The 144,179-nt window shown below is 43.1% G+C and overlaps 1 protein-coding gene across 5 annotated transcripts; it reads left to right on the plus strand.

Annotated features, from left to right (window-relative positions):
- Positions 1-202: 202 nt before the first annotated feature.
- Positions 203-62,069, plus strand: snap47 (synaptosome associated protein 47). 5 transcript variants are annotated; one of them, XM_072570046.1, is made up of 5 exons: positions 203-297; positions 9,754-10,314; positions 21,698-22,197; positions 42,021-42,133; positions 57,073-62,069. In XM_072570046.1, the coding sequence occupies exons 1-5, from the start codon at positions 290-292 to the stop codon at positions 57,217-57,219; spliced, it is 1,329 nt and encodes a 442-aa protein (XP_072426147.1). In that variant the 5' UTR covers positions 203-289; the 3' UTR covers positions 57,220-62,069. The 5 variants fall into 5 exon arrangements, with proteins under 5 accessions (XP_072426147.1, XP_072426148.1, XP_072426146.1 ...); XM_072570047.1 differs by lacking the exon at positions 203-297 and adding an exon at positions 821-997; XM_072570045.1 differs by lacking the exon at positions 203-297 and adding an exon at positions 6,510-6,771.
- The last annotated feature ends 82,110 nt before the right edge of the window (positions 62,070-144,179 follow it).

A 144,179-nucleotide genomic window follows, 5' to 3' on the forward strand; every position in this document is an offset into this window, starting at 1 on the left:
ATGTGGGGGTGGGCGGGAGGTGGGTAAATGATTGACCAGAGCTGAGAGGGGGCGGAGCCTGTATTGTTCCGAGATGGGAAGGGGCAGAGCCGGTGATTGATTGACAAGAGCTAGGAAGGGGCGGGGTCAGTAAATGAGTGGCAATGAATGGGATGGGGCGAGGTCTGAATGATTGACAGGATCTCGGTGGTGGGCAGGGCCTGTGGTGCACTTTGTCGATGGGAAGGATCAGGGTCTGTGGTATTGTCCGCGATGAGCAGGGGCGGGGTCAGTGAATGATTAACAGGAGATGGGAAGGTAAAAACAATGACTGCAGATGCTGGAAACTAGATTCTGGATTAGTGGTGCTGGAAGAGCACAGCAGTTCAGGCAGCATCCAAATAGCTTCGAAATCCCTGATGAAGGGCTTTTGCCCGAAACGTCGATTTCGAAGCTATTTGGATGCTGCCTGAACTGCTGTGCTCTTCCAGCACCACTAATCCAGAAAGGAGATGGGAAGGGGCGGGGGTCGGTATGTGATTGACAGGAGACAGGAAGGGGTGTGGTCTGTGCAGTTGTCCGCGATGGGAAGGGGCTGGGTCAGTGAATGATTGACAGGAGAAGGGAAGGGGCGTGGTCTGTGGTGTTGTCCGCGTTGGGAAGGGGCGGAGGTCGGCACGTGATTGACAGGAGCTGGGAAGGGGCGTGGTCTGTGGTGTTGTCCGCGATGGGAAGGGCCTGGGTCAGTGAATGATTGACAGGAGAAGGGAAGGGGCGGGGTCAGTGAATGATTGGCTGGAGATGGGAAGGGCGGGGTCAGTGAATGATTGGCAGGAGACGGGAAGGGGCGGGGTCAGTGAGTGACAGTGTCGTTCAGGAGGCAGCTTGAGAAAGGCCGGCGGGAGGTGGAGCTCTGCTGAGAGACAGATCTTGAGTGGAGTTAGCGAGAGATGCGAGCTCTTGGTTAGCTGCCCGGAGCGATGGAAAGGGCCTGAGACTGGGGAACAGAAGCAACGGCGTGAGTATTTGCAGACAGCGAGGGCCTGGCCTCCGGGCCACAGTCCTGTGAGGGAGCAAGAGTGTTTGGGGCACAGAGAGAAGGGACCCCAGGTTCTGCAGAGTGAGAGGGAATCTCCCGGGAGAAATCTTGCAGGAGAAAGCAGGTTATTTGAGGGCGATATTGCAGGAGGTAAATCCCCCAGGAGAGAAATATCTTGAGTTAAGTCTTTACAGGTTAATATCATTTCATGAGAGAAATCCTGCAGGAGTGACCAGATCTAGGGCCAAGTACATATTGCCCGAAAGAATGTCCAGACATTAATCCTGCGGCAGTGCGAGACGTTAGTAGCTTGGAGTGGAGAAGGTTGCTGGCTGATAGAGTAAAATAGAATAGCTCCTGACATGGGAAACAGAGAAAAAATAAGCAGGAAATATGGTGATAGAAGTACGCTGGATATAGAGCAAATTAAAAGAGCGACATAGATGAGTCACCCGAAAGTAGAGGGAAAATAAAAAAAACTAGCGCCACAGTAAAACCCCTGGGAATATGCAGAAGAAAACAAACAATGTAATGCACAATGTGCAAAGAATTATAGAAACGAAAATTAGTTGGAAATAAAACAAGTTAGTCGAACAGAGATGGGTAGCAGACTGAAAGATGTAAGGAGTTTTACTTGCAAAGAAGTGTTCTCTTACAGACTGAAGTTCCAAAGAAATTGCAGTAAACTTGCAGGTGGTGAAGCAGCCAAATGGTCTGTTGGTCTTCATAGCAAAAGGGTTTTAGTCCAGGAGCAGGGATATCTTGCTACTGTTGTACCGAATCTTGGTGAGTCCTGGAGTATTGTGTGCAGTTCTAGTCTCTTCGCCTGAAGAAGGATGCTCTGGCTGTGGAGGGAGTGCAATGAAGGTTTACCAGATTGATTCCTGGGATGAAAAGACTGATGTATGAAGAGATACAGAATTCAATTATCGAGTCATATAGCATGGAAACAGAGCCTTAAGCCCAACGTTCATGCTGACCAGGTTTCTGAAACTGAACTAGTTCCATTTGCCTGCATTTGGCCCTTACCCCTCTAACTCTTTTTTTTTATCCATGTACCTGGCCAAATAACTTTTAAGTCTTGTAATTGTACTTTCCTCTATTACTTCCTCTGTCAGCTCATTCCATATATGCACCTCCCTCTGCATGAAGAGGATTCCCCTCAGCTCCCTTTCAAACCTTTCCTTTCTCAATCGAAACTCATGCCCTCTGGTTTTGGACTCGCCGACCCTGGGGAAAAGATACTGGTAATTCACCATGCCCTCATGATATTATAAAGATCTATAAGGTCACCCCTTAACCTTCTACACTCCAGGGAGAAAAAAAACATTCCTCTCCTTATAATTTAAGCCCTCCAGTCTCAGTAACATCCATGTAAATCTTGTATGGAACCTTTCCAGTTTAATAAAGCAAGGTAACCAGAATTGTATGCAGTACTGCAAATGTGGCCTGACCAATGCCCTGCACTGCTGTAACATGATGTCTCAACTCCAACACTCAGTACTCTGACCATTGAAGGCAAGTATGCCAAATGCCTTCGTCACCATCCTGTCTACCTGTGATGCCACTTTCAAGGAACTATAGACTTGCACCCCTATGTGTCTCTGTTTGATAAAATCCATTGGATCCTACTATTAACTGTGTAATTCCTGCTTTGCTTTGCCTTTCCAAAATGCAACAACCTCGTATTTATCTAAATTAAAATCCATCTGTCATTCTTTGGTCCAGTGACCCAGTTGGTCAAGATCCATTGTAATCTAGATAGTTAAAAATCTCATAACACCAGGTTATAGTCCAACAGGTTTAATCGGAAGCACAGTAGCTTTTGGAGCGACGCTCCCTCATCAGGTGATTGTGTCACCTGATGAAGGAGCGTCACTCCAAAAGCTAGTGTGCTTCCAATTAAACCTGTTGGACTATAACCTGGTGTTGTGATTTTTAACTTTGTACACCCCAGTCCAACACCGGCATCTCCGAATCATTAATCTTAGATCACCTTCTTTGCTGTCCACTCTACTACTAATTTTGGTGTCATCCACAAACTTACTAACCATGCTTCCTATTGGGGAAATCATTTACTTAAATGATGAACAACAGTAGACTCAGCATTAATCCTTGAGCCACACCACTGGTCACAGGCCTCCAGTCTGAACAACAACCCCCTATCCATACCCTCTGTCTCTCACCATCAAGCCAATTTTGTATCTAATTAGCTAGCTCTCCCTGGATCTCGTGTGGTCTAACCTTAGCAACCAATCTACCATGCAAAACTTTGTCGAAGGCCTTGCTAAAGTTCATGTAGACAATGTCTGCCACGCTGCCTTCATCTATCTTCTTGGTCACCTCTTCAAAAGCCTCCATCAAGTTAGTGAAATGATTTCCCATGCACAAAGCCATGCTGACTATCCTTATTTGGTCCTTTTTTTTCCAAATGCATATAGTTCATGTCTCTCAGAATGCCTTCCAACAACTTACCCACTAGTGACATCAGACTCACTTCTGTAGTTCCCTGGCTTTTCCTTGCCACCTTTCTTAAATAATTCACATTATCTACCTCCAGCACCTTCTGCAATGTGGACTGTGTTCAACTACTTTTCATCACTTTATATAAATGATTTGGATGGGAGCGTAAGAGGTACAGTTAGTAAGCTTGCAGATGACACCAAAATTGGAGGTTTAGTGGGCAGCAAAGAAGGTTACCTCAGATTAAAACAGGATTTTGATCCAATGGGCTGAGAAGTAGCAGATGGAGTTTAATTTGGATAAATGTGAGGTGCTGCATTTTGGGAAGCAAATCTTAGCAGGACTTTTATGCTTAATGGTAAGGTCCTAGAGAGTGTTGCTGAACAAAGAGACCTTGGAGTGCAGGTTCATAGCACCTTGAAAATGGAGTCGCAGGTAGATAGGATAGTAAAGAAGGCGTTTGGTGTGCTTTCCTTTTATTGGTCAGAGTATTGAGTGCAGGAGTTGGGAGGTAATGTTGTGGCTGTACAGGGCATTGGTTAGGCCACTGTTGGAATATTGCATGCAATTCTGGTCTCCTTCCTATCGGAAGGATGTTGTGAAACTTGAAAGGGTTCAGAGAAGATTTACAAGGATGTTGCCAAGGTTGGAGGATTTGAGCTATAGGGAGAGGTTGAATAGGCTAGGGCTATTTTCCCTAGAGCATTGGAGGCTGAGGGGTGACTTTATAGAGGTTTATCATGAGGGGCATGAATAGGTTAAATAAATAGGATATAATGGGGTGGAGGAGTCTGGAACTAGAGGGCATAGTTTTAGGTTAGAGGGGAAAGATATAAAAGAGACCTAAGGGGCAACTTTTTCATGCAGAGGGTACATGTATGGAATGAGCTGCCATATGAAGTGGTGGAGGCTAGTACAATTGCAACATTTAAAAGGCATCTGGATGGGTATATGAATAGGAAGGGTTTGGAGGGATATGGGCCGGGTGCTGGCAGGTGGGACTAGATTGGGTTGGGATATCTGGTTGGTATGGACGAGTTGGACTGAAGGGTGTGTTTCCATGCTGTACATCTCTATGACTCTAAGACATCACTATTTACTTTCCTGAGTTCCCTAGCTTCCATGTCTTTCTCCACAGTAAATGCTGAATTGTTTGTTTAAGATCTCACTCCATACATCGATGGCCTGTTGATTTTAAGGGGCCTTATTCGTTCTCTTTTGCCCTTCATATACTTGTGGAATCTCTTTACAATCTCCTTAACCCTATCTACTAAAGTTCTCTCATGTACCCTCTTTGCCCTCCTGATTTCCCTCTTAAATGTACACCTCCAATACTCCGCAAGGGATTCACTTGATTCCAGCTGTCTATACCTGGCATGTGCTTCCTCCTTCTTCTTGACTAGAGCCTCAATATTTTTATTTATCCAGTATTCTCTCTTCCTGCCAGCCTTACCCTTCACACGAACAGGAACATGCTGTCTCTGAATTCTTGTTATCTCAGTTTCTAAAGCATCCCACCTCCAAACAGCCTTCCCCAACCAACTTTTGAAAGTTCCTGTCTCATACCATCAACATCGGCCTTACCCAATTTAGAACTTCAACTTGTAGACCAGGCCTATCCTTTTCCTTAACTATTTTAAAACTATTAGAATTATGGTCACCGGTCCCAAAGTGCACCCCCACTAGTACCTCACTCACTTGCTCTGTCTTATTTCCCAAGAGGAGGTCAAGTTTTGCCCCTTCTCTAGTAGGGCCATCTACATATTGGTTAAGATTATGTTCGCTGGAGTTCAGAACAATGAGAGAATTTCAGAGAAACCTGTAAAATTATATGAGGACAATGCAAGGTAAATACAGAAAGGATGTTCTTTATAACTCGAGAGTCTGGAACCAAGGGTCATACTTTAAAGACAAGTGGTAGGCCATTTAGGACTGAAACAAAGAGGAATATTTTCACCTAGAGAGTGGTGAATCTGTGCAAATCTCTGACACAGAAAGTGGTTGAGGCCAAAACATTGAACATTCTCAGGAAGGAGTTAAATATAGTTGTTGGGGCTAAAGGGATTAAATGATATGGGGAGAAAGGAGGAACAGGATACTGAGGCCTGGTGTCTCAGTGGTTAGCACTGCTGCCTCACAGCGCCAGGGACCTGGGTTTGATTCCAGCCTCTGGCGACTGTCTTTGTGGAGTTTGCACATTCGCCCCATGTCTGTGTGGTTTTCCTCCGGGTGCTCCGGTTTCCACCCATAATACAAAGATGTGAAGGTTAGGTGAATTAGTCAGGGATAAACGTAGGTGATTTGGGTTTGGGTGGGATATTCTTCAGAGGGTCGGTGTGGGATGGCTGAGCTGAGGGGCCTGTTTCCACACTGTAGGGATTCTATTCTTATGAGTTTGGTGTTGAGCCATGACCATATTAAATGTCGCAGAGGCGTGAAGGGCTCGAATGGCCTACTCTTGCTCCTATTTCCTGTTTCTATAGGGATCTCAACAATAACAATGTATGTGCTGTATGCAGACGTGCATGACCACATCAGTGTAATTGCCAGGGAGCTACTGAGGTAGAAAGGTATGAAACTGTATTGAGATAAGCAAATTAACTTCATATTTGCAGTACCAAAGAAAGAGGAGAGAATAAGAGGCTAAATCCTTGTGAACTGATTTCTGGAATTTTCATTAAAGGTTCAGACTTACTGGATTGAAGTGGAACAGAGGAAAAAGTTTTAAGAGAGCTGTGTTAGTGAGGAGGATTGTTAAATAAAACAAATGATGTGTAAAGCTAATTTCTCACTGATTTATTTGTTTATGGTTAACACTTAAACACTATGAGCCGTGATGAAATTGTTAGAGGTCTTGCCTGCGGGTCACGGGGTTTTCAGTTCAAAGTCCAACTGTCGGGTGAGAATAAAAATAAAACCTGTAGCCTCCGAGCACTCAGCAAGGTCTATATTGTCAGATGTCTTGTTTTTTGCATAAGATGCTAAACAGAAGCCCATCTGCCTGCTTGGTGGTTGTAAAAATTCCTATGACCCTGTTCAAAGAGAATAGTGGTGTGCTGGTCAATATTTATCCCTGGATCAAATCACAAAAGAAGATCATCATGTCATCAGTTTATGGGAACTGGCTTGCTTCTTCGTTACCTGCATTACAACTATGACTACAACTTTGAAAGTTCTAGATTGTTTGATTGTAAAGTGCTTTGAGATGTCCAGTGATAATGAAGCACCATGTATATCCACAAACTTTCTCTGTTCAATGCTGGATGATGATGTTTAATGGCTCCTTCCAGGTATTGCTTCGATCTTCTTCAAACTCACAGGGAAAAAGAACAGTTTGAAAAGAAATCTACTTAAATAAGAGCACATTGGTCACACTGCATGTACACTTTGAAGTGCACAAGATAAATCAAGCCAAGAAGTCTCATTCACCAGTAATTTTTCCCCTTCTGGGCCTCCACCATCATCATCCTGATGTCCAAAATACTGACCTGTGAGCTTACAGTCAGAGCAAATTACTGTAAAATCTTCATGCTTTGTTCCTCTCCAAAGGCCTTCAGTGTGTGCCCCCTCTCAAGGTTTTGGCCATCTTTCCTGGAATACCTTGTTGAAATTCCTCCGGTCAGGTTTCTACTCCTGCCACAGCATGTCCAATTGGTTGGCCACAGGACCACATCTGAACTACATGTGACTTTGGAGCCAAACCAATGTGATTGATTCTTAAGTGCCCTCTGGGCATTTAGGGATGGGCAATAAATGCTGCATGGCCAGTGATGTCCTCATAGAGTCATAGAGATATACAAGCATGGAAACAGACCATTTGGTCAACTCATCTATGCCAAGCAGATATCCCAAACTAATCTAGTTCCACTTGCCAGCAACCAGCCCATATCCCTCCAAACCCTTCCTATTCATGTACCCATCCAGATGCCTTTTAAATGTTGCAATTGTACCAGCCTCCACCACATCCTCTGGCAGCTCATTCCATATGTGTACCACCCTCTGTGTGAAAAAGTTGTCCCTTAGTTTTCTTTTATACCTTTCCCCTCTCATCCTAAACCTATGCCCTCTAGTTCTGGACTCTCCCACCCCAGGGAAAATGACTTTGTCTATTTACCCAATCCATGCCCTTCATGATTTTATAAACCTCTATTAGGTCACCCCTCAGCCTCCGACACTCCAGGGAAAACAGCCCCAGCCTAATCAACCTCTCCCTATAGCTCAAATCTGCCAACCCAGGCAACATCCTTGTAAATTTTTCCTGAACCCTTTCAAGTTTCACAACATCCTTCCGATAGGAAGGAGACCAGAATTGCCGCAATATTCCAACAGTGGCCTAACCATGTACTGTACAGCTGCAATATGACTTCCCAACTCCAGTACTCAACACTCTGCCCAATAAAGGAAAGCATACAAAACACCTTCTTCACTATCCTGAGAACCTGCACTTCAAGGTCTCTTTGTTCAGCAACATTCCCTAGAACCTTACCATTAAGTGTATAAGTCCTGCTAAGGTTTGCTTTCCCATATTGCAACACCTCACATTTATCTGAATTAAACTCCATCTGCCACTCCTCAGCCCATTGGCCTACCTGATCAAGATCCTGTTATAATCTGAGGTAACCACCTTCGCTGTCCACTATACCTCCAATTTATTCATCCTGTGAATGAATAAAAAAAGGAAATTGTTGCTTGTAAAACAGAGGTGAGCAATAGAAATGATTGGAAGGGTTAGGAGAAGGATTTTTAGAGATTTAATGAAGTTTTCAAGGTATGAAGGAACTTAACTGAGACAATGTGTTTAAAACCAAATATTTTATATGTGAGATAAATAAGTTGGTTAGTAAGACAGGAGCTTAAGTGGGATATTTTCACCCATAAAATACTTCGATAATGCAGTAGTTCACAAACACAACCTATTCCAACTTGTGAAACGTTTCAGGGAACAGAGATGTATGCGCCAAACAACCCCACCGTCCTGTGGCTGACCAATTCAACTCCTCCTCCCACTCCACCAAGGACATGCAAGTCCTGGGCTGTCTCTACCACCAAATCCAAGCCATCTGATGACTGGAGGAAGAACGCCTCATCATCTGTTTTGGGGCCCTTCAACCACACAGCATCAATGTTGACTTCACTAGTTTCCTTATCTCCCCTCCCTCACCTCATCCCAGGTCCAACCCTCCAACTCGACACCGGTCTCTTGAACTATCCTACCTGTCCATCTTTCTTCCCACCTATCTGCTCTGCCCTACCCTGGACCTATCACTATCACCCCCCCCATCTGAATCTACCAATTGCCTTCTCAGTTACCTTCCTCCCCCATCCCCACCCTCCTGTTTATCTCTCAGCACCCCCTTCTCCTCCCCCTACCACATGCCTCATGAAGTGCTTATGACTGAAATGCCGACTCTACTGCTCCTCAGATGCTGCCTGACCTGTTGTGCTTTCCCAGCGCCACATGTTTCGACTTTGATCCCCAGCATCGGCAGTCCTCGCCTCCTCCTACATTTATGTAGTGCACTGTCTAACCATCTAAATTAGACAGAAATTGGCATAGAGCCAAGAAGTAATTACTTGTAGTGGTGGTTAAAAGAGTTTGAATCTCAATAGTTGAGTGGAAGTGGAGAGGTTTTGGGAAGTAATTCTGTTCTCGGTGCGCTATCACTAATAATGGGTTGAAGGGAAGAGGAAATACACAAGCACCAACTGTGTTGAAGGAAATTAGATTAAGTGGTTGGGTGCTGGAGAAACTTGAAGATTGTTAGAAACCGCCATTGAAATGGGCAGTACAAAAAAGCTTGGGCCTCTTTAGAAATATTTCGATGGGAAGAGCATTGAAAGACTTTGTGAAAAGGTGAAGCAGTTAACAAAATGTTTGAGTTAGTTTTTTGGTGTTTCTAAAAATGTTTGATTTGTAATTGTTTTTGTAATTGTAAATGGTTTCCAACTCCCACAAGAAATGGGTCACTCAGGTTACTAGAAGGTGCTGATATATTTTGTGGGCCTCTTTGAATTGACAAATGACCTGATATCGGAGCAATTAAATTTAATTATTTAAATTATAGTAGACTGCTTTCTGCGCTACAAAAAAATCTCACCCTAAAAATTCCCGATAAAATTATTTTTTAAGGGAGAATTTGTGTAATCGTTTTAATCAATTCTTCTTTATCATGCTTCTGCTGTAAATGTTTTGCCTTTTTAAAGGTATCTATGATTTCTTCTGCTGAACCCAAACTAAACTTCTCTCCTTCACTTGCCAAATGTGTCCCTAGGTATCCATCTATTTATCAACATACACACACACACCACCTGGGAGGTAGGAGAGCTGCTGTGATGAATAAAGACTTGTGCATCCATTCCTGGCCTGGTTCATACTATCTTGACAGTGAGAAACGATGGGTTTATGGCAAACTATCGCTCACACCGGGCCAATTGGCATTTACATCTGACAAGGAAGGGCTTACGCTGACCAGCTTCAAGCTCTCTGCCATCACCAGCATCAAGAAGGAGGCATCCAGCTTCATATTCAGCTCACTCACCGTGCTGGTAAATGGCAACGAGAAGCACTGGTTCAGTTCGCTACAGCCCAATCGGACAGTGGTATTTAACGTCATCGAGCACTTCTGGCAAGCACAGTTGCTTTCATCCGATGGGGTGGAAGTAGAGGCCAGCCCTGATCGCACATCCAAGGGGAAACAGCTTATTCACTTGGCTTCCAGCTCTCACCAACGCTTGGAAGACACAGCCAAAGTACTGCATCATCAGGGAGAGCAGTTTGATCGCATCATGAAAGGGCTGGACAAGATAGAGTCAGACATGGATGTGGCAAACAGGTATTGGAGCCATGTGGGTCTTATTTATGAGTTTTAAAAGGGAGGCAGCAAACTCCAGGAAAGGTGAGCTAAGAAAGCAGTGCAATATCCACTGTGACATACATGACATAAAAGGGAACAGTTTTGTCCCACATGCTAATGTATAGAGTATATGTCTCTGCATCTGCTCCCACAAGCATACAAACTGTACTATGCCAGGTAAGAGAAAAAAAAGTTGCTTACCCATTTTCCAAATTATGTCCCAGAATAAAATCTTCTCCCGGGTTACTTCCAACTAACAATAATTTTGTTTTTTAACATATTTCGGCCATTATCAATCTGCTTAGCTATTCTTCCCTTCCAGCTTTGATTATGCTTTCCCACTCTGGCCACTCCCCAGGTATGGTCTTCATTTAGCTCCCTCATACTCCAGTCTGTACCCCTTGTACTTTGCTGCTTCACAGTTGGTTGATTTTATCCATTGGATCTAACTTGTCCACATCCAGAACCATCCGACATCTTCCTCCTTTGCTAAAACGCATTCATATTCCAGGTTCCTCTTGGTTATGTTTGTTATCCATATCTATCTCTTAGATGAACAAAGGGTTGGAGGAAACTATGGGTTCATTCATTCTGCCCCTTTCTGTTGTTCATCGCAAATGGAAACCCTGCAATCTTGGAGGAATAAAAACAGACTAAAATCTCAGTTTAATTGGGGGGACAAATAGGTGGACAGTTCTTTTTTCAACTATTGAGGCGTTCAGGACTGTGACCTTGATGGACATTACCAGATTCCTATGAGTTATACCTTCTGATCTCCATCCAGCAAGAAGCAATTCTGATTCCCCAAGTTCAGCTATTCAATGTACACCACACAAGGTCTATTTGTTAATTTATTCATTCACAGGCTATGGGTCTTGTTAAATAGTGGCTGTTACCTTTAATTGGCCATTGAATTGAGTGGCTTCCTGGGCAGTTACAGAGGACATTTAAGAATCAAATGTAAGCCAGACTAGGTGAGGGTGGCAGATTTCCAGAATGTAGTGATATATTTTATCTGACAATAGTTTCATGACACTGTCGCTGACAAAGGCTTTACATTCCAGATTCCTTTTATTGAATTCAAATGCTCCCAACTATGGAGGTGGGGTTTTAGCTTCAGTCTCTGGATTACGAGTCTAGTAACATCACCATTATCCCATTCTCACCCTTACAACATAAATATACTATTTTCTAGGAGGGAAATAATATTTTGTGTCAGATTTGCAGGCATCTGCAGTATTTCATTCACCAAACATTAACTATGTTCAGGCCTTGTATAACCTAAGATTGTGGCCATTATTCCCCCCAGCCCCTTAACTGTTTTTTCCTTACTTCTGAAATGCACAATCTCTTTGAAAATTCTGTGTCACTTCAGTTTGGATCCTATGAATTTCCCAGTCCTTGTGCTTCACTGCTGTCACCTGGACCTTCACCTGATTGGGCATACATTCTTGATTTCCTTCTCACCTTTTCTTTCCTTCCCCTTCCCAATCTCTCTAGAATCGTAGAATCCCTACAGTTTGGAAGCAGGCCATTTGACCCATCAAATCCACACCGCCCCAACGAGCATCCCGCTCATCCTATCTCTGTAACTCTGCATTTCCCATGTCTAATGCACCCAGCCTCCTCATCCCTGGATACTTTGGGCAATTTTTGGCATGGCCAATCCACCTAACTTGCACATAGTCATAGAGATGTATAGCATGGAAACAGACCCTTCAGTCCAACCCGTCCATGCTGACCAGTTTCCCAACCCAATCCAGTCCCACCTGCCAGCACCCGGCCCATATCCCTCCAAACCCTTCCTATTCGTATACCCATCCAAATGCCTATTAACTGTTGCAATTGTACCAGCCTCCACCACTTCATCTGGCAGCTCATTCCATACACTTAACAGCCTCTGTGTGAAAAGGTTGCCCTTAGGTCTCTTTTATATCTTTTCCCTCTCACCCTAAACGTATGCCCTCTAATTCCTGACTCCAGGGAAAAGACTTTGCCTATTTACCCTATCCATGCCCCTCATAATTTGTAAACCTCTATAAGGTGACACCTCTGTGAGAGGAAACCGGAGCACCCATAGGAAACCCACTCAGTCAGGGGGAGTATGTACAAACTCCACACCGACAGTTGCCTGAGGTGCTGTCAGGTAGCAGGGCTGACCACTGAGCCACCGTGCCACCCTAAAACCAGCCTTTTCGGTTAAACTTTCAGTCGGCCTCCTCATATCTCCTCTACTTGTTCAGTGTCAACATTGTTCGGTTTTCCTCCTCGGAAAACTGCCCAAATTGTTTCAATCTGATGCTATATTGATCCAGTTATTGTCTGGTACCGAACAGATTGTGATTTCTTTTGTGTTGACTCCTGCAATTTCACAGTGCACATTAGAATTAAAAAGAAACTGTTTACTGCACATCAATATGTGTGCAACCTAGTATGTGAACAGAGGAATGATGTTTATATTGGAATGGAAGAGCTGGGTGCCAGAGGTAGAAGGTTCAAATTTGCATTCCTAGATAAAATCCTTGAGGGTGGGTTGAATACTTTCACTAGTTGGCTGATGTTTGCAGCCAATAAACAAAATTGCTTTTCCATTGAGAATGCATTTTTATGTTTTCATTTGCCTGTGAACCTTTTGGGACAATGAGATTCTGAAGCAGTAACCTATGCATGAAGAAAGCTGGGTCTAGATGTAATAGAAATTCCCCAGTGATAGAATATCATCAGGGATCCTGGAATAGCAGCTGTACAATTTCAAAACAGCCCCTTGTTTGTGCTCTTTCATATACTTTATGTATTGCAAAACTTACAAATGAATGGAAGTCAAGATTGTGCATTTCATTTTATTCCACTATACTTCATTTAATTTTAATATTTCATGTCTTTAATGATTTGTATAACTTTCTATTTGCACATATTGGCCTTGAGCTAATTATATCACATTTAAGGGCTGGTTCACACTTTGCTTATAGACCTCTAAATGTTTTCAGTCCTCTGGCCACACTTCATGTATAAACTCAGATTCTGAGAGCATGCTTTTCATAGACTTTGGAAAACTTTGTGGCGTGATGAAAATGGTGGCTAAGATATAGCTTCAGGATTTATATTTCTCTGGGTTTCTTATTTTCACCAGTTTAAGGGTGCAAGCTAGTTTAGATTGCAATCCCACACCTTGCACTCCCAATCTCGCTGGCTCAGTAGCAGGGGAAAGACAGCTCCTTGTCCTCTATAGTTTTCATGGAGTCAGGCCAGCGTTTAAAGGATTTGTGACTCATGGCACCTTGGAGATTGTGAACCATAGTTGGCCTGAGAGAAAAGTATGTGTGAATGTTACATCCTTGCCCTCTATGTCCCCAACCAACCCCTAGAGCTATTCCATTTCCATTCAACAACTATACACTTTATATAGCAACTATGGACCCCATAGAGACAATAGGATTAGATTCCCTACAGTATGTAAACAGGCCCTTCGACCCAACAGGTCCACACCAACCCTCCGAAGAGCATCCTACCCAGACCCGTTCCCCTACATTTACACCTGACACTGTCAATTTAGCATGGCCAATTCACCTGACCTGCACATCTTTGGATTGTGGGAGGAAACCGGAGCACCCAGAGGAAACCCACGCAGACACAGGGAGAATGTGCAAACTCCACACAGACAGTCACCCGAAGCTGGAATTGAACCTGGGTCCCTGGTGCTGTGAAGCAGCAGTGCTAAACACTGAGCCACCATGCCACCCCATGTTCTTGAATAGAGCATGTTGGTCTTCCAGAGGGTGAAAATGTGGAGTTAATAGAAGATATTAAAGAGATGACATGTACTGAATAAGTCTGTCTTCATTATAGAGCAAAGTCCAACTTTGGCACTGGTCCCCAGATGTTAGTAAGAAGTAAGCAGGTTTGACAGGGCTGACTTTGCTGTGATCCATCTGGTTTTGTTTCTTCCTCTCACTTTGAAGTTTGTTTTGTATGATTGAGCTGTTTCAGAGACCATTTAAGAATTGCTGACATTACTGTAGGTCTGGAGTCACACAAAGGCCCCAAAACAGATGGATTTTTACAACAATTATGATTGTTTCACAGTTGCCATTAGATTTGCTTTTAATTCCATATTTAATAACTGATTTCAAATTTCACCATCTTCTTTGGGATTTGAACCCGTTACCCTAAACATTAGCCTGGTCTTCTGGGTTAGAATAGTGCTGGATAAGCACAGCAGTTCAGGCAGTATCCGAGGAGCAGGAAAATCGATGTTTCGGGCAAAAGCTTTCATCAGGAAGGGCCTCATTCCTGATTAAGGGATTTAGCCCAAAATGTCGATTTTCCTGCTCCTTGGATGCTGCTTGAACTGCTGTGCTTACCCAGCACCACTCTAATCTTGACTCTGATCTCCAGCATCTGCAGTACTCACTTGCACCTGATCTTCTGGATTACCAGTCCAATGTATTATGATCTCAGACTACACTGCCAAATTTGTTAGAATCTGGCTTAGATCAGTAACATTTTTTTTGAAACATACACAAAGTATCATATCTTCAGGTACTAACTATAAAACTAAAACCACTCAAGGACTAAAAGATTTCATGGTTTTCAACACTAAACAATAAACTTTACTCGTTAAAAAGTTAAAACAGTAATATAGTATGCATTCTAACATCCAACGTTAACCTGAAGTCAATATAGTTTACAGACACACTGTGATTAAACTCCACGAAGTACATCATGTTGCAAATGTGGATCAGACACATCCCATGGATTTCTCAGGAACCTTCAACCTCTCCCCTCCCCTTCAGATGTTAGGATAGTGTGGGTCACCAAATATTATTGAAATTTTACAAGAGATTCTTGTCCTTCTCTTTTTGCAGACTTAGCTTTGGAAATTCCTCAAAAGCCAGTCTGTTGTGGACTGCCTCAATAACCACTTATGCTCTGGTAGTTCATTTTCCTGAGTCTGTGCTCTTCTAAATTCTGGGCTCCAGAACTGCACTCCACTTAATCACAGGTACAACTCTGGCTTTTCACAGACTGTGAGTTTCACCAAGCCTGTACTTAGTTTTTCCCTCATCTTTAAATTTACTCTGCTATACCAATCAAATTCTGCTTGTGAGCTTTTCAACTCCTACTTTCAGCTGCACTGAAATATTAATTTCTCCACACAAGGCCATTATGGTTTATGAATTTCTATTGAATACTAACTGTATAGAGGAGTCCAACTGACCCTTGGACCTCTGTCTTAGCCCCAACAATACAGAGCCAGTGGCTTTTGAAACACACTTTTCTGCACAGACCCTGTTTTTGGCTCTGTCTGTAACTATTGCTGTTCAGTGAACATTCAGCTGTTTTCAGTGAACTACTGAAATCTTGTAACAAGCCCATCCCTATGGCTGTGCAAAACTGAATATTGCAACCATCAAAGGAACTCAAATGTAACTAAGAGAAGACCAAGTTTTCTGAATGTTACAATTTTCACAGATACTGCTTATACAGAAACTAATGATTTCAAAAATGGATTTCATAACAGGTGATATCAACACGCCAACAGCTGCGGTTATCAACATGTATTTACTATGCATTATCTTTGCTGAGTCCAGATATTCGTTAAGGCATTGAAACTGCTTTATCCCAGAGAGGACATTGTTTTCATTATAACTCTGGCATCTGATCCATTGTGAATTTCATGATGTTTATTTACACAAGGTAAAGTGGTTTCAGGTGCTTATATCCTGTTATAGATACTTTAAAGGATCAGGATGATTGACACTTTTATTGGACTTTGGTAATAGATACGTTTAACACATCCTGTTGTCCCTATAAGGTTCATTTGTTTCAAACAGAGTGTATAGTGATTGAAGCGGGTTGACTAGGCCAGTTGGCTGGACAGCTGATTTGCAATGCAGAGTGATACCAACACAGAATATAGAACAGTACAGCACAAGAATAGGTCCTTTGGCCCACCATGTCTGAGCTAACCATGATGTTATTCTAAACTAATTCTGTCTGTCTGCATGTGGTCCAAATATCTGTACTGCCTGCCTATTTGTGAACCTGTTGAAATGCATTATAAACTTTGCTGTTGTATTTGCTTCTAATGCCTACCTGACAGTGTTCCGGGCATCTACTACCCTCTGTGTAAAAACAACTTGCCTGACACATTTCTTTTAAACTTTCCCTCTCTCACTTTAAACAATGGCCCTTAGTACCTGGCATTCCTACTCTGGGAAAGAGATTCCAATTATCTACCCTATCCATGCCTTTCATAACTTTACATACTTCTATCAGGTCGCTCACACTCGAGCAAAACCAATACAAGCTTGTTCAACATCTTATTCAGTCTGATCCAGACAACTGCGTGAGTTCAATTCATGCATCTGCTGAGGTTACCACAAAGACTTTCCTTCACAATCCCTCCCTTGGCCTGAGGCATGGTGACTCTCAGATTAAATGACCAGCAGTTATCTCTCTTGAATGAGCGAGCAGGCCGTGGTCTGGTAAGACTATGGTGACTTTACCCGTAGGATTGAGTGGCGGAGAAGAATAATGACTTGGCATGGAGGGTAGGGGTTAATGACATGAGGTGGTATGGATTAGATACCAGGTGGATGTGAGGGGTGAGGCCTAGGGCATCCATAGTTCATCATATTGATGTAGGTCTAATGTTAGTCTTTTTTTTCAAAAAATACATTCCTTCCTAAAATTTATACCAAAACTAAATCTAAGTCCAACTGTTCTGTAATGTATATTAATGAGGTATAAATTTCAACTGGTCTTGACACAGCATGTTTTACTCAATATGATTGTCAAAGTTTTAATATTCCCCTTTAAGGAAGTCTATCTGTAATCCCTAACTGCTCAGAAATATAATCAATAATTAACACCATGTAAAATGGCCAAGCAATCAACTTCGATTCAGGGCAGTTGGGGATAGACAATAAATGCTGACCTAACCTGTGATGTCCACATTCCATGAAAGAATTTCATGACAATCCTTCTCAATCTAACCTCACTTTGTGGCATGTGTCCCTCACACACAGTCCTTGGTATAGGTTGGATAAGTGAAAGTCTATAGTTTTCACTCCCTAGCTATACAAGCTACCATGTTGGATCTGGAATCAAATCTTTCTATTATTAGTTCATACTTCTGGCTTGTCAGTTCAGTAATAAAACAGCTAAACCGCTGTATTGTTCACATGCTGTTTTTAGCTGGTGTTCTATTAGACGACATTTATTTGGTGGTCTCCTAGCTGATTGATTTTTTGAAGTTAGGGTAATCACTATGTTCCATAATCATCAGACTAATATTTTATAAGAATCAACTTGAGACTTTTATTGCATGGATTAATTTCTTACAATGCAGAGTAGTTATGAGACAGTTACTCTGGGAGCAGTTGAAACTTGATTTTGTTTTCTGAAAGTATTTCTAAGGGTGGACTATCTTTGCTACAAATTGTCAGTAGGACTACCTATGCATGCATTATTGGCCATTTTTAGCTTGGCCTAGTTTCCCAGGAATTGTATTGCACAAATAATCACTAGTTTGACTCAGTTTATCATTGTGTTTGCTTGGAGATAGCTGTACCATGATGACTTAAAAGAAATGAAGTATCCTTTTCGGTTTTTCCAAAATATAAACAAAATTGCTAAAGCTTTTCTTAGGCTGGGACATATTGTTTAATTAGTGATCTGTGGCATGAAGGATAGTCTGCTACTGTAGTGTGTTTTTTTCTGAATAAAATAACTGGATAGTCTGTTGCTTGTTTTTGGGCTGAGGGTGATTATGCCGGATCCTGTCCATGGCAGTTGTGGGAAGGGGATTCTGCTTGTGTTGACAGTCTGCCACGGAAGTATTGGTGCTGGGTAGCAACAATATAAGGGCATATTCATGTTGGAATATGTGGGCTTGGAGATGATGACATTCCTGTGATATTTCTAATCTTGTCCTGAATGGTAGAGGGTCAGGAGAGGATGTCAAGTAAACATGCACTCTGGATAGTACAGGAAGGATGACGTAGAGAGGAGTGTGTTGAAGATTGAGTCTAGCAGCATGGAAGATTGTCAACAATACAAGATTACCATTGATGGTACCAAACTTGTTGAGTGTATTTTGAGCTGCTTCCATTCATTCCTGGCAATGGTGAACTTTGGGGAAGAGACTTTGAGAACTTGAGCCACTTACCAAAGACTGCAATTCCATTATAATTGCAGCATTGATATGTCTGGCCAAGTTCAGCTTTTGATCAGTCAGGATGCTGACTGACAAACTCAATAATAGCAGCGCTGTTGCAGTTTGTAGAGGTAGTTAGACCTTTTCTTACTGGTGATTTGCAGACACCTATGTAGCATGACAAAACTACTGTGTCTTGGCCCTAGGTCTTCCTTTACCTAGCACAAATTGTTAGAAGATCATTGAATGCAGAATGAACAACTGGGCACACAATAATCATCTTGCACAAACACACGCAATTTCATGACCTAGATAAATTTGCGAATTCTCAGGGTGATTGGGGCTTATATAATTGAATAAGCAAGAGAATGTGATTGCTTGTGTTTCAGTCAGCGTACGGTGTGCATCTGCATTGGATTACTTATTCTGTGTTTATTTTTTTGGAACAAATATTTCACTTAACAATCCCCAAACACTGCCTTGCTGATTAAGAGAGATATTTTTGTGTAGACAGCTTTGCACTAAATAAAGAAAAGATGGGAAAGAAGTAGATGCTGTACAAGATTTTGTCCTATCCGGTGTACAATAGGGGCACAAAGGCTGAGATTTCACAGTGCAGAATTATGCCTGAGCAATTCATAAAATGGGAACAATATAGATAATAAGGGAATAAGGAAAGGTGAAAGGATAGAAAATGGAGTTAGGTTTTGGAAGGTTTTTTCAAACAGGAGTGATGTTCCAGTGGGAATGGAGTGCAAGAGAAAAAAAGTAGGGGATATGAGGGTAACATACTGGCTATGTTAGTGAGATAGGAATAAAAATGCCATCAGTTCAAATTCCACCATGATTAACCTGTATCTGACTCCTGAGGTTGCTTACCAATAAGCTCATCTTTTAATTTCCCTTTGTGCTGGCCTATTATGCCACTGAGTTGGATCTACCTGGGATTCCCAACAATGGGAACATTCACAGTGGTGTTTTTAAACTAGTTTTATTGAGTGGACAGTGACTGCAGGATCCTACGCTGAACCAGGTTTAGATATAGCCAGTATGAAAGTCAGGACGAAGATGTTGCCACTGGTAGGTGAATTATTTTGGTCCCTAGTAATTTTTGAGTGTGATTTGGGATGATTTTTGCAGATTTTGTTTATTTTGGCAGATAATGCTCACACTGTTGGTAGCCCTTGAAATTTAGTCAGGATTTACTTTGTTGAGACTATCACATTGTTTTTCTCATTTCTTATTTGGAACGGTGAGCAAGAAGAGAGAATTGAACTTTAACAACAGCTTGTTTTAAGAAGAAACAAGATGGTGTGCGTATGCAGACTGGTCTGGAAAGATAATTGCTGGTAAATTATTGCTCTAAGAACAATGCAGATGTTTTGGCCCCAGGATGTTTAAAGCTCAAGGACTGCAGGCTGGTTGGATGTTGCATTGGCCAATCAAGGGAACGCAGGTGTTTGCCAGCCACAGAGAATGTTGGAAAAAGAAAGAAACTGTAGAAACCCCCTGGGTTTTTGGGGGCTGTGTGCTTGGAAGCTGCTGGTCCAGAAGGTTTCTTTGTGTTTTACGCTCTCTAACTTTGCATTCAGTTAAAGCATTGTTGATATTCCGAGAAAATAATTCCAGTTTAGAAGAAATAAGTGAATATTCATCAGAACCTGTTGGAAGTTGTTCGCATTGTTTGGAATTCAAACAAGATACAGCTTTAAATGTCTGTATTAAAATGCATCTGTTAAGGATTCCAAAAACATCTGGTATTTGCTGTTGAAATGGTTATCGAATTGGCAAATTGCAAATCTTTTGTTTTCCTTTACTTTGTCCCTTAACTGTCTGTCTGTTTATATGGGAGAGTGGGGTTTACGAGAAAGAAGATTGGATTTAAATCGTAGACATTAATTAGGTTACTTTGCGATTTAGCTTTGCTCTGCTGTAGTTACAGTATTAATAAAGTGTTAACATTTGTTTAAGTTATAAACTTGGTGTCCAAGATTTATTATTCATAAAGTCTGGTTAGAGGGTCATTCAATCACTGCAAATCCAGTGATAATGAGGCTGATTTTATTTGTTTTACTTTTGCTGTGCCATAACAATTTGAGTTTTCAAAATAGATCTATTTATAATTTTATTTGAATATTTATTTCCCCAATAGTCAAATTAGATTTTATTCTGCAAAATTTTATTGCCTTTACAGGAGTGAAATGTTACAGAACTATTAATCTGAAAACATGAGTCCAAATCCAGACGTGGCAGGCTGAGAATTTGAAAACTGTTGAGCAGGACTGAGCATATATAATGAACCCATTTGCACCACATTGTGTTCGGTCTCAACTTCCCTCTGAAGTAGCCTATCAAGCAATTTAGTTGTATCAGATGGTGGGGATTCTTTCTGAAAAGATGTTTTTAGATTCCCTACACTGTGGAAACAGGCCCTTTGGCCCAACAAGTCCACACCGACCCTCCAAAAACCCACCCAGACCCATTTCCCTCTGACTAATGCACTTAACAATATGGGCAATTTAGCATGGCCAGTTCACATCACCTGCACATCTTTGATCTGTGGGAGGAAACCCATGTAGACATGGGGAGGACATGGGGAGGAGGTGCAAACTCCACACAGACAGTCGACCAAGGCTGGAATTGAACCTGGAACTCTGGTGCTGTAAGGCAGCAGTGCTAACCACTGCACCACCATCTATGTAACACAAACAATTAGCTATTTAACTATGTAAGGTAGGTATGAAGCCACATAGTCTTAGACCAGACAGGCATTGCAGATTTCCTTTCCTTAAGGATGTTAGTGATCCAGTTGAGTTTTAAAACATACTGGCAGCTTTTAGTTTCATATTGTGCAAGCACATATTTGCTAAATTCATTTTCCTATCTTTGCATCATGATCGCTTGTGGCTCGACCAGTCTCATATTATTTGATTAAGGTAGAACTAATTGTTTAGAATATGCCCAAAGATCTTGCTGTCAAGACTTTGCACTGAGTATGGAGGAACTCAAGACTTCTGAATTTTATTTGATTTTGTTTAAATCAAATTAACACACACAACTTCAGACTTCTGAGGAGATTGGCCTGTTTAAAGCATGACACTTATACCAGCTCTTTGCCTTTCCATGCTCTGTAACAGCTCTATAAATTAAAACCTCTGTCAGGTGATAACTAGTGAAATATCTTTAATCTCCTTGTGACAGACTGCTAACTGAGCTGGAGTCTCCGCCATGGTGGCCGTTCAGCAGTCGCCTCCGAAAGGCTCAACAGGAAACGAAGAGTCAACAAGAACTCCCGCGATCTGCCTCAAAGGCTTTTGGGAAGGAAGGCTTGATATTGAAAGTCCCTGTTCTTTACTCCCAAGGTCAAGATCCTAACCTGAAACAGGGAACGCTCGCAGTTCTTTGCTCCGGTCTGGAAATCTGTGATTCGAGTGACCAGCTTGTGCATAAGTTCCGACGGGAGGAGGTTGATGATGTTAAAGTGCAAAGCCCTTATGAAATGGTTGTCCGTCAGAGGTTCATAGGGAAGCCCGACATCTCCTTTACCCTACAGTCTGCGAAGATGACTGATGTTGTTTCCATTGTGGAGATACAGTACTCCAAAAAAGTGCAATTCAAAGATGATTTGTTGGGGCTCTTCAGACCAGAGGACTCTCCTGTTTCAGACAATGTTGGCATGGGTGGCTCCATATGGAACGCAGGTATGACACATTTCATTGATCACTGTGTATGTAAAACTTCTCGTTTGGTAAATTTTTTTTACTGAGGAACTTGGATATATATTTAGATAAAGGAACTTGGGCTCAAGCATGTGCTCTCCTTTTGTATAGGAAAATCCCAAACTGCTGATTTATTGTATTTTGATCCTTGCTCTTTCTAGATAAAAGTAATCTGGTGAATTTAGTTCGAAGCAGCCTATACAAAGATGCTATCACTTGCCTATTAAGCACTTGAAAAGTTTGAACATGATTTTCTTAGTCCGGAGCTGAAAAATGTGTCGCTGGAAAAGTGCAGCAGGTCAGGCAGCATCCAAGGAGCAGGAGAATCGACATTTCGGGCATAAGCCCTTCTAGTCCGGAGGCATGTTTTACCATAAAGCCAGATTAAGGACTTCAGTAATGTGAAGTGTGTGGCAAAACAGCTTGTATGTTTTTTTAATTTCAATAACTTTCCTACAGTAACTATTTGCACATGATTATTACATATCCATGGAAAAATGATAGCTAACATCATCTCATACATTTTTCTTTTAAATTTTAAGTATCGCCTGATGTTTAAATGGATTAAATGATAAAATTATTTCGTACAAAGTGAGACTATTGCTCCCATCTTGCCTATCTTGGTCTCCAGCCATCCTTTTCCCTTAGCCCTGTAAATTTTTGCCCTTTTTTGTCTAATTCTTATTTGAAAGTTAGTTTTAAATCTGTTTCCACCATCCTTTGAGGCTGTGCATTTGAGACCACAACAACTTGCTGTTTAAAAACAAAAGTGTTTTCTCGTGAGAGCTTTGTTTTTTTCTTTGTCAATATTCTAAAGTTGTTATTTTTTTAAATAGTCTTTTGACCACTCCTATAAAATCTCCTCTCTTAACCTTGCCTGATGTATGGAGAACAATCTCCAGCCTTTGTTTTCTGCAATTTCTCCACCTCATTGAAGTTCTTATGTGGTAAATCTTCTTACAGCAGAGATTAGGCAATTTGTTTTCTCTGAGGGGTGAGAGTTTTTGGAGTTCTTGGATCTTGATTCGTGAAAGGTGGTAGATATAGAGTTTTTGAATATTTTTAAGGCAGTGATAGTTAAATTCTTATTAAGCAAAGGAGTGAAAGTTTATCAGGGTTAGGCAGGAATGTGGATCTAAAGTTGTCATCAGATTATATGATATTTTTTAAATAGTGGAGCAAGCTTGAGGGACTGAATAGCCCACTTCAACTCTTGTTATGTTCATATCTCTTCACTCTACCCTAGACCTTGTTATCATTTCTAAAGTGTTCTCCAACTGAGGCCGGTATAAAGCCAAGGATCCATTTTTTAAAAAAGAATTTTGTACTTACATCTGCAGGTTCCAAGGTTTGGTTCATGTTACCCGTCCTTATTCTTCTAACCAAATAAAACATTATCTTTTATGTATCAATCCATTTCACCATTCTGTCTTTTTTGCTGAATTAAGTTATCCTTCTCACAGATTACTATAATTCTGTTTTATATTGCCTGCAAGCTTTGAATTGATGTCATGCTGGCCCAATTCATTGATAAAAAAGAGCACCAGTCCTCATACTAACTCTTGGGGAACAATACAGTATATCTCTCTACTTGCGTCTGTTAGTCAATTTAGTAACCATTTAGCAATGCAGTCATTGCTTTTTGAGATCCATTGACTTTGATGTTGTTAACAAGCTTATGTGGTACATTGTCAAATGCCTTTTGAAAGTCCATATACACAATGTTAATCTCTCTGTTGCTTTGTCTAAAATTTAATCAAATTAATTGAACATCAACACATATACTGAATTTGATTTATTAGCCCATTAATTTCCAAATGCCAGTTCATTTTACCCTGAAATGTTGCTCTGAAAATTTCCCCAACACTGATGTTACGCTGGCTATCCTGAGATTGCAGCGGGGTACAACTTTTACAATCCCCAATTTCTCTGTCACCATGAATTTCTAAAGAAAACTAGAGGATTACAAACAAATTCACATATGAAATAGGAACAGAAGTGGAACAGTCATCCCCTCTGCTCTTCAATAAGATTGTAGCTGATCTGTTGAATTCAAAGTTACCGTCTACCCCCAATAACCTTAGATTTCCCATGCCTAAAAAGAACCTCCACCTCTGTCTTAAAATATATTCAATGACCCTGCTTCCACTGCCTTCTGAGACAGTGTATTCTGAAGTCTCAATTCTCTGAAAAATGAATTTTTCATCTCTCTCCTGAGATGTCAAACCTGAATTTTAAAACTGTGCCCCCTAGTTCTGGTGTGTTCCAACAAGAGGAAATATCCTTTACATGTCTGTTTTGTCAAGACCATCTTACACACTTTAATCAAGTCACCCCTTACTCTTCTAAACAGCACTGGAATCAAACACAGTCTATCCAACCTATTCTGATATGATAACACACTCCTTCAAGGACTGTGGATATCTTTATGGGCATCTTTACTTCCCATAGTACCTAGGATACATCTCATCAACAACATTTGACTTTTCTATGTAGTGCTATCTAATATCACGACTTTCTTCACTGCCATTGATACATTAGCAGCATTGCCTGTAGCAAAAGCAGATATAAAAGCTCTGTTAAGTACATCAGACATGACTCCAGCTTGGGGGAAAAAAAACCAGTTTTGATTCCCAGATACTCCTACCCCCTTTCACAATCTGTGGCTATTTATGTTTATTAAAGGCTTTTGGTTCAATTTATTGGTCAATACCCTAGTCTTATACTCTGTTCTTGCCCCTCCAATAGAGAGCAGGAGAACACGACAAGGCTTTACATTTATGAAGAATCCCTACAGTGTGGAAACCGCTCATTTGGCCCAACAAGACCACACCGATCCTCCGAAGAGTATCCCACCTAGACCCATTCCCCTCTCCAATTACTTTACATCTCTTCTGATTAATTTGCCTAACCTACACATCCCAGAACGCTATGGGGAATTTAGCATGGCCAACTCACCTAACTTGCACATCTTTGGCTTGTGGGAGGAAACCAGAGCACCCGGTGGAAACTCATGCAGACACTGGGAGAATATGCAAACTCCACACAGACAGTCGCCCGAGACTGGAATCGAACCCCGGTCCCTAGTGCTGTGAGGCAGCAGTGCTAACCACTGAGCCACTGTGCCACCCCCCTGATACCTGACACAGTATCTTCCAGTATTTGAGTATATTGCAAAGTGCCATACAGCCAATTAGGCAATTTTGAAGTCAATGTTGTAATGTAGGATTTTGGCAAAACAATGTGGCTGTAACAAGGTTCCACAAATAATGAGTTAATGGCTGGAAATGCCCTTTAATGCTCTTGGTTGAAGAACAATATTGCCTGTGATGTAGCAGAGATCTTCCCTTTTTTCAGTACGAGTGCCATAGGAACGTTTTGCATCCAGCTGAGAAAACAGATGGGGTATTTGGTTTAATAGTTTATCAAAGTAACACTTGAATACACAACTTCCTGGTTCAGAGGTGAGAGTGCTATGCACTGAGCCGCAAGCAATACCTATTTCAGTGGAGTGTTGATTATGTGAACGTAATAACTACAGCAGAAGCAGCCTCTCGAACCTGCTCGATTTATGGCTGATATCACCTCCGCCTCAATTCTATCCTCTTGCTCGCTCTAACCCTTCAACCCATTACTAATTAAAACTCTGTCTATCTCCTCCTTAAACTTATTCAGTGCCCCAGTATCTACCACACTCTAAGGTAGTGAATTCCACAGATTCATGACTCGTCTCTGTCTTAAATCTGCCATTCCTGAACCTAAAACTATGATCTCTCGTGCACCATCATGTGTTATCGTGGAGATCAAATTCATGTTAATATGTACAGAACTTTCCATTAGGGTAGCTTGGTTCTTAGGATGGTAGGGAGAAGTTGTTTAATATATTTTCATTCATTTCATTTGGGGAAACAGGGGAGGATAGAATAGCAATTTGAAATGCAAGTTTTTCTTAACAAGCTTCTTTCTTCCCATCTAACCTTTGCACTACAATGATTTTAGAATCCATGCTTTTTTTTTCCCTACAGATAGGCCCTCGTTGCCTGCCCTCATCTTGAAATACAAGGCAACATACACATATGGACGTGGAGAATGAGATTGTAGGGGCACTTATTAACACACTGTCTGCATGAAGAATGGATGATTAGATATAATCTTGGGGGGGTGTGCCTTGTATTTGTACATGGATATCTCAATGAGTAGGAAAGGCAGGATGCTAAAATTTAGAGTATGAATATATGCACATTTATTTAAACGATAACGTGTCAACTGGGGAAAAATAATGAAATTATGAACTTGTTTATGAAAATTGGGTTCATCATACTTTGCTTTCCTTCATCCCATCAGTTATGATGATTATTTCCACTAGTTTCCACTGAAAGAAAAATAACACCCACATCATTTCTGGTTTGATGCTTTTAGGTAATCATTTCTGATTGTGTCTATAGCCTTCAGTACTTTAATGACAAAACATAATTCACCTTTTCTGCTACACAACTCAAAATACACTCCAGCTACAATATTAATTTTGAAAAGCAAAATCAGACTCTACATTGCTCTGATGCACCCTATTTCTATCACAATTTCTTCCTTCTTCTCAAGGCCGAAGGAAAAACCATCTCTTTGACTCTGGTAGACTTGCACTCTAATGTTTTTATTATTCCTTCTTGTGTGAACATTTGAAGATTATGATAGATATGTGTAGGTGGTGAAGAGATGTAGTTTGAGTAGCTATAACCATTATTTGGTATAATGTGACAATGTCTGACACTATTAAATACAAGTGTTTGTATTTGCTTCTCACAGAACAGAATAAAGTTACAGTACAGAAAGGGGAGTAAGTACAGCTCTTTACCAGAGCAATCCAAAATTTATTCTTATTGTCCTGACATTTTCCAGTCAACTTTAATCTGCTTTGCATTGTTTCTGCTCTCATCCATATGGGAAAATACTCTGTGTTCTTAACAACTATTTTAATGAATTTCCCTCAATTTTGTTCTTTATTATTCGTAATTAAAAATGACAATTGCTCATAAGCAGGAGGAGTAGGTCCTGCAGCCCTTGACCCTAGTCCACTATTTGATAAGACCATGCTTGATCTGTCCCAGGCCTCAACTTCCCTTTCATGCCAGCTCCTCATTGCCCTCAACACCTCAATATTTAAGCAATGTATCTACCTCCCCCTTTCAATACTTTCAGTGATCCAGTTTTCACGGCTCTTTGGGTAGCGAATGTCTGGAACTTCCTCTGGGCATTACTCTGAAAATTACTGTGTTATAGAAAGTTAGACTTTGCTCTTTCAAGCTAGTATTGGGAGTGGAGACCGTATTTTCAGTTGTGTAGCAGCAAGAGTGAATTATGTTTAGTTATGGTGGCTCAGTAATTAGCAGAGGGCTAAGGACACCGGTTTGATTCCACCCTTGAGTGACTGTGTGGAGTTTACATTTTTTCTCCCAGTGTCTGCTTGGGAGTTCAAAGATGTGCAAGTTAGGTGGATTGGCTATGCTAAATTGCACATAGCCTGCACATCCCTGGATACTAGGTTGATTAGGGAATGGGGAATGCAGGGCTACAGGTATAGGATAGGGGATGAGTCTGAGTGGAATGCTCTTTGGAGGATCAGTGTGGACTTAGAGTCATAGAGATGTACAGCATGGAAGCAGACCCTTCGGTCCAACCCGTCCATGCTGACCAGATATCCCAACCCAATCTAGTCCCACCTGCCAGCACCTGGCCCATATCCCTCCAAACCCTTCCTATTCATATACCCATCCAAATGCCTTTTAAATGTTGCATTTGTACCAGCCTCCACCACTTCCTCTGCAGCTCATTCCATACATGTACCACCCTCTGCGCGAAAACGTTGCCCCTTAGGTCTCTTTTATATCATTTTGCCACCCTCACCCTAAACCTATGCCCTCTAGTTCTGGACTCCCTGACCCCAGGGAAAAGACTTTGCCTATTTACCCTATCCATGCCCCTCATAATTTTGTAAACCTCTATAAGGTCACCCCTCAGCCTCCGACACTCCAGGGAAAACAGCCCCAGCCTGTTAAGCCTCTCCCGATAGCTCAAATCCTCCAACCCTGGCAACATCCTTGTAAATCTTTTCTGAACCCTTTCAAGTTTCACAACATCTTTCCGATAGGAAGGAGACCAGAATTGCACGCAATATTCCAACAGTGGCCTAACCAATGTCCTGTACAGCTGCAACATGACCTCCTGGCTCGTATATTCAATGCTGTGACCAATAAAGGAAAGCAAACCAAATGCCACCTTCACTATCCTACTTATGTGCAATTCCACTCTTGAGAGACAGTGAATCTGCACTCCAGGGTCTCTTTGTTCAGCAACATTACCCCGAACCTTACCATTAAGTGTATAAGTCCTGCCCTGATTTGCCTTTCCAAAATGAAGCACCTCATATTTATCTAAATTAAATTCCATCTGCCACTCTTTGGCCCATCTGATCAAGATCCCATTGAACTCTGAGGTAATCTTATTCGCTGTCCACCACACCAACAATTTTAGTGTCATCTGCAAACTTACTAACCTAGTGTCTTTCAATCAGATGATCCTCATTCATCTAAACACTAATGAATAAAGGCTTAAACTGTTTAACCATTCTTGGTAAAATAAAACTATGCCCTGCCAATTCACTAATGTAGATGATAAAGAATTGAAGTCCCCAGATATGATCCTTGTGGCATTCGATGAGTTACACATTTCCCAACTCTGTCTTCTGTGATTTGGAGATGCCGGTGTTGGACTGGGGTGTACAAAGTTAAAAGTCAAACAACACCAGGTTATAGTCCAACAGGTTTAATTGGAAGCACTAGCTTTCGGAGCGCCGCTCCTTCATCAGGTGGTTGTGAAGGATACAATTGTAAGGCACAGAATTTATAGCAAAAGTTTACAGTGTGGTGTAGCTGAAATTATACATTGAAAAATACCTTGATTGTCTGTTGAGTCTTTCATCTGTTCGAATATTATGATAGTTTCACTTTTTTCTAAAGTTACATTCTCAGGTTAACTGTAACAATTGGTGTTAGCTAGACAATATGTTGAAGGTGTTAGCCCCCTGTGTTCTCTGTCTGTGCCATGATGTTTAGATTGATTCTAATCTAAAAAATGAGATAAGAATTTTACATGAATTCATGCAGTTTTTGAGCAATGTAACTCTGCAAGTACAAATTCACCCCACAAATATCTCTGTCTGTCTGTCTTGGGGGGGGGGGGGGGGGGAGGGGATTGTGATTGTGTGAGAGAGAGTGTAGAGTGTCTTAAGTCTGTGAGGGGGTGCATGTGAGTGTTTGTGTTTGGGGTGGGGGGTTGGGAGTGTCTGTGGGAGAGAGTGTGAGTGTAGTGAGTGTGTGTGTGCGCGCATAGGAGTGCGTGTGTGTGTGTGTGCGCGCGCGCGCGCATGCATAGAAGTGTGTGTGTAGTGCAATGGTGGTCACCTGTAGTGTGACATGAACTCAAGGTCCCGGTTGAGGCCCTCTCTATGAGTATGGAGCTTAGCTATCCATCCTCAGCTCGACATTTTTCGCTGCTGCCTGTCCCAAAGTCCGCCTTGGAGGATGGTCACCCGAAGGTCCAAGGTCGAATGTCCTGGACCGCTGAAGTGTTCCCCAACTGGGAGGGAACACTCTTGTCTGTTGATTGTTGTGCGGTGCCCATTCATCTGTTGCTGTAGCTTTTGTTCGGTTTCCCCAATGTACCATACCTCAGGGCATCCTTGCCTGAAACGTATAATTAGACAACATTGGTTGAGTCACATGAGTACCTGCCACGTACATGGTGGGAGGTGTCCCCATGTGTAATGGTGGTATCCATGCCCACACTCTGACACATCTTGCAGCGCCTACCGTGATAGGGTTGTATGGAGTTGTCCTGAAAGCCGGGCAGCTTGCTACGAACAATGATCTGTTTGAGGTTTGGCAGTTGTTTAAAGGCAAGCAGTGGAGGTGTGGGGAAGGTCTTGGCGAGGTGCTCATCCTCACTGATAATGTGTTGCAGGTCACTAAGAACGTGGCGTAGTTTTTCAGCTCCTGCGAAGTACTGAACAACGAAGGGTACCCTGTCGGTTGCAGCACGTGTCTGTCTCCTGAAGAGGTCATTACAGTTTCTTGCTGTGGCACGTCGGAACTGGCGGTCGATGAGTTGAGCATCGCACCCCATTCTTATGAGAGCATCCCTGAGTACTTCCAGGTGCCCGTTACATTCCTCCTCATTTGAGCAGATCCAGTGTACGCATAGGGCTTGTCCATAGGGACTGGCTGTTTTAATATGTTTTGGGTGGAAGCTGGAGAAGTGTAGCATTGTGAGGTTGTCTGTGGGTTTGCAGTAGAGTCTGGTGCTGAGGTGTCCATCCTTGATGGAGATGCACGTGTCCAGTAATGAGACAGATAGTCGAGAGTAGTCCATGGTGAGTTTGATGGTGGGATGAAACTTGTTGATATCACCGTGTAGTTACATTGTACTTTGCTCAAAAACTGCATGAATTCATGTCAAACTCTGTTATTTCACTTTTTAGACTAGAATCAATCTAAACATCATGGCACAGACAGAGAACATGGGGGGCTAACACCTTCAACATATTGTCTAGCTAATACCAATTATTACAGTTAACCTGAAAATGCAACTTTTAAAAAAAGGTTGTGTGATTTTCACATGAAAGAAGTGAAACTATCATGGTATTCGAACAGATGAAAAACTCAACAGACAATCAAGGTATTTTTCAATGTATCATTTCAGTTACATCACACTAAACTTTTGCCATATTCTGTGCCTTACAATTGTGTCCTCCACAACCACCTGATGAAGGAGCGGTACTCCGAAAGCTTCCAATTAAATCTGTTGGACTATAACCTGGTGTTGTGTGATTTTTAACTGTCTTCTGTGTGTTTACAAAACCTCAATTGTGCTAAGGCGCTACCCCCAATACCATGAGCCTCTATCTTCTGCAATGAAAAGTGCATAGTTAGGATACACCAGCTCCTACATACTACAGTTGCAATGCCTCAACTGCCCATCCCTCTTTTATTTGATTAATTAATTTGGATGTTTATTATTTTAAGTGTGTATCCTAACTATGTACTTTTCAACTGTAATAATATCACCTAATTCAAAACACAAGACCAAATAAAAGAGAGACAAGAAGTAACCACCACGTACTGACCTGTTTTCCTGTGATTTCACACTTTAGGTCTGACAGGGAGAGTCATTGTTCTGCCAGATTTTTATCTCCCTCCACTGCTGATCTTCTCACTTGGGTTCACTCTCTTATTGTTAGGTTCTTTTTCCAAGGTTTCACACAGGAGATGCAATTCACACACACCAATTTCTGCAAACAGTTAGTTTATTAACACCTGTACAAGGTAGGTGACCCTCTTTGACCTTCTTCACTGGTGTGCGAAGTAGAGTCAGAGGGGCCCTGAACAAAGAAAACACATCCCCTTTCTGCAGGTCAGTTGGTCATGCTCACAGATACTCTGGCCACTCCATAGTCGCATGCCACTCAAGACAATCCTCAGTCACTTCCTCACAGTCATATGTTACCCCAGGTGCAATTGTAGCATGAGATCATCCTCAAAGATAATGTAATTGTAAATACCCTAATCCTGGGGACTTGTTATGCGAACGATTTCCTGACTCAGTGATTCCCCAAGACAACGCAGGTGTGACATACCTAGCTTCAGAGGATGGCTAGAATGCATTTCTGAATGGAAGAGATTGAACGATAGTTTGATTTGATAATAGTAGGGGTAGTAGTAGCAAATGACTGGCTAATTGGAGTGGGAGTCATTCACATTCCTGCATGACTGTCATCCCCACTCACTTCCAGAATGTTCACTCAGTGCAGTTTAACCTTTTAATATTACTATAATGTCCAAAAAGATATTCCCATTTAATCTTTTAATATTGCACCAGTCTGCTTCACCACGATGCTGACCTAATGTACACACCTCCCAGTCAAAGTAGAGAGTGCCAGCATTGATCTTACTATCTTTCTTAAGCTAAGCTACCTATCCTCAGCTAGATGTTAGGGTGAATACACCTTTTTGCATTTGTCTCATCATGAGCATTGATCATTTTTAAAACCTTTTATTAAACCTGCACTCCACTGGACAGTGATCTTTGGACAGAATCATAGAGGTTTGACAATGTGGGCTATCATGAGATTTGAGGCAGAATTGAACAAAAGGTCAGATGAGACCCATAACAACATCAAGAACATTATGCTTCTAGGCAGCAGCATTTTCAAACTGGGGGGATTATTGCTTGTTAAATGTTTTTATGGACCAATTTGCTTCATTAACATCCAGCTTTCTATCTTACCAAGTGCACTGAACAAGCTCAACATCAATAAAACTTGACATGAAAACCAGAGTGGGTAATCAGTGCATTTAACTTGTCACTTGCACTGAAGGACCTCCATGCTGTTTATGACTAGCACATATCTCAGAGCACCATCCATGTGGACCAGCTGCATGCACCCCATATCCATGGCACTGCCATTTGGCACTTGCCAATCCCTCTTGACTATTAAGACACTTCTATCCATTTGCAAACCTCTTAGAGGCACAGATTTACACTGCAGACCACACTGCTGTCTGGCATTGAAAAGCCACAACAAGACACATTGTGCGGAGGAACAGGCACCTGGTTCATGGATTTGGCCAGGCTCCATCTCAGGGCTGCTTTCTTGATGTCATAGTACTTGGTCACTTAGTACCTACTTCCATGCCTTGTTTGTTCACCAGTGCCAAAGGCTAATAGTATTGCCATATTGACCTCATAGAGTCATACAACACAGAAACAGACATTTCAGTCCAACTTGTCCATGCTGACCAGGTTTCCTAAACAAACAAGTCAAATTTGCCTGTGTTTGGCCCCTATCTCTCTACACCTTTCCTAGTTGTACACCTTTGACCCAAACTGGTCCATACTGACCAAAATGTCCATCAACTCTAACCCTATTTCCTGCATTTGGCCCATCCGCTTTTTTATCCATTCCAAATGCCTTTTAAATGTTGTTAATGTATGCAGCTCAACCACTTGTGCTGGCAGCTCCATATGCATACCACCCTCGGGTCCCCTTTATTCTTTCCCCTCTAACCGAAACCTGATGCCCTCTAGTCATTGATTTCCCAATCCAGGGAAAAAAGACAGTGAATTCTCCCGACTACCAACCCCCACCATTCAGTCTCCAATGCTGTAAAGGTAAAGGTCCTAGATTGTCCAACCTCTCCCAATAGTTTAGACCATTGAGTCCTGGCAACCTCCTTGTAAATTTCTTCTTCACTCTTTCCAGTTTAATAACATACTTCCTTGGTGACCAAAACTGAACACAATACTCCAAGTGCAACCTCACCAACATTCTGTACAACTGCAACATAATTTCCCAGCTTCTATACTCAATGCCCTGACTGATGAAGCCCACTGTGCCAAAAGCTCTGTTCACTGCCCTGTCTACCTGTGAGTGCACTTTCACAGAACCGTTCTCCTGATCTGCAAGATCCCTCTGTTCTACTACGCTCCTTAAGGTGCTACCATTCACCTTGAAACTCCTAGGAGAAAGTGAGGACTGAAGATGCTGGAGACCAGAGTTGAAAAATGTGGTGCTGGAAACACACAGCAGGCCAGGCAGCATCTGAGGAGCAGGAGAATCGACGTTTTGGGCATAAGCCCTTCTTCAGGAATGAGGCTGGTGTGCCAGGTGGGCTGAGATAAAAGGGAGGAGGGAATTTGGGGGAGGGGCATTGGGAATACGATAGGTGGAAGGAGGTGAGGGTGAGGGTGAAAGGCTGGAGAAGGGGTGGGGGCAGAGAGATCGGGAAGAAGATTGCAGGTCAAGAGGGCGGAAGATGAGGCGCTCTTCTTCCAGGTGTCGTGTGGTCAGGGTCTGGTGATGGAGGAGGCCAAGGACATGTCTCATCTTCCACCTAAGAACCCTCCAACCACACGGGATGAATGTAGATTTCTCCAGCTTCCTCATTTTCCCCTCCCCCCAACTTATCTCAGTCCCAACTTATCTCAGTCCCAACCCCCGGATTCAGCACCGCCCTCTTGACCTGCAATCTTCTACCAGACCTTTCCGCACCCACCCCCTCTCCGGCCTATCACCCTCACCCTCACCTCCTTCCACCTATCGTATTCCCAGCGCCCCCACCCCCCCCACCTTTTATCTCAGCCCGCCTGGCACATCAGCCTCATTCCTGAAGAAGGGCTTATGCCCAAAACGTTGATTCTCCTGCTCCTCGGATGCTGCCTGGCCTGCTGTGTTTTTCCAGCACCACATTTTTCAACCTTGAAACTCCTATCTTGATTTGACTTTCCAAAATGCAAGGCCTCACACTTATCTTTTTTAAACCCCATTTGCCATTTCTCAGCCCACTTCCCCAACTGATCAAGGTTCTGCTGCAATTTCTGATAGACTTTCTCACTGTCCACAATACCTCCCATTTTAGTGTCATCTGTAAACTTACTAATCTGCAAACTTACTAATCACGCCTTGTACATTTGCATCCAAATCATTGATATAGATAACAAACAGCGCGCCCAGCACCGACCACTGAGACACTAGTCACAGGCCTCCAGTCCAATAAGCATCCTTCCACTATTACCTTCTGCATCTTACCATCAAGCCAATTATGTATCCAATTTACCAGTTTGTCCTGGATTCCTTGTGTTCTAACCTTCCATAGCACCCTTATCAAAGGCCTTACTGAAATCCATATAGACTACTGCCCTGCCCTTGTCAACCTTCCTGGTCACTTCATCAAAGAACTCTAACAAATTTGTGAGGCATGATCTCCCACGCACAAAGCTATGCTGACTATTCCTAATCAAACCCTGTGTTCTGCAATGTATGTATACATTATCTCGAAAACTTCTCCAGTAACTTACCCACCACAAATGTTAGGCTTACTGCTCTATATTTCTAGGATTTTCTTTGCAGACCTTCTTGAATCAGGGCATGCCACTCGCTACCCTCCAGTCTTCTGGGACCTTACCCATGGCTAACAATAATACAAAAATATCAGCCAGAGCCTCCATAATTCCTCCTGTAGCCTCTTGCAGTGTACTCGCATATATCTGGTCAGGTGCAAGTGATTTATCCACCTTCATACATTTTAATACATCCAGCACATTGTCTACTGTAATACAGACTATCCCCAAGATATGACCACTAACTTTCCCAAGTCTTAATGTCTTTCTCCATGGTAAACACAGAGGAGAAATACTCATTCAGGATCTCGTCCATCTCTCTCTGTTCTACATATACACGTCCATTTTGGTCCTTGAGGGGTCTTATTCTCTCTCTAGTTATTCTTTTTCCTTTAATATGCTTAAAGAACCTTTTTTGGATTCACCTTAATCTTCTCAGCCAAGGCTATCTCAAGTCACCTTTTCTCCTTCCTTCTCCTTCTCCTTCAGTAAACTCCTATATTCCCTATATATCTCCAGGGATTCCCATGATTCTCGCTCGCAGTACCTGAGCCACACCTCCTTTTTTCTGGTCAAAGCCTCAATATCTCTTTTCATCCAGGGTTCCCTATTCCTGTCAACCTTGCCTTTTACCCTCACAAGAACATATAGACATTGAACTCTAGCTATCTCACTTTTAAAGACCTCCCATTTTCTGGAGGTCCCTTAGCTTGCAAGCAAACTACTCCAATCAATCCCTGCAAGACCCTGTCTAATTCCATAAAAATTTGTATTGCCCCAATTTCGAACTTGAACCTGTTTTCGTCCCTCTCCATAACAATCTTAAAATTAGTAGAACTATGGTCACTGGTCCTTGTCCAAATGTCTTTTAAATGTTGTAACTGTACCTGCCTCTATCATTTCCTCTGCCAATTGATTTGATGTATACACATGGCCATCAGTATGAAAACGTTACCCCTCAGCTCCCTTTTAAATTTTTCTCCTCTGACCTTAAACCTATACCCTTTAATTTTGAACAAAAGACTTTTGCTATTCACCTTATCTACGCCTCATGATTTTATGAACCCCTTAACTTCCTACACTCCAAAAAAAAAGGTCCACACTATCCAGCATGTGCCTATAACTCAAGCCCTCCAGTCTTCCTCTAACATCCTTGTAAATGTTTTTTTGTAAACCCTTTCCAATTTACTAACATCCTCCTGTAGCAGAGCGACCAGAACTGTGTGTAGTACTCCAAAAGTGATCTCACCAATGTTCTTTTTAGCTGTGACATGATGTCCCAACTCCTATACTCAGTGCTCTGACAAACGAAGGCAAGCATGTCAAAGACCTCCTTCACTACCCTGTCTACCTGTGACACTACACCATCTCCTCAGCCACTGCTTTAACTGATGTGATTGTTTGCACAGCCACCAATACAGGCCACTTGTCAATGTAGATCTATCCAGTGGTGGCTGGGTGTGGATCCTGATGAGGAGTCCACCAAAACTTCAGTCTAATACCTACATTGTGCCAGCTGCCTGTGTGGCAAACACACTGCACATCAACTCAATGATATGGCTATGGTGGAAACTAGTAGGGGATAGTCTTCAGTTTTCTTGAGAGGGAGCCACTGTCAGCCTGAGCAGTCACTGGTACAGTCTGCACACAGTCCAAGTGCTTTTCCACTGTCAGTCACCTGCTTTGAAGGCTGGTGCTCAGGTGATCCATTCCAGTACAGTCTAGTGGTCAGTGGTCAGTCCTGTTGGGTCAACTCAAGCAATCTGAGGAATTATGTATTGTTAGTTGCAAATACAATGGTCAAGGATCTAGTCAGCCATTTCTAGGGGCTGCTTGTTGAAGTCATTCAGTGGCATCACTGCCTAAAGAATTTGAGGAGTGAAGGCTAGTGGGAGAGGGTCGGACAGGCATTTTGTGAGGTGGGGGACAAGGATAGTAATGGGGAGGGAATACTCAAGGTGAATAGGGTGTAGTATAAAGTGTAACATAGGGTATGGGAGAGTGTTTTAGTAGCTGTGATCACTGCCAATACCTCCAGAGGGGGAGCATTGAGGAGCAGGGTGAAATCAAGGTGTAATGCTGGGGTTCAGGGATGAGAGAGTACACTTGTAGAGTAGGTCTTCACATGGGGGAGTATGCATGGAAATTGGCTGTTGACTAGTATGAAAGGAGACTTGAAGGTTTTGAGCTTTTTTGAAGGAGTATCTGGCCACCAGGTGCAACCTAGTGCTGACTGCAATCCCTGCCATCACTTTCTACCCTTGAGCTGTGAAGTGGCATTAGAAAATGGCTGGGACAGTGTCACTTGATTGACGAAAGCACAAAGTCCATGTTCATTAGATGCTAGGACATTGAAAGAACAAACATATAATTTTGCAAAATTTGCAAATCCCATCTACAATTAATTTTCAAATATTTCACTCCCAATTTGCATGCTCATCAAAGGCACTTTATAATCTGTCATTAGTGTTTGCAAATTGTTTTTCATGGCTAAACTTCAAAATGATTAAGCGCTTGTAAAGTACTTTGGGGCATCCTGTGAACCTTCAATCCTTTAGGATGGAAGTGCTCATTGTTTTGGAATCTGTTGTGTGAAAGACCCTTGGTAAATTTCTCCAGTAGTCTCGTAGGTGATACACACTAATGTGGCTGTGTATTGGTAGTGGAGAGTGTGGATCTTTGTAGATGTAGTCCCAATCATGAGGGCTGTTTTGTCATGGCTGGTGTCAAGTTTCACAAGTGTTGTTGCAGCTGCACTCATCCAGGCAAGTGGGAACTATTCCATCACACTCCTGACTTGTGCATTGTAGATGGTGAACAGGCTTTGGGAGCCTGGAGGTGAGTTGCTTGCTAGTCACAGTATTTACATGGCTGGTGCAGTTCACCTTCTGGTCAACAGTAACCTGAAGGATAGTGGGGGAATTAAGTAATAGTAACAACTACTAAATGTCATGGAATGATAGTTAGACTCTTTCTAGTTGGAGATGGTAAGTACCTGCATTTGTGTGGTGCAAATGTTACTTGCCACTTTTCAGTCCAAACCTGAAAATTGTCCAGATGTTGCTACCTTTGAACTGCTTCAGAATCTGAGGAGTATCAAATGGCTAAACATTGTGCAATCACCAGCAAGCATCCCTACTTCTGATTTTATGATGGAGGGTGAAATAACCGGTGATGATTGAGCAGTAGTCCCTGAGGAACTTCTGCAGAAGACCTGAGATCCATGCCCTCCAATAACTATAACCATATTCCTATATGCTAGGTATGGCTACAACCAGCAGAGAGTCTCCCCCTGATTCACATAGATTCCAGTTTTGCTAGGGCTCTTTGATACCACACTCAGTCAAATGCAGCCTGATGTCAAGGACAATCATTCTTACCCTCGGGAATTCAGCTGTTTTGTCTGTGTTTGAATCAATGTTGTAATGAGGTTAGGAGCTGAGTGGCCTTGGGAGAAGCCAAACTGGGCATCAGCAACCAGGTTATTGCTAAGTGCTGTTTGATAGCACTGTTGATGACACACTTCTTCTTTTTACAGGTTGAGAGTAGACTCATGTGATGGTAATTGGCCAGATTATATTCATCTTTGTGTGTATAGGACATACCTGAGCAATTTTCCACATTGCTGCATAGATACCAGTGTTGTAGATGTACTGGAACAACTTGGCTAGGTGTGCTGAAAGGATACGAGTACATGGCTTTAGTACTATTGCCAGAATGTTGCCATGGCCCCCATATCCTTCGCAGTATGTAATGCCACCAGCCATTTTTAAAATATGTGGAGTAAATTGAATTGGTTGAAGACTGGCACCTGTGATGCTGCAGACCTCTGGGGGAGGCTGAGATGGATCATCCACTCAGCATTTCTGCCTGAAAACTGTTACAAATACTTTTCAATGTGATGTGACTACAGAAACTGGCCACTTAAACTGGTATTTTCATATATTGGCTTACAAGATATGATAAATTTACAGACATTTGGATCTTGAAGGTGGCACGGTTGCTCAGTGGTTAGCACTGCTGCCTCACAGCACCAGGGTCCCAAGTTCGATTCCAGCCTTGGACTCTCTGTGTGGATTTTGCACATTCTCCCCGTGTCTGTGTGGGTTTCCTCCCACAATCCAAAGATGTGCAGGTCAGGTGAATTGGCCATGCTAAATTGCCCATAGTGTTAGGTGCATTAGTCAGAGAGAAATGGGTCTGGGTGGGTTACTCTTTGGAGGGTCGGTATGGACTTGTTGGGCTGAAGGGCCTGTTTCCATACTGTAGGGAATCTAATCTGGTCTAATCTAGTACACATAGGAAAATTCAGTACCTGGAAAGATGTCGTTGATCTGTTCTGCTCTAAAAACTCTTTCTCTTAATCACTGATCCCTTCAAATGTCCATCATCAATTTTCTTTGCTACACCATCTATGTCCCAGAAACACATTTTCCATACTCTGTGTAATTATCTAAACAATCTGTAGTTCAGATTTTTGGAAATATTAACAACATCATTGGTGTTTGATTTCTCCATAGCTTCAAGTACCCTGCGTAATATCTATTTTGAAACTTCCACAGGGACAATGTGCTCTTGGACTTTAGATATGAAGAGGAAAGATAGATGTTTAAACTAAAAACTGATAAGGTAGCCAAAGGCATAATTAAAGAGGTAGTGTGTAAGATGCAACAACACCTAGAATGGTAATAGTCCAAAAATGTTCAATCTTGGAGGGACGTGTAGGACTGGAGTAGATTGCAAAAAAGAGTCTCTGGAAGAAATTATAAATGGTGGGAACTGTGATATTGTTACTGTGCCAACAGAAATCAGCATGTATTAGGAAGTGGGTGAGTTGAAGTTTATACTGGGATAGCTGACTTAAAAGGAATTTGAGAAGTAGAGTCGGTAGGTTCTGTAGCTATGGATGTTGCAGAGAAAATGCTGTGGACACTATGATTAGATGGAGTTCTGCTGATGGACAACATGTGCTGTTTGAAGGCCAAGTATTAATACTCATATAAAATGGAATTAAGTTAACTCTTGGCATCAATTTTACAGCGATTCTTAACCTTAATTTTCAAAGCTATAATTCCAATGTACTTTTGGGATGGAGTTTGATTTAGTTTGAACATGTAATGCAGATGATGATAAATTGGAGCCTCATTTACGTTTCTTAAGTTTTATTTCCATGACTTAGCAGATATATGGATAATTATAAAATAATCACCTTTTTGTGTAAACCTGGTCTAAACCAGTGACATGCACATTACAACTGAGGTTAAGACTGTTTCCTACCCTCCTGTCATGTTTTAGTCTGATGTTGTATTTAATACCTTCCTATCTAACAAGATTTAACATTTTTTTTATAAGACAATAAGAAATGGAACAGGAGAAGGCTGTTCGGCCACTCGAGCCTGCTCTGCCATTCAGTAGGATCATGGCTGATCTGACATTCCTCTCATCCGTTTTCCTGCCTTTTTCCCATAACCTTTGATTTCCCTACTGATCAAAAATCTATTTCAGCCTTCAATATACACAGGGACTCTGCCCTCACAGCTCTCTATAGCAAGGAGTTTCAAAGATACTCCGCCTGCTGAGAGAAGAAATTCATCCACATCTCAGTCTTCATTATGAGATTATGCTCTTTAGTCCAAGACTCTTCCAGGATGAGGAAAGACATCCTCTCAGCATTTATCCTGTTAAGCCCTTTAAGAATCCTACATGAGATCACCGCTCATTCTTCTCAACTCCAGTGAATAGATTCCCAACCTGCTTAGCCTTTGCTCATAAGACAATCCCTTCATACAAGGGATCATCCTAGCGAACCTTGTTTGAATTTCCTCAAATGAAATTAGATATTTCCATATATGCAGGAACCAAAACTGCTCACCAGAACCTTGCATAGTTGCAGTAAGACTTCCTTACTCTTCTATTCCAACCTTCTTGAAATAAGTGCCAACTTTCCATAAGCCTTTCTGATACCTGCTGTACCTATGTGCTAGCTTCCAGTATTTCATGCACAAATACCCCCAAGCCCCTTTTATATTGCAGCTTTCTCCATTTAATAATATTCTGTTTTTTTTGTTCTACCTTTAAAATTGAATAACTTCCCATTTTCCGTTATTTCCATTTGCCAACTTTTTTTACTTAACCTATCAATATCTCTCTTTAAATTGTTTTCATCCCTCTTGCAACCTTCATTCCATCTATTTTTGTGTCTTTTGCAAATTTGGCTACAGTATATGCTATTTCTTCCTGAAAGTCATTAATTCTATTGTTACTGTTCCAGTACTGATGCCTGTGGAATCTCACTGGTTATGGGTCACCACTCTGGAAAAGAACCCTTTATTTCCACTCACTATTTCCTGCCCGTTAGCCAATTCTCTAACCATGCCAATGTTGTACTTCCAATGTTATATGTGGGCTCTTATCTTATGATTTAACCTTTTCTGAGGTACTTATAGACAACTTGCAAGTTTCTTTGCCTTTCTTCGTAACAGTGTTGTGGAGGCACCAGTGTTGGACTTCTCACAAAGTGAGAAGTCACATGATACCAGGTTATAGTCCAATAGGTTTATTTGAAATCACAAGCTTTTAGAGTGCTGCATTTTCGTCAGATGAAGTGGAGGAGACTTCATTTGCTGAAGGACCAGTGTTCCAAAAGCTTGTGGTTTTTTAAACTTGTTGGACTATATCCTGGTGTCATGTGACTTCTGACTTTCTTCATAATTCTATGCTAGGAATCAGCCGTTCTAGCTTTTTTTTTGCATGTCCTTCAGGACTTGGTTGTCTTCCTTCAATGTGACTGACGCAGATAAGGTTTTGACTCAATAAATAGCAATACAAATTTGTGTTTGCTTTTACTTCTGCAGCAACTGGCTTCTTGGATAGAGTTATGCATCCTGTTTCAGCGAGTGGTGGACAGATGTCTCAACAAATGTCTGAGCAGACAGTTTCAGAGGCTGAGGCTCAAGAACTGAGACAGGTGAGTGCATTCTGCTTCATTTAGATATTTTCATTTATGGGTTCAATATTATGTAATGGGCATACCCTTAAAGTTCATTGCTTGAGTAGATGCTATTAAATAACTGAATACATTGTGCATTTTTTTGAGCCATTGTCACTTCTATTACTACTGGTCATGACTATTTTTTGGAATTCAATATTTAGCCGAAGTAAGAAAGATTAGATTTGATTGCTTACAGTGTGGAAACAGGCCCCTCGGCCCAACAAGTCCACATCGACCCGCTGAAGCGCAACCCACCCAGAACCATTCCCCTACACTTACCCCTTCACCTAACACTATGGGCAATTTAGCGTGGCCAATCCACCTCACTTGCACATTTTTGGATTTTGGGAGGAAACCGGACCACCCGGAGGAAACCCACGCAGTCACAGGGAAAATGTGCAAACTCCTGAGGTGGGAATTGAACCTGGGTCTCTGGTACTGTGAGGCAGCAGTGCTAACCACTGTGCCACCGTGCCAAAGAGGAAATAGCAAACTCCATCCATGTAGTGGACTGTGACAAGACAAATTGCCAGTGTGATTATCTGTGACTTGTCCTCCCTGTAAATCTTCAACAAGTTGAGTGTGATTACCACAGTATTTCATTCTTTTGTTCAGACTTTCTCATTGTCTTTCTTGTGCATTCTTTTCCTCCTTGTTCATTTAGTCTAATGTGCACTAAAAAATGACCATATTCCTAGCTTTTAAGATATAAACTTTATTCAATGTGTATTCTTTGAATTTAACTTTTCCTTTCAAACTGTGCAGAAATTTGAAAAATGCATTCAAAGGCTAACTCACTGTCCAAAGGAAATCAAAAGTCATATCTCAAATGAAAAGATTAAACATGCATATCCTGAGACCGTCAAAAGACATTCCTGAATTGAATGGATCTCTTTTAAAACAAAGAAGATTATTTTTTAACACCCTCAGGATGAATGTTTTCAAACAATAAAACAGGATATAGCTAATTAACCCCAGACCACCACTACCTTTGGAAAATGAGTGTGAGCAGTTTATCCCAATCAGTCCTAATGCTGAATAAAACAGCCAGTTCTGTTATACACAGAGTGAGACAACACTGAAATCCCTATTTCCTTCTCAATTGATCCCAGTCAGAAAGCCTTTGAGAGGCAGATGCATGTGTCTGTTAGCCCCCGCTGAGTGTGCTGGCTGACTAAGCAGTGTTTTGGTGGTTGTACCTAGAGTAAATACATTTTTTTACGCACTCACTCTGAAATATAATGCTGCCAACTTACCACATCTCTCTCTTCCACAAGCACATTCAAATGAAGTATAGGTGAAGAGAAAGTACCCCTCAATCATCACCAGCTGCATCCTGCCACTCAGCCAATTTTGGATCCAACTTGCCAAATTTTCTTTGATCCCATGGGTTCTTACCTTTGTTATCAGTATCCCAATGGGACCTTATCAAAAGCCTTGTTGATGTCCAAGTAGACTGCATCAAAACATTGTTCAATCTGCACACCTGGTCACCCCTTCAAAACATTTAATCAGACATGACCTTCCCTTGACAAAACTATGCTGAGTATTCTTGATTAGTCTCTGCCTCTCCAAATGCAGATAAATGTGTCTCTCCAAATTGTTTCTAATCGTTTCCTCCCCACCAGAAAACATTAGTATGCAGGTACTATATGTAACCAAGAAGGCTAATGGTATGCTCTCCTTTATTATAAGTAAGATTAAACATAAAAGTAAGGATGTAATACATTAGTTGCCAGGATTGAAATGATACCACATCTTGAATGCAGTGTATATTTTTGGTCTCCTTATCTAAGGAAGATGTAAGTTCATCGGTGGTGATTCATGAGGAATTAACTAGCTTAATATCTCCGGAATGAGCACATGATTCTGAGGATGATTTGCACAATCTGGGCCTGTTTTCACTGGAGTTTAGAATATTGAGAAGATAACTGAACATGAATGAACTTGATAAAGTGGATAGGGAAGGGATATTTCCTCTTGTAGTTAAGTCCAGAATTAGGGAACACTGTTTTCCATTTTAGGGCCCCAGTTTTTAACTTGGGAATCTCCTTTCATTCTAGAATTTTTGTCTGCGAATTGTGTGACTTTGAAACATTGCCTCAGACAGTGGTGGAGCCAGGGTTGTTGAATATTTTAAGACAGAAGCAAATAGATTTATGGTAGAAAGGGGAATTGGGTTGTCAGGAGTAGTTGGGAATTTGGCGTTTGAGATATGATAGAGCAGACTCAAGGGGTCAAATAGTCCACTTCTGCTTCTATTTATAATATGAGCATTGGCGAGTTTCTAGTGTTTTTTTTTTCTTTTGATGACATTGACTCCTAAGTTAAGAGCTGTGTTATTCTACATCTCCTGAGTAGCCATTCTTCACCCAAGAGTCCAGGTAGTTGAAGGTATGGTGCTGCGTATGGAATTGCATTACAGAGAAGTTGCCTGTTACTATGCTAATTAATATCTCTTAACTCAGTTTCACCACTACTGTTGTAATAAATTAGTATTAACAGCTGATTGTTTAGATTTCTATATCTCTCCTGCGTGCCTTGTTCCTTTAGTTGAGAGAGAGAATCTATATTTATGTTGAGTCTTTCATAACCTCAGCATGTCTAAAGCATTTTGGAGCCAGTAAAGTATGTTTGAAGAGTGGTCACTGTTGTAATGTAGGGAAAGGCAGCAGCCCATTAGTGAAATTAACATTTTTATTGATGTTGGTTGCAGGATAAATATTGACCATGATTCCCTAGTACCATCATGAAGACCCTCAGCTCGACCCAGCTGAGCATTTCATCCAAAATCTAGCAGTGAAACACTCAATTAATATTGCTGTAAATGTTGGACTAGCCTATGTGCTAGAGTATCTGAGTGAGGCTTGAACCCATAACTTTCAGACTGGGACATGAGTGTGAGAACAATGAGCCATGGCTGACAGAAAGGTATGATTAGTTCTTTCAGGTTCAGTTCAAAATCACTTTCTAGCACAATGATTTTTTGCAAAGCTTTTTGCGTACAAAGATAAAAGAGACGTTGCCTTAGGGTGACACAGAAGATGACATGGCATTACTTAAAGAAGAATCTGATAATATAACTCATTAAACAGCTCTTTCAAAGAGCTGGCACAGGCTCCATGGTCTGAATGACTGCCTCCTATGCAGAAAGCTTCTGTAAGATTAGCACAATCCTTGTAGGCCTCTCTCTTTTTTCCACTCTCAAAATCTGATGATTTATTCCATTGCTGTCTCTGGGATCTTGCTGTTTTCAAATTGGCTATAGGTATGCAAAATTTCCCTACATTACAATTGAGACTATATTTATTTTGCTGTGTTGCTTTGGAAGATTGAAATATTGAAAGCTGCTATGCACATCCAAGTTAATTCTCTCTATTCAGCTGTTTCTTTTTTTTTTGAACTCTCTGTACCCTTTTACACACTGAAGCATAGTATCTATATACTGTATCAGGTTCTGTGAAGAAGTGATTGATAAAACCAGACACCAGAGGGCTCCAAATGCATTCTGTAAGTGGGCCTGAACTTATTTAATACTCTGTAATTCTTAGGATTGGCTGCAATAATTTTTTTCTCTTGCTGACTAGCTGCAGGAGTACAAAAGCTGCAGGGGTGACACGGTGGCTCAGTGGTTAGCACTGTTGATCAACAACTTCATAATCGCATCATTTACATGTCAGCATGATACAAGTGTTATCACTCTAAGCTGTGAGGTAAAAATTTAGGGGTTCAAATCCCACTTTAGAGACTTGAGCACATAATCTAGACTGTACCTGTGCTGTGCTGAAGCAGTAGTGCATTGTTAAAAGTGTGATCATAAAATTGGGCTATATTACCCACTCTAGTGAATATAAATGATTGTAAAGCAGTAGTTTGCACGGGAGTTCTCCCCAATATCCTGGTCAATATCTATCCTTCAACTAACATCACTAAAATATATTACCTGGACATTATTGAATTGCTATAATGTATGTAATTTAACAACATACTAGCAGAGGCAACAATTGAAATATATGTCAGCAATTGTAAAGTACATTTTGATGATCTGAGCTCATTGAAAGGTATTATATAAACCTTATATAAGATCATTACTTTCTTTCACACTTCCTGGGAGGGCTCAACTATTGGCAGCAAGTTGTTTTTAGTTCCTGCATGAAGCTCTTATGAACAATAGGTCAAGCCCCTCCAAGTTGCACCAAAGAGCTTAGCCATTTTTCAATAGCTTTTTAGAGTTTCCTGGCAGAATTATAGTGCAAATCACTTTGAGAAATGATGTAGCTCTACACAACAATTGAGTTTAAACAACTTGTTCACTTTCCAGTTTCAAATACTTTGCATCAACGTTAAATGCTCACAACAAAGTGAGGAGAGGTTTGAATGCAAAGAGAGAACAGGTAACACAGAAGCATTAAAGAATTGAGTTGGAGCCAGTAGGATGCCGGGATATAAATGTCTGCCACTGATTTAGGGGGAACATACAGAGAGCTGGCATTGGAGATCTGCAGGGTAGGGGCTTGAGACTTAGGACATATTAAAGGTAAGTTCTGTATGTCCACTCATGAATAGAGGTGGGCAATTAAATAGCACACTCAAGGAAGAAGTTCCACCAACATCTCCACCTTCAGTAATAAGGGATGTCCTGCACATCAGTGCACCAGGGGAGACAGCCATCTTCAGCCAGAAATGCAGAATAAAGATCCATCTTGGCCTTGCCCTGAGATCTCCAGCAGATGCCAGTCTCCGACCAAATTGATTCACTCCACGTGATATCAACAAATGTCTGAAGACAGTGTTTACTGCTAAGACTCTGGGCCCTGACAATATTACAGTAATGATACTAAAGACTTGGGCTCTGAAACTAGCCACGCCTCTGGCCAAGTGGTTCCAGTACAACTACAACACTGTGAAGCTATGCAAAAATGTGGAAGGTTGCTCATATATGTCTTGTCCACAAAAAGCAGGACAAATTCAACCCAGCCAATTTACCGCCCTTTAAGTCCACCCTCAATCATCAGCAAAAAAATGGAAGTGGTCATTGACAGAGCTCTCATGTGGTATTTACTCAACAATATCTTGCTCACTGATGCTCCATTTGGGTTCTGTCAAGTTTACTTAGTTCTTGACCTCATTGCAGTCTTGGTTAAAACTTAAGAGCTGAATTCCACAGGCTAGGTGGGAGTGAGAGCCTTTGATATCAAGACAACATTTGACTGAGTGTGGCATCAAAGAGCTCTGGCAAACTGAAGTTGAGTGTGAGCAGGAGAGGAAGCTCCCTCTGCTGGTTGGAGTTCTACCCTAGCACAAAGCAAGATCATTGAGTTTGTGTCAGACATAATCCTGGTTGACAGTGAAGAGATAATCTGGATATCATCAACACGAAAGTGAAAACTACTTTGGTGGTGTAAAGTCACTGCTGTTCAGCATGTAAATTAGAAAAAGGAGAATAATGCCTTTAGGTATGGGAAAGGAGCCGAAACAGTGGGAAGGCAAGCAGAGCAAGCCATTGTTAGAGATACCAATGTTCAGATAGAACTGGAAGATGACCCCTGAACATCAACCATTACTGGGCAGCACGGTGGCTCAGTGGTTAGCACTGCTGCATCACAGCGCCAGGGACCCAGGTTTGATTCCATCCTCGGGTGACTGGCTGTGTGGAGTTTGCTCATTCTCTCAGTATCTGCGTGGGTTTCCTCCAGGTGCTCCAGTTTCCTCCCACAGTCCAAAGATGTACAGGTTAGGTGAATTAGCCATGCTTAAATTGTCAATTAGGTGCATTAGTCAGAGGGAAAAGGGGTTTGGGTGGGTTACTCTTCGGAGGGTCAGTGTGGAACTGTTTGGCCGGAATGCCTGTTTCCACACTGTAGGGAATCTAATCTAATCGAAAAGTCATCATTAGACTTCATTATGTTGAACTGGTGCTCTTCATTTCTATTTAAAGCTGGAGTTGTGTATTTAACTGGAACACAAAAGAAAAGTCAGCAAACTGAGCCAAAATGCTGCAAAGAATTTAACAAGCTACCTCCTATAAAATGTCAGAACAAATTTCTCCAGATGCTGGAATCTGTATTGAAAATCAACAAATGCTGGAGATCATAGCAGGTCAGAGGGCATCCATGGAGAAAGATAGCAAGCTAACGTTTCGAGTCTAGATGGTTCTTCATCAGAGCCGAAGTGAAGTGTGGAGGGGTCAACATTTATGCTATAGTTTGGGTGTGGGGTGGGAGATTTTGGGAGTTATAGGTGTGGGTTGCTGGTGCAGAAAAGATGTTGATAGTTCAGATTTAACAATCTGAATGTGAGAATGGTACAACAATAGTGTGTCTCCTGTTAGACTTGAAAGGACAGACAGTGCCACTGGGAATTGGGGGAGGGGAGAGAGGACTTGATATTAGAATGATACAAGGTAAAAGAAAGGGAAGAAGTGATTCTCAATTTGAAGGTGTTGAACTCAGTATTAAATCTAGAAGGCTGCAAAGTGCTTTGTCTGAAGATGGGATGATGTTCCTCCAGTTTGCACTGTGGTTCACTGGAACATTGCAGCATGCCAAGGACATACAGGTGGGTAAGTGAGCAGGATGCTGTGTTAACATTACCAGCTATGGGAAGGTCGGGGTCATGTTTGCGCGTGGACTGGAGGTGTTCTGCAAAATGGTCACCCAGTCTGTGTTTGATTTCTCCAACATAGAGTAGGCCAGACTGGGTGCAGCGAGTATAATACACAAGATTGGATGACGTGCAGGTGAAATGCTGCTTCACCGAGATAGACTGTTTAGGCCCTTGGAGGATGAGCATGGATGGGGTGAAGGCGCAGGTGTTGCACCTTCTGCGGTTACATGGGAAGGTGCCATGGGGGGAGGGGTGGTAGTGTGGGTGGTTGTGGAATGGACTAGGATGTCCCAGAGGAAATGATCCCCTGCGAAATGCAGGCAGGGGGAATGAGGCGAAGATGTTTGGTGGTGTTCTACTGGAGTTATCTGAAATGGCGGAGAATGATCCTTTGAATGCGGAGGCTGGCCGGATGAAAAAATGAGGGCAAGGGCAACCCAATTACACTGTTGTGAGTGATAGAATTGGACAAGGGCAGAAACTCGGATGATAGGTTGGATGCAGTTGAGGGCCCTGTCAATCATGGTGGTTGGAAAATCATGGTCATGGAAGAAGCAAGCCATGTCAGCAGTGTTGTTTTGGAAGATGGCATCATCCAAACAGGAACTGGGGGAATGGGATGGAGTCCTTGCAGGGCATGGGATGTGATGAGGTGTAGTAGATGGCAATGGAGAGTTTATTCCCCGAAATTGAGACAGAGAGGCAAGAAAAGGGAGGGAACTGTCAGAAATGGATGATGTGAAATTTATGGAGGGGTTGAAATTGGAGGCAAAATGAAGAACATTTTCAAGGTCCTGGCGGGAGCATGTAGCAGCATCGAAGCAGTCATTGATGTACCGAGAAAAGAGTTGTGGGAGGCAGCCAGTGTAAGACTGGAATAAGGATCATTCCACATACTCCGTAAAGAGGCAGGCATAACTGGGATCTGTGTGGGTGCCCATAGCCACTCCTTTGACTTGGCAGAAGTGAGATGAATTAAAGGCGAAATTGTTCAATGAGAGACCAAGTTTAGGAGAGTGGTGGTGGATGGGGATTTAGCAGTTCTGTGATTGAGGAAGAAGCCAAGAGCTCTCAGACCATCCTGGTGAATGGAGAAATAGAGGGATTGGACATCCATAGAGAAGAGAAGGCACTTAGGGTCAGGGAATGTAAATTGTCAATGTGGTGGAGGGCATCAGAGGAATCGCAGATGTTGGTGGGCAGGGCATGGACAAGTGGAGAGAGGATGGAGTCAAGGTAGGAGAAAATGAGCTCTCTCGGGCACGAACAGGCTGATACAAGAGGCTTACTGAGCCCATTTACCTCCCTTCCAAAATTCACAAACCAGACTGCCCTGATAGGCATTCTGTTATTATGTACTCTCTCCCAAATGTAATACCAAATTTGTGGATGATGCGAAGCTAAATGGGAATATGTGTTGTGAGGAAGATGTAAGGGTGAAGGCTTCAGGAGGATTTGGTTAGGCTGAGTGAATGAGCAAAAACACAGCAGCTCAAATGTAATGTGGAAAAATGTAAGGAGGTGCAGATGTGCAAAGTATTTCTTCAATGGTAAGAAGTTAAGAATTTGGAAATACAAAGGGACTTGGGTGTCCTTGTCAGTAAATCACTGAATGCTAACCTACAAGTGCAGCAAGTTATTAAGAGGGTTAATGAAATGTTAGTTTTATTGCAAGAGGATTTGAGTACTGGAGTAGGGAAGTCTTCAGATTTGTTTGGTTAGACTGTACCTCGACTCTGCAAGCAGTTTTGATCTTTTTACCTCAGGAAATATATTATTGCTATAGAGGAAATGTAACGAAAATTCACCGGGCTTATCCTGTAATAGAGGAACTATTCCTTAAAAACAGATTGGCAAATTGAGCCTGTACTTTCAAAGTTTCAAAGAATGAGAGGTGATCTCGAAACCTATGCAATACCTAAAGGGATAAACAGAGTAGTTGCAGCTCAGATGTTTGCCTGGTTGGACCATGTAGAACCTGGGGTCGAAGTTTAAAAATAAGGGAGATACCTCTTGAGTTTGAGATGAGAATTTTTTTTACTCTGGGGGTTGTGAATCTTTAGAATTTTCTACCTGAAAGCTCAATCTTTGAGCATTTTTAAGCTAGAGTTTGATAGATTTCTGATTAGCAATGGAATATATGGTTATGGGAGTAGGGTGAGAAAAAGGTATTGAAGTGTGTGATTCGCCGCAGTTATATTAAATGACTGGGCAGGATTGAAGGACTCCATGAGCTACTCCTGTTCCTATATTCCGATAGAGAAACCCCTGATGGTGAATGTCTGTGGACTGTGTATAAAAGAGGCTATTACATCATGTTTCTGATTCTCATCCATTTAGAATCATAGAGATATATGGCACAGAAACAGACCAATTCTTCAATGCCTACCAGATATTCTAAATAAATCTAGTCCCATTTGCCAGCATTTGGCCCATATCCCTCTAAACGCTTCCTATTCATATACCCATCCAAATGCCTTTTTAAATGTTGAAATTGTACCAGCCTCTTCAACTTCCTCCGGCAGTTCATTCCATACATCCTCTGTGCCAAAGTTGCCCCTTAGATACCTCTTAAATCTTTCCCCTCTCATTTGAAACTTATACCTGTATGCTTCCAGTACAGATCTCAATTGCAATCAGCAGCTATAATCAAGTTGTTAAAAATTTTCTGTTATTGAGGCTGATTGTTTTGCCATACAATCTAAGAATAGATGTAAGCAAGTTGCATTAGTACAGTGCTTTACCATATTCACTGGAAAAAAAAGAAAGCTAGGAGGAGATTGAATAAAGATATCAAAATTCTGAAAGTTTTGATAAAGTGAGCTGTAGTGAGGCAGTGATCGGGGGCTATGAATTTAAATATACCATTAAATTATTTAGCAGAGAAGATAAAATGGAATTTTTTATATTAGAGCACTGAATTGTTTGCCAGAAGGAGTCATTTAGAAATGATAGCATTGCATGTTGTATTGGAAAATAATAAATATGTGAAGCAGAGGAAGTAAATAGCACAGTGGGTGAGGTTTTCATTGTTCTATCAATGACTCAGCATACACATGATGGACTCCCAGACTTTGCACTCATTACACACACACATACATACACTTTCTCACACTCATAACCCCCACCCCAGACAGACAGAGACACACACACACACACACACACACACACACACACACACACACAGACCCACATGCACACATATATTTTGTGGAGTGAATTTGTACTTGCAGAGTTACATTGTACTTTGCTCAAAAACTGCATGCATTCATGTAGAATTCTGAGCTCAAAAACTGCATGAACATATGTAAAACTCTGTTATCTCACTTTTTAGATTAGAATCAATCTAAACATCATGGCATAGACAGAGAACACAGGGGGCCAACACCTTCAACATATTGTCTAGCTTACCACCATTGTTAACAGCTAACCTGAGAATGCAACTTTTTAAAAAAAGGTTTTGTGATTTACACATGAAAGAAGTGAAACTATCACTGTATTCTAACAGATGAAAGGCTTAACAGACTATCAATTTTTCAATGTATAATTTCAGTTACATCACACTGTAAATATTTGCTATAAATTCTGTGTTACGATCGAGCCCTCCACTATCACCTGATGAAGGAGTGTCGCTCCGAAAGCTCGTGTGCGTCCAATTAAACCTGGTAAAAACAATGACTGCAGATGCTGGAAACCAGATTTTGGATTAGTGGTGCTGGAAGAGCACAGCAGTTCAGGCAGCATCCGAGGAGCAGCAAAATCGACGTTTCGGGCAAAAGCCCTTCATCAGGAATAAAGGCAGAGATCCTGAAGCGTGAAGAGAATCCTCTAGCTTATCTCTCCATGCTTCAGGCTCTCTGCCTTTATTCCTGATGAAGGGCTTTTGCCCGAAACGTTGATTCCAATTAAACGTGTTGGACTATAACCTGGTGTTGTGTGATTTTTAACTTTGTACACCCCAGTCTAACACCGGCATCTCCAAATCATGATGGACTCCATTTGTTCTGTTTTTCCTTTATGGTCTTGTGTCTCACAAATATCTCAAAGTACTTGACTTACTTTGAATTACTATGAAATTTAGTGACTGTTATGAAAGCAAATGTGACAGTTATTTTTATTAGCAGGCGATCCCACAAGCAGCAAGGACAATAAGCAATAAGTATGCACAGTGTGTAGTGTAGCGGGCTCAAATAAAGAGACAAAATGCTGTAGAAAATCATTAGGTTTGACAGCGTTGATGTTCACTTTTCAAGTCAAGTCGTCTTCAGACCTGGGGGGCCATCTAAAGATTTAAAAGAAAAACAGTCAATCTAATATAGTACTTACCGTACAGATTTAATAACGGAACACATTCTATTCACAAAAGCCTGAAAGCTTTTCAGTCTTCTCACTGGTTAATCTGGTACTTAAAAAGAGCTTCTGTCTATTTCTCTAACCATTGAAGAGCTTCTTTGAGCTGTCAAAATAATAATTCCCACTGAGATAATTGTAGCTCTTGAAGCTCAGCCAGGTGTTCATAATGAATTGCTTTTAGGGGCAAATCAAAAAGTAAATATTGTATTTGTTGAAACGAAGGTGACACCAGTTGACCTGCCAATCAAAGCAATCTAGTAGAAGAATAGATTTTATCTACCTTCACCAGTTGTGTTTCTTTTAGGGGGGAGGCATGATGTAAAATGGGGCTGCAGCCAGTCTGCCTTCTACTTGGAGAAGGTTGCCTTTTACTTGGCTGGAGTTCCATCAGCTGGATCTGGGTAAGGAGCTGAAAGAGTGTTTGTATGGGGACAGAGTAGGAGACTGCAAGAGGAATGTGAGGATTGAAGGTAGTGAATGGAGGCTTAATGAGTAGAGAGAGGCTGCGTTAGGAAGTGGGATAGTGAAGAAGAGCCAGCAAGTGGGAAGTTGTGGGGAGAGGCAAGTTGGAAGGAGGGGGAAGACAGGCTACAAAAGAGAGAACAGTTTTAGACTTGTAAACAATTGAATACTTAAATAAGTGGGATCCAAGAAATGTTGAAACACTTGAGGTAGTGAATTTCTTGGAATCTTTAATTTGCATAGGTTCAGAAACTGCTATGTTTGGAAACAATGTAGTGAATCTTACTATGATGAACCCCTCTGTGTCACTTATTAAATTTAAATGTGAGGTTGGATCCAAGATACAATAAATGGAGCAATCACCGGATTAAATTGTTCCACCTTTGAGCATTCGATACAGCTGGTGATGAGTTGTTACCTGGCTAGTTTCTGGAAAGTGTGTTTAAGGGCTGGAATTTTGAGTGCAGAAATGTGTCAGTTTTTTTGGGGGGACAAAACAAATTTTTGTTGAATTATGCCTGTTGTAGTGTCGAGGGAATTAATGCTTTCGTTATGTGTAGCTTTAAGTTTAAGGGAGAATCGAAGATTGTTGAGAATATTAATAGATTATTATAACTTTCTGCATCTGCAAGATTTCTTTTGTCAACACACATACACGTGACATTGTTAACACTGCATCACTTAATAAACAAGTTATTGAGAATAGAAAAGTATCCCCTAAAAGATAGCCTTTTTACGATTAGATTCCTACAGTGTGGAAACAGGCCCTTCGGCCCAACAAGTCCACACCGACCCTCCGAACAGTAACCCAACCCCCTCTGACTAATGCACCTAACAACTATGGACAATTTAGCAAAGCCAATTCACCTGACCTGCACATCTTTGGAACGTGGGAGGAAACTGGAATACCTGGGCGAAACCCACGCAGACATGGGGAGAATGTGCAAACTCCACACAGAAAGTCATCCAAGGCTGGAATTGAACCTGAGACCCTAGTGCTGTGAGGCAGCAGTGCTAACCACTGAGCCACCATGTCAAGAGGAGCCCTGGAGAAAAATATTATTTTGATGACTGCCAGATGTGCATGGATTATGTTCATCTAGGCTTGCTAACAAGGAAATTGACCTGAATAATGTGATTCCAATACCAAAATATGTTTGGGATCGGCATTCAGAGATGGCTGATGTAGGGGGAGAAAAAGCAGGGCATATGATTCATGGGTGTGCCATCCTCTCACAATTACCCCTTCCCAAGATGTGAACCTCCCTTTTCCTTCAGGGCCTCGTGTCCAATAGAACCTAGCCCCCAACCTTCTCTCTCCTTATGCCCTGGGCTGCAGGATTCTTCCCAGTCTATAACTGTAGTTCTACAAAGAGCCACGATCCTCTTTGGGCTTCTTCGTGAACTCACAGCAGAACCCACTATTCTGTTCTGGCAATGCCAGGTGTGATAGAGCTGCTGTATTTGGAAAATAATTAGTGGAGTTTACTATAATGAAAACACTGCTAATCAAATTGGTCAGTAGTTGGGATACACCCAAACTCACTCCATAAAATCCATCTTGAGGATTTTTGATTTACCCAACACGGACAGCTGTCTCCAGATTTTCTTAATGGTTTGAAGAGTGGGTGAGTCCATTTTGATTTATTCTCTTCCTGCTTTCGTACCAACCTCCGCTCACTTGTGATGCCCCATCATGGACATTGCCCATAATGGGAATTCCACATGAACATCCAGTTGGCTATACAAGTCATTCCTGGTGGGGATTAATAGTTGAAAACAAAAAATAAGTCATGGTGATTTGGTGGCAGGAAAGTTGTCTAGTAGTGTGTGATAACACTTCTAGATATATATTTTAAAAAAAGACTGAGTGAGGGGGCACTTATGGTGCATTGGTAGTGTCCTTACCTCTGGGCTAGGAGGCCTGGGTTCAAGTATCACTTACTCCAGAAGTGTGGGATAACATCTCTGAACAGGTGATTTGAAAATGTCTAAAGAGTAGGTTTGGGCCCTCAGGACACCATGGTAATGTCCCTACTTATGAGCCAGGAGGCCTGGGTTCAACTCCCACTTGAATCTTAGAATCATACTGTACAGAAGAAGCCCTTCGAGTTGTACTGCTAAAAATATACTACTACCCAGACTAGTCTCACTTTTCTGCTTTAGGTCCATAGGCTTCAATGCTATGACAATTCAAGTTTTTCATCCAACTACTTTTTAAAAAGTTATGAGTGATGATTTGAAAGACAAACAAACCCATGACAGTTAAATACACCTTCAAGAGGATTATGTCTATTTGATAAGAACATAAGAACTAGGAAGAGAAGTCGGCCATCTGGTCTGGTCTGTTGAGCCTGCTCTGCCATTCAATAAGATTATGGCTGATCTTTTTGTAGATTCAGCTTCACCATAATCCTTAATTCCTTTACTGTTCAAAAATTGATTTATTTTTACCTTTAAAAATATTTAGCATCATTTAGCTTCAACTGCTCTACTGGGCAGGGAATTCCACAAGCTCTGGACGAAGAAGTTCCTCCTCAACTCAGTCCTAAATTTGTGACTCCTGTGTTGGGGATAAAGGTAACTACAAGCCAAGTTCTGAACTATGGATGCTGGTAATTCTTCAGCACCTCTTCCAAGGAGGCCTATATAAACACAAGTTTATCACAGCAGAACTCTATTTTTTGCTATCTTTTACTATTCTTCTAACCAACTGTTAATCATCTAGTTTGTTGGTTTAGAGTGCCTTTTTGGTTGATTAGCTTTTGTGGAGCACTTTGCCATGGGTTTTACATAAAATAAATGTAAGCTGTTGCTGAACATTGCAGTTTTGGAGTACTTATCATCTTGTGGTGCAGTTAACAAGTAATGATTGATTAATTATCTGGAATTATGCAGCCTTTGAGGCTCACTGGCTTCCTGTACAAGTGTGGCATACATTGAGAAATATGACCATTGTTGGGTACAGTACAGTTCATGTGGAACTTGCTTCAGGTTTATGTTCAGATTATGCCCACTAAATTTCTGATTCTGGAGTATTTTTACCCAGTTTCTCTTAACTATCGTGGTTCTGCACTCTGGAATTCCTTATCTAAACCTGCCTGCCTTCTACCTGGGTTATGAACAAGTTCTGTACTTGAGTATGTTTGTAAGTTGATGTGTACCCAAGTTTGAACGCAATATAGTAAAATAGCTTTGTGTGCATATGTGCAAATGTTTGCAGGTTGGATCCTCAGAATTGATATTATTGTAGGATCATGCTTGTAAGTCTGACATTTGTTAATGGCCTGCCTGCATGCTTTTAGTTACTTTACCCCAACTCAGCTGCATGTTGTCCTCAAGTTGGCTTGTTACATTGACCTAGCTGCCAGTTCCTATAGGATATGAAGGAAATGAAAGGGAGCAATCTATGCCATGTGATACTATATACAACTTGAACCTGCCAGCATTGGTATACACCAGGAGCAACTCACTTGCCTACTCTTTCGTTTTAGATTTTACGGAAGTTGAAGACTATCGCTCTGGATACTGAGGCTGAGCTAGAGCGTCAGGACGAAGTGCTGGATGTCATCAGTTCCTCCACAGACCAGGCAACATCCCGGATAAACATGAGTCACCGCCGAATGCGGAAACTCCTGTAGGACTTGAGCTGACCAAATGTTGCAATGCTCAGTCATGTTCAATGCAGCTCGTTCTTCAACAGGCCATCAGCATTTGGATGGAATGCTTCAAAGAGCTGGAACAACAATGGGTCAGATGGCAATGAATCGGGTTCACTCACTCATTAAAGTTTGAAGAGAAAGACCTGTTTATGTGTATCTGGCTTGAGACTGTTGAAAAATTTCATATAAATTGTTAGAACAATCTGTGGCCAGTCTGCTGTTCTATTGTCTTGGCCTCATCAACAATATGTCAGCATACGTAGAGGAGCTAAGAATGTGCTCTTGTCATTCAGACTCCATTTCCATGGCAACCATCTAAGCATCTAATATTCAATTGTTTTAGAACACAATAAATTTTAGCTAATTGCAGAAAAGCTTCAAAGATGCTAGCAAATTCAGACATTCTTCTAATTTGCAATCTATAAAAAACGCAGTTTCTTTAAAAACAATGAATGAGACTTAATGATACAATAATTTTTTTTCTAAGGGAATATAGATAGATGTACCCTTGAGTCAAGATTCCTCCCTATATGAGGCATGCCTTTCTGGTTGCTTATGAATTTACAACTGGTACCATGCCACTTCACCATGCAGAGGAAAGTCATGCAAAGCGTACATGTGCCAATACATTCCTGTTACAGCTTGAAGCTCAGACAAAATTTCACTACTCCATGACACACTATTGCTTCTTTCTCCGGTTATTCCTGGTGAATTGCATCCATTAGTGATCAACAAAGTGCCAATAATGTGCAGCTAGTCGAGCAGTTTGTGAAAAGGAAAAGGAAGTTTAATTTTTCTGGTGAGACACATCACCCAAAATGTTTCTCATTTGAGATTCAGAGACAGCTGTTTTAACCTTAAGATTTCCTTCCTTGCATTTTGTGCATTGGATTCAGTCATAATTAGTGCTTTGCAACAAGATCATCTTTGGGGGTAAGAGAAGAGAAATTAGTAAATTCAGTCATAGTGAGTGGTGGGATTTAGAATTGCAAAATCTCAAGATAAGTGTTATAGGGATTGTGTTCAAGAAGGGAAGGACAGTAAAAAGGTTTAAAATCTGACTGCATCTACTTGTTTCTGTCAATTGCCACAAACACGATGAGAGCAAACAAATGGTAGCATTATGAATTCCATTTGTTAGCTATCCTATCAGTTGTAGTTTGGGGATGCTGTGCCTTGCATACACTCACTCAATGAGAAAAATTGAACAAGGCAAATGGACTTGCAGTTCTACTGTCAATGGATTATTGAACTTTTTGCTTCAATGCATTAATCATGTTTATCTGTCCCTATATATCCCTATTCTGTGTGCTACAAGGATTTGGTTTGTGGGTGACATTTTCATACTATGTGCTTGAGTTCTGGGAGTGGTGGGAAGTGAATACAAAATACAGTTATTGACTGTGCTCTTTTGATATTTTTGTGACACCGAAAGAAAGCTTTGATGTGTGTACCACAACAGTGAAGTGTTAATGATTACAACTCTACCTCTGCCATTGTTGACTGCAGTGGCGAAGGAAATAATATAAAGAATTAAATGTATCACACAAAACATTAAAAAAACAAAGTTTAAAATGCATTGCTTCAAGAATATACTATATTGGTACCAATATGCTAAATACACACTACACTATTTACTTATCTTGCTAGTGATATCTAGGGCCACAATATCAATACTGCATCAGCAGCATTCTCACCAAGACAGCCTGGAATTTTAAATCAAAAATGGTCTTGGGAGTTTCCTCTACATGTGGCATAACTCCTTTTAATGTTGATTTGCTGTCTGTTTGTACTCACGGTGTGCTGCAAATATGTACATTAGGATGTTGCATGGCCTTAAAAATGTCTTACTAAGTTAAATAGATGAAGTTATAACCATAACACGCATATCCCAGTATGCAATGCTAATTAACATATTCTCCTGTTGATCGTTATTTTCACTTGTACTTCAGTGCATGAGCATGTCTTTACCCCTGTGAGTGGATGCAGCTTTCCTTTGGAGATATACATGAAAAAGTAGTAGGACCAACAGGGAATTGTGCACTTTAATAAACTTCAAGATATAAACGGAGTACTTTCTGTGCTGAGGAGTTCAGTTCATTGGCATGGTTTATTTGGCTGGATCTCACATGTAACTTTTATAATGTCACATTAATTGATTGATCGTTGTGAATTGTAATATCCTAGGACATGCTGGAAATGTTCAATAGAATTGCTTACTTTTAAGATGTAGCATTGGCATTGTTCAGTTATTTGAGTATACTTGACTTAATATTTTTGATTTATGATGGGTATTGAAGTGGGGTGACGTTCCCTCATTTCCCTCCCCACTGCTTCCAAACTGGGAGATGGAATAATGTGTATGGAGACATAGGATAATTGACAATGCAGCACATGGATAAGCAACACTCTCAATGTGTTAAGTCCGCTTTCATGGATGAATTAGAGTAGGTAGACTCAGTGTGAATCAATTTCCATTCTTGGTCCACTGTCCACACACGAGCCATGAAAGGAGAAAGAGGCGCAGTGTGAAAGACTACAGATTATCCCTAAAAATAATTGAAATCTTGAAAGCTTGTGCTTTTAGATACTTTGGCACGATAGAACATCGAGCAGCTAGATAAAATGGTTACAAAGATAAGTATGTATATTTACTGGATATATATTAGGTTTTATAGTAGAAGGCACTGAATTCACAACTATTGCTGGTAAATTAGATGTTGATATGATCTTGGCAAAGCCTGTAGTTATTTCATCATTTTTTCTGGAAGAACAGGATCTTTACCTGGATATTTTGCTTTTGAACTCTACAAAGTGCATTAGCAAATTGCTACTGGTAAGTTGTTCTTTAGTTCATTTCTGGATTCTAGTGAGTTCTGAACTGCAATATTTCAGTGCTACTGTTTTGGTCCTTGTTACTGATAGTGCCACAGATTTGCATGCATCTTGCTCTCAAGAACAATTGGTCTTCAACAGCACTTTATCCTCAAAAAATAACACCTTATTTCCCCAATTGATCTCAGCGTTCATAGATAGTAACCCTATTGTCTTTTCATTGAAGAATCTGGCTGCATATCAAGGATCTGTGCCTTGGCCTTAATAACTCTCCAGACAGTCCTTTACAATTTGTGATATTGTAAAAATAAAAATCCTTATGTCAGTCTTAACCTTTTTGTTCACAACGCAGATTGTGTGTTGTCTTCTCCGGCAGCTCAGCTTATCCTAAAAAATATTGTTCCATAATTGTTCTTTTTCCTGTAATACATTGGATATGTAATGTTCTCTCAGAACAGCTACCTTCACGAGAGAAGGTGCCAGCTTCTCATTCCTCATAAGCCCTATTTTGACCATCAGTGATTAATCATGTCTGTTTTTCATTTATTATGCTTTTTGTCTCCTTTTGCAGTGACACGGGAAGCTTTTCTTGATCCTCTTGAATTTGTATTGTGATTCTCTTCTGGTATTTTTATTTTTAGGTCTTAACATGATTTCTCAGTATAAGATGTAGATATTTTACACTTAGCGTCAGTCAGTGGACCTTCCCCCACACATATATGTAAAGCTTCTACCACTGCCCAATAAAGTGCCTTATTCCTAATTTTGGAAGAACCGTTTCTTCTTCCTCCAACTGTGACATTTCAAAATTTGCACACCCTATGGCCTTTGTGAGATTGCCAATTTAGTGTTGAATGTAGGTAGCATATTGTAGACTTAGAGCCATTCGGAAACTGTTAAAAGCAGTCCAATTTTCTATCTCTTTAAATTTGCCCAGACAAGAGGGAAATTGGACTGAATTGAAGCCAAATATTGGAGTTAAGGTAACACCTACACAGGTTCCTTCACAGTTCATGTTTTAAGTTTATTTTTGTGGATATCATTATTGTAATTTCCAATTTAAAAATTATAGTCAGTTTGATCACAGCTATGGCATAAACCATAAATTGTTGATCCCTGGATCATTGCTCTCAACATTGCTTCATAGTGACTGGTTTTCTGGCCATGATTCTCTGCTTTATGGTCTCTGGTTACCCAGCCTTGATTCACCTCGCCATGGTCCCTTGTTATCTGGCCATGCATTGTGATCCATTGTCTGCCTATCTAAACATTGGTCTCCCATCAATGGTGCATGCTGTCTGGCTGAGAGTACCTGATCAATAATGCCTGGCCATAGATCGTGGCTACCTTGTGCCATGTCATTTGCCCTTTTGCAATTGAGGCAGCACGCCAAATTCGGACAGCCAATGAGAAGATGAGTCTATCATATCTTGTACATAGACATACATTTTATTTGTAAATTACAAAATAATGTTTTAAAATAGTCTTTTTTCCCGAGTCTTAGCTGCTGGGAGAATGGTTTTATGCATTTCTCTTTGGTTCACCATTTTGTTTTCTAATTCTTATTGTGTGGCCTAAAGGGGTCCATGGTATGCAGTCCATAAAAATGAAAGTTTGGGCACCCCTGACTTTTATTTGATGCTTTTGAGAAGAGTACTGCCAAACCAATGGAGGAAACCGAATTCCTGCCAGACACAGTCATTCTGCAAATTACAGCACTGATTTTCAGATGGAATTATATATGTAGTCATTTTTTTTTGTTTGTGTGGTCTTTAAAATCAACCATTGATTATAACGATAGAGGGAGTCGAATTTCAAGCGGTTTCAGGTAATTGTCTGCAGACTCTCTATGTTTAGGAAAATGGTTTGTAATGGGGAGCAGGCATTATTAAATCTCTTGCTTTCAGTACTATATTACTGATTTGCTGTATGGAATTGTACACGCTGCCTGTGTCGTGTTTGCTTTGTACAATAAATACTGAAATAAATCTACAAACCACATTACAGAGGCTGTGTTGAAATTTTTGGATGTCTCTGTTACGGCTGCCTTGCCCATATGTTTATACAGTTCTCCTGTGTTGTGTTCTGGGTGGCATAGCAACAGTGTGAAGAGGAAGGCTACTGACTCCATCTCTGTCTCAGGAACACAGAAATAGTTAGATTTATTAGGTGCTCCCAAGGGTAGGCACAGAGCCTTCCCCTGCAAACCGTAGGAATTCTCCTACAGCATTGGATCTGTAAGTGCTGGTTCATTCTGCATTTCTGAGTGTAACAATGTTTGATAAAATCCTAATTATTCATGGAGCTGGAATGCTTAAAATTTGTTGCTCGTTTTGCGTTGTCATTGAAGTTGGCGGTGGGCTGTTGTCTTGACCCACTCAATACAGCTTTCATACAAGTAAGTGTCTTCCTAGGACACAGCAAAGAGCAGAAAAAGTCAACCTTCTTGCTATCAGGCTGGAGTCACATACAGGCCAGGCTGAGTAAGAAAGGCAGGTTTCTTTCTCCAAAAGTTGTAAGTGTACCAGTTGAAATTGTCCAACAATCTGACAATTTTGTAATGATTTTTACTGAAACCAGTCTTACAACAGTTCTTCTGTGTTGTGTTCTGGGTGGCATAGCAACTTTTAATTTACACTTGTGGATTTAAATAATGTAGATTATTAGTTCCTTGTAGAATAATAATATCAAACCCTGTCACTGTTGAAGAGTGTTGACCTGACTGCCCATTAAGAGGGATGTCCACCCTTTGATACTTGGCTAGGTAACCATTCTATATCTCCAAATCTATATCATGAGGTGGGACTTCCAATTAAACCCTGTGCCTGATCCTGGCATTGCTAGACTTGCAGATGCTAGCATTTCCTGCAGGCATCTCTGAAGATCAGAAGGTCTGAGAGTTTGGTTAAGTAAGTGGGCAAAAACTTGGCAGATGGAATAAAATGTGAAAAACTACATGATTATGCACTTTGGTAGGAAGAATAGAAGTCCTGAATATTACTTAAATGAGGAAGGACTGCAGAAAACTGAAGCACATAAGGATTCGGGGTCCTTGTGTATGAATCACAAAAAAGCTAGCATCCAGGGATAAATGTGTAACAAAGGCAAATGGAACATTGGCTTTTATTTCCAAGGGAATGGGGTATAAAATTAGCGAAGTCTTGCTAAAACTATACTAGGCACTAATCAGAATATACCTGGAATACTGTGAACAGTTTTGGTCCCCCATCTAAAGAAAAGCATTAAAGGCAGTTCAGAGAATGTTCACTCCTTTCTGGATTTGAAGAGATTTTCTTATGAGGTGAGGTTGAGTAGGTTGGGCTTGTACTTGTCTGAGTTTAGAACATTGAAACATGTAAGATTCTTGGTGGAATTGACAAAGGTAAATGTGAAAGGTTATTTCCTGTGTGTAGGAGAATGTAGGACCAGAGAGCCTAATCTCAGTTTAAGGAGTCATCCAATTAAGATAGAGATGAGGATGAATATCTTTGAGGTAGTGAATCTGTGAATTTTTTTTTAGGACTGTTGAGGCTAGGACATTAAGTATATTCAAGACTGAGAAAGATTTTTTTTTCAGAAAGGGAATCAAGAGTTATACAGAAAAGGCAGAGAAGTGGACAATATCAAATAAACCATAAGACATTGGAGTGGAAATTAAGCATTCCGCCCATTGAGTCTGCTCTGCCATTCAATCCTGGCTGATAGATTTTCAACCCCATTTTCTGGCTTTCTCCCCATAACCTCTGATCCCCTTGGCATTCGAGAACTTATCTGCCTCTCTTTTCAAAAATGGCGTGGTGTCCACAGCCCTCTGGAGTAATGAAGTCCATAGAATCATCACTCTCTGGGTGAAGTAGTTCCTCCCTATCTCTGTTCTAAAACATTTTCCATTTACTTTAAGGCTCTCCTATCAGGTCCTTGTCTCTCTTCTAATGGAAACACCCTCCCAACATCCATTTGGTCCAGACCGTTCAGTATTCTGAAAGTTTCAATCAGATCCCCCTCATCCTGCCAAACTCCATTGAGTATAGTCCCAGAGTCCTCAAATGTTCCTCGTGTTAAGCTTGTGAGATAATTGAGTGGTGGATCAGACTTGATGGGGCGAATGGCCTCCTGCTCCTATGTCTAATGGTCTTATTACCACTCATTTTGAGACGCTGAAGTATTTTGTAGCTGACCAGCTAATCTGGGATTAAACCTGGACATGCCTTGTCTCATATGACACAGGGCTAACAAGCAATATGGTTAACCACTGGCTGGTCAGAGCATGACAGAGTTAGGATTACAACAGTGCAACTTTCAAGACTGGAGAAAGGGTACTTTAAAACACTTAAACGATATTCAGTGATAAGGTGCTGCTTATTGTCAGAAATTTTCTTTGCAGGAGGGGTCACCTTGGCAGCTGCGACTTCAGAAATTTAGGCTTTGCCCCAAAGCCACAGTGCTCAATAGGTGGATCATACCCAGCTGAAATAAAAATTCCTGATGCCCATAGTCTTGGATAAGTGTTAGAGTTGGCTTAAAGGAGATGGAAAGTCTTGAGGAATGGTGAATGGAGGGGAGTGTGGGTGGGAGCGTGTTTTGTGTATATTTTTAAAAATTCACTTGCCAACAGGAGAGAGGTTCCATTTCCACATTTTCCCTTCTCATGCACACCACCAGCTCTGCTCTCCATTCAGCTCTGAGGAGGGAAAATGTGTTTGGTTGTGCTGAAGAAAAGGCGACTTTTATTCTTGTACACCTCATTTAAGATTTAAAGTTTTAAGTTTAAACTGAAACCTGGAGGAATGAAGAAAAGACTTAAAATCGAGGGTAGTGAGTGTAAAGATGTGGTAGAGGTGGGCAGCAGCAATTACTTCAACAGGAAATTGGGTGGATATTTGGCAGAAAAAATAAAATGGGGGTTGGGGAGAGGAGTAAGAGCTGAAGGAGTTTATGATGCATTTTGAATTGTGAGGAAGTATTCAAGAATACAAATATAGGACTGAAGCCAGAAACATTGGCACGTGGAATAAAACTCCAGGTAAACCTGTTACGGTTAGAGGATACAGTGATTGGTCTTTCTGGTTTTCCGTCATAAATTCTTAGAGCATGGAAGATGGCTGGCCCATTTATCCCATTCTGGTTGTTTGAAAGAGCTGTATAAGAATTCTGAAGCATTTCTATTCGCAGATGTAAGAAATTCTCTACCACAAAGAAGGACAGAAATTGCTGGAATAGCTCAGCAGGTCTGGCAGCTTCTGTGGAGAGAAATCAGAGTTAACGTTTTGAGTTGGATGACCGTTCCTCAGATTCTACCACCTAGACAGACAAGGGGGGAGGAGCATTCACTTAGAAAAATTACCACCTGCAAGCTCCCTTCTAAACCATCATGACTTGGAAATATGTTGCTGTTCTCTTGCTGTAGATGGATCAAGAAACCTTGCACCAACTGGACTGCAACAGTTCCAGAAGGTGGATAAGCAGCAAATCCCTTCTTTGCTGTTCTTACAACCCATGAAAGAATAAAATAAGTCTGTGACAATCATAATGCTGCAAATTCTGCAACCATGTTAGTTTAATGTACTGACTTCTGACTGATAACCAATGCTGCTGTTTTGGTTGTCCTAATGGATAGTGGCATCCAGTCATTTACTAGAGTAGGTGGAGGCCTGAATTGCCATTATGGAACTGCTTTTATAAGATTTTCCTAATTAGTTATTGATTTTTTTTTGAAGAAGGCAAAGTGTACCATCTTATTCCTAAGTTTGAGAACCGAGAAATACCATTACCTTGACCAAGTCCCTTTCTTTGAGCTATTCATGTGCCTCTGTTTGCTTCTCTCTCTCTCTCTCTCTTTCTACTGCACCCCAATTGCAACATTTTATTTTTCTCTAGAACTGGCCCTTAAATGGATTTAAAAGTTTTGAAACTGGTACTCCCATCCCCAGCATTATTCCAAATCCCTTTCCTGTTGATGTTTAACATCTCAATCTTGCAATTGTGAAATGAAATAGGATATTCAAATTAAATAGGATCACAGGAATGTACTGGGCTCCGAGAAATTAGTGTTATCCAGCTGGTCACTCCCAAAGTTTCAAAAACCTGTAGTTTACACTATCTCTGAAACACTTTCTCTGCCAAATATCTGTCCAGTTCATCTTCAATTTGTTGGCTACCTCCAACTCAGTATTTTTCCCACAGTCTGCCCTATATATTTATTGCCTGTTGTCTAAAGTGGTTATCACATGTACTGATGTAGAATTTAGTCTCCTGTAAAAGTTGATCCCAACTTTCCAAGAACACACCATTCTGACTCAGCTCATTGGCACACTCTGTGCTCAGAGAATCACAATAGGGACCAGGATGTGAAGCAAGAGGTTTCTTAATTTTCTCCATTGATGCCAAATCAAGAGAGCAATTTTCTCACTGAGCTACTGGGGGAGCTTCAATAATGTTTTAGTTTTGCATTGAAATGCAAACGTAAGATTGTAACAAACGGCACAGTCAATCCCCAGAGGTGTGCTGCAGCCATCTGGCAGTAAGCCCCTCTAAAGCATTGCCATCCAAAGTTGACCCCTTAATTTAAATCTAAATAATAGGTGTTTTACAGGCACATAAATGATAATTTCATTCACTTTCTCTAAATGAACTTTGGCCTGTTACTCTGTTAATTGGTGAATTATTTTTTATTGTCTTGTTTGACACTGGTAAAAACTATATATTTATTGCCTAGTTATAATTGCTTTAAGCAGGTCAACATGTGCCTATTATTGATAGCGATGGCAATGAGTTAACTATGGAATGCAGAACTGGCATCATGTGCAGCCAGGACCAGGCAGAGGTGTCAGGCTCTGATCCCTGAAGGATGTTAGTGAACCAGTTAGGTTTTGGATCAAGGTTAATCCACAAATCACCAGATTTATTAAATTCCACTCTGGGGATTTGAATTTAGAACCTTTGGATATAAAGCTTTTTACAGCACCTCATTTGTACAAATTGACCTGGATGTCTCCAACACCCATTCTCCCATTTTCTTCATTGAGGAAAAAATACTGTCAGAGAAAATCTGATCTGACCACAGAGCAACATTAAATATGATCACAATCAAGAACGCTACAAAACAAAATGGGCATGTATTGTGTCAAAATGTATGAATTCAATAAACTACCAGAACTGACATGCACCTCTGCTTTCAGGTAAGGGAACATTAGAAAAGTGAACATTAAAGTTAATCTGTTTGTTCAGGCCATGAGTTAGGTCCAGGGTGTATTTGGAGACATTTTAAACCCTTTAACTTAAGAAAAATATGAGACGGGAAAGCTACAGTTAAGGCATCTAAATGTGACAATTTTATTATCTACTTACAAACTATAGAAGTGAAAAGAAATCTTGATTCTATTTCTAGGACCCAAGACCAAATTCAGTAAAGGACACCTCAACCTGGTTGCTGTCCAACCCTTTCTGTTCCCTGTTGTGTGCTGACTGGTAATCTATTTTGGAGATGCCCAGTGCACTATGAGTTGTTTTTATTACATCACCAACCTTTGTTTCTTGCAACCACTGCCACAGAGTTTCTGATATGTCCTCCTCTTTGATCTGGGAGTAGTTGTTGCTGACACTCTGGCTGAAAAAGAAACATGCTGTGTTTCCCAGTATTAAACGCGATGAGAACAAAATAAACTAAAATGCAGCAAGGTTTTGTTTAAAATCCTTGTTTGTATAAAAGGAACAGCTTATTCTGTTCTGGAACTGAAAAAGTTTGGTGCAGAACATCTACAGACAGTAACTTCATGAGGTAACTTCTGTTGAAGAGTCGCTAGACTCAAAATTTTAACTCTGAATTCTCCCCACATATGCTGCTAGACCTGCTGAGCTTCGACAGCAATTTCTGTTTTTGTTTGAAGAGGTAACCTACAAGATTACTTTTTTTTAAAAATCCATCCTGGGATGTTGATGTTGCTGGCAAGGTCAGCATTGATTGCCCATCCTGGGTAGCTTCCCCATAAACAGGGATTAATGGGGAAACTTGGTAGGTTTGACAACAGCTATGGAGAGAAAGCAGTGTTAATATAGAACATAGAACAATACAGAGCAGAACAGACCCTTCAGCCCTCGATGTTACGCTGATCTGTGAACTAATCTAAGCCCATCACCTAAACTGTAATGCTGTCTCTGTACAGACACTGCTGAATTTCTCCACCAACTTTTGTTTGTTTAAGGTTTCCAGAACCCATAACTCTTTGTTTTATTCATAAGTAGCTCACCTGTTTCAGAGGACAGTTAAGAGTCAATCACATTGCTGTGGGTCTGAAGCAGTGGGATCTAGACCAGACCAGGGAAAGGATGGCAGATTTCCTGCCCTGAAAGGCACATTGAACCAGATAGTTTTATATTTTTGACAAAAATCTAATAATTTTACAAATATAAATTTTATCCCAGATTATTTAATAAATTAAATTAAAATCTACCAGAAACCCCAACAAGATTTGAACTCATATCTCTGGAACATTAGCCTGGACCTCTGCTTTATTACTCTAGTAAGATTTACTATTATGCTCCTTCTCATCTTGGTGGCACAGCAACATTTACAGAGGAAAAATAAAATCAAATTTTCAAGTAGATTCTCTGGCTTTATCCAGATGCAGATGAATGAATGGTGACCTCCATTCACTGCTGAATTGCAACTTCTACCTCCAGAATTCATTGACCCCGTAAACATAAATAGATACTTAAAATTGGCAGGAAAGTACTCGGGTGGGAGAAAGTGCCTTTACCACAGGCGCTCAGTGGTATGGGTGTGAGCCAGCAGTGATTAAATATTAACTAAATATAAATAAATACATCTTTCTTTGAGTGCCAAAATACATAGACATGTTGCTTAATTTCTAATGCTTATCCTGTACATCAATGCTAACTTGTGCACATTCTTGCTCCTCTCTGTATCCTCCACTTTGTTCACGTTCAATTCACTAAACTGTGCCAGGCCATTTTCCCATTTTTTGGATAGACTTACCTGCCACATTTACAGAAAACCAAACTGCTTAATATTTAGCCTATTCATAATTTTTGTTAGCTTAAGTGCACATTACTGGTTCTCTCTGATCTGTGAAACTCAAATAATCCATCAATTCAGACACTTTTATTCTCCACGTTAGGCCTTTACCTTCAATAGGTTTCAAAAGAGTAAATCTCTCTCATGAATCTGTGTTTTTCTGCGGTAAATATTCACCTGCCTCCAATCCTGAGGTAAGAATTGTTCCCTTCATCCAAGTAACCTGCCTATTTTTATTTTGCTGGCACAATACTCAATCTGAGATGGAATCCTTCCTACCCACCAGTTCTCCACTTTCTAATATAATACAAAACATCTGGAACAATTCTTCACATCCACCTGTCCTCAATCCCCCAAGCTATCCATTTATTCCGTAAGTTAGATAGTTTGAACAATACATAATTGGTTGAAATGCACTTCTTTTCCAGCAGGGGGCACCGATGTCTTGCGTTGCTGAATCCTTCAGGGCAGGGAAAGCCCTCAACTGAGAGCAAGTTGAACAACAGAACAAGACTGTTCCTTAAAGAAAATAAACAGACCCAGAGAAGCCGTATACTTAAGCCCAGTCCACACCCATCCACCTACAGGTCAAGCCGTTGTCGGTTTGCAGTCAATATTTTTCAGTTGAATTTGTTTTAAACCAAGTTCATTATGATAAAACCATTCAATATTTTGTTGATTTATTTTAGAAAAGTGTCAAACTATATTTCTAAAACTGGGAAGCAGTGTAATGCTGCAATTTAATGAAATATTTTATAATTAAAAAATCTCTGCTCTCTCTTCCCCCCCCCCCCACCCCAACCAGTTTATACCAAACAGATGTGGAAATAAGTATGCCAAGGTTTATATTAGTGGTTCCTGATTGATGAGGTTTAAGTTCCAGATCCAGTTTACAAACACTTTGTGAAATTTACTTCATTTTGCACTGTGCCCATCAGTTCAACTCCACAACTGGCAACATTGAAGACAGAAAATTTTGCAGGGGGCATTACAGCAGGTTGGTACTGCTGGATGAATCAAAAATAAAATACTGCAGATACTGGAAATCTGAAATAAAAACAAAATGTTTGAGAATTCAGATCTGGCAGTGTCCATGGCGAAAGAGACTATGTTAACATTTTGAGTCCAATATGACTTCATTTGGAACCATCATTGTTAGTTTATCGTTTAATCTGCCTTATTTGACATGCTTTGTTCTCACTTTTTAACTTTGTCATTTTGCTCTCTAGATTCCTGTCAAATTATAGCAGTCATAGATCTGAAACAGGTGACATCGTGACCCTAAAATAGCTAAATGGCTTTGTAAGTGACAGTATTCTCTTTCTGACTGAGCTGAATAGAGCAGCATGTCAGTAACTAAAATAATAAGATAAGGTTTAGTGTTAGACTAGGTTTAGTGTCAGAATGGCACTTGAGGTATGATGGCAGGCTCATAAAAGTCAATTTGGTTAAAAGTCAGCAGTTAGTTTGTTTATGTTAAGTAAGCTAACTCATAGAACTGGTGTTGATTGTTAATTATTTTTATATCATTCACAAAAATTGTTTTTTCTGTTTGGAGGGAATCTGATTATGACTATTGCTCTGACTGTGCACCTTACTGAGGCATAAGGAACCTTAAAGATGCATACTTCATCTCATTTAGTATTAACTTGGTCTGCCTTCGAAGAGAAATGATGTGTAAGAGACAAGGATATCTTTCAGGCCACAATAGTTACACCCCTGGGTCTCACTATTGTGTAAGTGTATAAAGGTCAGTATGAATCAACTCTCATGAAACTAAAACACTCAAGCACTGACGAAAGTGACACCACTGAACCTGAGAAGGTACCTACAGTAGACTCAAATTTATAACAGGCCTTCAGTTGTTTTATATGTTCTTTTTCTTTCATTAAAAAAAACATTTTTATAACTTTTCCAATATTTTCTCATGAAAATATTGCTTCCTTTCTTGGGGGGGAGGGATGCATGTAATATCACATATGGTACTTTTCTCCAAATGTCTCAGAGTGTCCATTTTTAATTTGTGAACTTAAATTGTTAGTTCAAAGTTTGTGAGAAGATTTGTAGCTCGGGTGCTCGTTGTTGTGGTTGTGTTCGCCGAGCTGGGAATTTGTGTTGCAGACGTTTCGTCCCCTGTCTAGGTGACATCCTCAGTGCTTGGGAGCCTCCTGTGAAGCGCTTCTGTGATGTTTCCTCCGGCATTTATAGTAGTTTATACCACTATAAATGCCAGAGGAAACATCACAGAAGCGCTTCACAGGAGGCTCCCAAGCACTGAGGATGTCACCTGGGCAGGGGACGAAACGTCTGCAACACTTAAGTGTGGAGAGCATCACAGCCAAAGCTGATCCATCTTTACTCAGTATGCACACTTGATTTGTCATTGTGGAGTGATCAATAGAATCTGACTGATGCTTCCCCGACTTCCCGCTGAGGACAACCAGCTCCTGTCAAGAAATCAGTGACCCAGCTCAGATCAGGCATTCAACTTGTGACTTAGTGCTGCTCCACACAGTACAATTACCTGCACAGTCAATAGACAAGTCTTTAATAAAAAGAAGAATTTGTTTTAATGTGGAACCTTTCACAACTTCAAGGCATCCTATATTGCCACTTCACTACAAGATTGTTTAACCCTACTTGTATAAATCAGTTTCCTTCTCTCTGAATCCCACCACTAGTATGTAAAGAAAAATAAAACCTTGCATTTGGGCAGTGCCTTTTGTGACGACTAGATATTACAAGATGCTTTACAGTCATTTGAAATATAGCCATTGTTGTGATGCAGGAAAGTTAAGACCATAAGATTTAGGGAGCAGAATTAGGCCATTCGGCCCATCAGGTCTACTCCACTATTTGATCATGGCAGATATGTTTTGCACGCCTATTCTCCTGCCTTCTTCCCATAATAAGAACTTATCTATCTCTGTCTTAAATACACTCAACAATTTGGCCTCCACAGCCTTCTGCAGCAATGAGTTCCACAGATTCATCACCCTCTGGCTGAAGAAATTCCTCTTCATCTCAGTTCTAAAGGATCGTCCCCTCACCTGAGGCAGTGCTCTTCGGTCCTAGTCTCTCCTACTAATGGAAATATCTTCTCCACAACCACTCAATCTGTGTCTGACACTATTCTGTAACTTGCAATGAGATTCCCTCCCCTCATCCTTATAGATCTCAACTGTTCTTCATGTGAGAGCCCATCATCCCTGGGATCATTCTTGTAAACTTGCCCTGGACACTCTCCAAAAACCAGCATATCCTTCCTTAGATACAGGGACCCAAAATTGCTCACGATATTCCAAATGTGATTCTGACCAAAGCTGTATACAGCCTCAGCAGTACATCTTTGTTCTTGTTTCCTTGCCCTCTTGAAATGATTGCTAACTTTGCATTTGCCTTCCTAACTGCCAACTAAAGCTGCATGTTAATCTTAAGAGAATCCTGAACTAGGGCTCCCAAGTCCCTTTGTGCTTCAGATTTCTGAAGCCTTTCCCCATTTAGAAAATAGTCTAGAAAACATACTTTTATTCTTCCCACCAAAGTGCATAACCTCTCACTGTCCCAAATTGTATTCGATCTGCCACTTCTTTGCCCACTCTCCTAGCCTGTCCAGGTCCTTCTGCAGGCTCCTCACTTCCTCACCACCACCTGCCCCTATACTTTGTAACATATGCAAATAATGCCCTCAGTTCCTTCATCCAGGTTGTTAATGTATAATATGAATAGTTATTGACCCAACACTGTCATCAGCTGCCATCCTGAAGAAGACCCCTTTATTCCCAATCTCTGCCTTCTACTAGTCAGCCAACCCTCTATCCATGCTACTACCTTGCCCCTAACACCATGAGCTCTTATCTTCTTTAGCAGCCTCCTGTGTGGCACTTTGACAAGAGCCTTCTGGGAATCCAAATAAGTCATGCCCACTGGCTGTCCTTTATCTAATTTACGAGTTACTTCCTCAAAGAATTCGAATAGATTTGTCAGGCATGACCTCAACTTGATGATGCTGTGCTGACTCTGACCTATTTTACCAAGCACTTCCAAGTACAAAACAATCTCACCCTTAATAATGGACTCTAAAATCTTACCAATGACCAAGGTCAAGCTAACTGGCCTTTAGTTTCCTCTCTTTTGCCTCCCTCCCTTCTTAAGCAAGGGTGTTACATTTGCTATTTTCCTCTGGGACTCTTCCCTAATTCCAATGTTTCCTGAAAGGTCACCACCCATACCTCCACAATCTCCTCAGCTATCTCCTTCAGAACCTTTGGGGGTATAGTCCATCTGATCTGGGTGATGTATCCACCTTCAGACATTTCAGCTGTTGCAGCATCTCTTTAGTGATGGCCATTGTACATTTAAGGCAGATTTGAGGAGGAATTTCTTTTTTGAGAGGGTAGTGAATTTGCAAATACTTTACTGCAGAGGGCTGTTGAGGCTGGCTTATTAATTATATTCAAGACCAAGGTAAACAGATCATTAATCAGTGAGGGAATCAAGTGTGATAGGGAAAATACAGGAAAATGGAGTTGATCCTTATCAGACCAGCCATGATCTCATTGAATGGCACAACAGATTTGGTGGGCTGAATGGCCTACTTATAGTCTTATAGCTAGAATCACAGAAATAGGGCCATGGGGTTCAGGGGGCTCCAGCTGTGAATGAACAAGCAAACATGAAGAAGAGAACATAAGTGATGTAGAGTAGGGTAGAGAGAAAGGGTGCACAGAAAGCATTGCAGCTACCTTCAGATCAGTGAAGGCCAATGTAGGAGGCATCTTCACATGACGAAAGAAGCAGCCACCTAAATCTTCCACCTCCTGAGGGTGGGTCTATAGTCACAGTGTTCGTGCACTGAAGATCCTGTCCACTGGCTCCTTTCAAAGCTCAACTGGCATCACCTAATCAGCAACCCACAAGTATATTTGTGAGGTTACTAATAAAAATCACAGCAAAACAATTAAGTTTGTTCAGTTCACTATGGATTCAATCAGCCAAATTACAACAAAACATGGGATTCACCGTCATCACTGGGTTCCCACACTATGAGGCACCATTAACTGAATGTATCTGGCACTTAGAACTCCTGGCTTCACCTAGCCATCATCCTGAACAGGAAGGGATTTTACTCCTTCAGTGCCTGGCTCATCTGTGACCAATGGGAACAATTTCTTTCAAATATGCAACTGCTTTCCAGATATCTACCATGGCATTTACATTCTGAACAGCTCTCAACTTTCTTGAATGCTTGCTCCCACCACACACATCATCTCCACAACTGGCTCTTGGGTGACCTGAGGAACTCTCAGAAGGGATAACTGATGATCTGCGTGATAGAAAACAGCACTACAATGCTGATCGTGCCAGTAGGCTACAACTGAACACACAATTGGGCTTTTAAAAATGCATTGCTTTAATATAGACTGCTCAGGAAGTGCACTCCAGTACTTGCTGGACAGACTCTTCAGATTAGTCATTGTTCTTGGTGCAATGCGCAACCTTGTTCAGCGAGGGGGTGAGAACTTAGACATGGGGGAAATGGGGCAAAAACTCATCTCCTCAGAGGAGAAGAAGGGGAGTTTGATGGAAGTGCTTAGGAGCTAATGTTGACAATGAGAACGTTGCGGAAGCCATGACAGTAATGTGATCAAGCAGACAAGCCCTCAAGAACCTGACAGCAGCTGCATTTGAGAACAAATGATTTTACATAAACATTTGTGGACATTCATAAATTATTGGCAATTGTGACATTGAAGCATTACTGACCTCAAAGGAAAGCTTGTTTCATAACTATGAAACATTATGATAGGCTGTTTGTCATATACTGTATGTTGCATTATATTGTTCACTTTGTACCAATTAGCTTTTCAGTTTTCTAGCCCAGTTATCACTATAAACTTCTGCAGGCTTTGCTTTGGGATTGTGCACTGATGACATAAACTTTACTTATGAGGGTCATTCATGTATCAAAGGTGTGTACTGATTTCTGAAGGACAATCATATAGCTTTCATTCAAACTTTCCAAAGATTAGGATTCTCCCAGCTGACAGCTGTGAATGAGAACCACTGAGCTCTTTTCAATTGTCCCAGATACACATGTGAGTATGTAAAGTTAGCATTGGCTGCACAAGATAGTCCATAATGACATGATAAATAGTTAGAAATCTTAAAAGGTTGACTGAGATCAAAGGAAGATAGATAAAAATCTTGTATTTCTTTCCCAGTAATGCTATTCAGAAGGCTTGCATCTTGTTGTTTTCAATGTTCTGATGTAAGCATTCCTTACTCAAAATTTCATTAAGACTTTGATGCTTGGATGTTGGATCTGGCAGTTGTGGTTTGGAGGCTTTCAGCAAGGAGGCAGTACCCTACTGGTATTATCACTGGACTGTTAATCCAGAGATCCAGGTTGTATTCTGGGGACCCGGGTTCAAATTGCCCTCTCCTTGTTTATCTGATAGCTCAGCAGCCTGTTCCTCGATGGGTCTGAGCTTCCTTGTGCCTGGTGTCCTCCCCAGCACTACACCTGTCTGTGCTGCTTGCGCTAGTTCTTCATTTTCTCCTCATGCAGAAAGTAAGGGGCATTCAGAGACAGTAGCATGGTTACATGTGCACTGTGGCTGCATAGATAGATACAGATAGAGATCTCAAAGCTGTACTTGTCCTTGTGCGTGATTAATAAGATGACTGTGTAGGAGGGAAATTAGAAATTGAATGAATCTGAATGAAAGCTGGTTCAGTTTGATCAAACAGTTAGAGTTAATTGGGATCAATAAAGCTTTACATGATGAAAATGCCTAACATTCATGTGAGGTGTTCATCCTGGAGTGACATTTATTGATGGTGACCTTGTCCTATGCAAGCTTTTAGTGAGAAGCTATGGCTTGTGTAAATTTACCTAGTTGTGATGAAAGGCCAATGTGCTGACTGTACGTGAGCTGTTCAGTGTTGTAGCTCCTTTTCTGTTTTAAATGAGAGCTCCAGCAGATGGAAGAGAGACAGTAACACTCTGCTGCAAGTAGGACAATTTGAATTGGTGCAGTTGAGTTACAGATATTGCTTACACATGAGGAATGAGGTGGAGAAGCCAGTCTGACAATCCTGTTTAGTGGTAAGCTCACAATGCTAACTCATGCTGATGAAAGGGAATGAAACTTTGGGCATTTACCTGGCATTAACCAATAAGTTGTGTATGTTCTTGTGGCTATGGATCCAGTTTCTGATGACACCTCTGTGGTTGATGACTGCCGTAGCCACCTCTGCCCAGGTTGTCTTGGTCACTCTGAATAGGTTCTTGGTGCCATCTCATGGAAAAAGTGCAACCATTTCCTACCAGAGTACATCTAGCGAGGTGACAGTCAATCATGAGGCTGACTTCTGGAAGGTCTCAGACATCTTCAGAAATGAATGGTGGTGATGAGGTTCACTGATGGTCCTGGGTTGCAGAGAGTGAAGTGCTGTTTGGATGCTTTTTAAATATGGTACCAAGAGTTGAAGGCCACAATATCCTGATAAGCTTCAAAGCTTTCTGCCTGCCCATCACTAAAATTTGGCATTTCAACTGTGTTTGTATATGTAATGAACTTGAATGATTGTAATAATACAGGAAAGCCTGCCTTGCTCCCAAATGGAATTCCTTCCAGCTTTTTGGCCTACCTCCATGCTTAGCCTCAGAAATAAACATTTTGTCCATGGTGTCAAGAATGATACAGCTGAAAGTGTGTGAATTTTCAGAATTGTAAGAGGAGTACCAGCTGAAAGAAACTGCAAGGACGAAATGGAGAAAAGGGACAGTCCACTGGGTGAGTAGAAAATGGCTGTGCATTTTCCAATCTTACTGCAGTGAAAGTGAAAGGTGACATGAGGCGGATTTGTAAATTTTCCCACTCAGTATCAAAGCTATGAAATTGCTACAGACTTAAATAAAAAGACTGACCAAATAAGAGGAGCTATCCTGATATCGATGCTGAGGCAAGTTGCCTCAACATTAGTCAGCAAGAGAAAAGTCAGACTGCAGAGATTTTGAGGGCATACTTTGAATCAATACTAACGTTATTTATCAATGTATGTGTTTAAAGTCAGAGTTCAGGGGAGTAGGAAACGATTGATCAGTATGATTTTGCTGTGATACATCTAAATGAATCCTGTGATGTTGACCTATTGAGAGAGTTTTGGCTGATCAGCTGATATGCTATACAAAATGATCAACAGCTTGGGTTCAATTTTTGCACCAGCTGAAGTTACCATGAAGGAATTTTTCTCAATCTCTCCCCTCACTGCAGCAGTGGTGACCTGCAAGTTAAACCATCACCAGTCACCTCTGTCTAATGAGAGAGCAGCCTTCTGCTCCTGTTGAACTCTGGTGACATAACCTTTAACTACTGAGACATGATCTCATACAAACATTGACTCCCTACAGTGTGGAAACAGGCCATTTGGCCCAAAACGTCCACACAGACTTTCCAAACAGCTACTCACCCAGACCCTTTCCCCTACATTTCCACAGACTAACACATCTAACCTCCACATTCCTGGACACGATGAGAAGTTAATCATGACCAATTCACCTAACCTACACATCTTTGGAAAGAAACTGGAGCACCCAATGGAAACCCACACAGACACAAGGAGAATGTGCAAAGTCCATACAGTCACCCAATGCTGGAATCGAACCTGCGTCTGTGGCACTGCGAGGCAGCAGTGCTAACCACTGAGCCACCATGATCAGTGGTAGGGTTGTCTTTGCATAACATTGGTCATTATCACATTACAGCTTGAGGGAGCAGGTGTAAAGGGTTCAGTGGTTTCCTCTTGTTCATTGTTCAGAAGTTTATCTGTTTGTCATGATAGCATGTCTGCTGAGAGAGGAGAAATTTACTGGCAAGAAAAGTATCAACACCTGAGAAGCTCTAAGATAGTTGACTGTCAGCTTGACAGTATGAGTGAGAGGCCAGATAAGGCTTTGCATTCTGCTGAGAGACCTTCCAAGCCAAACTAGCACAATATATTGGGAACAAAGTAATGTTTGAAGAAGGACCTGCAGAAAGATCAAAGCTAGAGGGAAGGAATAAGAAAGAAAGGAAAGCATGTTCTGCATGGGACAAATCGGGATGAGCACTCCTAATAAATGCTGGCCTGTCCAACAAAGCCGATATGTCTTGATTCTTACGTTTCTATAATATAAGTTTTGCATATCTTGAACGTCCAGTTCTTAATTATCCATTCATGCTCTCTCTTACTTTGGTACACCTGTTTGACATACTTTCCTTTCAGGGTTAAATTTTTAATGATTGTCCTTTTGATGATTTATCTTAAAGATAAATAGAAGATGCTTTTGTTCATTTTGGAGTTCATTTGAAGTGGATTTTCCCAGTTGAGATTCTAAGGTACTTATATGGCAATATTTTGAATAACAGAACCCACCTTGAATGACCTACCCCAACATTCTTATCACCTAAGTTGTCACTCACTTCCCTTCCTTGCACCCAAGCAAGGGCTATAATTATTTAGGATTCTTCTGGCCTTATTTTGATTTTAATACTAATCTTGATAACTTCTCCACAAACAAGAAGAAAAATCATGGCATTAAAATACTCAGAGTCAAAGACATTTATGGCACAGAAACAGACCCTTTGGTCCAACTCATCCATACCAGATATCCTAAATAAATCTAATCCTATTTGCCAGTATTTGGCCCATATCCCTCTAAACCCTTCCTGTTCATATACCCATCCAGATTCCTTTTAAAGTTGCAATTGTACCAGCCTCCACCACTTCCTCTCACAGCTCATTCGATACAGACACCACCCTCTGTATGAAAAAGTTGCACTTAAGGTCCCTTTTAAATCTTTCACTTTTCACCTTAAACCTATGCTTTCTAGTTTTGGACTCTCACACCCTGTAAAAAAATAACTTCTTTATTTACCCTATCCATGCTCCTCATGATTTTATAATCCTCAACTCTCAGCCTCAGTTGGTCCAGGGAAAATAGCACCAGCCCATTCAGCCTCTCCCTATTGCGCTTGTAAATCTTTTCTGAACCCTCTCAAGTTTCACAACACCCTTCCTATAGCAGGGAGACCAGAATTGCACACAGCATTCCAAAGTGGCCTAACCAATGTCCTAAATAGCTATAAGACGACCTCCCAACTCCTATACTCAATGCTCTTACCAATAAGGGGAAGCATACCAAATGCCTTCTTCACTATCATATCGACCTGCAACTCCACTTTCAAGTAACTATGAACCTGCACACCAAGGTCTCTTTGTTTAGCGACATTCCCCAGGACTGTACCTTTCAAAAATGCAGCATCTCACATCTATCTAAATTCAACTCGATGTGCTACTCCTCAGTCCATTGGTTCATCTGATCGGGGTTCTGTTGTAACCTTCTTTGCTGTCTACCTACACCTCCAATTTTGGTGTCATCTACAAACTTATTACCCATACCACCTATGTTCACATCCAAATCATTTATATAAATGATGAAAAGCAGTGGACCCAGCACCGATCCTTGGGGCACACCACTGGTCACAGGCCTCCAGTCTGAAAAACAACCCTGCACCACCACCTTCTGTCTTCTACCTTTGAGCTCATACTGTATTGTGTGAATTTGTGTTTCATTTTCATTTGAACACTTTTAATTTTTGATTATGTTAATACAGTATTTGAGAAAGAAACAAAGACCAAAGCCCAACCATCAGGCATTAGCCAATTGTACAGTGTCGGCCATGCGTCCATTAGTGTACCTGAATCACAATGTTGCGAATTTGAGTCCCACTATAGAACACAAAAAGGGAAAAGTTGACACTCCAACCGTGCCAAAGGACTCCTTTACCTTTGCACATACTGATTTTTTTTGGATGAAGTAAAGGGTACGCTAATATTCACTAGCAATGCAGAAACCCAAGCTAATGTTTTCAACGTGAGTTTGAATCCCACCATGGTAGATGGTGTGATTTGAATTCAGTGTAATCTGGAATGAAGAACTGGCCTAACGATGACCATGAAACCATTGATGATAGTTGTAAAAATATATCTGGTTCTTTAGGGAAGGAAACCTGCCATCCTAACCTAGTCTAGTCTACATGTGACTCCATACTTATAGCAATGTGGTTTATTCTTGGAAATGGGCAATAGATGTTGGCCCAACTAGCAATGCCTACATCCCATGAACAACTATTTTCAAAAAAATACTTAAAGCAAATGCCGTCCTTAAGATCCCATGGCATTAATTAAAAGAAGAGCAATGGAATCTTGGATTCTTGGCTAATATCTATCTGTTAACCAACATTGCAAATAAAAATTGTCTGGTCATTCTCACGTTACTTTTTGAGGGAGTAGTTTGCTGTGCACAAATTGGTGATGCATTTCCTACTCAGTAATTTCATTTCGAGAGTACTTCATTAGCTGTCAAGTATTTTGAGACAGTTGGTGAATATGAATGATAGTACATGAATGCAATTTTTAAAGTTTGAACAAATAATGTCTACTTTCTACTTACTTGTTAGACCACAAGGTTGGAGGTATTGGACAATTCAAATTTCTTTGAATCCACTCCATCTGAACACTGTCGTTCTTGCAGGAATATCTTCGTCAAAATCAGTGTCAAAGTCTGTGACTACAACTGGAGCATGTAACTCTTGCCTTAATACCTTTGTTTTGACTTTACAGAGTATTCCACTGACTCAGTAAAATTAGAATTCCTACAGTGTGGAAATAGGCCCTTCGGCTCAACAAGTCCACACTGACCCTCAAAAGAGTAACCCACCCAGACCCATTCCCCTATCCTGTATTTGCCCCTGACTAATGAAACTAACCTGCACATCTCTATGCGCAATTTAGCATGGTCAATTCACCTAACCTGCACACCTTTGGACTGTGGGAGGAAACCGGAGCACCTGGAGGAAACCCACACAGATACGGGGAGAACGTGCAAATTCCACACAGACAGTCACCCGAGGATGGAATCAAACCTGGGTCCCTGGCGCTGTGATGCAGCAGTGCTAACCACTGAGCCACCGTGCTGCCCAGTAATGGTTGATGTTCCGGGGTCATCTTCCAGTTCTATCTGAACATTGGTATCTCTAACAATGGCTTGCTCTGCTTGCCTTCCCACTGTTTCGACTCCTTTCCCATACCTAAAGGCATTATTCTCATTTTTCTAATTTACATGCTGAACAACAGTGACTTTACACCACAAAGTAGTTTTCACTTTCGTGTTGATGATATCCAGATTATCTCTTCACTGTCAACCAGGATTATGTCTGACACAAACTCAATGATCTTGCTTTGTGCTAGGGTAGAACTCCAACCAGCAGAGGGAGCTTCCTCTCCTGCTCACACTCAACTTCAGTTTGCCAGAGCTCTTTGATGCCACACTCGGTCAAATGTTGTCTTGATATCAAAGGCTGTCACTCCCACCTAGCCTGTGGAATTCAGCTCTTAAGTTTTAACCAAGACTGCAATGAGGTCAAGAACTAAGTAAACTTGACAGAACCCAAATAGAGCATCAGTGAGCAGGATATTGTTGTGTAAATACCACATGAGAGCTCTGTCAATGACCACTTCCATTTTTTTGCTGATGATTGAGGGTGGACTTAAAGGTCGGTAATTGGCTGGGTTGAATTTGTCCTGCTTTTTGTGGACAAGACATATATGAGCAACCTTCCACATTTTTGCATAGCTTCACAGTTGTACTGGAATCACTTGGTCAGGGGCGTGGCTAGTTTCGGAGCCCAAGTCTTTAGTATCATTACTGTAATATTGTCAGGGCCCATAGTCTTAGCAGTAAACACTGTTTTCAGACATTTGTTGATATCACGTGGAGTGAATCAATTTGGTCGGAGACTGGCATCTGCTGTGGATCTCAGTGCAAGGCCAAGATGGATCTTTACTCTGCATTTCTGGCTGAAGATGGCTGCCTCCCCTGGTGCACTGATGTGCAGGACATCCCTTATTACTGAAGATGGAGATGTTTGTGGAGCCTCCTCCTTGAATGGGCTATTTAATTGCCCACCTCTATTCATGAGTGGACATACAGAACTGCAGAGCTTACCTGTAATATGTTTTGTCCTAAGTCTCAAGCCCCTACCCTGCAGATCTCCAATGCCAGCTCTCTGTATGTTCCCCCTAAATCAGTGGCAGGCGTTTATACCCCGGCATCCTACTGGCTCCAACTCAATTCTTTAATGCTTCTGTGTTACCTGTTCTCTCTTTGCATTCAAACCTCTCCTCACTTTGTTGTGAGCATTTAACATTGATGCAAAATATTTGAAACTGGAAAGTGAACAAGTTGTTTAAACTCACAATTTTTGTGTAGAGCTACATCATTTCTCAAAGTGATTTGCACTATAATTCTGCCAGGAAATTCTAACAAGCTATTGGAGAATGGCTAAGCTCTTTGGTGCAACTTGGAGGGGCTTGACCTATTGTTCATAAGAGCTTCATGCATGAGCTAAAAACAACTTGCTGCCAATAGTTGAGCCCTCCCAGGAAGTGTGAAAGAAAGTAAAGATCTTATATAAGGTTTATATAATACCTTTCAATGAGCTCAGAGCATCAAAATGTACTTTACAATTACTGACGTATATTTCAATTGTTGCCTCTGCTAGTATGTAGTTAAATTACATACATTATAGCAATTCAATAATGTCCAGGTAATATCTTTTAATGATGTTAGTTGAAGGATAGATATTGACCAGGATATTGGGGAGAACACTCCTGCAAACTACTGCTTTACAACATTTATATTCACTAGAGAGGGTAATATAGCCCGATTTTATGAAGGTAAGTGTGCGAAACATTACTTGTACTTTATCCCAGAATGGAAGGTAGCTGGCACTTGTGGAATTGTACTGCAATGCAACTGACTCCTTTAGGAGAGTAGGGAAAATGAGAAGAGGAAATGGTGAGCATCAGCACATCCCATAGTCAGCACACTTTTAACAATGCACCACTGCTTCAGCACAGCACAGGTACAGTCTAGATTATGTGCTCAAGTCTCTAAAGTGGGATTTCAACCCCTAAGTTTTTACCTCACAGCTTAGAGTGATAATACTTGTATCATGCTGACATGTATATGATACAATCATGGAGTTGTTGATCAATCATGCAAATCACTCGCTGTCAGTTAAATTGACACCAAGCCCAGACCTGATGTCAGTGGTGGGCAGCTTTAAGAATGAAACGACCAAAGACACCTGATACTCCCAAACACATATGGCATAACCAAAGTTATAGAGTCATCCAGCATGGAAACAGATCCTTTGGTCTAACCAGTCCAATGCAAACATAATCCCACACTAAATTAGTCCCATCTGCCTGCTCCTGGCCCATATCCCTCCAAACGTTTCATATCCATGTAATAGTCCAAGTGTCTTTTAAACGTTTTAAATAGCATCCACCACTTCCTCAGGAAGTTCAATCCACATGTGAACCACCTTCTGTGTAAAAAATTTGCCGCTCGCGTCTTTTATACATTTCTCTCCTCTCAACTTCAAACTATGACCCCTAGTCTTGAAATTCCCCATCCTAGGCAAAAGACCCCGACCATTAATCCTATCTATGCCTCTCATGATTTTATAAACTTCTTTGAGGTCCCCTCTCAATCTCCTATGCTCCAGTGAAATAAGTCCCAGCTCATTCAGCCTTTTTAGCAATTCTAACCTTTCATACCCTGCAACATCCTGGTAAATCTCTTCTGAACTGTCTCCAGCTTAATAATATCCTTCCTATAACAGGGTGATAAGAACTCCAGAAGATGCCTCACCAATATCCCGTACAACCTCAACATGACTTCCCAATTCCTAAGCACAAAGAATTGAGCAATGAAGGTAAGTGTGCTAAACATTACTTGTACTTTATCCCAGAATGGAAGGTAGCTGGCACTTGTGGAATTGTACTGCAATGCAACTGACTCCTTTAGGAGAGTAGGGAAAATGAGAAGAGGAAATGGTGAGCATCAGCACATCCCATAATAACCACTTCAGGGAACTCTGAGAAACTATACAGTTCTTAACTGACTACATAAACATCTGGGGCTGAGGTATCACAGTGACTTCCCAGCCACAGCTGCACTGTTTCCAGACAGACCCTTCATCATTAGGTAGCACGGTTGGAATTAAACACAGTATCAAGTTAACAGAAACACGAGAAACAATGTTAATTGATGATAACAATTAACCATCATTACATAAACCTGATGATATTATACCAGAGGCCAACACCCTTGGTTGACTGAAACCGCATAATTATCCACTCCCCCATGCAAACCTCAATTTCCCTCCATACAAACAATCCTGTTTCCAGCTACACCCATTACATTTATGACTTAACTCTTAACTGTAAAAAAAACTCTGTTGAATTATAACATTCTTCCCAGATTGCACAATGTATTGTATTTTCTGACCATATAACAGACATAGTTTTCTTCTCTTGTTGGTACTGGATGAAGGCCCCACAGGAGTAAGTTTCCCCTGTTACCTCACTGAAATATATCATTATAGAAGTTGGGTGTCAGGGATCTATTCTATCATTGGCAAGGTGGGATGTGTTGTATGGGAACTACATCTGAGCTTTTCCTTCTCATCCAATTTGGAGGAGCTAAGTACACAGGAAAGAGAACCATGCAAAATTTCCCCACCCATAATTCTTCACATGGGTGAGTGCCAACTCCCTTCTAAGCAGAAATCAGATAATTCAGTACAGACCAGACATTGAATGTGCCTCAGCATTAAACTGTGGAGTGCATTCACCAACAAAACTGTTAGGACCAGCTGTGATCCAACATTATGTCTAAATGGTATAAAGAGAATCTTATGTTTATTCACTGAGGGATGCCTAATCCTGTAAAGTTATACTGCTTATTCTGTTACTAGAGGCTAATGTCAGGATAAGGAGGAGCTGCAGAATTTATCTGCCCTCCTCTGAATGGCACCTTTAATGCACTAAATTGAGGAAATAGAGAAGAGGAACAGGGACTGCAAGGCACTAATAAGTGCAGTTATCTCTTCACTTAATGCACGATCATGTTAAATTGGATTGATACCCACAAAAGAGCATCATGTATTGTGGCTACTTCTTTATTAAAGGGATAAAATGGCATGTCATGTTAAAACCAATTGCTGGCTAACCCACAGTAGGTTTTTGCCTTTCTGATGGAGACCAGTTTTATTCCCCATCTCCCACCACTCGCTGGTTAGAGAAAAAAAAACCTCAGATTTAAAAAGAAAGGCTTGCATTTCTGTGACATATTTATGACCTTACGTCAATTTGAAAGCACTTCACAGCCAATGAAACACTATTAAGTATAGTCAGTGTCATCCTTCAGGGAGATGTGGCAGCCAATTTGTACAGAGCAAGATCCCACAGACAGCACTGAGAAAATAACTGCATTTTTTCCAATGATTTTGTTTGAGGGATAGCTTTTTGCTAGGCCATTTTAAAAATAATTTTTAAAATGCTTTTACAGCAATGTGTAACTGGATTTTTGTTTGGTCTCATACTGTTTGATGATATGAACCATGAAGAATTGAAATGGAGAAGTAATTTTGCATAATTTTCTACCTGTTAATCTGTGCTGTGTTTGTTGAGGGCTGAATATTGCCCAGGATATTTGGAATCACCATTGCTTTAATTAAGCAATGCCTTGGGAAATTGTCACATTCAATTGATTTAATTCTTATTTGACAGCATTCCCAAAAATATTGGCACTGAGTATTGCACTGATGTGTCTGACTGGAACGTATGATCTCTCTTTCTCTCTTTCTGTCTGTGTCTGTCTTTCTGTTTCTGTCTGTGTGTCTGTGTGTCTCTCTCTCTCTCTCTCTCTCTCTCTCTCTCTACCCCCCACCCCGTCCCTATCCCTCTTTCTGCCCTCCCTATACACTCTGCAATATCTTGTCCAGGTATCGATGTTAAATGTCCTCTATTGTCTAGAAGTGCTGTGGCCAATTGTGGCACATACTATGGACCATTACTTAACATTCTTGTAATATAGTTTTCTACTTTGATAATTTTCAGATGATGTACCTATGCCTTAAGGATCCTGTGAAAAGCTGCATTAGCATGAAACTACATGAAATAAAATGAACACAGAAACAAAACCAAGTCACAGAACCACAGAACTGTTACGTGTAAAAGTGGCTTTATGGCCCATTGTGCCTGCACCAGCTCTTCAAATGAGCATCATTTCCTAGTCCAATCTCCTGCTTTTCCCCAAATAATTTCTATCCAAATAATGATCCAGATCCTTACTGCCTGAATTGAACCTGCTTCCACCACATTTCCAAGCAGTGCATTCCACACCCTAACTATTCATTACATGACTTTTAAAAAATCTCACATCATCATCGCTAACTTTGCACATTACTTTAAATCTTTCCCCTTTCAGTCTTTTTTCTTTTACGAGTAGAAACAACTTCTCCCTATCAACTCTATCCAGCCCACTCATGATTTTGTAAAGCTCTATCACATCTCCTCTCAGCCTTCTTCTCTCCAGGATGAACAGTTTCAACATAGAACATAGAACAATACAGCGCAGAACAGGCCCTTCGGCCTTCGATGTTGCGCCGACCTGTGAACTATTCTCAGCTCGACCCCCTACACGATCCCAAAAGCATCCATGTGCTTATCTAAGGATTGTTTAAATCTCCCTAATGTGGCTGAGTTGACTACATTAGCAGGTAGGGCATTCCACGCCCTTACCACTCTCTGCGTAAAGAACCTGCCTCTGACATCTGTCTTAAATCTATCACCCCTCAATTTGTAGATATGTCCTCTCGTACAAGCTGACATCATCATCCTAGGAAAAAGTCTTTCACTGTCTACCCTATCTAATCCTTTGATCATCTTGTTTGTCTCTATCAAATCCCCCCTTAGCTTCTTCTTTCCAATGAGAACAGACCCAAATCTCTCAGCCTTTCCTCATAAGATCTTCCCTCCAGACCAGGCAACATCCTGGTAAATCTCCTCTGCACCTTTTCTAATGCTTCCCCATCCTTCCTGTAACGGGATGACCAGAACTGTACACAATGTTCCAAGTGTAGCCGCACCAGCGTTTTGTATAGTTGCAGCATGATATTACGGTTCTGGAACTTAATCCCTCTACCAATGAAACCTAACACACCATATGCCTTCTTAAAAGCATTATCCACCTGGGTGGCAACTTTCAGGGATCTATGCACATGGACTCCAAGATCCCTCTACACATCCACGCGACCAAGAATCTTTCCATTGACCCAGTACTCTGCCTTCCTGTTATTCTTCCCAAAGTGCATCACCTCACATTTAGCTGCATTGAACTCCATTTGCCACCTCTCAGCATAACTCTGCAGTTTATCCAAGTCTCCCTGCAACCTGTAACATTCTTCCAAACCGTCCACTACTCCACCGACTTTAGTGTCATCTGCAAATTTACTAATCCATCCACCTCTGCCTGCGTCTAAGTCATTTATAAAAATGACAAACAGCAGTGGTCCCAAAACAGATCCTTGTGGCACACCACTAGTAACTGGTGGCACACCACTAGAAACATCTTCAACCTATCCTCAGGAGTGGAACTTCTCATTCCTGGAGTCATTCTTGAAAATCACTTCTGCACTCTCTCCAATGCATTCATTTCTTTCCTTTAATTTCCCACAACTGTATGTAGTACTGAAGCTGAAGGCTAACAGTTGTCTTACACAAGTTTAACAGTTCCTAGCTCTTGTACTCTGGACATAGATTGAGTAAGTAGGTAAAAATCTAGCAGGAGTATGAATGTGGGAAGTTGTGACGTTATTCACTTTGGCAGGAAGACTAAAAAAAAGGGCACTATCCAAATGGAGAATAACTGCAGAACTCCTAGATGCGAAGGGATTTATGTGCTTTAGTAGGAGTGACAAAAAGTTGGTATGTAAGTACATAACATAATCAGAAATGCTAATTGAATGTTACCCTTTATTAGAGGAATTGGACATGAAAGTAATGGCTACACAGGGCTTTGCTGAGACTATATCTTGAATGCTTTCTCCAGTTTTGATTAACTTTTTTGAAGGAAGGATGTAAGTGAGTTAGAAGTTACTTAGGGGAAGTTAACAACATTGATATCTAGGATTAAATTTGAATCCTGCCCCTCTCACTTTTTCCCCAGCTCAAAAGGATATCCACATAAATTTCCTATAGATAGGAAAAGCTTTAGATTAGGTTTGGGTTGTGACTCCACACACAAGGTGATATCAGGGTCCCCATTTAGAGGTGACAGGAAGTGTGCATTCACAGTATGTTCAGGCACAGCTAGTTTTGTGATGTATTTGGGAATGATCAGGTAAGAGAGTTTGGAAACTTTGGGGAAACCTACTTGGGAACGAGAAACATTCTGATAAATAAACATAAAATGCTTTAATGATTTCATTTTTATTAATCATTATTCAATGCTATCTTAGAAGTTAGATATGTTTTTTTTTAATGCAGTGATTGATCAAGGGCTCTGTTTGGAAAAGGTAAATTAATCATTACAATGACCAGCATTATGCAAGTGTTAAGATGCATTCGAGTGCTTTTCTTGTGTTTTTTAAAATTCATTCATTCAATGGGCCAGCATTTATTACCAATCCCTAGGGAAGTTGATAGTGAATTGCTTTCTTGAATTGCTGCCGTCCATGTGCTGTAGGTAGACCTACAATGCATTAGGGAGGAACATCATGGATATTGATCCAGCGACAGTGAAGGCATGGGGATATATTTCCAAATCAGGATGGTGAGTGGCCCAGAAGGAAACTTGCAGGTGGTGGTGGGTTTGAATTTGGGACATTAGGAATTGCCATGCCTGGCATTACAGAAACCCAAAGCAAACCTTTTCTCTGTCCGGAGGCTTTCTGACCTGCCGAGTACATTCAATGCAGTAAAGACCTTCTGTTTGTGGGGCTTGTGTTCCTCAAAAGCCTTGCAAATGGTAATGTTTGTAAATGGCGATCTAGCTGAATTGCACATACAGGATACATGTGCCATGCTCACTTTCTTCTGCAGGAAGTTATCTTTCCTGTAATATTTTCTTTAAGTAATGGATAAAAAATTATTAATCTGACTCTCCTACACAATCTTTTATGCCCCACATACTAATAATTTCATTTCCCTGCCCTTTCTCAATGTTCATTGCATTCTTCCAATTCAAATACTCATCTAATTTCTTTTTAAATGTTGTTTTAGTCAGTGAACACTTGGATGGAAAAACATCTTAGTTGTCTCTGTGCGAAGTGGAAACAGTGAGATGAAGCCCTCTGGAGGTCAGATATCTCAACACTTAAATATGTATAGATAAGTTTCTCCACAGTGGGTCAGCGCCCAAAAGGTCAGTCCATAAGTCTGTGAAACAGGAAACCTTGAAATCTGCCTGAACATCATTTCCTGGTGATACTCACTGTGATTCCACAGGCTTTTCAATTTTTCCAGATGAAATCTTTGATCCTGAGAACATGGGAGGTACTCAGCATGTGCCAAACCAAACTCAACCCTTAGGCCTAGCTTCCTATCCTCCACTCCTGGTGTTTCCCACCTTCCAAAGCGACAAGTCTGGGAAAGAAAACGCCCAGTCAGTTTGGAAGTGACGAGCTTATAGAAGCTTGTTTTATTTGGTGCCTCTGATCTCAGTTGTGGTCTGAAATTGCTTTTCCTTTTTATGGTGTATGAATCGACGGTCAACCGGGGTGAAGAATGCTACACTGTGTCACTTCACCACTGGTGTTATTTTCTCATTTTTGCTTCTCACACAGATGTGTTTTAAAGATTGATTATGCTCAGAACGGAGATTTTTCTCTTTCCTTCCTCTGGCTCTTGTAGATCTCCATCAATAGCAACCAGTCGGTAACTCACATAGTTACGTATCATAAGACTTATGTGTACAAAAGCCTTTTCTTCTGATCCACTTAAAAAGAACAAAAACCTAAGATCTTATTGCCAGGCATTGCAGCTTCCTATGGAGCAGGAAATTAGTATTTTATGTGTGCTGACTGGTTCGACAGCTTATTTCACACACACAAGACTGGAGCCAGACGCCGAAAGAAAACTGAGGGCAAAAGAGATCCAAAGTCTGAGAGAAGCCTGGAAGAAGAGAGAGGAGATGGAGGGGAGGAGTTGGGAGTGAATGGGATACAGATGAGAAAGAGACTGAAAATGTACAGGGAAGCAAGAGTGGGGAAGAGACCAGGAAATTGTGATGTACCTGGAAGATAGGAGCAGAGTCCAGGGTGTTTATTGACGGAAGAGAAACTATGGGAGGCAATTCTGAATCTGAAAGAGGAGTGGACAGTGAGAGCAAAAAAGAGATCCTAGACTGGGAACTTGAGACGGGAAAGTGGAGTCTGATATGGAATGGGAGCGTAAGAGAGGAAAGATTGGGAGACTGAATGAAGATGCTAAGGAGCCCATGAGATGGGAGAACCATGTGAAATCATGAGAGAATAAACTGTATAGGAGCCTGTGTGGAGACTGAAATAAGGGAATGAAAAAGAGTGGGGAGGGTGTATTGTAAGTCTGTTGGAGGATAGTAGAGTCTTTAAAGAGGCAAATGGAGCCAGAAACCTATAAGAAAGAAAAACAGATGTAAATAGATAAAAGGCTTGTGAAAATCATAAGCCAGAGATACTAGAGACGAGGAATTTGAGAAAGAAGACTGGAAGTCTGAAGAAGTGAGTGGAGTATAGGTGGGTGCTTTAGAGTGAGGAGAGGAGTCTGAATCCTAACTTAATCAGGAAACATGGGTAGGAATGGAAATGAATGGCACAGTTGCCAGACAATGACACTAGGAGATTTTGATTCTGAGGTACCTTTGGTCTGGGTCCATCAATTGTTTGATCATATGAGATGGCAGAAAGCAATGGAATGATCCCTAGCACCCAGGTTACTGTTTGGATGTAGTTTCAGATAGGCCCTCAAATTTGAGCAGAAATAAGCCCGGGAGCTAAACTTTCCATGAGGGACTTGGAAAAAAGTGTTCTTGTTCCTCCAAGACGCACGTGAAAAGGCAAAAAGAAACAATTAAGTGTTTATTTGGGCCTCTTCAGCCACCGATTCCTATTCTTAGTATGTTGGCCTTCCCTGGACAAGCAACCAGTTAAAATTCCAGTTGGACACTTGTGCTATCATTGGAGCCTGATGAACATATCAAAGTAAGGACTCTGCTGGCTTCTGACAACTCCCTTTCACAGAAGAGGAATTTTAAAAGTGATATGTTGTGAAGTTGCAAAATGAGGTATTTGGGGGAGAGTGGAATGTAGATGGCTGTACCAAGGAATAAGAGTTTTGATTATGACATCTGAGGGAATCAGATGACATGGCTGGGAGCTGTGTCAGAGGAGTTTGCAGAAATAGTGTGGAATTAGCAGGTTCTAGACTGGAATACGGTGCAACTAACAAGTGGAGATTAGGAGATCACAGTTCAAAATCATGGCTTGAGGAATGAAAGCATGTTAAATCAGCAGATTTCTTCAGTGAGGTAGCTGAAACAGAACTGTTTTGCAGAGAGAGGCTGGCTTGAAATGCAGATGAAGTCCAATTGCATCATCACTTGCAATAACCTTCAGCCAGAAGTGCCAAGTGGGTGATTCATCTTGGTCTCATCACAGATCACCACCATCACAGATCACCACCATCACAGATCACCACCATCACAGACGCCAAATCAATTCAATCCACGTGATGTCAAGGAATTGCTGAAAACACTAGGCATGGAACAGGCTATGGGCCCTGACAACATTCCGTCAATATCCGTAAAGATAAACCTCAGGCCAAGCTCTTCCAGCAATGTAGAAAATTGCCAAAGATTTCCTGTTCACAAAGTAAGGGTAAATCCAATGCCTTCTATTAGTCTACCCCTGATCATCAGTGAGATCGATAGATCATCATGGAAGGGGTAATTAACAGTGCTGTCAAACAGCATTACCCAACTCATTGATGCTCAGTTCAGGTTCTGCCAGGCTCACTCAGCTCCTGATTTTATTATAATCTTGTTTCAAAAACACACACACTGAAACCCAGAGGTATAGTGAGAGTGACTGCTCCTGACCAATGCCAGTTGACCAAGTGTAGCATTGGGAATCTGCAGGAATTCCTCAGAGTAGTTTTCAAGGTCCTAACAACTCACTGGGAGGCAAAGGTCCATAAATATATCTATCCTCAATGTGGAAGAGCCCAACACATTAGTGCAAAAGGTAAGGCTGAAGCATTTGCAGGACTCTTCAGCCAGAGGTGTTGAATGCATCATCCATCTTGGCCTACAGATATCAGTTTTCAGTCAATTTGATTCATCTCACATGATATCAAGACATTGCAAAGGCTACAGGCCCTGGCAACATTTTGAAAACTTGTGCTCCAGAACTTGCCACTCCTATAACCAAGCTTTTCCAGTACAGTTATAACACTGGCACCTGTCCACCAATGTGGAAAATTGCCCAGGTATGTCCTGTACGTAAAAAGTAGGACAAATCCAATCCGGCCAATTACCCCCCTATCGGTCTACTCTCGAACATCAGTAAAGTGATGGAAAGTGTCATCAACAATACAATCAAGCAGCACCTACTCAGCAGTAAACTGCTCAGAGGCATGCAATTTGGGTTCTGCCAGAGCCACTCAGCTCCTGCCGTCATTACAGCATTCGTTCAATCATGGACAAAAGAGCGAATATCCAGAGGTGAAGTGAGAGGGACAGCCTTTAACGTCAAGGCTGTATTTGACTCTCTAATTAGCATGACAGCAAGATTAGGTTATTGCGGTGAGGAGAGATCTAGCTGTGGAAAGGAAAATAATTCTTTCAGTTCCTTTCTCAATCTGTTGGGAAGTTAACTGGGCATGTTAAATAGTGGAAATGCAATGAATTTAATCTGTATGGACTTCAGAAGATCCTTTGCCTCATGGGAATTTATTATAGAAAATTAGGAAGTGTAGTCTTATGGGGGGAAGGGGGTGCTGTGGGGAAACAGTAAACTGGATTAAAAATTTATTAGAAAGTACAAAGCAGAGACTTTGAGTTAAAGGCTCGTTGAATAGTGTTGGGCAGTATTGTACACTAATCATATTAATGACTTTATCTTGGCCTCAAGTGGTAGTGCCAAAATTTGCAGACAATGCAAAGCAATGGCCTCGGAAGGTCCAGGCAACAGTAATTCCATTGGTAGATGTATATGACTGGTACTTAGACCTTAACCCCACTCAAACCTTCCCTCATTTCCACTGTGATATTGCCTGATTTCAGAGCAAGATCATTGAGAAGTATCATTGCCTCACTTGTCCATAAATGCGCATGCAGCAAACATCACAATGAGATAATTATGATTTGATACTGTTGCATCCTGTTTATACTGCATCGATACTTGACTCCTAAATCAATAAGCTGGTGTACAAACTCTAAACATTTGCATCAAACTAAATTCAGATCAATAACTTGTTTCATGAATTGTCGAACTGCATGGATAGATTCCAACTCATTTCATGGATAGAATGTGAACTTATGAATAAACTAATAACCAGCTAAACCATAAACCATAAACAGATAAACCTACTTCTTAAAGAGACTCATCTTTATAGATAAGTCCTGTGACCCTAGTTACTGATTGACTCCTAACTGGTGGCCTGGGTTGACTCAGCATTCATCATCATCATAAATCCATAACATGCTGACAACTAATCTTGTGAGAACCAAGATCAGCAGTCTTTTTCATAGATAATTATTCTCACTTACTCAATAAATTACGTGCATTTGAGAATATGTCACAATTAATAATATAACTAAAAGGACAGGTAAAATACAGCCCACAATGCAGTTAAATATATATGTGGACGTGGCAGAATAATTAATAATAATAAACTATTCAGTTAACATCTTAACATTACCATAATCTCCCCTTGAAATAATGGATTTGCAAGGATTATTGCAGGTTACTTGTTAGGAAAGAGTGGGGCTGTGGCACATCAGCCATGAATAAGCATGAACTAAATGGCAGAGCAGGTAGGATGGGCTGACTGGCCTCCTGCTATTATTAATGTTGCCCAGAGTTCAGGAGCACTGACCTATTATTGATTCATCATTTGAGCAACTTTAACTGATTGCAAATCAAAAACATCTTAGAATCTAATAATAATTAGCATTTTATTTCATTGAAGTCTCAGAATGATTCACATATCAAATTACTTTGGAGTATAAAACTCATGACAAGAACCCTATGCTAATTCTGTATGAATTTCCCCTCTGCATATTTAAGGGGCTATTACATTACTTTATGTTCCCTGCCATTGTAAATTCAGGTAGGGACTGCAAACATTTTGTTGGACCATTTAAATAGCAGGAAACTTATGGCATACACCAAATTTTTGAAACATGGTCCCTGTGGCCAAGCATCCAAGTCAGGTGCTCAGAGCTGAAAATTAATTTTGCTGTTTGAATAGACATTGAAAATCTATTAAAATAATAGCAGGCACCTGTTTTAAAAGACCAAGGCACTGTACAAATATTGGCGAGTAATTCTGTACAAGTGAGCATCATGTCCAACAATTCTCATTCTCCACTTCTCAGTCATGGTCAGCTAGTGGTGGTCAAGCATAGGGAAAATGAATCATGGAATCGTAGAGTCATACAGCACAGGAATGAACATTCACAAAGAAACCCTGGGCCTGGATATTTGTTGGGTTACTTCACAGGAGGCCCAAAAAAAGAACCTACTGTTTCAGCCATTTCTTGAGGGGATGTGGTGGACAGCGAGAGGAAAGAGATCGTTGGCCAGAAACAGAAGGGATCTTACATGATTATTCGTTCATATTTGTGCAGCCTGATTTCAATAGTGGGGTTAATCTGTGGGCTGGACAAGCACTTTGTGATTTTCCATCGCTTATTCATAAATTTATGTTTATTTTATTTGACACGATCTGAACTCAAGAACGACATTCTTTCATTTCAGCCAATTCAAAACAAAAATGTTAGTTACAAGGAAGAGAAAGGGGAGCGGGGTGATGCAATGTGTTAAAACTTTCCTTCTCACCTCGGAGATTTGGGTTTTGACTCTAACCCAAACAGATGGTATAGCTGCTCCTCTCTGACAAATGTAGGAGCCTGTGACTTGAATGAAATGAGCTTGAAAAGTCCAGTTTTGGATCCCAATGGGTTCTGGTGCAAATGCTTGCAGCTTCCCATAATTTCAGGATAATTGGTGCGTTCTTTTTTCGATAGGTTTATAGGCTCGGGCAAGATGATGATTGTCAAACTAGCAGAGTGTTTAAAATATACCCAAAACCACTTGGGAGGAAGAAAGGGGATGTGAGAGAAAGAAAGGTCATGATTGTTGTCCTGGAAGAGGAACACGGCAGGAATGAGTTCAAAATGCCAGTAGCCAAGTTGTGAAAATGAAATCAAACCCGGTCCTTTATATGGGCTGATGATATTGAGAAGCTCTGGACTGTTGTTAAAAATCCCAGTTGGTTTACTCATGTGTTTCAGGTTTATGTATGACTCAATATAGTTGCTGTTCTTGTCCTCTAAGAAGGATGGCATCCCCTTGATACATTCAAAGCCAATTAGACATCTGCAATAAATACAGTCCTGCTGGCATTCCTTACATTTTGAGAACAACAGAAAAAGATATGATTCCTCAGATTAATTTTGGTTATATCTGAACTGTGAAAATTTAACACTATAAAAAAGAGTTTTATTCTTTTGCAATGCTCATACTTGCTTCAGTGATCAAAAGTTACAATTTGTTTTTTAAAGATGTTTTTGATTTGCAATCAGTTAAATTTTCTCAAATGATGAATCAATAATCGGTCAGTGTTCCTGGACTCTAGCATCATTAATAACAGCAGGAGGCCACTCAGACCTTCGAACCTGCTCTGTCCCCTTGCTTATTCGTGGCTGATGTGCCACACCTCCACTCAACGCTTTTTTCCGAAAAGTAACCTGCAATAATCCCAAGCCTTGCAACTCCATTACTTCAAGGGGATATTAAAGCACTGTTAAAATTTCCTCTTTTGCTGGAATCATAAACTGTCTAAGGTGCTGAGGGCAGAGAACAGGCTCAGATGTAATGCCTTTTTAAACAATCACTTACAATTGCACAGTGTTTCTGAGCAGAAGTATATCTGAACATACTGAGAAATGAAAGAAAACATGACAGAAAGCACAAGCGATAGTAAATTCAAGGATATTGATGTTTGCTTTGAGCATGACCAATAGGACAACTGCAGAGGGAAGGGTTCAGGAAATTCAGAGAGCATCTGAAGATGTGAAAGCAGTGAGGTATCTACAGAATGCAACTGCAGGTAAAGGTCTGAGGCTCACACTGAGTTCAGCCTTAGAACTGGTCTTTTGCGGTAGCAGCAAGTAATGCAGCTGGCCAGCTGAGGCTTCATAAAATAACCTGGCTCAAATGTGGTAAATGTGCAGGGATGAACTTTGGTCTGTAGTAATAGGAACAATTCTGCTTCTCGTAGTTCTACATTAACCAAAATGAGAGAAAAAAAGAATAAATTCTTATCTCTTCTGTACTCTTCAGTAGTCCCTTGAAGGAGTGCTGGACCTGTTATTCACAATAGGCCTGGGAAAACATGGCATATGCTCCATCAGTTTTTTGATGAATTTGTTAACCTGTTAATGAAATAGGAGCCAAATCTAATCAAAGTGGGAGATTACAAAATTCTTACAGAGTATGATATGGTGCGGGTGTATAAGATGTTTCTCCTGAACAGGGAGTCTTGAACGAAGGGATAAAGTCTCAGAATAAGAGTTTAGGTCATTTAAAACTGAGATGAAGAGGAATTTCTTCACTCAGTCAGTGCTAAAACTTTGACATTCTGTACCTCATGGACTTATTGAAGTTTAGTCATTGAGCATGTTCAAGGCAGGTATCAGTAAATTCCTGGAGACTAATGGCATCAAAAGGATATAGAGATAGTGCAGCAAAGTGGCATCTGGGGTAAATAATCTATGGTTGAACAGGCACAAAGAGTTGAATGGCCTAGTCATGTTTCTACATTCCTGTTTCTCATTAGCACATTCAAGGGGATAATTATCTATTTTAAGCAGGTACATTGGGCACTCTGATGTTACTAATCACCAATTTGACAATTGTAACCAGGCAAGCAATTACCCACGAGTGGTAGCTGGACAATTTCCCCACTTGAAGCACATTCATCCCTAGAACAGATATTATGGGACTTATTACCTCAGCCAACGTTTTGAAGGATATTCTTGGGGGAGGTGATGGCCTATTGGATATTATCACTGGACTATTAATCCAGAGACCCATGTGAGGCTGTGGGAACCTGGTTCAAATTCTGACATGGGCAATGGTGGAATTTGATTTCGTTAAAATCTGAACTTAAAAATCCAATAATGACCTTGAAACATTGTTGATTGAAAAACCCATTTTGTTCACTAATGTCAACTAAGGGGGTGGGAACTGGTTTAGTCTAACTGTGACTTTACACACACAGCAAAGTAGTTGAATTTTAACTGCCCTTTGGGCCATTAGATATGAGAAATAAATGTTAGTCTGGTCACTGATGCCCATCTCCTGTGAATGAATAAGAAAACAAAATTAAGGACCTGAATGAGAGATAGTTTGAGAGAGGGCCACAGTGACTGAAGGATTACATACCGATGGTTAGACAGTGAAGCAGAATCAGTTAGAAGAGCACAGAGTGCGTGCTGTATACTATTGTTGGAAGAGATAACTTTAGTAAGTTTTTAATTGCATGGAGATAAAGGGTAAGTGATAAAATGGATAAATGTTTGGATTGATGACCAGAAATCAGCAGTGGAGCTTGGCAAAATTAACTGTAGCAGGAGTCCATCATTTTGTGTGAAAAGGAGTCAAGCAGAGTTTTGCATATGAACCCAATGAAAAAGGCATTTGATGAAGAAACCTAGTTATGTTGAATGCATTGGGCTAGAAATAAATGGTAGTAAGAGAGGAGTAGGGATATAAGTATACAATAGCCTGGTCCTTACTTGAACAAGAGGGAGCTTGTGGGTAGAACGTCTGTTCAAGAAACCCAGAAGTTGGAATTTTTAAGAAAGCTGCTCATGCATGTTTTTTGTTTTCAAAGACATCTGTCAGCATATCTTTGCTTGACTGCTATGCTTGGCTCCTTGTTCGACAGTTGAAGGGTTTGCAGTTCATGAGCAGTCATATTGTCTGCTTCCGAAGGTAAGAATGGATATTCTGTGAGCTGCATGTTTGAGGGCGTGAGACCATGGGGGAAGGTTAGAGAAAGACTGGGGATGGAAATAAGTGGTGTGGGGAGGGGAAGTCAATGATCATGAGACAAGAGGAGGGCTTTTGCCCAATACGTCGATTTCGAAGCTCCTTGGATGCTGCCTGAACTGCTGTGCTCTTCCAGCACCACTAATCCAGAATGAGACAAGAGGAGCTGACTGAAGGAAGACATCCAAACACATTGGAGTGTCCAGTTATGGAAATAGAAGCCTGAGCTGAAATGCGGAAAGCACACCTGTTCAGCTGACCATGTAGCCTCTTCCATGTAGCAATCTTCACTTCGCATTCTTCACTTCTTACCCCTTTAACTGCTGAGTATTGTGAGGCTCGGGAAAACTGACTGGACAGTATCTTCATTTTTTGACTTTTAAAACTTTAAATCTCAAATAACACAAATCAACCAGCTTTTGGGGATCAAGTTACCCTCAGTGATTCTGAGATAGAAGAACCAAAATTTGGAATTTAAAAAAAATGTCAGTTCATGGTTTAACCATACGTGTCACTTACTTCAAGAACAAGTACATTGGACAAGAACATTGGACAATAATACAAGGAATTCCAGATAGTGGGAGTTGTTTTGGGACACCTTTACGTATAAATCTAGAGGCAAAAGAACAATACTGTAGTTATTTAAAGTCAGAAATGTTAACTCTGATTCTTTCTCCACAAATGCTGCCTGATCTGCCCATTCTTGATGAAGGGCTCTTGCCCGAAATGTCAATTCTTCTGCTGCTCAGATGCTGCCTGACCTGCTGTGCTTTTCTAGCACCCCACTCTCGACTCTGATCTCCGGCATCTGCAGTCCTCACTTTCTCCTAGTAATCCATAGGACAGGCTAATGTTCTGAGATGTAGCCGGTGGATTTTAAATTCCATTAATAAGCTTTAGAATTGAAAGCTGGTATCAGCAATGTACATCTATTGTTGATTGTTGTCATTCATGTCCTTTCAGGAAGAAAATCTGACATCCTTACCTGGTCTGGCCTATATCTGACTCTGGATTCACAGCAACATGATTAATATTTAACTGTGCTCTGAAATGGCCTTGTGAGCCATTCAGTTCAAGGTTAACATATGCTGACCTTGCCAGCAACGCCCACATCCCGTGAAAGAATGAAGAAACAAAGTTGGTGGTAACTGATTCATTCCAGCTTCAGAGACATCATGTAGCCTGCTGATACATACTGTTCATGTTCAGTTTGAAAATTTGTACAAAGGGACATAGTATTTGAGGATTTCAAGTACTTAAGGAGCTATATCCCACTGAGATGTCAACATCTTCAGGCGAAGAGAAAATGAATGAGATATTTTTAGTATCTTGTGTCTGTTTACATTGTGACAATCAAGAAGCTTCCTTATTATCTAAATTCATATATTTTTTATTTTTGATTGTTTTATTTCTACTTTCATTATCTGCCAATTTTATTACATTGAACTTGATTAAAGAAGCTTCACATTTTTTCCAATTTTCACAGATAGATAGGAATTTGAATTGGGATCATTTTTACTGGTTGGTTTTAATATCTTAATACTCAGTAATTCCAAGAGAAATGAGAACTCCCAACTAAATATCCCATTGTGCCGTAATGGGAATGAGCATTTGGCCTTTGACTTCTTATAGTAAAATATAATGGAAACTATGGAAACCTGTTTATGGAAAATAAACATGGTAATTCTCTTATTTCTTTTCAAGCAGTTCTTTAATGTCATGTTCTCTTTAACAAATGTTTAGATTCCTGCTCTGTTTTATATCTACCATATGCCAACCATAAAGGTTTGACATTGATTATCCTGCCAATCCACTGGCCAGATTTATTCCTGTAGGATCTGGAAATTCACCGGCTGTAGCAAGTCTTGGAAATAACCCCTCTCTAGTGGAGTTTAATACCACTCTCCAGATGGTTCCAATCTTAGCTCATTAGATTATAACCTTGCTTCTGGTTTTAATTCCAGTTCTGAAGTTCTATTAATGGGAAGCATCAACATAGATTTACTCAGCTCCATCAAGACAGCCTCACAAGTCGTGTCACTCATTGGAGATCTTTAGGCCATTGCGTGTGAAAAAAGAAAAAAATCAAAGTTGCATCTGATAGATGGTGGGTGTGAACCTGAGTCGACACACGCAAACTCTGTCCAAATTGCCTAACCGTTGAAAGAAATGGTTGAGTCTGTCATTCATTCAGCCTGAATGCCGGGACCATGTGGATGAAGTCCATCATTGCTGCTATTAATCATGCTGTGAGACACCTTAATTTCAGCAGTAGAGAACCTGGAAGTATTCAATTGGGTATCACTAAACAAATCACAACATGCAGTGGAACTCAGATCTGCGTAGGATCAGCTCTCTCTTTTCATTTTGATAATTTTTTTTCTCACGGCCAATTATGTCCCCTCGTCTCTCAAGATTTCTCTGAGTAATGCAGTGCCACAAAGCTCCTAGTGTTGACAGCCTGGACAGCTCATCCAAATGGCCCTCTTTCAATGCTGTGCAGATCGGCAAGCTCTCAAGCATAATGGCGGACAAGTGTTAAACTTAATCCAGTCCTCAATTGTTATCCTATCCTTCATCATTTGCTTGTAATAATCAAGGAAGGCAGAGTGGTGTAGTTGTCGCAGTAGTTATCCAGAGGTCCAATGTCCATGCCCTCTGGGGACATGGGTTCCAATCCCACTATGGGATTCCAAAAGCTAGTGAACTTTTGCTTTGGTAATAAATCTGGAATTAAAAGCTGGACCCAGTAATGTTGACCATGAAATCATTGTAGAACATTATAAAACCCATCTGGTTCACTGAGAGTCACAGATGCTGTCAGACTTGCTGACTTTCTCCAACAGTTTTTTTTAATTTCTCGTTCACTAATGTCCTTTGGAGAAGGAAATCTGCCATCTTACCTGCTCTGGTCTATATATGACTCCAGACTCTCAGCAATGTGGTTGCCTTTTGGTTGCCGCTTAGTCCAAGTGAATTAAAGGTTAGCAACAAAAGCTGCTGGTAGTGAGCAGTTTATATAGGAAATAGGAGCAGGAACAGATCATTGGTCCATTGAGTCTGCTCTGCCATTCATCTAGAACATAGCCAATCTTCCACCTCAATGCCATTTTTCCTTATCGACCTTGAAATCACTAATATGTTGAAATCGATTCAGCTCTATTTTCAATATATTCAATGACAACCTGCAGGAGTGTGAATTCCAAAAATTCTGCACCTTCTGAATGAAGAAATTCCTCCTCATTTTAGTTGCAAATGGCCTGTTATTTGGCCCCAAGTCCTGTAATTCTAGACACTGCAGCAGGAGAAATAGCCATATGAGATCTACCCTGTTGAGCTTGATATGGTTTTGTTTTATGCTTCATAGAAGCATAGGAAGTAGGCGCAGAAATAGGCTATCCAGCCTTTCAAGCCTGGTCCACAGTTCAATATGATCATGGTTGCTTCTCTATCTCTATGTCATCATCCCAATTTCTCCCCATACTGCTTGATTCCTTTACAATCTATACATGTACCTCTGTCTTTTCTGAATGTATTTGGTGACTTGGCCTTCACTATCTTCTGTGGTATAAAATTCCACAGGTTCACTACCTTTTGAATAAAGAAATTTTTTTCTCATCTCATTCCTAATTGGTCTTTCCCATATCCTGAGACTGGGTTCTCTAGCTCCAGACTTCCCAACCAGGGAAATGATCCTCCATACATCTCATCTGTCTAGTCCTGTTAAAATTTTATATGTTTCAATCAGGTGCCCTCTTGTCTTTCTAAACTTTAGTGAATACAGGCCAACTTGAACCAATCTCTTCTCATAGGATAGTATCAGTCTGGTGAGCCTCTACTGCACTCCTTCCATGGCAGGTACGAAACTGGAAGAAACACTTCAGGTGTGGTCTCAACAAGGCCCTGTATAACTTCAGTCAGACATCCCTATTTCTGAACTCTAATTCTCTTGCAATGAAAGCCAATATACCATTTGCCTTCCTAATGATTGCTGCACCTGCCAGTCTACTTCCATTGACTAGTCTACAAAGACACCCAGATCTCCTTGCACATCCATGGTTCCCAATATAACTCTGTTTAAATAATAGTTCTCCTTGCTGTTTTTTCACGCTGAAGTGTATAACGTCACATTTAGCCACATTGTACTCCAGTTACCATGCCCTTTCACTCAATTTGTCTAAATCAGCTTGAAGTATCCATACCTCATCAAAACTCATAAACCTGCCCAGTTTTGTGTCATCAGCAAGCTTGGAAATGTTGTATTTGGTTCCCTCACCTAGGTTATTTATATTGTGACTAGCTAGGGCTCAACCACTGATTCTTGCATATCCTGTCTAATCACTGCATGCTACTCTGTTTCCTGTCTCAATTCTTGATTGTCTGTGTGAATATATAACCCCCTATCCCATGTGCTTTCATTTTTGCTCTTATGAGGACCTTTATCACAAGCCTCCTGAAAATCCAAATACATGATATCCATTGATTCTCCCTTATCTGTTTTACTAGTAGACTCTGGTGGATTTGTCAGACGTGATTTGCCTTTCAGAAACCATGCTGGCTTTGTTCAATCATCCTGCTAATGTTTTCCAAACATTCTGTTATTGCATCGTGTATAATGAACTCCAACATTTTCCCCACGACTGATGCAAGGCTAACTGGTCTGTAATTCTCTGTATTTTGTCTCCCTCCCTTTTTAAATAATGCAGTTACATTTGTAACCTTTCAATCTGCAGGAACTGTTCCTGACTCTAGAGGATTCTGGAAAATGACCACCAACGTATCCAATATTTTTAGGACCCCTTCCTTTAGTATTCCCTGGGATGTAGATTATCAGGCCCTGGTGATGTGTCAGCCTTTAACCATATTAATTTTGGAATTAGAGGGTTAATTTTAGGAATAGAAGGAGAATAATCAGCTCATCCTGCCTTTACTGGACAAGCAGTGGTTCCAGCACCATTTTCTTATTAATACTGATTTCCTTCAATTCCGCCCTCTCATTAGACCCTTGGTTTCCTAATGTTTCTGGAAGGTTAATTGTGTGCTCTTTTGTGAAGACAGATTCAAAGTATGTGTTCATTTCTTCTGGCATTTCTTTGTTCCCTGTATAATTTCCCCAGCTTCAGACTGCAAGGGACACTGACATTTATCTTTACTAATGTTTTCCTGTTCATATATTTATAGAAGCTTTTATGGTCAGGTTTTATATTCTCTGCTATTTTACTCTTGATTAAACTTCTCTCTAACTGAATTCTAAAAGGCTCCCAATTCTCAGGCTTGTTGCTTTTTCTGGCAATTTCAAATATCCTCTCTTCGGATCTAATGGGATTCCTACTTTCCTTTGTAAACCATGATTGATCCACTATTCTGTTGTATTTTTGTACCTGACAGGAATCAGCAATTGTTGTACATATTCTTTAAATATAAATAGTTGCCTATCCACTATCAACCTATTTGGTAAAGTTCCCCAATCTATTCTTGCCATGCGATAACTCATGCCCTTAGATGAAGGACCTGAGTTTGGAATTTGACTATTTCAACTCTCCATATTAATGAAAAATTCTATCATATTATGGTTGCTCTTCCCAAGGGACCTGCAGAGCAAGATTGTGAATTAATCTTTTCTTATTGCACACTAGCCAGTCCACATAGCCAATTCTCTAGTTGATTCCTCAATGTATTGATCTAAAAAAATCACAAATGAACCCCAGAAAGTTCTCCTCCACAAAAAAAGGGAGTCCAGAACTAGAGGGCATAATTTTAAGGTGGGAAGGGAAAGATTTACAAAGGACCTAAGGGGCAGTTTTTCATGCAGAGGGTGATGCACATGGAATGAGCTGCCAGAGGAGATGGTGGAAGTGGGTACAATTACATTTAAAAGACATCTGGATGGGTACATAGATAAGAAAGATTTAGAGGGATATGGCCAAATGCTAGCAAATATGACTAGAATAATTTAAGATATCTGATTGGCATGGATATCTTGGAACAAAGGGTTTGTTTCCATGCTGTACATCTCTATGACTCCAATATTATTGTAATCTTGGTTTGCTCAATCTATATGAAAGTTACAGTTGTAGCCTCATTCATGCATCTTCAAATTCTTTTTTAATGCCTTCCCTTATATCTCCACCATTGTTGCGGTTAATACAGACAAGTCACTACAATGTTTTATGTGCCCTGGTTTTCTTGATTTTTGAGCAACGTCCCTTCCTCTCCATTGCATGATTTTAAATCTTTACTAACAGTGCTATCCCTCTTTCTTTCTCTTTTTATCTGTCCTTCCTAAATGTTGAATACCTCTGGACATTCAGTTCCCAGTCTTGGTAACTTTGCAACAGTGTCTCTTTAATTGTAACGATATTAATTCTGTATATATATTTGTACTGCTAATTTAACACCTTATTGCAAATGTTCCACGCATTAAGACACAAAACCATTAAACTGAATTTAAACTTGGTTTGCTTTCTTAGGTTAATAGTTTTTATAAATAATCCACAAGTAAATTTAACAAGTACAAAACAGGCACATCAGACTTGGTGGAAAATAAAGTGGAAATTAGAACCTCATTAGTGCTTCAATCCAGTTGCAACAAAAAAACATACTTATGAAAGTGAAAGGAAACTAGTTACATTCCCATAAAGACGATAAGGGTTTCTTGAAAGGCAAGAAGTGCTCATTATATTTTGACAGAAAAAATTTTAGGTGGTGACTTTTCCACTCTGAACCTTGAAAGCCGCTTACCTAAGTTTAACTGTGATACTGACAGTCGGACACTCATCCCAGACTGTTTCACTGTGATGCTGACTGAGTGACACACATGCTAGAATGTTTCATGTGATGCTGACTGAGGGACACTCATTCCAGACTGTTGCACTGTGATGGTGACTGAGGGACACTCACCTTAGACTGTTCCAATGTGTTGCGGACTGTGGGACACTCATCCCAAACTGTTTCACTGTGATGCTGACTGTGGGACGCTCATCCCAGACGGTTGCACTGTGATGCTGACTGAGGGAGACTCACCTTAGACTGTTCCATTGTGATGCTGACTGTGGGACACTCATAGCAGACTGTTTCACTGTGATGTGGACTGTGGGACACACATCCCAGACTTTGCATGTGATGCTGACTGAGGGATACTCATTCCAGACTGTTGCAGTGTGATGGTGACTGAGGGACACTCACATTAGACTGTTTCACTATGTTGCGGACTGTGGGACACTCATCGCACACTGTTTCACTGTGATATTTACTGTGGGACGCTCATCCCAGACGGATACACTGTGATGCTGACTGAGGTTCACTCTTCGCAGACAGTTTTACTATGATGCTGACTGTGGGACATGCATCCCAGACTGTTTCACTGTGATGCTGACTGTGGGACACTCACCTTAGATTGTTCCATTGTGATGCTGACTGTGGGACACTCATCCCAGACTGTTTCACTGTGATGCTGATTGAGGGACACGCATCCCAGACTGTTTCACTGTGATGCAAACTGAGTGACACACATTCCAGACTTTTCATGTGATGCTGACTAAGGGATAGTCATTCCAGACTGTTGCACTGTGATGCTGACTAAGGGATACTCACCTTAGACTGTTTCACTGTGATGCTGACTGTGCGATACGCATCCCAGACTGTTTCATTGTGATGCTGACTGTGGGATACACATCCCTGACTGTTTCACTGAGATGCTGACTGTGGGACACAAATCCCAGACTGTTTCACTGTGGTGCTGACAGAGGGACAATCAACACAGACTGTTTCACTGTGAAGCTGACTGTGGAACACTCATCCCAGACTGTTTCACTGTGATGCAGAGTGAGGGACACGCACTCAGACTGTTTCACTGTGATGCTGACTGTGGGATACTCATCCCAGACTGTTTCACTGTGATGCAGACTGAGTGACACACATCTCAGAATGTTTCACTGTGAAGCTGACTATGGGATACTTATCCCAGATTGTTTCACTGTGATGTGGACTTTGGGACACTCACCTTAGACTGTTTCATTGTGATGCTAACTTTGGGATACTCATCTCAGACTGTTTCACTGTGATGCAGACTGAGTGACACACATCCCAGACTTTGCATGTGATGCTGACTGAGGGATACTCATTCCAGACTGTTGCACTGTGATGCTGAGTGTGGGACACTCACATTAGCCTGTTTCATTATTTGCGGATTGTGGAACACTCATCCCACACTGTTTCACTGTGATGTTTTCTGTGGGACACTCATCCCAGACGGTTGCACAATGATGCTGACTGAGGGACACGCATCCCAGACTGTTTCACTGTGATGCCGACTGTGGGACACTCATCCCAGACTGTATCACTGTGATGCTGACTGTGCGATACTCATCCCAGACTGTTTCACTGTGTTGCTGACTGTGGGACACACATCCCAGACTGTTTCACTGTGTTGCTGACTGAGGCACACTCATCCCAGACTGTTTCACTGTGATGCTGACTGTGGGACACACATCCCAGACTGTTTCACTGTGTTGCTGACTGTTGGACACACATCCCAGACTGTTTCACTGTGTTGCTGACTGAGGGACATACATCCCAGACAGTTTCACTGTGAAGCTGGCAGTGGGACACTCATCCCAGACTGTTTCACTGTGTTGCTGACTGAGGGACATATATCCCAGACTGTTTCACTGTGAAGCTGGCAGTGGGACATTCATCCCAGACTGTTTCACTGTGATTCTGACTGTGGGACACTCACCTTAGATTGTTTCACTGTGATGCAGACTGAATGACACACATCCCAGACTGTTTCACAGTGTTCCGGACTGTGGGACACTCATCCCAGACTATTTCACTGTAATGCATACTGAGGGACATGCATCCCAGACTGTTTCACTGTGATGCTGACTGTGGGTGACTCACGTTAGACTGTTTCATTGTGATGCTGACTGTGGGATTAACATCTCAGACTGTTTCACTCTGATGCAGACTGAATGACACCCACCCCAGACTGTTTCAGTATGATGCTGACTGTGGGACACTCATCCCAGACTATTTCACTGTGATGCTGACTGTGGGACACGCACCCCTGACTGTTTCACTCTGATGCTGACAGTACGACACACATGCCAGACTGTTTCACTGTGTTGCTGACTGAGGGACATACATCCCAGACTGTTTCACTGTGAAGCTGACAGTGGGAAACACATCCCAGACTGTTTCACTGTGAAGCTGACTGTGGGACACTCACCTTAGACTGTTTCACTCTGTAGTAGGCTGTGGGACACTCATCCCAGACTGTTTCACGATGAGGCATACTGAGGGACATGCATCCCAGACTGTTTCACTGTGACACGGGCTGTGGGACACTCATCCCAGACAGTTTCACTGTGATGCTGACTGTGGGACACTCATCCCAGACTGTTTCACTGTGATGCTGACTGTGAGACACACATCCCAGACTGTTTCACTGTGGTGCAGACTGAATGACACACAGCCCAGACTGTTTCATGTGATGCTGACTGAGGGACACTCATTTCAGACTGTTGCATTGTAATGCTGAATGAGCGACACTCACCTTAGACTGTTTCACAGTGTTGCAGACTGTGGGACACTCATCCCAGACTGTTTCAGTCTGATGCATACTGACGGACACGCATCCCAGAAGGTTTCAATGTGATGCTGACTGTGGGACACTCACCTTAGACTGTTCCATTGTGATGCCGACTGTGGGACACTCATCCCAGACTAATTCACAGTGGTGCTGACTGTGGGACACTCATCCCAGACTGTTTCACTCTGATGCTAACTGTGGGACACTCACTCAGACTGTGTCACTTTGATGCTGACTGAGGGACACTCACCCCTGACTGTTTCACTGGTTTGCAGACTGTGGGACACTCATCCCAGACTGTTTCACTATGATGCAAACTGAGGGACACACATCCCAGACTCTTTCACTGTGATGCTGACCGAGGGACACACATCCCAGACTGTTTCACTGTGATGCTGACTGAGGGACAATCACCCTAGACTATTTCACTGAGATGCTGACTGAGGGACATTCACCACAGACTGTTTCACTGTGATGCTAACTGTGGGAAACTGATCCCAATATGTTTCATGTGATGCTGGCTGTGGGACACTCATCTCAGATTGTTTCACTGTGATGCTGACTGAGGGACACTCATCACAGACTGTTTCACTGTGATGCTGACTGTGGGACACTCATCCCAGACTGTTTCACTATGATGCAAACTGAGGGACACTCATCTCAGACTGTTTCACTGTGATGCTGACAGTGGGACACTCAACTTAGACTGTTCCATTGTGATGCTGACTGAGGGACACACATCCCAGACTGTCTCACTGTGAAGGTGACTGTGGGACACACATCCCAGACAGTTTCATGTGACACTGGCTGTGGGAAACTCATTCCAGAATGTTTCACTGCGATGCTGGCTGTGGGACACTCATTCCAGTCTGTTTCACTGTGATGCTGATTGTGGGACACTAATCGCAGACTGTTTCAATTTGATGCTGACTGAGTGACACTCACCCGATCTGTTTGACTGTGATGCTGAAAGTGGGACACTCACTCAGCCTTTTTTTGTATTTCAAAAATATACCTTATTCATAAAATGATTTGATTGTCTGTACATTTGATCATGCCATACATATGTCCACATTTACAAACACAGATTCAAATTTATCAATATCATTTACAGTCCTGTGCATTTTTCAATCTTGTACATATACATATATTTGGCTGAGGCATCAGCAGAGCCCAAAAAAACGTTCGCATGGGCCCCCTGTTCTTCTTTAGGCAGGCCGATCTTACACGGTGGTCTTGCCCCACCGCGCCTTGGCGGCAGCTGCCCCAAGCTTCAGCGCGTCCCTCAACACGTAGTCTTGGACCTTGGAATGTGCCAGTCTGCAACACTCGGTCGGGGTCAACTCCTTCAGCTGGAAGATCAACAGGTTTCGGACCGCCCAGAGAGCGTCCTTCACCGAGTTGATGATCCTCCAGGCGCAGTTAATGTTTGTCTCGGTGTGAGTCCCGGGGAACAGGCCGTAGAGCACGGAGTCCCGCGTCATGGCGCTGCTCGGGACGAACCTCGACAAGCACCACTGCATTCCTCTCCAGACTTCCTCTGCATAGGCACATTCCAGAAGGAGGTGTGTGACAGTCTCGTCCCCCCCGCAGCCACTTCGAGGGCAGCGTGTGGTGCGGCAGAGAGTCCGGGCGTGCATAAAGGATCTCACGGGCAGAGCCCTTCTCACCACCAGCCAAGCCACGTCTTGGTGCTTGTTGGAAAGTTCTGGCGATGAGGCATTCTGCCAAATGGCTTTGACAGTCTGCTCAGGGAACCGCTCGACAGGATCCGCCCTCTCCTTTTCCCGAAGGGTCTCAAGGACGCTACGTGCTGACCACTTCCTGATGGACTTGTGGTCAAAGGTGTTTTTCCTCATAAATTTCTCCACGAAGGACAGGTGATACGGAACGGTCCAACTACTCGGAGCGTTCCGCGGCAGCGAGGCCAGGCCCATCCTTCGCAACACCGGGGACAGGTAGAACCTCAGTACGTAGTGACACTTGGTGTTTGCGTACCGGGGATCCACGCACAGCTTGATGCAGCCACACACAAAGGTGGCCATCAGGGTGAGGGTGGCATTGGGCGTGTTTATTTTTCCCCCATTGCACCGGTCTTTGTACATAGAGTCTCTTCGGACCCGGTCCATCTTTGATCTCCAAATGAATTGGAAGATGGCCCGGGTGACTGCGGCGGCACAGGTCCTGGGGATAGCTCAGACCTGTGCCACATATAGCAATACTGAGAGTACCTCACACCACTCACTCAGCCTGTTTCATGTGATGCTGGCTGTGGGACACACATCCCAGATTGTTTCACTGTGATGCTGACTGAGGGACACTCATCCCAGACTGTTTCACTGTGATGCTGACTGTGGGACACTCACCCTAGACCGTTTCACTGTGATGGTGACTGTGTGACACACATCCCAGACTGTTGCATGTGACGCTGGCTGTGGGAAACTCATTCCAGACTGTTCCACTGCGATGCTGGCTGTGGGACACTCATTCCAGTCTGTTTCACTGTGATGCTGACTGAGAGACACTCATCGCAGACTGTTTCACTGTGATGCTGACTGTGGGACACTCATCCCAGACTGTTTCACTATGATGCAGACTGAGGGATACTCACCTCAGGCTGTTTCACTGTTTTGCGGACTGTGGGACACTCATCCCAGACTGTTTCATTATGATGCATACTGAGGGACACTTACCCGAACTGTTTGACTGTGATGCTGAAAGTGGGACACTCACTCAGCCTGTTTCACTGTGATGCTGACTGAGGGACACTCACCACAGACTGTTTCACTGTGAAGGTGACTGTGGGACACTCACCACAGACTGTTTCACTGTGAAGGTGACTGTGGGTCACTCACCTTAGACTGTTTCACTGTGATGCTAATTGTGGGACACTGATCCCAGTATATTTCATGTGATGCTGGCTGTGGGACACTCATCCCAGATTGTTTCACTGTGATGCTGACTGAGGGACGCTCATCCCAGACTGTTTCACTGTGATGCTGACAGTAGGACACTCATCCCAGACTGTTTCACTGTGATGCTGAATGTGGGACACTCATCCCAGACTGTTTCACTATGATGCTTACTGAGGGACGCTCATCCCAGACTGTTTCACTGTGATGCTGACTGTGGGACACTCTTCCCAAACTGTTTCACTGTGAAGCTGACTGTGGGATACTCACCACAGACTGTTTCACTGTGATGCTGACTGAGGGACGCTCATCCCAGACTGTTTCACTGTGATGCTGACTGTGGGACACTCTTCCCAAACTGTTTCACTGTGAAGCTGACTGAGGGACACTCACCACAGACTGTTTCAGTGTGATGCTGACTGTGGGACACTCACCTTGAACTGTTTCACTGTGATGCTAACTGTGGGACACTGATTCCAGTATGTTTCATGTGATGCTGGCTGTGGGACACTCATCCCAGATTGTTTCACTATGATGCTGACTGAGGGACACTTATCCCAGACTGTTTCACTGTGATGCTGACAGTAGGACAGTCATCCCAGACTGTTTCAGTATGATGCATACTGAGGGACACGCATCTCAGACTGTCTCACTGTGAAGCTGACTGTGGAATACGCATCCCAGACTGTTTCACTGTGATGCTGACCGTGGGACACTCATCTCGGACTGTTTCACTGTGATGCTGACTGAGGGACTCTCGCCTTAGACTGTTTCATTGTGATGCTGACTGTGGGACACACATCCCAGACTGTTTCACGTGACGCTGGCTGTGGGAAACTCATTCCAGACTGTTTCACTGCGATGCTGACTGTGGGATACTCATCCAAGACTGTTTCACTGTGATGCAGAGTGAGGGACACTCAGCCAGACAGTTTCACTGTGATGCTGAAAGTAGGACACTCACTCAGACTGTTTCACTGTGATGCTGACTGAGGGACACTCATCCGAGACTGTTTCACTGTGATGCTGACTGAGGGACTCTCACCTTAGACTGTTTCACTGTGATGCTGACTGTGGGACACTCACCTTAGACTGTTTCATTGTGATTCTGACTGTGGAATACTCATCCCTGACTGTTTCACTGTGATGCAGACTGAGGGACACTCATCCCAGACAGTTTCACTGTGATGCTGACTGTGGGATACTCATCTCAGATCATTTCACTGTGATGCTGACTGAGGGGCACACATCCCAGACTGTTTCATTATGATAAGGTAATCTCAGGCTCACTGCCTTTATTCCTGATGAAGGGCTTTTGCCCGAAACGTTGATTTCGCTGCTCGTTTGATGCTGCCTGAACTGCTGTGCTCTTCCAGCACCACTAATCCATGTTTCATTATGATGCATCCTGAGGGACACTTACCCGAACTGTTTGACTGTGATGCTGACTGTGGGACACTCACTCAGCCTGTTTCACTGTAATGCTGACTGAGGGACACTCACCACAGACTGTTTCACTGTGATGCTGACTGTGGAACACTCACCTTAGACTGTTTCACTGTATATGCTAACTGTGGGACACTGATCCCAGTATATTTCATGTGATGCTGGCTGTGGGACACTCATCCCAGATTGTTTCACTGTGATGCTGACTGAGGGACATTCATCACAGACTGTTTCACTGTGATGCTGACAGTAGGACACTCATCCCTGACTGTTTCACTGTGATGCTCACTGTGGGACACTCATCCCAGACTGTTTCACTGTGATGCTGATTGTGGGACACTCATTCTAGACTGTTTCACTCTGATGCTGACTGTGGGACACTCACCTTAGACTGTTTCACTGTGATGCTAACTGTGGGACACTTACCCGAACTGTTTTACTGTGATGCTGAAAGTGGACACTCACTCAGCCTGTGTCACTGTGATGCTGACTGAGGGACACTCACCACAGACTGTTTCACTGTGAAGGTGACTGTGGGTCACTCACCTTAGACTATTTCACTGTGATGCTAACTGTGGGACACTGATCCCAGTATGTTTCATGTGATGCTGGCTGTGGGACACTCATCCCAGATTGTTTCACTATGATGTTGACTGAGGGACACTCATCCCAGACTGTTTCACTATGATGCTGACTGAGGGACACGCATCTCAGACTGTCTCACTGTGAAGCTGACTGTGGAATACGCATCCCAGACTGTTTCACTGTGATGCTGACCGTGGGACACTCATCTCGGACTGTTTCACTGTGATGCTGACTGAGGGACTCTCGCCTTAGACTGTTTCATTGTGATGCTGACTGTGGGACACACATCCCAGACTGTTTCATGTGACGCTGGCTGTGGGAAACTCATTCCAGACTGTTTCACTGCGATGCTGACTGTGGGATACTCATCCAAGACTGTTTCACTGTGATTCTGACTGAGGGACACTCAGCCAGACAGTTTCACTGTGATGCTGAAAGTGTGACACTCACTCAGACTGTTTCACTGTGATGCTGACTGAGGGACACTCATCCCAGACAGTTTCACTGTGATGCTGACTGTGGGATACTCATCCCAGACTGTTTCACTGTGATGCCAACTGAGGGACACTCGTCCCAGACTGTTTCACTGTGATGCTGACTGTGGGACACTCATCTTGGACTGTTTCACTGTGAAGCTGACTGCGGGACACTCATCCGAGACTGTTTCACTGTGATGGAGACTGAGGGACACTCATTCCAGACTGTTTCACTGTGATGCTGACTGAGGGACTCTCACCTTAGACTGTTTCACTGTGATGCTGACTGAGAGATACTCACCTTAGGCTGTTTCACTGTTTTGCGGACTGTGGGACACTCATCCCGGACTGTTTCACTATGATGTATACAGAGGGACACACATCCCAGACTGTTTCATGTGACGCTGGCTGTGGGAAACTCATTCCAGACTGTTTCACTGCGATGCTGTCGCTGGGACACTCATTCCAGTCTGTTTCATTGTGATGCTGTCTGTGGGACACTCATCCCAGACTGTTTCACTATGATGCAAATTGAGGGACACGCATCTCAGACTGTTTCACTGCGATGCTGACAGTGGGACACAAAACTTAGACTGTTCCATTGTGATGCTGACTGAGGGACACACATCCCAGACTGTCTCACTGTGAATGTAACTGTGGAATACGCATCCCAGACTGTCTCACTGTGAATGTGACTGTGGAATACGCATCCCAGACTGTTTCACTGTGATGGTGACTGTGGGACACACATCCCAGACTGTTTCATGTGACGCTGGCTGTGGGAAACTCATTCCAGTCTGTTTCATTGTGATGCTGACTGAGGGACACTCATCGCAGGCTGTTTCACTGTGATGCTGACTGTGGGACACTCACTCAGACTGTTTCACTGTGATGCTGACTGAGGCACACTCATGCCAAACTGTTTCACTGTGATGCAGACTGAGTGACACACATCCCAGTGTTTTCATGTGATGCTGACTGAAGGATACTCATTCCAAACTGTTGCACTCTGATGCTGAATGTGGGACCCTCACTCAGACTTTTTCACTGTGATGCTGACTGAGGGACATTCAACCCAGACTGTCACTGTGATGCTGACTGTGCGATACTCATCCCAGACTGTTTCACTGTGATGCAGACTGTGGGACACACATCCCAGACTGTTTCACTGTGTTGCTGTCTAAGGGACAGACATCCCAGACTGTTGCACTATGATGCTGACTGAGGGGTACTCACCCCAGACTGTTTCACTGTGGTGCTGACAGAGGGACAATCAACCCAGACTTTTTCACTGTGATGCTGACTGTGGGACACTTAACTTAGACTGTTTGATTGTGATGCTGACTGTGGGATACTCATCCCAGACTGTTTCACTGTGATTCAGACTGAGTGACACACATCTCAGACTGTTTCACTGTGATACTGACTGAGGGATACTCACCTCAGGCTGTTTCACTGTTTTGCGGACTGTGGGACACTCATCCTAGACTGTTTCATTATGATGCATACTGAGGGACACTTACCCGAACTGTTTGACTGTGATGCTGAAAGTGGGACACTCACTCAGCCAGTTTCACTGTGATGCTGACTGAGGGACACTCACCACAGACTGTTTCAGTATGATGCATACTGACGGACACGCATCCCAGAAAGTTTCAATGTGATGCTGACTGTGGGACACTCACCTTAGACTGTTCCATTGTGATGCCGACTGTGGGACACTCATCCCAGACTAATTCACAGTGGTGCTGACTGTGGGACACTCATCCCAGACTGTTTTACTCTGATGCTAACTGTGGGACACTCACTCAGACTGTGTCACTTTGATGCTGACTGAGGGACACTCACCCCTGACTGTTTCACTGGTTTGCAGACTGTGGGACACTCATCCCAGACTGTTTCACTATGATGCTAACTGTGGGACACTCACTCAGACTGTGCCACTTTGATGCTGACTGAGGGACAATCACCACAGACTGTTTCACTGTGATGCTAACTGTGGGAAACTGATCCCAATATGTTTCATGTGATGCTGGCTGTGGGACACTCATCTCAGATTGTTTCACTGTGATGCTGACTGAGGGACACTCATCACAGACTGTTTCACTGTGATGCTGACTGTGGGACACTCATCCCAGACTGTTTCACTATGATGCAAACTGAGGGACACGCATCTCAGACTGTTTCACTGTGGTGCTGACAGTGGGACAATCAACTTAGACTGTTCCATTCTGATGCGGACTGAGGGACACACATCCCAGACTGTCTTACTGTGAAGGTGACTGTGGGGCACACATCCCAGACAGTTTCATGTGACACTGGCTGTGGGAAACTCATTCCAGACTGTTTCACTGCGATGCTGGCTGTGGGACACTCATTCCAGTCTGTTTCACTGTGATGCTGACTGAGGGACACTCATCGCAGACTGTTTCACTGTGATGCTGATTGTGGGACACTAATCGCAGACTGTTTCAATTTGATGCTGACTGAGTGACACTCACCCGATCTGTTTGACTGTGATGCTGAAAGTGGGACACTCACTCAGCCTGTTTCATGTGATGCTGGCTGTGGGACACACATCCCAGATTGTTTCACTGTGATGCTGACTGTGGGACACTCACTCTGACTGTTTCACTGTGATGCTGTCTGAGGCACACTCATGCCAAACTGTTTCACTGTGATGCAGACTGAGTGACACACATCCTAGTCTTTTCATGTGATGCTGACTGAAGGATACTCATTCCAAACTGATGCAGAATGTGGGACCCTCACTCAGACTGTTTCACTGTGATGCTGACTGAGGGACATTCACCCCAGACTGTCACTGTGATGCTGACTGTGCGATACTCATCCCAGACTGTTTCACTGTGATGCTGACTGAGGGGTACTCACCCCAGACTGTTTCACTGTGGTGCTGACAGAGGGACAATCAACCCAGACTTTTTCACTGTGATGCTGACTGTGGGACACTCACCTTAGACTGTTTGATTGTGATGCTGACTGTGGGATACTCATCCCAGACTGTTTCACTGTGATGCAGACTGAGTGACACACATCTCAGATTGTTTCACTGTGATGCTGACTGAGGGATACTCACCTCAGGCTGTTTCACTGTTTTGCGGACTGTGGGACACTCATCCCAGACTGTTTCATTATGATGCATACTGAGGGACACTTACCCAAACTGTTTGACTGTGATGCTGAAAGTGGGACACTCACTCAGCCTGTTTCACTGTGATGCTGACTGAGGGACACTCACCACAGACTGTTTCACTGTGATGCTGACTGTGGAACACTGATGCCAGTATTTTTTTTTATTTCAAAAATATACTTTATTCATAAATGATTTGATGGTCTGTACATTGGATCATGCCATACATATGTCCATATTTACAAACACAGATTCGACTTTATTCTTGTCCTTTACAATCCTGTGCATTTTTTCAATCTTGTATATATACATATATTTGGCTGAGGCATCAGCAGAGCCCAAAAAAACGTCTGTATGGGCCCCCTGTTCTTCTTTCGGCAGGCCAATCTTACACGGTGGTCTTTCCCCACCGCGCCTTGGCGGCAGCTGCCCCAAGCTTCAGCGCGTCCCTCAACACGTAGTCTTGGACCTTGGAATGTGCCAGTCTGCAACACTCGGTCGGGGTCAACTCCTTCAGCTGGAAGATCAACAGGTTTCGGACCGCCCAGAGAGCGTCCTTCACCGAGTTGATGATCCTCCAGGCGCAGTTAATGTTCGTCTCGGTGTGAGTCCCGGGGAACAGGCCATAGAGCACGGAGTCCCGCGTCACGGCGCTGCTCGGGACGAACCTCGACAAGCACCACTGCATTCCTCTCCAGACTTCCTCTGCATAGGCACATTCCAGAAGGAGGTGTGTGACAGTCTCGTCCCCCCCGCAGCCACTTCGAGGGCAGCGTGCGGTGCGGCAGAGAGTCCGGGCGTGCATAAAGGATCTCACGGGCAGAGCCCTTCTCACCACCAGCCAAGCCACGTCTTGGTGCTTGTTGGAAAGTTCTGGCGATGAGGCATTCTGCCAAATGGCTTTGACAGTCTGCTCAGGGAACCGCTCGACAGGATCCGCCCTCTCCTTTTCCCGAAGGGTCTCAAGGACGCTACGTGCTGACCACTTCCTGATGGACTTGTGGTCAAAGGTGTTTTTCCTCATAAATTTCTCCACGAAGGACAGGTGATACGGAACGGTCCAACTACTCGGAGCGTTCCGCGGCAGCGAGGCCAGGCCCATCCTTCGCAACACCGGGGACAGGTAGGACCTCAGTACGTAGTGACACTTGGTGTTTGCGTACCGGGGATCCACGCACAGCTTGATGCAGCCACACACAAAGGTGGCCATCAGGGTGAGGGTGGCATTGGGCGTGTTTTTTCCCCCATTGCACCGGTCTTTGTACATAGAGTCTCTTCGATCTCCAAATGAATTGGAAGATGGCCCGGGTGACTGCGGCGGCACAGGTCCTGGGGATAGGCCAGACCTGTGCCACATATAGCAATACTGAGAGGACCTCACACCTGATGACCAGGTTTTTTCCCGCGATGGAGAGCGACCGTTGCCCCCATCTGCCTAGTTTCTGTCTCATCTTCCAGATCCTCTCCTCCCAGGTCTTGGCGCACGCCCCAGCCCCCCCGAACCAAATACCCAGCACCTTCAGGTGGTCAGTCCTGACGGTGAAGGGGATAGAGGATTGGTCGGCCCAGTTCCCGAAGAGCATGGCCTCGCTCTTGCCTCAGTTTACCTTGGCCCCCGAGGCCCGTTCGAACTGGTCGCAGATGCACACGAGTCTGTGCACGGACAGCGGATCCGAGCAGAAAACAGCGACGTCATCCATGTACAGGGAGGCCTTAACCTGCAGGCCCCCGCTGCCAGGAATAGTCACCCCTCTCAGGCTCGCATCCTTCCTGATGGATTCGGCAAATGGCTCTATGCAACACACAAACAAGGCGGGTGAGAGGGGGCATCCCTGCCTGACTCCAGATCTTACAGGGAAGCTATCTGATTCCCACCCATTGATTGAGACTGCACTGACAATGTTGGTGTAGAGCAGTCTGATCCAATTTCCGATTCCCTCCCCAAAGCCCATTTTGGAGAGGACATCCCTCATATATGTATGCGAGGGATGTCAAAGGCTTTCTCCTGGTCCAGGCTGATGAGGCAGGTGTCCACCCCCCTGTCCTGCACGTAGGCGATCGTATCCCTGAGGAGTGCGAGACTCTCAGAGATCTTCCTGCCCGGTACAGCACAGGTTTGGTCCGGGTGGATCACCGATCCCAGAGCAGACCTGACCCGGTTGGCGATGACCTTTGACAGGATTTTGTAGTCTGCATTTAACAGTGAGATCGGTCTCCAATTTCTAATTTCCTCCCTCTCCCCCTTCCGCTTGTAGACGAGGGTGATGATGCCTTTCCTCATGGATTCACTCATGGTACCTGCCCGAAGCATACTGACATACACCTCCAGCAGGTCCTGGCCGATCAAGTCCCAAAGAGCGGAATAAACCTCGACCGGTAAGCCGTCGCTTCCGGGAGTTTTATTCTTTTCGAAGGACTCGAGGGCCTTGGTCAGTTCATCCAGAGATAGCGGCTGGTCCAGCCTCTCTCGTGTTCCGTCATCTAGGACCTCCGTGATAGAGGACAGGAACGACTGGGAGGCCGCGCTGTCGGTCGGCTTCGAGTCATACAGACTGGCGTAGAAGGATTTGCTGATCCTCATGACGTCAGCCTGAGATGACGTTACCGAGCCATCTTCTTTCTTCAGGCTGCTGAGCACGGAGCTCTCTTTGTGCACCTTCTGGAAGAAGAAACGTGAGCACGTCTCGTCCTGCTCCACCGAGCGGACCCTGGACCGGAAGATTATCCTGGAGGCCTCCGAGGCAAAGAGCGAGGCTTGCTGGCCCTTCACCTCCTTGAGGTCCTCCGTGATATCGACCCCCATCGTCTGCAGCAGGAGCAGGTTCTGCATACTTTCCTGGAGCTGGGACAGTTTTCCCCGCCTCTCTCTCGCCTCCTGGACACCTTTGAGGATAAAGAACCTCTTGATGTTCCCTTTTACCGTTTCCCACCAGTCCGCTGGAGACTCAAAGAGGGGCTTCTCGGTTCTCCAACCTGCGTAATCCCTCTTGAGCTCTTCGATGTTTCCCGGGGTCAACAGCTTAGTGTTCAGTTTCCACGTTCCCTTGCCCGCCCCCTGTTCGTCCTGTAGGTGACAGTCGGCCAGCAGGAGGCAGTGGTCAGAGAAGAACACCGGCTTGACGTCGGTGGATCTGACCGAGAGCGTTCGGGACACAAACAGGTAATCTATCCTTGAGCGGATAGACCCGTCTGCCCGTGACCAGGTGTATCTACGCTGCGCTCCGTCTGCAGGGGCGCTGAAGACGTCGTGCAGCTTGGCGTCTTTGACCGTTTCCATCAGGGCCCTGGACGTAGCGTCCGGTTTACTGTCCCCCCCGCCGGGTCGTCCATCAGCATCAATGATGCAGTTGAAGTCTCCGGCCAGAATGACCGGCCTGGACGTAGCCAGCTGCAGTGGAAGCTGTTGCAGGACGGCCAACCGTTCACTCTTACCCACTGGGGCGTACACGTTGATTAGTCTCACGGGAGCGTTTCTGATGCTGGCTGTGGGACACTCATCCCAGATTGTTTCACTGTGATGATGACTGAGGGACACTCACCTTAGACTGTTTCACTGTGATGCTGACTGTGGGACACTCACCTTAGACTGTTTCACTGTGATGCTAACTGTGGGACACTTACCCGTACTGTTTGACTGTGATGCTGAAAGTGGGACACTCACTCAGCCTGTGTCACTGTGATGCTGACTGAGGGACACTCACCACAGACTGTTTCACTGTGAAGGTGACTGTGGGACACTCACCTTAGACTGTTTCACTGTGATGCTAAGTGTGGGACACTGATCCCAGTATGTTTCATGTGATGCTGGCTGTGGGACACTCATCCCAGATTGTTTTACTATGATGCTGACTGAGGGACACTCATCCCAGACTGTTTCACTGTGATGCTGACAGTAGGACAGTCATCCCAGACTGTTTCAGTATGATGCATACTGAGGGACACGCATCTCAGACTGTCTCACTGTGAAGCTGACTGTGGAATACGCATCCCAGACTGTTTCACTGTGATGCTGACCGTGGAATACGCATTCCAGACTGTTTCACTGTGAAGCTGACTGAGGGACTCTCGCCTTAGACTGTTTCATTGTGACGCTGGCTGTGGGACACACATCCCAGACTGTTTCACTGCGATGCTGACTGTGGGATACTCATCCAAGACTGTTTCACTGTGATGCTGACTGAGGGACACTCATCCCAGACAGTTTCACTGTGATGCTGACTGTGGGACACTCATCCAAGACTGTTTCACTGTGATGCTGACTGTGGGACGCTCATTCGAGACTGTTTCACTGTGATGGAGACTGAGGGACACTCATCCCAGACTGTTTCACTGTGATGCTGACGGTGGGACACTCATCTTGGACTGTTTGACTGTGATGCTGACTGTGGGATGCTCATCCGAGACTGTTTCACTGTGATGGAGACTGAGAGACACTCATTCCAGACTGTTTCACTGTGATGCTGACTGAGGGACACTCATCCCAGACTGTTTCACTGTGATGCTGACTGTGGGACACTCATCTTGGACTGTTTCACGTGATGCTGACTGAGGGACACTCATCCCAAACTGGTTCACTATGATGCTGACTGTGGGACACTCATCCCAGACTATTTCACTGTGATACTTACTGTGGAATACTCATTTCGGACTGTTTTACTATGATGCTGACTGTGGGAAACTCATCCTAGACTGTTTCACTGTGATGCTGACTGTGGGACACTCATCCCAGTTTGTTTCACTGTGATGCTGACTGAGGAACACACATCCCAGACTGTTTCACGTGATGCTGACTGAGGGACACTCATCCCAAACTGGTTCACTATGATGCTGACTGTGGGACACTCATCCCAGACTATTTCACTGTGATACTTACTGTGGAATACTCATTTCGGACTGTTTCACTATGATGCTGACTGTGGGAAACTCATCCTAGACTGTTTCACTGTGATGCTGACTGAGGGACACTCATCCCAGACAGTTTCACTGTGATGCTGACTGTGGGACACTCATCCAAGACTGTTTCACTGTGATGCTGACTGTGGGACGCTCATTCGAGACTGTTTCACTGTGATGGAGACTGAGGGACACTCATCCCAGACTGTTTCACTGTGATGCTGACGGTGGGACACTCATCTTGGACTGTTTGACTGTGATGCTGACTGTGGGACGCTCATCCGAGACTGTTTCACTGTGATGGAGACTGAGAGACACTCATTCCAGACTGTTTCACTGTGATGCTGACTGAGGGACACTCATCCCAGACTGTTTCACTGTGATGCTGACTGTGGGACACTCATCTTGGACTGTTTCACTGTGAAGCTGACTGTGGGATACTCATCTCAGATCATTTCACTGTGATGCTGACTGAGGGACACTCATTCCAGACTGTTTCACAGTGATGCTGACTGTGGAATACTCATCCCTGACTGTTTCACTGTGATGCAGACTGAGGGACACTCATTCCAGACTGTTACAGTGTGATGCTGACTGAGAGATACTTACCTTAGGCTGTTTCACTGTTTTGCGGACTGTGGGACACTCATCCCAGACTGTTTCACTATAATGCATACTGAGTGACACACATCCCAGACTGTTTCATGAGATGCTGACTGTGGGACACTCATCCCAGATTGTTTCACTGTGATGCTGACTGTGGGACACTCATCGCAGTCTGTTTCACTCTAATGCTGACAGTAGGACACTCATCCCAGACTGTGTCACTGTGATGCTGACTGTGGGACTCTCACTCCAGACTGTTTCACTGTGATGCTGACTGTGGGACACTCATCCCAGACTGTTTCACTGTGTTGCTGACTGAGGGACATACATCCCAGACTGTTTCACTGTGAAGCTGACTGTGGGATACTCATCCCAGACTGTTTTAGTGTGATTCTGAGTGTGAGACACTCATTCCAGACTGTGTTACTGTGATGCTGACTGTGGGACACTTGTCCAAGACTGTTTTTTTGTGATGCTGACTGAGGGACACACATACCAGACTGTCTCACTGTGATGCTGACTGTGGAATACGCATCCCAGACTGTTTCACTGTGATGCTGACTGAGGGGCACACATCCCAGACTGTTTCACTGTGATGCTGATTGTGGGACACTCATTCTAGACTGTTTCACTCTGATGCTGACTGTGGGACACTCTTCCCAGACTCTTTCACTGTGATGCTGGAAGTGGGACACTCACTCAGCCTGTTTCACTGTGATGCTGACTGACGGACACTCACCACAGACTGTTTCACTGTGATGCTGACTGTGGGACACTCACCTTAGACTGTTTCACTGTGATGCTAACCGTGGGACACTTACCCGAACTGTTTGACTGTGATGCTGAAAGTGGGACACTCACTGAGCCTGTGTCGCTGTGATGCTGACTGAGGGACACTCACCTTAGACTGTTTCACTGTGATGCTAACTGTGGGACACTTAGCCGAACTGTTTTACTGTGATGCTGAAAGTGGACACTCACTCAGCCTGTGTCACTGTGATGCTGACTGAGGGACACTCACCACAGACTGCTTCACTGTGAAGGTGACTGTGGGTCACTCACCTTAGACTGTTTCACTGTGATGCTAACTGTGGGACACTGATCCCAGTATGTTTCATGTGATGCTGGCTGTGGGACACTCATCCCAGATTGTTTTACTATGATGCTGACTGAGGGACACTCATCCCAGACTGTTTCACTGTGATGCTGACAGTAGGACAGTCATCCCAGACTGTTTCAGTATGATGCATACTGAGGGACACGCATCTCAGACTGTCTCACTGTGAAGCTGACTGTGGAATACGCATCCCAGACTGTTTCACTGTGATGCTGACCGTGGGACACTCATCTCAGACTGTTTCACTGTGATGCTGACTGAGGGACTCTCGCCTTAGACTGTTTCACTGCGATGCTGACTGTGGGATACTCATCCAAGACTGTTTCACTGTGATGCTGACTGAGGGACACTCATCCCAGACAGTTTCACTGTGATGCTGACTGAGGGACACTCATCCCAGACTGTTTCACTGTGATGCTGACTGAGGGACTCTCACCTTAGACTGTTTCATTGTGATTCTGACTGTGGAATACTCATCCCTGACTGTTTCACTGTGATGCAGACTGAGGGACACTCATTCCAGAGTGTTTCACTGTGATGCTGACTGAGGGACACTCATCCCAGACTGTTTCACTGTGATGCTGACTGTGGGACACTCATCTTGGACTGTTTCACTGTGAAGCTGACTGTGGGATACTCATCCCTGACTGTTTCACTGTGATGCAGACTGAGGGACACTCATTCCAGACTGTTACAGTGTGATGCTGACTGAGAGATACTTACCTTAGGCTGTTTCACTGTTTTGCGGACTGTGGGACACTCATCCCAGACTGTTTCACTATAATGCATACTGAGTGACACACATCCCAGACTGTTTCATGAGATGCTGACTGTGGGACACTCATCCCAGATTGTTTCACTGTGATGCTGACTGTGGGACACTCATCGCAGTCTGTTTCACTCTAATGCTGACAGTAGGACACTCATCCCAGACTGTTTCACTGTGATGCTGACTGTGGGACTCTCACTCCAGACTGTTTCACTGTGATGCTGACTGAGGGACTCTCGCCTTAGACTGTTTCATTGTGATGCTGACTGTGGGACACTCATCCCAGACTGTTTCATATGACGCTGGCTGTGGGAAACTCATTCCAGACTGTTTCACTGTGATGCTGACTGTGGGACACTCATCCAAGACTGTTTCACTGTGATGCTGACTGTGGGACACTCATCCAAGACTGTTTCACTGTGATGCTGAGTGAGGGACACTCATCCCAGACTGTTTCACTGTGATGCTGACTGTGGGACACTCATCTTGGACTGTTTCACTGTGATGCTGACTGTGGGACGCTCATCCGAGACTGTTTCACTGTGATGGAGACTGAGGGACACTCATTCCAGATCGTTTCACTGTGATGCTGACTGAGGGACACTCATCCCAGACTGTTTCACTGTGATGCTGACTGTGGGACACTCATCCAAGACTGTTTCACTGTGATGCTGACTGTGGGACACTCATCCAAGACTGTTTCACTGTGATGCTGAGTGAGCGACACTCATCCCAGACTGTTTCACTGTGATGCTGACTGTGGGACACTCATCTTGGACTGTTTCACTGTGATGCTGATTGTGGGACGCTCATCCGAGACTGTTTCACTGTGATGGAGACTGAGGGACACTCATTCCAGATCGTTTCACTGTGATGCTGACTGAGGGACACTCATCCCAGACTGTTTCACTGTGATGCTGACTGTGGGACACTCATCCAAGACTGTTTCACTGTGATGCTGACTGTGGGACGCTCATCCGAGACTGTTTCACTGTGTTGCTGAGTGAGGGACACTCATCCCAGACTGTTTCACTGTGATGCTGACTGTGGGACACTCATCTTGGACTGTTTCACTGTGATGCTGACTGTGGGACGCTCATCCGAGACTCTTTCACTGTGATGGAGACTGAGGGACACTCATTCCAGACTGTTTCACTGTGATGCTGACTGAGGGACACTCATCCCAGACTGTTTCACTGTGATGCTGACTGTGGGACACTCATCTTGGACTGTTTCACTGTGATGCTGACTGTGGCATACTCATTTCAGATCGTTTCACTGTGATGCTGACTGAGGGACACTCATTCCAGACTGTTTCACTGTGATGCTGACTGAGGGACTCTCACCTTAGACTGTTTCATTGTGATTCTGACTGTGGAATACTCATCCCTGACTGTTTCACTGTGATGCAGACTGAGGGACACTCATTCCAGACTGTTACAGTGTGATGCTGACTGAGAGATACTTACCTTAGGCTGTTTCACTGTTTTGCGGACTGTGGGACACTCATCCCAGACTGTTTCACTATAATGCATACTGAGTGACACACATCCCAGACTGTTTCACTCTAATGCTGACTGTGGGACACTCATCCCAGATTGTTTCGCTGTGATGCTGACTGTGGCACACTCATCCCAGATTATTTCACTGTGATGCTGTCTGAGGGACACTTATCCCAGACTGTTTCACTGTGATTCTGACCATGGGACACTCACCCTAGACTGATTCACTATGATACAGACTGAGGAACATACATCACAGTCTGTTTCACCGTGATGCTGACTTTGGGACACTCACCTTAGACTGTTCAATTGTGATGCTGAATGTGGGACACTCATCCCAGACTGTTTCACTGTGATGCTGACTGTGGGACACTCATCCCAGACTGTTTCACTATGATGCTTACTGAGGGACACACATCTCAGACTGTTTCACTGTGATGCTGACTGAGGGACACACATCCCAGACTGTCTCACTGTGATGCTGACTGTGGAATACGCATCCCAGACTGTTTCACTGTGATGCTGACTGAGGGGCACACATCCCAGACTGTTTCACTGTGATGGAGACTGAGGGACACTCATTCCAGACTGTTTCACTGTGATGCTGACTGAGGGACACTCATCCCAGTCTGTTTCACTGTGATGCTGACTGAGGGACACTCATCTTGGACTGTTTCACTGTGATGCTGACTGTGGCATACTCATTTCAGATCGTTTCACTGTGATGCTGACTGAGGGACACTCATTCCAGAGTGTTTCACTGTGATGCTGACTGAGGGACTCTCACCTTAGACTGTTTCATTGTGATTCTGACTGTGGAATACTCATCCCTGACTGTTTCACTGTGATGCAGACTGAGGGACACTCATTCCAGACTGTTACAGTGTGATGCTGACTGAGAGATACTTACCTTAGGCTGTTTCACTGTTTTGCGGACTGTGGGACACTCATCCCAGACTGTTTCACTATAATGCATACTGAGTGACACACATCCCAGACTGTTTCACTCTAATGCTGACAGTAGGACACTCATCCCAGACTGTTTCACTGTGATGCTGACTGTGGGACTCTCACTCCAGACTGTTTCACTGTGATGCTGACTGAGACATAGATCACAGACTGTTTCACTGTGTTGCTGACTGAGGGACATACATCCCAGACTGTTTCACTGTGAAGCTGACTGTGGGATACTCATCCCAGACTGTTTTAGTGTGATTCTGAGTGTGAGACACTCATTCCAGACTGTATTACTGTGATGCTGACTGTGGGACACTTGTCCAAGACTGTTTTTTTGTGATGCTGACTGAGGGACACACTTCGCAGACTGTTTCACTGTGTTGTTGAGTGAGGGACACTCATCCCAGACTGTTTCACTGTGATGCTAACAGTCGGACACTCATCCCAATTTTTTTCACTCTGATGCTGACTGTGGGACGCTTATCCCAGATGGTTGCATTGTGATGCTGAATGAGGGACACTCATCCCAGATTGTTTCACTGTTATACTGACAGTGGGAAACTTATCCCAGTCTGTTTCACTGTGATGCTTACTGTGGGACACTCATCCCAGACTGTTTTACTATGATGCGGATTGAGGGACACGCATCCAGATCGTTTCACTGTTATACTGAATGTGGGACACTCACCCCAGATTGATTCACTGTGATGCTGACTGTGGGATACACATCCCAGACTATTTCACTTTGATGCTGACTGAGGGATACTCACCTTAGACTGTTTCGCTGTGATGCTGACTGTGGGACACTCATCCCGGACTGTATCACTGTGATGCTGATTGTGGAACACTCAACCCAGATTATTTCACTGTGATGCTGTCTGAGGGACACTTATCCCAGACTGTTTCACTGTGATTCTGACCATGGGACACTCACCCTAGACTGATTCACTGTGATACAGACTGAGGAACATACATCACAGTCTGTTTCACCGTGATGCTGACTTTGGGACACTCACCTTAGACTGTTCAATTGTGATGCTGACTGTGGGACACTCATCCCAGACTGTTTCACTATGATGCTGACTGTGGGACACTCATCCCAGACTGTTTCACTATGATGCTTACTGAGGGACACACATCTCAGACTGTTTCACTGTGATGCTGACTGAGGGACACACATCCCAGACTGTCTCACTGTGATGCTGACTGTGGAATACGCATCCCAGACTGTTTCACTGTGATGCTGACTGAGGGGCACACATCCCAGACTGTTTCACTGTGATGCTGACTGAGGGACACACATACCAGACTGTCTCACTGTGATGCTGACTGTGGAATACGCATCCCAGACTGTTTCACTGTGATGCTGACTGAGGGGCACACATCTTGGACTGTTTCACTGTGATGCTGACTGTGGGACGCTCATCCGAGACTGTTTCACTGTGATGGAGACTGAGGGACACTCATTCCAGACTGTTCCACTGTGATGCTGACTGAGGGACACTCATCCCAGACTGTTTCAGTGTGATGCTGACTGTGGGACACTCATCTTGGACTGTTTCACTGTGATGCTGACTGTGGGACACTCATCTTGGACTGTTTCACTGTGATGCTGACTGTGGCATACTCATTTCAGATCGTTTCACTGTGATGCTGACTGAGGGACACTCATTCCAGACTGTTTCACTGTGATGCTGACTGAGGGACTCTCACCTTAGACTGTTTCATTGTGATTCTGACTGTGGAATACTCATCCCTGACTGTTTCACTGTGATGCAGACTGAGGGACACTCATTCCAGACTGTTACAGTGTGATGCTGACTGAGAGATACTTACATTAGGCTGTTTCACTGTTTTGCGGACTGTGGGACACTCATCCCAGACTGTTTCACTATAATGCATACTGAGTGACACACATCCCAGACTGTTTCACTCTAATGCTGACAGTAGGACACTCATCCCAGACTGTTTCACTGTGATGCTGACTGTGGGACTCTCACTCCAGACTGTTTCACTGTGTTGCTGACTGAGGGACATACATCCCAGACTGTTTCACTGTGAAGCTGACTGTGGGATACTCATCCCAGACTGTTTTAGTGTGATTCTGAGTGTGAGACACTCATTCCAGACTGTATTACTGATGCTGACTGTGGGACACTTGTCCAAGACTGTTTTTTTGTGATGCTGACTGAGGGACACACTTCGCAGACTGTTTCACTGTGTTGTTGAGTGAGGGACACTCATCCCAGACTGTTTCACTGTGATGCTAACAGTCGGACACTCATCCCAATTTTTTTCACTCTGATGCTGACTGTGGGACGCTTATCCCAGATGGTTGCATTGTGATGCTGAATGAGGGACACTCATCCCAGATTGTTTCACTATTATACTGACAGTGGGAAACTTATCCCAGTCTGTTTCACTGTGATGCTTACTGTGGGACACTCATCCCAGACTGTTTTACTATGATGCAGATTGAGGGACACGCATCCAGATCGTTTCACTGTTATGCTGAATGTGGGACACTCACCCCAGATTGATTCACTGTGTTGCTGACTGTGGGATACACATCCCAGACTATTTCACTTTGATGCTGACTGAGGGATACTCACCTTAGACTGTTTCGCTGTGATGCTGACTGTGGGACACTCATCCCGGACTGTATCACTGTGATGCTGATTGTGGAACACTCAACCCAGATTATTTCACTGTGATGCTGTCTGAGGGACACTTATCCCAGACTGTTTCACTGTGATTCTGACCATGGGACACTCACCGTAGACTGATTCACTATGATACAGACTGAGGAACATACATCCCAGACTGTTTCACTGTGATGCTGATTGTGGGACACTCATTCTAGACTGTTTCACTCTGATGCTGACTGTGGGACACTCACCTTAGACTGTTTCACTCTGATGCTAACTGTGGGACACTTACACGAACTGTTTGACTGTGATGCTGAAAGTGGGACACTCACTCAGCCTGTGTCGCTGTGATGCTGACTGAGGGACACTCACCTTAGACTGTTTCACTGTGATGCTAACTGTGGGACACTGATCCCAGTATGTTTCATGTGATGCTGGCTGTGGGACACTCTACCCAGATTGTTTCACTATGATGCTGACTGAGGGACACTCATCCCAGACTGTTTCACTGTGATGCTGACAGTAGGACACTCATCCCAGACTGTTTCACTATGATGCATACTGAGGGACACGCATCTCAGACTGTCTCACTGTGAAGCTGACTGTGGAATACGCATCCCAGACTGTTTCACTGTGATGCTGACCGTGGGACACTCATCCCAGACAGTTTCACTGTGATGCTGACTGAGGGACTCTCGCCTTAGACTGTTTCACTGCGATGCTGACTGTGGGATACTCATCCAAGACTGTTTCACTGTGATGCTGACTGAGGGACACTCATCCCAGACAGTTTCACTGTGATGCTGACTGTGGGACACTCATCCAAGACTGTTTCACTGTGATGCTGACTGTGGGACGCTCATCCCAGACTGTTTCACTGTGATGCTGACTGTGGGACACTCATCTTGGACTGTTTGACTGTGATGCTGACTGTGGGACGCTCATCCGAGACTGTTTCACTGTGATGGAGACTGAGGGACACTCATTCCAGACTGTTTCACTGTGATGCTGACTGAGGGACACTCATCCCAGACTGTTTCACTGTGATGCTGACTGTGGGACACTCATCTTGGACTGTTTCACTGTGAAGCTGACTGTGGGATACTCATCTCAGATCGTTTCACTGTGATGCTGACTGAGGGACACTCATTCCAGTCTGTTTCACTGTGATGCTGACTGAGGGACTCTCACCTTAGACTGTTTCATTGTGATTCTGACTGTGGAATACTCATCCCTGACTGTTTCACTGTGATGCAGACTGAGGGACACTCATTCCAGACTGTTACAGTGTGATGCTGACTGAGAGATACTTACCTTAGGCTGTTTCACTGTTTTGCGGACTGTGGGACAGTCATCCCAGACGCTTTCAGTATGATGCATACTGAGGGACACGCATCTCAGACTGTCTCACTGTGAAGCTGACTGTGGAATACGCATCCCAGACTGTTTCACTGTGATGCTGACCGTGGGACACTCATCCCGGACTGTTTCACTGTGATGCTGACTGAGGGACTCTCGCCTTAGACTGTTTCATTGTGATGCTGACTGTGGGACACTCATCCCAGACTGTTTCATGTGACGCTGGCTGTGGGAAACTCATTCCAGACTGTTTCACTGCGATGCTGACTGTGGGATACTCATCCAAGACTGTTTCACTGTGATGCTGACTGTGGGACACTCATCCAAGACTGTTTCACTGTGATGCTGACTGTGGGACGCTTATCCGAGACTGTTTCACTGTGATGCCGACTGAGGGACACTCATCCCAGACTGTTTCACTGTGATGCTGACTGTGGGACACTCATCTTGGACTGTTTCACTGTGATGCTGACTGTGGGACGCTCATCCGAGACTCTTTCACTGTGATGGAGACTGAGGGACACTCATTCCAGACTGTTTCACTGTGATGCTGACTGAGGGACACTCATCCCAGACTGTTTCACTGTGATGCTGACTGTAGGACACTCATCTTGGACTTTTTGACTGTGATGCTGACTGTGGCATACTCATTTCAGATCGTTTCACTGTGATGCTGACTGAGGGACACTCATTCCAGACTGTTTCACTGTGATGCTGACTGAGGGACTCTCACCTTAGACTGTTTCATTGTGATTCTGACTGTGGAATACTCATCCCTGACTGTTTCACTGTGATGCAGACTGAGGGACACTCATTCCAGACTGTTACAGTGTGATGCTGACTGAGAGATACTTACCTTAGGCTGTTTCACTGTTTTGCGGACTGTGGGACACTCATCCCAGACTGTTTCACTATAATGCATACTGAGTGACACACATCCCAGACTGTTTCATGAGATGCTGACTGTGGGACACTCATCCCAGATTGTTTCACTGTGATGCTGACTGTGAGACACTCATCGCAGTCTGATTCACTCTAATGCTGAGAGTAGGACACTCATCCCAGACTGTGTCACTGTGATGCTGACTGTGGGACTCTCACTCCAGACTGTTTCACTGTGATGCTGACTGTGGGACACTCATCCCAGACTGTTTCACTGTGATGCTGACTGAGGGACATAGATCACAGACTGTTTCACTGTGTTGCTGACTGAGGGACATACATCCCAGACTATTTCACTGTGAAGCTGACTGTGGGATACTCATCCCAGACTGTTTTAGTGTGATTCTGAGTGTGAGACACTCATTCCAGACTGCGTTACTGTGATGCTGACTGTGGGACACTTGTCCAAGTCTGTTTTTTTGTGATGCTGACTGAGGGACACACATCGCAGACTGTTTCACTGTGATGCTGAGTGAGGGACACTCATCCCAGACTGTTTCACTGTGATGCTAACAGTCGGACACTCATCCCAATTTTTTTCAACCTGATGCTGACTGTGGGACGCTTATCCCAGACTGTTTTACTATGATGCAGATTGAGGGACACGCATCCAGATCGTTTCACTGTTATGCTGAATGTGGGACACTCACCCCAGATTGATTCACTGTGATGCTGACTGTGGGATACACATCCCAGACTATTTCACTTTGATGCTGACTGAGGGATACTCACCTTAGACTGTTTCGCTGTGATGCTGACTGTGGGACACGCATCCCGGACTGTATCACTGTGATGCTGATTGTGGAACACTCAACCCAGATTATTTCACTGTGATGCTGTCTGAGGGACACTTATTCCAGACTGTTTCACTGTGATTCTGACCATGGGACACTCACCCTAGGCTGATTCACTATGATACAGACTGAAGAACATACATCACAGTCTGTTTCACTGTGATGCTGACTTTGGGACACTCACCTTAGACTGTTCAATTGTGATGCTGACTGTGGGACACTCATCCCAGACTGTTTCACTGTGATGCTGACTGTGGGACACTCATCCCAGACTGTTTCACTGTGATGCTGACTGTGGGACACTTATCCCCAAATGTTTCACTGTGATGCTGACTGTGGGACACTCATCCCAGACTGTTTCACTGTAATCCTGACTGAGGGGCACTCATCCCAGACTGTTTCACTGTGATGCTGTCTGTGGGACACTCATCTCGGACTGTTTCACAGTGATGCTGACTGAGGGACTCTCACCTTAGACTGTTTCATGTGATGCTGACTGTGGGACGCTCATCCCAGACTGTTTCACTGTGATGGAGACTGAGGGACACTCATTCCAGACTGTTTTACTGTGATGCTGACTGAGGGACTCTCACCTTAGACTGTTTGACTGTTTTTAGGACTGTGGGACACTCATCCCAGACTGTTTCACAATGATGCATACTGAAGGACACACATCCCAGACTGTTTCACTGTGATGCTGACTGAGGGACAATCACCCCAGACTGTTTCATGTGATGATGGCTGTTGGAAAATCATTCCAAACTGTTTCACTGTGATGTTGACTGTGGGACACTGATCCCAGACTGTTTCACTATGATGCAGAGTGAGGGACACATATCCACGACTGTTTCATGAGATGCTGTCTGTGGGACACTCATCCCAAACTGTTTCACTGTGATGCTGACTGTGGGACACTCACCCCAGACTGTTTCACTGTGATGCTGACTGTGAGACACTCATCCCAGACTGTTTCACTGTGATGCTAACTGTGGGATACTCATCCCAGACTGTTTCACTGTGATTCTGACTGTGAGACACTCATTCCAGACTGTTTTACTGCGATGCTGACTGTGGTCCAGTCGTCCAAGACTGTTTTTTTGTGATGCTGACTGTTTCATGTGATGCTGACTGTGGGACACTCACCTTAGACAGTTTCACTGTGATGCTGACTGAGGGACACACATCGCAGACTGTTTCACTGTGATGCTGACTGTAGGACTCTCACCCCAGACTGTTTCACTGTGATGCTGACTGTGGGACACTCATCCCAGATTGTTTCACTGTGATGCTGACTGAGGAACACACATCCCAGACTGTTTCACGTGATGCTGACTGAGGGACACTCATCCCAAACTGGTTCACTATGATGCTGACTGTGGGACACTCATCCCAGACTATTTCACTGTGATACTTACTGTGGAATACTCATTTCGGACTGTTTTACTATGATGCTGACTGTGGGAAACTCATCCTAGACTGTTTCACTGTGATGCTGACTGAGGGACACTCATCCCAGACTGTTTCACTGTGATGCTGACTGTAGGACACTCATCTTGGACTTTTTGACTGTGATGCTGACTGTGGCATACTCATTTCAGATCGTTTCACTGTGATGCTGACTGAGGGACACTCATTCCAGACTGTTTCACTGTGATGCTGACTGAGGGACTCTCACCTTAGACTGTTTCATTATGATTCTGACTGTGGAATACTCATCCCTGACTGTTTCACTGTGATGCAGACTGAGGGACACTCATTCCAGACTGTTACAGTGTGATGCTGACTGAGAGATACTTACCTTAGGCTGTTTCACTGTTTTGCGGACTGTGTGACAGTCATCCCAGACGCTTTCAGTATGATGCATACTGAGGGACACGCATCTCAGACTGTCTCACTGTGAAGCTGACTGTGGAATACGCATCCCAGACTGTTTCACTGTGATGCTGACCGTGGGACACTCATCCCGGACTGTTTCACTGTGATGCTGACTGAGGGACTCTCGCCTTAGACTGTTTCATTGTGATGCTGACTGTGGGACACTCATCCCAGACTGTTTCATGTGACGCTGGCTGTGGGAAACTCATTCCAGACTGTTTCACTGCGATGCTGACTGTGGGATACTCATCCAAGACTGTTTCACTGTGATGCTGACTGTGGGACACTCATCCAAGACTGTTTCACTGTGATGCTGACTGTGGGACGCTTATCCGAGACTGTTTCACTGTGATGCCGACTGAGGGACACTCATCCCAGACTGTTTCACTGTGATGCTGACTGTGGGACACTCATCTTGGACTGTTTCACTGTGATGCTGACTGTGGGACGCTCATCCGAGACTCTTTCACTGTGATGGAGACTGAGGGACACTCATTCCAGACTGTTTCACTGTGATGCTGACTGAGGGACACTCATCCCAGACTGTTTCACTGTGATGCTGACTGTAGGACACTCATCTTGGACTTTTTGACTGTGATGCTGACTGTGGCATACTCATTTCAGATCGTTTCACTGTGATGCTGACTGAGGGACACTCATTCCAGACTGTTTCACTGTGATGCTGACTGAGGGACTCTCACCTTAGACTGTTTCATTGTGATTCTGACTGTGGAATACTCATCCCTGACTGTTTCACTGTGATGCAGACTGAGGGACACTCATTCCAGACTGTTACAGTGTGATGCTGACTGAGAGATACTTACCTTAGGCTGTTTCACTGTTTTGCGGACTGTGGGACACTCATCCCAGACTGTTTCACTATAATGCATACTGAGTGACACACATCCCAGACTGTTTCATGAGATGCTGACTGTGGGACACTCATCCCAGATTGTTTCACTGTGATGCTGACTGTGAGACACTCATCGCAGTCTGATTCACTCTAATGCTGAGAGTAGGACACTCATCCCAGACTGTGTCACTGTGATGCTGACTGTGGGACTCTCACTCCAGACTGTTTCACTGTGATGCTGACTGTGGGACACTCATCCCAGACTGTTTCACTGTGATGCTGACTGAGGGACATAGATCACAGACTGTTTCACTGTGTTGCTGACTGAGGGACATACATCCCAGACTATTTCACTGTGAAGCTGACTGTGGGATACTCATCCCAGACTGTTTTAGTGTGATTCTGAGTGTGAGACACTCATTCCAGACTGCGTTACTGTGATGCTGACTGTGGGACACTTGTCCAAGTCTGTTTTTTTGTGATGCTGACTGAGGGACACACATCGCAGACTGTTTCACTGTGATGCTGAGTGAGGGACACTCATCCCAGACTGTTTCACTGTGATGCTAACAGTCGGACACTCATCCCAATTTTTTTCAAACTGATGCTGACTGTGGGACGCTTATCCCAGACTGTTTTACTATGATGCAGATTGAGGGACACGCATCCAGATCGTTTCACTGTTATGCTGAATGTGGGACACTCACCCCAGATTGATTCACTGTGATGCTGACTGTGGGATACACATCCCAGACTATTTCACTTTGATGCTGACTGAGGGATACTCACCTTAGACTGTTTCGCTGTGATGCTGACTGTGGGACACGCATCCCGGACTGTATCACTGTGATGCTGATTGTGGAACACTCAACCCAGATTATTTCACTGTGATGCTGTCTGAGGGACACTTATTCCAGACTGTTTCACTGTGATTCTGACCATGGGACACTCACCCTAGGCTGATTCACTATGATACAGACTGAAGAACATACATCACAGTCTGTTTCACTGTGATGCTGACTTTGGGACACTCACCTTAGACTGTTCAATTGTGATGCTGACTGTGGGACACTCATCCCAGACTGTTTCACTGTGATGCTGACTGTGGGACACTCATCCCAGACTGTTTCACTGTGATGCTGACTGTGGGACACTTATCCCCAAATGTTTCACTGTGATGCTGACTGTGGGACACTCATCCCAGACTGTTTCACTGTAATCCTGACTGAGGGGCACTCATCCCAGACTGTTTCACTGTGATGCTGTCTGTGGGACACTCATCTCGGACTGTTTCACAGTGATGCTGACTGAGGGACTCTCACCTTAGACTGTTTCATGTGATGCTGACTGTGGGACGCTCATCCCAGACTGTTTCACTGTGATGGAGACTGAGGGACACTCATTCCAGACTGTTTTACTGTGATGCTGACTGAGGGACTCTCACCTTAGACTGTTTGACTGTTTTTAGGACTGTGGGACACTCATCCCAGACTGTTTCACAATGATGCATACTGAAGGACACACATCCCAGACTGTTTCACTGTGATGCTGACTGAGGGACAATCACCCCAGACTGTTTCATGTGATGATGGCTGTTGGAAAATCATTCCAAACTGTTTCACTGTGATGTTGGCTGTGGGACACTGATCCCAGACTGTTTCACTATGATGCAGAGTGAGGGACACATATCCACGACTGTTTCATGAGATGCTGTCTGTGGGACACTCATCCCAAACTGTTTCACTGTGATGCTGACTGTGGGACACTCACCCCAGACTGTTTCACTGTGATGCTGACTGTGAGACACTCATCCCAGACTGTTTCACTGTGATGCTAACTGTGGGATACTCATCCCAGACTGTTTCACTGTGATTCTGACTGTGAGACACTCATTCCAGACTGTTTTACTGCGATGCTGACTGTGGTCCAGTCGTCCAAGACTGTTTTTTTGTGATGCTGACTGTTTCATGTGATGCTGACTGTGGGACACTCACCTTAGACAGTTTCACTGTGATGCTGACTGAGGGACACACATCGCAGACTATTTCACTGTGATGCTGACTGTAGGACTCTCACCCCAGACTGTTTCACTGTGATGCTGACTGTGGGACACTCATCCCAGATTGTTTCACTGTGATGCTGACTGAGGAACACACATCCCAGACTGTTTCACGTGATGCTGACTGAGGGACACTCATCCCAAACTGGTTCACTATGATGCTGACTGTGGGACACTCATCCCAGACTATTTCACTGTGATACTTACTGTGGAATACTCATTTCGGACTGTTTTACTATGATGCTGACTGTGGGAAACTCATCCTAGACTGTTTCACTGTGATGCTGACTGTGGGACACTCATCCCAGTTTGTTTCACTGTGATGCTGACTGAGGAACACACATCCCAGACTGTTTCACGTGATGCTGACTGAGGGACACTCATCCCAAACTGGTTCACTATGATGCTGACTGTGGGACACTCATCCCAGACTATTTCACTGTGATACTTACTGTGGAATACTCATTTCGGACTGTTTCACTATGATGCTGACTGTGGGAAACTCATCCTAGACTGTTTCACTGTGATGCTGACTGAGGGACACTCATCCCAGACAGTTTCACTGTGATGCTGACTGTGGGACACTCATCCAAGACTGTTTCACTGTGATGCTGACTGTGGGACGCTCATTCGAGACTGTTTCACTGTGATGGAGACTGAGGGACACTCATCCCAGACTGTTTCACTGTGATGCTGACGGTGGGACACTCATCCCAGACTGTTTCACTGTGATGGAGACTGAGAGACACTCATTCCAGACTGTTTCACTGTGATGCTGACTGAGGGACACTCATCCCAGACTGTTTCACTGTGATGCTGACTGTGGGACACTCATCTTGGACTGTTTCACTGTGAAGCTGACTGTGGGATACTCATCTCAGATCATTTCACTGTGATGCTGACTGAGGGACACTCATTCCAGACTGTTTCACTGTGATGCTGACTGAGGGACTCTCACCTTAGACTGTTTCATTGTGATTCTGACTGTGGAATACTCATCCCTGACTGTTTCACTGTGATGCAGACTGAGGGACACTCATTCCAGACTGTTACAGTGTGATGCTGACTGAGAGATACTTACCTTAGGCTGTTTCACTGTTTTGCGGACTGTGGGACACTCATCCCAGACTGTTTCACTATAATGCATACTGAGTGACACACATCCCAGACTGTTTCATGAGATGCTGACTGTGGGACACTCATCCCAGATTGTTTCACTGTGATGCTGACTGTGGGACACTCATCGCAGTCTGTTTCACTCTAATGCTGACAGTAGGACACTCATCCCAGACTGTGTCACTGTGATGCTGACTGTGGGACTCTCACTCCAGACTGTTTCACTGTGATGCTGACTGTGGGACACTCATCCCAGACTGTTTCACTGTGTTGCTGACTGAGGGACATACATCCCAGACTGTTTCACTGTGAAGCTGACTGTGGGATACTCATCCCAGACTGTTTTAGTGTGATTCTGAGTGTGAGACACTCATTCCAGACTGTGTTACTGTGATGCTGACTGTGGGACACTTGTCCAAGACTGTTTTTTTGTGATGCTGACTGAGGGACACACATACCAGACTGTCTCACTGTGATGCTGACTGTGGAATACGCATCCCAGACTGTTTCACTGTGATGCTGACTGAGGGGCACACATCCCAGACTGTTTCACTGTGATGCTGATTTTGGGACACTCATTCTAGACTGTTTCACTCTGATGCTGACTGTGGGACACTCTTCCCAGACTCTTTCACTGTGATGCTGGAAGTGGGACACTCACTCAGCCTGTTTCACTGTGATGCTGACTGAGGGACACTCACCACAGACTGTTTCACTGTGATGCTAACTGTGGGACACTTACCCGAACTGTTTGACTGTGATGCTGAAAGTGGGACACTCACTCAGACTGTGTCGCTGTGATGCTGACTGAGGGACACTCACCTTAGACTGTTTCACTGTGATGCTAACTGTGGGACACTTACCCGAACTGTTTTACTGTGATGCTGAAAGTGGACACTCACTCAGCCTGTGTCACTGTGATGCTGACTGAGGGACACTCACCACAGACTGTTTCACTGTGAAGGTGACTGTGGGTCACTCACCTTAGACTGTTTCACTGTGATGCTAACTGTGGGACACTGATCCCAGTATGTTTCATGTGATGCTGACTGAGGGACACTCATCCCAGACTGTTTCACTGTGATGCTGACAGTAGGACAGTCATCCCAGACTGTTTCAGTATGATGCATACTGAGGGACACGCATCTCAGACTGTTTCACTGTGATGCTGACCGTGGGACACTCATCTCGGACTGTTTCACTGTGATGCTGACTGAGGGACTCTCGCCTTAGACTGTTTCACTGCGATGCTGACTGTGGGATACTCATCCAAGACTGTTTCACTGTGATGCTGACTGAGGGACACTCATCCCAGACAGTTTCACTGTGATGCTGACTGTGGGACACTCATCCAAGACTGTTTCACTGTGATGCCGCCTGAGGGACACTCATCCCAGACTGTTTCACTGTGATGCTGACTGTGGGACACTCATCTTGGACTGTTTGACTGTGATGCTGACTGTGGGACGCTCATCCGAGACTGTTTCACTGTGATGGAGACTGAGGGACACTCATTCCAGACTGTTTCACTGTGATGCTGACTGAGGGACACTTATCCCAGACTGTTTCACTGTGATGCTGACCGTGGGACACTCATCTCGGACTGTTTCACTGTGATGCTGACTGAGGGACTCTCACCTTAGACTGTTTCATTGTGATTCTGACTGTGGAATACTCATCCCTGACTGTTTCACTGTGATGCAGACTGAGGGACACTCATTCCAGACTGTTACAGTGTGATGCTGACTGAGAGATACTTACCTTAGGCTGTTTCACTGTTTTGCGGACTGTGGGACACTCATCCCAGACTGTTTCACTATAATGCATACTGAGTGACACACATTCCAGACTGTTTCACTCTAATGCTGACAGTAGGACACTCATCCCAGACTGTTTCACTGTGATGCTGACTGTGGGACTCTCACTCCAGACTGTTTCACTGTGATGCTGACTGAGGGACATAGATCACAGACTGTTTCACTGTGTTGCTGACTGAGGGACATACATCCCAGACTGTTTCACTGTGAAGCTGACTGTGGGATACTCATCCCAGACTGTTTTATTGTGATTCTGAGTGTGAGACACTCATTCCAGACTGTATTACTGTGATGCTGACTGTGGGACACTTGTCCAAGACTGTTTTTTTGTGATGCTGACTGAGGGACATACTTCGCAGACTGTTTCACTGTGTTGTTGAGTGAGGGACACTCATCCCAGACTGTTTCACTGTGATGCTAACAGTCGGACACTCATCCCAATTTTTTTCACTCTGATGCTGACTGTGGGACGCTTATCCCAGATGGTTGCATTGTGATGCTGAATGAGGGACACTCATCCCAGATTGTTTCACTATTATACTGACAGTGGGAAACTTATCCCAGTCTGTTTCACTGTGATGCTTACTGTGGGACACTCATCCCAGACTGTTTTACTATGATGCAGATTGAGGGACACGCATCCAGATCGTTTCACTGTTATGCTGAATGTGGGACACTCACCCCAGATTGATTCACTGTGTTGCTGACTGTGGGATACACATACCAGACTATTTCACTTTGATGCTGACTGAGGGATACTCACCTTAGACTGTTTCGCTGTGATGCTGACTGTGGGACACTCATCCCGGACTGTATCACTGTGATGCTGATTGTGGAACACTCAACCCAGATTATTTCACTGTGATGCTGTCTGAGGGACACTTATCCCAGACTGTTTCACTGTGATTCTGACCATGGGACACTCACCGTAGACTGATTCACTATGATACAGACTGAGGAACATACATCCCAGACTGTTTCACTGTGATGCTGATTGTGGGACACTCATTCTAGACTGTTTCACTCTGATGCTGACTGTGGGACACTCACCTTAGACTGTTTCACTCTGATGCTAACTGTGGGACACTTACACGAACTGTTTGACTGTGATGCTGAAAGTGGGACACTCACTCAGCCTGTGTCGCTGTGATGCTGACTGAGGGACACTCACCTTAGACTGTTTCACTGTGATGCTAACTGTGGGACACTGATCCCAGTATGTTTCATGTGATGCTGGCTGTGGGACACTCTACCCAGATTGTTTCACTATGATGCTGACTGAGGGACACTCATCCCAGACTGTTTCACTGTGATGCTGACAGTAGGACAGCCATCCCAGACTGTTTCAGTATGATGCATACTGAGGGACACGCATCTCAGACTGTCTCACTGTGAAGCTGACTGTGGAATACGCATCCCAGACTGTTTCACTGTGATGCTGACCGTGGGACACTCATCTCGGACTGTTTCACTGTGATGCTGACTGAGGGACTCTCGCCTTAGACTGTTTCACTGCGATGCTGACTGTGGGATACTCATCCAAGACTGTTTCACTGTGATGCTGACTGAGGGACACTCATCCCAGACAGTTTCACTGTGATGCTGACTGTGGGACACTCATCCAAGACTGTTTCACTGTGATGCTGACTGTGGGACGCTCATCCCAGACTGTTTCACTGTGATGCTGACTGTGGGACACTCATCTTGGACTGTTTGACTGTGATGCTGACTGTGGGACGCTCATCCGAGACTGTTTCACTGTGATGGAGACTGAGGGACACTCATTCCAGACTGTTTCACTGTGATGCTGACTGAGGGACACTCATCCCAGACTGTTTCACTGTGATGCTGACTGTGGGACACTCATCTTGGACTGTTTGACTGTGATGCTGACTGTGGGACGCTCATCCGAGACTGTTTCACTGTAATGGAGACTGAGGGACACTCATTCCAGACTGTTTCACTGTGATGCTGACTGAGGGACACTCATCCCAGACTGTTTCACTGTGAAGCTGACTGTGGGATACTCATCTCAGATCGTTTCACTGTGATGCTGACTGAGGGACACTCATTCCAGTCTGTTTCACTGTGATGCTGACTGAGGGACTCTCACCTTAGACTGTTTCATTGTGATTCTGACTGTGGAATACTCATCCCTGACTGTTTCACTGTGATGCAGACTGAGGGACACTCATTCCAGACTGTTACAGTGTGATGCTGACTGAGAGATACTTACCTTAGGCTGTTTCACTGTTTTGCGGACTGTGGGACACTCATCCCAGACGCTTTCAGTATGATGCATACTGAGGGACACGCATCTCAGACTGTCTCACTGTGAAGCTGACTGTGGAATACGCATCCCAGACTGTTTCACTGTGATGCTGACCGTGGGACACTCATCCCGGACTGTTTGACTGTGATGCTGACTGAGGGACTCTCGCCTTAGACTGTTTCATTGAGATGCTGACTGTGGGACACTCATCCCAGACTGTTTCATGTGACGCTGGCTGTGGGAAACTCATTCCAGACTGTTTCACTGCGATGCTGACTGTGGGATACTCATCCAAGACTGTTTCACTGTGATGCTGACTGTGGGACACTCATCCAAGACTGTTTCACTGTGATGCTGTCAGTCGGACACTCATCCCAAACTTTTTCACTCTGATGCTGACTGTGGGACACTCATCTTGGACTTTTTGACTGTGATGCTGACTGTGGCATACTCATTTCAGATCGTTTCACTGTGATGCTGACTGAGGGACACTCATTCCAGACTGTTTCACTGTGATGCTGACTGAGGGACTCTCACCTTAGACTGTTTCATTGTGATTCTGACTGTGGAATACTCATCCCTGACTGTTTCACTGTGATGCAGACTGAGGGACACTCATTCCAGACTGTTACAGTGTGATGCTGACTGAGAGATACTTACCTTAGGCTGTTTCACTGTTTTGCGGACTGTGGGACACTCATCCCAGACTGTTTCACTATAATGCATACTGAGTGACACACATCCCAGACTGTTTCATGAGATGCTGACTGTGGGACACTCATCCCAGATTCTTTCACTGTGATGCTGACTGTGAGACACTCATCGCAGTCTGTTTCACTCTAATGCTGAGAGTAGGACACTCATCCCAGACTGTGTCACTGTGATGCTGAATGTGGGACTCTCACTCCAGACTGTTTCACTGTGATGCTGACTGTGGGACACTCATCCCAGACTGTTTCACTGTGATGCTGACTGAGGGACATAGATCACAGACTGTTTCACTGTGTTGCTGACTGAGGGACATACATCCCAGACTATTTCACTGTGAAGCTGACTGTGGGATACTCATCCCAGACTGTTTTAGTGTGATTCTGAGTGTGAGACACTCATTCCAGACTGCGTTACTGTGATGCTGACTGTGCGACACTTGTCCAAGTCTGTTTTTTTGTGATGCTGACTGAGGGACACACATCGCAGACTGTTTCACTGTGATGCTGAGTGAGGGACACTCATCCCAGACTGTTTCACTGTGATGCTAACAGTCGGACACTCATCCCAATTTTTTTCAACCTGATGCTGACTGTGGGACGCTTATCCCAGACTGTTTTACTATGATGCAGATTGAGGGACACGCATCCAGATCGTTTCACTGTTATGCTGAATGTGGGACACTCACCCCAGATTGATTCACTGTGATGCTGACTGTGGGATACACATCCCAGACTATTTCACTTTGATGCTGACTGAGGGATACTCACCTTAGACTGTTTCGCTGTGATGCTGACTGTGGGACACGCATCCCGGACTGTATCACTGTGATGCTGATTGTGGAACACTCAACCCAGATTATTTCACTGTGATGCTGTCTGAGGGACACTTATTCCAGACTGTTTCACTGTGATTCTGACCATGGGACACTCACCCTAGACTGATTCACTATGATACAGACTGAGGAACATACATCACAGTCTGTTTCACTGTGATGCTGACTTTGGGACACTCACCTTAGACTGTTCAATTGTGATGCTGACTGTGGGACACTCATCCCAGACTGTTTCACTGTGATGCTGACTGTGGGACACTCATCCCAGACTGTTTCACTGTGATGCTGACTGTGGGACACTTATCCCCAAATGTTTCACTGTGATGCTGACTGTGGGACACTCATCCCAGACTGTTTCACTGTAATCCTGACTGAGGGGCACTCATCCCAGACTGTTTCACTGTGATGCTGTCTGTGGGACACTCATCTCGGACTGTTTCACAGTGATGCTGACTGAGGGACTCTCACCTTAGACTGTTTCATGTGATGCTGACTGTGGGACGCTCATCCCAGACTGTTTCACTGTGATGGAGACTGAGGGACACTCATTCCAGACTGTTT

The sequence above is a fragment of the Chiloscyllium punctatum genome, chromosome 5 (genome assembly GCF_047496795.1).
Source record: "Chiloscyllium punctatum isolate Juve2018m chromosome 5, sChiPun1.3, whole genome shotgun sequence".
NCBI classification, from domain to species: domain Eukaryota; kingdom Metazoa; phylum Chordata; class Chondrichthyes; order Orectolobiformes; family Hemiscylliidae; genus Chiloscyllium; species Chiloscyllium punctatum.

What these genes read in the sequence shown, in the direction of transcription:
- snap47 (XM_072570045.1), top strand. An exon ending in GACATGGATGTGGCAAACAG is followed by an intron (nt 10,315 to 21,697) that starts GTATTGGAGCCA and finishes TCCTTGTGACAG; the next exon opens with ACTGCTAACTGAGCTGGAGT. An exon ending in TGGCTCCATATGGAACGCAG is followed by an intron (nt 22,198 to 42,020) that starts GTATGACACATT and finishes TTACTTCTGCAG; the next exon opens with CAACTGGCTTCTTGGATAGA.